Source organism: Triturus cristatus, chromosome 10, assembly GCF_964204655.1.
Source record: "Triturus cristatus chromosome 10, aTriCri1.1, whole genome shotgun sequence".
NCBI lineage: Eukaryota > Metazoa > Chordata > Amphibia > Caudata > Salamandridae > Triturus > Triturus cristatus.
Window position 1 is genome coordinate 1,167,504,227 of NC_140593.1, and position 144,179 is coordinate 1,167,648,405.

The 144,179-nt window shown below is 44.3% G+C and overlaps 1 protein-coding gene across 1 annotated transcript; it reads right to left on the reverse strand.

Moving 5' to 3' along the window:
- Positions 1-10,510: 10,510 nt before the first annotated feature.
- On the reverse strand, positions 10,511-91,170 carry LOC146796865 (extracellular calcium-sensing receptor-like). The gene is made up of 7 exons (XM_085631403.1): positions 91,093-91,170; positions 87,192-87,481; positions 72,043-72,334; positions 26,796-27,632; positions 26,290-26,517; positions 11,858-11,981; positions 10,511-11,433 (listed from the first exon to the last, which is right to left on the reverse strand). The coding sequence occupies exons 1-7, from the start codon at positions 91,168-91,170 to the stop codon at positions 10,511-10,513; spliced, it is 2,772 nt and encodes a 923-aa protein (XP_085487529.1).
- Between the last annotated feature and the right edge of the window lie 53,009 nt (positions 91,171-144,179).

Genomic DNA, 144,179 nt, shown 5'->3' on the forward strand with positions numbered 1-144,179 from the left:
GTTTTTGGAAAGTGGTAAACTCACCCTTTCTCCAGGAAGTTGAAGGACCATCTGGCGACTCCCATATTGAGGAAATGAGCTGAGTAACACATTTTCAAGATATTTTTCAGAGGTCTCTGGAGACTGTCTCCCCAATAGTTACCCAACTGAGAAAGAAAAGGACATCACAAACTAATTCCCTAAAAGCCCCAGGCCCTGACAGAGTTCCTGCCGATACCTTTTTGTAACCTTTAGATCTATGGATCCCTCCTTTGACAAACGTTTTTAATGTAATTGCCAAAGTGAGTCCCCCTAAATCATGGAAACACTCTACCATCATCCCCATCTACAAAAAGGGGGCTAGGGGAGACCCTAAGAACTACTGGCCGATATTACTAATCAATAGCACAGCCAAGTTGATGGGTCGTCTACTCCTAAACAGATTAGAGGAGTGGTTTGAGGAGAAACAAGGTATTTCTATAGTTCAATAAGGATTCAGAAAGGGTAAAGGGACTATAGATCAATGCCTCAAGTATGGTGGTTGATAAATAGACTATTGCGAAAAAGAGCCAGCTGTACATGGCATTCATGGACCTATCAGCCGCATTCTATTGCGTGCCCCATAGTGAGTTGAGGGAAATCATGAAGTCCATGGGAATAGATACTGCAATTATTAATTTTATAAGGCAGCTCTACATAGGGGCCACAGCTAGTGTCAGGTTTGCCAGGGACAGGGAATGCACAAAGCCTTTTGATATCAAGCACGGAGTGAGACAAGGATGTGTGCTTGATCCATTTTTGTTTTCCCTGTGCACAAATAGGGTGGAGAATACCTTAGAAAAATGCACAAGGGATGTCCCATATATTAAAGGTGTCTATCTCTCCAATCTCCACTATGCAGTCAATGCAGTGATCATGGCACACACCCCTAGAACACTCCACAGCCTCATAGAGGAATTTGCCAGTTTTTTTTTACTTCCCTGGATCTGCGAGGTAATGATTCAAATTCATATGTTTTAATTTCAGGCTCACCATCAAAGAAGTGTCCAGCCTTTTTTTTTGCCCACCATCGAGTGGGGGTGGTTGACTCTTTTTAATATCTTGGGTTTTTTTTCGATGAGAATTCTTCATGGAAGAATTTGGTGAGCAACAGTGTCCTGCACTTGGAAAGAGATGTTGCAGCTGTTTTGAAATTCTCAAAGAAGGTGGGGAATAAACCCATCCCCAAAATGTTACATATTTATTCATCAAAAGCAAAGGCGGTTGCCACCTATGAGGCGGGAATGTGGGGACTAGTAAATATAGATCCCTTGCAACATATTGAAGATGCTTTGTCTTAAAGGCTGCTCTCTTTGCCTTAAAGCTGTCCACATTTTTTGTCATATTGAGTTGGGATTCCCGTACATTAGTGATGCAGTTGTATTAGCCCGTCTGGTACTGTGGCATTTCATTTGAGCGAGAGAGAAGTCTCTGGCCCTAAATCAAGCAGTATTAAGGGACTGCCTTAAAGTGAATTATGCCAAAACGATTTCTTGGCTGAGATAAGTAGGTTTCACACTGGCAAGATTGGGTCTGCATGAGTTATTTGACAATCCATCAGTTTGTTCTACCTTCCCAAAGACTAAACAGATATTCCTAAAAAACGCAGCTGCTATTATATGGGAGGTTAATATAAATAAAGCTAGTGTTTATCTCTATGACAGGACAACGACATCAAGATGTGATGTTCAATCCTATCTAACCTTTGTTCACAATCTGCTGCATCGCTTCATTCTGAATAGATTTAATTTCAATTTTATTCCACTCATGCTGGGCTTCCCAGCAAATACCTACACACAAAAGAATTTGTCCCGGTGTCCATGTGACAGTGTTTCTGAACAATCAGTCCATTATATACTCTTTTTCTGCTTATTTTATTCCCAACAAAGAAAAACAACAATGGTACCATATTTGCTTTCAACGAACTTCAGAGAGTACAAGCAAGCATTGACTAATTTTCAATGGCTTAAAATCCCTTAGATAATTTGGTCTTGGCCACGTACTTGTGGGCTATTGTAAAATGTAGAAAAGCACTTTAGTGGTCTGAAATTATAAGGCACCGTTATCAGAGATTGTTGTTATTAGTTAGAGGGAGTGGTGAATGTCATATTATTTCAATAACAGTTTTAATTACTTCTTATGAAATTTGCAGTCATGAGTCAATAACATTTATTTATAACCTAATTTTATATGGTCTTTTAATAAGGCTTTAGATAACAACAATTTTATAATAAATGTATTTATTGATTGTCCTTTCTTTTATGCAAAGAAACATTGTAAATAAAGTTCTTTGACTGACTGACTCAATGACTGAAGTATGATGTATGAAACTATGCCAATAAGGTCCTTGAAGAGCAAAGTAAATTAAGGGTTTTTAACAATGATATTTTACTGTGATGTATAATTGACCAAATTATAACATGTTTTATTTACATGGCTCAATTCATAAGCAGTAGTTTTCTCCCCATTGTCTGCAGAGATTTCAAAATGTCCCATAGAGTTTGAATAGACATGTACATATCTACATAAAATGTAGATTTCTTCTCCTTTCCGGATCCCCCTGATTGTCCAGAGTAAATCCCCCTGTGGAATACTGGATGTTACAAGCTATTTCTTATCCAAGTAATACATTTTTCCCACCCTAAACAGGATTAGATGTGATGTTATTTTATGTTATACAGAATTTAGAGTGCACATACACCAAAAAGGTTTCTTGTTGCTAAAGTAACAAGTCGTGGAAGCTAGCAGAAACATTTGCCATAAGCTTGTCTAACCTGTCAAGTTTTTAAAAGTTTCCTGAACCTCACATAGTTGGCTGTGGATCGGAGGTTGGAGGGAGAATGTTCCTTGTGTGGGAAATCATCACAGAGAATCTGGTCCCAGCCCGCCTCTTCCTTCTATATCTTGGGACAGTTAATAGGTTCAGGTGGGCTCATCTGAGATAACAATTGTGGGTGTAGAGCGGAATTATAAAGGATGTACAGGATGGAATTTTATTGTGGAGGGATTTGAAGATGATGCAGCCTGTTTTGAAGATAGTCCTCTGAGCAACTGGGAGCCAATGTGGTATTTCCATCAGAGGCCTAGTATGGCAATGTCTAGGTTGAAGAAAGACCAACCGAGCTGCCTAGTTTTGTGATATTTGCAGCCTATGTTTGAGGCCAATTGGGAGCCCCGGATAGAAGGCATTTGCATAGTCTAGCCACGACATAACTAAGGCAACGAGGATTTGGATGATGGTTTCAAAAGTAAAGTATCTCCTGATTGTCTTAATTCTCCGAAGTTGGAGAAAGCATATCTGCGGTGGATCCTCATCAAGGAGGATTCAAAGACTTTTCACAACTTTCTTGGGTGTGGGGGGGACCTCATCTCAGGGGGCCAGAAGGCACGATTCCATTGAAGGAGTTTATTTTTTGTAATGATAATTTCCATTTTATCAGCGTTTAACTGAAGCTGTTTATCTAGTCCCGAATATATAACATAGTGTTTTAGAAAATCTCCCTGGATTCCACAGTATTTTCAGTGGTGAAAAGTAGCTGCATTTCATCACCGTAGTTGTACATTTTTACCGTCCGCTGCTGAAGGGAGTGTATCAGCGGGAAACTGTAAAGTTTAAACAGATGCAGGGATAGAGAATATCCCCGTGTACAAGGTACATTTGCTGGTGGGAACAGTCATTTAAGATCTTTTTGAATGTTCACAGGCTGCTGACTCTGTAAGTGTTGTAAGCATTGTGAATGCCCTTTCCTCTAATACTCTTCTTATCTCTGCTTTTCCTGATCTTAGCCATATACTCATAAAAATATGACTGTCAAAATCCTATCACAGTTTGTGATGATTTTTCCTGGGTCTAAGTCCTATTTGTCATCTGATAAGTCAACAGATCTTACATTTGTCTATTAGAATTTGCAATATACAGCTGACAACCCAACATCTTTTTACCTCTTGGTGAGGCTTAGGGACATTAAAGGCAACCTAAGCAAATTAAGAGATAATTATAAAGAATAGCAGATTACTTAACAACTGAAGAAAATTGTTTACAAACATTTTATCGTTCTGCCTCTATATAGATGAAAGGACTAGTCTGGAGAGAGTTCATGATGAAGTTCAAGTATCACATGGTATCTTTCACATATTTATTTAAAGTAAAATTATGTTTGAATTTATATTATATTCATCCATGCCATTTGAGAAGTCACAACAATCTATTACTTTATTTTATTGATCTTTGCTGATTTCCATTTTCTTTGGATAGGTTCTTAATAGTATGATAATATTTTTCGGAATAAACATTCTCCACTTTTTCTTGTATTTTCAAGTATGATAACATTTGAAAATTGTTGGGTTTCAACCACTCTTTGATATATGACTATTTATTAGATATCGCTTCCCTGAAATTTCTTTCCTTAACAAACACATATTTTGCAATGAGCAAACTTATTAGCATAACCCCGATCCTGTCACTTCATGAATATTTCAATGTATGGAGACTTTAATGTCTGAAATATTTAAGTTAAATCTAGGACAAAAGAATGAACTAGAAAGGGCAGTGAAAATGGTGCCATTTATGTTGGTTTTCATAAACATTCATTAAAGGACTGTGGCCCAGATGTTTTATTCCAATTGGCAAGCAATGAATGTGCAAATAACACTCCTTTTAGTTTGTGAATGGAAATAAAAATTGTGATTCATCTTATGTATAGGTAACATTGCAATTACATTTGAAGGGGGTCACAAATTATTATTTTTTTAATTTAAAAAAAAAAAAAAAAAATTTTTATTCCATTTATAGAGCGCTTGGTTATACCCAACGGTGTGTCCCCGCGCTGAGACATAGGAGAGGGAGAGCTGTTACAAGTTGGAGAGGCGCTGGCTAGACATCTATGAGATTTCCGTCCTGCTGTACAGCCAGGTTTTTATTTGTTTACGGAATTTGTTTTCGGATATCTCTGTTCTTAGGGCTATCGGCAGAGTGTTCCAAGTTTTTGCCGCCAGGTACCTGAAGGAGCGGGCTCCTAGTCTGGCTTTGTGTATCCTTGGTACCTTCACCAAGGCTTTCCCTGAGGACCGCAGATTCCGACCAGGCGTGTATTCCACTAGGAGAGAATGAAGATATTTGGGGCCGCACTTCTTGAGGATGCGATGGCCATAGCACAATGCCTTAAAAGTGACCCTCTTTTCCACTGGCAACCAGTGCAATTCTTTCAGTGCCTTCTCCGTGTTTGCTCTTCTGGGTAAGCCCAGTACCAGTCGAGCAGCGGCGTTTTGTACCCGCTGTAGTTTGGCTAGTCCTCTTTTAGTGGCTCCGAGATATAGGACATTGCCATAGTCCAGTTGCGAGGTTATTGTCGCATGGACAATTGTTTTCCTGGCACTAGAAGGCAGAAGATCAAGGATCTTTCGCAGGATTTTTATAGCTCCATAGCATTTGCCCGCAACCTTTTGAATCTGGTTGTCGAAGTTCAGCTCAGAGTCGAAGAATATTCCTAAATTTTTAACTTCAGTTTTTGGGTTGGGCAGTTAGCCTAAGGATTCAGGCCACCATGCAGATGACCATATGGTTGGTGATCTGCCCACAACCATTACGTTTGTTTTATTTCCATTCAATTTGAGGCAGTGGTTTGACATCCAGTTTGCGACCTCTGATAAGCATTTCAAGAAACGGGTGGCTGCTTGCTCCTCATTTTGTGATAGCAGAACAATTAGCTGCGTATCATCAGCGTATGAAACAATCGATACATTATGTTGTTCCACACGCTCTGCTAGGGGACCTACATACAGATTAAAAAGAGTAGGACTCAGTATTGAGCCCTGTGGGACCCCCTGAGTAAGAGGCATACTCTTGGATAAGTAGGGTTTTTGAGCCACTCTAAAACTTCGGCCAGAGAGGAAGGACACCAGCCAACTCTAGGCCTTATTCCTAATGCCACATGTTTCAAGTCTTTGTAGGAGTAGCTCATGTGATACGGTATCGAAAGCCGCACTAAGATCAAGAAGGATCAACGCTGCAGTATCACCTTCATCGGCATGTTTCCTCAGAGCTTCCGTGGCAAGGAGTAGTGCCGATTCCGTTGAGTGAGCACTTCTAAAACCTGACTGTGAAGGGTGTAGTAGATCATTTTTATTTATGTGCTCGACTAATTGTTTGTTGGTTATTTTCTCCGCAATTTTTGCTACAAAAGGCAGTAGAGAGATTGGGCGTAGGTTTTCTAACACCGTATCCTTGATTTGTGGCTTCTTTTTCAGAGGTTTAACAATAGCCTGTTTCCATTTAGCGGGGACCAGACCTTCTTGGAAGGAGCGAGAAATAATATCTAAAATATATGGCATAATAGGGTTAGCTCCCTCCATTATTATATCTGGTCTTGCAGCATCTACAGGGGAGCCAGATTTTATTCCTCTAGCTATATCAGTAAGTACAGCTAGATTGTGGATAGTAAATTCGTCTAGCGTCCCTCCTACGTAGGGTTCTTTGTCAGAGTTATTGGTGCTGGTACCTAGTATAGCCTCTATAGGGAAGGTGTCGTATATATTCTTTACCTTCACGGCGAAGAACTCAGCTATCTTCTCGCAGCTCTCCCTAGAGGTAGGTTGTTCATTAAACTCTTTCTGCGTTCTTAGCGACTTCAATATGGTAAATAATTCCTTAGACGCATGTCTGGCTCCTTCAATTCTTTCTGTATAGAATGTGCCTCTAACTTTCTTAATTTGTGAGTGATATCGTTTGAGCTTGTGCTTATACTCTTCTCGGGCCCTATTGCAATAGTCCTTCCTCCATGTTCGTTCAAGCTTTTTACACTATTTTTTGGCCTTAGCCAGTTCCTTGTTAAACCATAGTGCAGTAGCACTATGTCTTTTCGGAATCCTCGTACTCCATGGTGCTATCTCGTTTACCGTCTCGGAGATCCATGAATCCAGTTGGTCATTCGCTCGGTTAATGTCATTGTCCAATCTGGGTTCCCTCCCTATTAATGCCTGAGAAAAGGAAGTGGAGTTAAAGTTGTTCCATTTCCTTGTAGTAATTTCCTTCCTAGGCTGTTTGAGTTTTTTATGTGTGAGGGTATTGAAAAAGGGACTAGGTAGTGGTCTGACCAAGGGATTGGCCATGGTGCTCCAACAACTAACTCTTCACAGTTAGTGAAAATTGGATCTAGTATATGACCCTTTTGATGAGTTTGTGTTCCTACTTTTTGAGCCAGATTTAATGTCAGCAGGTCATTACATAGTGTACATATTTCATGGTTCTGCTTATTGTCAAAATGAATGTTTAGGTCACCAAGCACCATAAAATTGTTAAGTCTGAGTGCTGGTTGCACTATTTTTTCTTCCAGGCGTGTTATAAATTTCGTTGCTGGGCCAGGTGGTCTATAAATTAGAAACCCAGCTAATGTGGTACCTTCTGTTGTTGATAAAATGCATAAAAAAGCTTCACAATTATCTATGTCAGCTTGTTTAATATCACAATTCATAGTGGCTTTGTGGATTATGGCGATATCGTCTCCAGCTTGACCCATTCGGTCCTGCCTCACCAGCCTGTACTCATCGATAATGGTATCCAGAACATCTGGGGTGGAGCTCTCATTAAGCCATGTTTCTGTCAGAAATAGGGCATCCAATGTGCTCTCATCTAACAGATCCTTGATTTCATACTTGTGTTTAGCTAGTGATCTGCAGTTGAGCAGTGCTAGAAGCAAAGTTGAATCTTTGGTGATCTGTGTCTCTGACCTTAGGTTGGTTTGACAATGCCCGCATTTCAGTGTTTTACTATCTACACTTAACTTATGCTTACATGCTGAGTTCAATGGTTTTGATAATGTAAGTAGCTCCTTTTTAGTGTACGTAATCCTGCTCCGAGGTATTATGGGGTCAGGGGTCCTGGCCCTTGTGCCCGGTCTGGTGCAGACGGGCGCAGACAGGCGCAGACGGGCACAGACGGGCGCAGACAGGCTTGCCTTTGGCGCGCCTTTGGCGCGCCGGCGATGCGCCCGCTGCACGCGTCCGCTGCACGGTCGCTTGCCCATCTGTTTATGTAGAGAAGTCAGGTCAACTCCTCCCCCTCCTCCCTCCAGGAAATGCCTCTACTTGCTCGGCCACGCCCTCCACACAATCGGCACACAGCCGTGATGGACCAGGGCGGCGGAGCAGCAGCGTGGCAAACAGGTATGAGGAAGTGGAAAATATAACGAATTAAAACAATATCCACAAGTTTAAAAATGAATTAAATGAATTAAATAGCTTAAACGCGCTCACTCGTACTCTCGCTCCGAGTGTCTCAATGCGGTCGCTTGCCCATCTGTTTATGTAGAGAAGTCAGGTCAACTCCTCCCCCTCCTCCCTCCCGGAAATGCCTCTACTTGCTCGGCCACGCCCTCCACACAATCGGCACACAACTGTGATGGACCGGGGCGGGCGGAGCAGCAGCGCGGCAAACAGGGATGAGGAAGTGGAAAATATAACAAATTAAAACAATCTCCACAAGTTTAAAAATTAATTAAATAGATTAAAACACGCTCACTCGTACTCTCGCTCCGAGTGTCTCAGCGCGGTCGCTTGCCCATCTGTTTATGTAGAAAAGTCAGGTCAACTCCTCCCCCTTCTCCCTCCCGGAAATGCCTCTACTTGCTCGGCCACGCCCAACACACAATCGACACACAGCGGTGATGGACCGGGGCGGGTGGAGCAGGAGTGCGGCAAACAGGTATGAGGAAGTGGAAAATATAACGAGTTAAAACAATATCCACAAGTTTAAAAATGAATTAAATGAATTAAATAGCTTAAAACGCGCTCACTCGTACTCTCGCTCCGAGTGTCTCCTGCCTAATTAATATTAATAAAGTAGGTTGTAAGTTGCTACCCCCTGTGACTGGCTAGCAATTTAGGATGGAGGCCTCTAAGGAAAGGCTCACCTCTGTCTCTTCAATTGCTTTAAAAACTTGTAAGGTTTTAAAAAGCAACCTGTGTCCTTTAAAGGCATGTGCTGCTTTTAAAAAGATGTTTACCATTTAGGAAGACATTGGAACAGGGGGGTGCAGTTCTGGACCACAGCCAACTCCCCCTGAGGCTGCTGACATGAATCATTGGGAATCAAGTATCACCCCAACTTGGGGGTTAATAACTCATCAATGGATTGAGACCACAGTTGAAGTAAAAAACTATTGATATATTCCTTCCCAAATTGCAAATAGGAGGGGTACGCCACTTTCATGTCCCTCCTATGCGCAAATAAGAAAGGATCGCAAAACCCTTTTATGATTGAGAACATTTTGTAACTAATGTAAGGAATTTTTGGGATTAGGAAAAGCCATTTTGCAGTTCCAAACCCTGTGAAGTTGGGAATTGCATAGTTTGCCACTTCAAAACATCTTTGTATGTATACACTATGCTTCTTGAAGTTGGATAACAGCATTTGGTTTAAGTGACTTAAAATACCCCACGGAACGGACAGAAATGGCGTGCAGCGTATGACGCGAGCGCAACGCGGGTGTGGAATTTGAAAGTGAAGAAAGGCGGTGATTAGTCCAAAAAAAATCCTAAGACGGAATGTTGTTTCCATGACGGAGGACCGTGATACAGGGACGGAACTCTGAGATATTCTAAAGTCCCATAACGAAGCCTGGTTACTTATCTGCTATGTGCAATCCAACGGCTGAGAACTTTCTTACGTTATATCTTACCAATAGATATATCTCCATTGAATATTGGAATCAATTATACAAGATAAGAGCTATTGTGGTTCTGAGGAGAACCCTCCTAAGGAGTGGGTTTGAAACACGTCAAACTTGCGTGTTTTTTACAAAACAAACTTGTTTAAAAAAGTATTGCTTTCATGCACTGTGAATTGGTTGTTGATTTAAAAAGCTGTTTATGCAGTGTATTAGTGCACTTGAATGACTATTGTCTAAATCCTGTCGTTGTTTGGTTGTTACCCCTGGCTTTCTCAATTGATTGTATAGTTATTTTTTGCTAGGCTGAGGTTATTGTGTATGGCTGATATGTTGTGTGGGTGCAAATGCTGTGAATCAGGTATGTTAGTATCAAGGAGTGTGTAAGAGAGTTTGGTTAGCTTGGTAACATGTGTGGTCTGATTGGATTGGTTGAAAAAAAAATGTATTACTATTTTCTCTATATGAAGTGTTGAAGTACATTAGAAATAATTTCTGTGAAATTCAAAAAACAAAAGAAAGTTTAAATAAAGTTGAAATAATTCAATTATTGAAAAGGGTGTCATAGATTTCATTTCTGTGCACCATTGAATTAAATATTTGATTGAATATCAGTATTGGCAATTTGTTGTTCTGTTGTATTTGAGGCTCAGCCTTACTGATTGGAGCCAAGACCCATTCATGTTTTTTTTAAATACCCCAAGCATCCTGAGATAAATAATGGCTAGGTGAATAAGCAACATGACAACTTCAATCAATCTATTGTGTGGGACATGGAATAGATGTTTTTGTTGATCTTTACTAATTACACCTCCACTTCATTCAAGCAATCATTTTAGTGAAGTTGTTGACACTATAGATTTTTTCACTAAAGATTCTCTTGTGTTCATCTCTGGTCTCAGAAATATAATGTAAATCTTGGGTGCAAAGATACAGTACAGAAGACCAGCACCAGAGGACAGTATGGCAAACACTTCCACAGCAACCAGGTATTTTCCTTTTGTGCTGAGATAAGCTGGGATAAAAGAGAGCCAAACACTGACAAACACCAGCATGCTGAAGGTGATGAACTTGGCTTCATTGAAGGTGCCCGGTAAATTTCGGGCCAGGAAAGCAATCACAAAGCTCACACATGCCAAGAGTCCTAAAAAGGCCAGCATGAAGCAGAACATCAGAAATGAACCCTCATTGCATTGAGCTTCAATTTTCCAATCCACAGCACTAATGTTAAGTTCTGGGAACGGGCATGAAGTCCCCAGCCAGATTACTGCAAAGCTTAACTCAATGAAGGAGCAGGACAAAACGATTGAGTAAGACGTTTTGGAGCCAATCCATCTTCTTAGCGTGCTATTGGGCTTAGTGGCACTAAAGGCCATGACCACCATGACTGTTTTAGCCATGACACAGGAAACAGCAAGTGAGAATGATATGCCGAAGATAACCTGCCGAAGCATACAGGACAATCTCCCTGGTCGACCAATGAAAATCAGGGAACAGAGGAAGCAGAGCATCAGGGCAACAAGAAGAACATAACTGAGCTGGACATTGTTTGCCCGCACCACTGGGGTGTGCCGATACCTTATAAAAATCAGCAAGATGCAAGTGGCATTGAAAAAGAAGAAGATGGAAACTGAAGCCAAGACGAAGCCCAGAGGTTCCTCAAAGGATAAAAATTCAATAATCTTTGGTATACATCTGTCTTTTTCACTGCTTGACCAGTGGTCAATTGGGCACTTCAGGCAGTCAAGTGAATCTGAGGAAAAAACAGATGATGAGACATTTTTTGAATTTACTTATGCTTCATGTAATAATTGCAACATTACAAAAAACACCTACTTTTACTTAATTAAGGCAGAGAGGTATACATATATATAGTTTTTTTTCCGGCTAAGTTCAGAAAACAACACCATATTATCCACCAAAATATTCAGAATATTCAGCCTTCCCCTTGCTTATACCCCAACGTATCCTCTGAGGACATCCATTAGCATATGACACTATTGATACTATTGCACAATCTTAGTCTTAGTAATCACTATATGTGTTTGATAAAACAGATTGACTGTTAGATGCAATACAGACTTCATTATTCAGCTTGGAAAACTACAGAGTTGCTCCTCGAAAGGCCAAATCGCGATTTCAAAATCTTCATTGAAGAAAGCGACTCAACAACCCACCTTTTTGTGTGGCAATGCTCCCATCAGGACAGGCCATGCAGGAGAAGCAGCACTTGGGACGTCCTGTGATGGCAGACTTCCTGTATCCTGGACCACAACTTTGACTGCAGACTGACACAGGAAACTGTAATGATGACAAATGATACAATATCTCTGAATCATTACACTAGCTCATACTGGACGGGTACTGTAATCACTTTAGACAAACAATGCACATATTAATGCCTCAAGCCATCAAAATCTGTAGGTTTTCAAAAATATCACTTTACCATGCTCACAATTCTCGTTTATAGACATTTTTATGATGTTTCCAATAGTTTAGTGCCTTTATTCTGAGTTGGGCTATAATTTCATCCCTGCCACAAACAGTGTTTTGTACCCCCTCTAGCACTGCAAGTTGTGTGCCAGTTTGTTACTGACCCAGTGGCTATTGACCTGCACAAATTTTGCAACATCCGACCAGGAAAAATCTGAGTGGGGAAAACCTCTGAAGTGTGAGGTTTTTTTTGAGGTGGGGCTTAGTGCCATTGAGCATGGCATCAATCCCTTTAACTGGTGCTCAAGCGCTCCAGGCTATTGTGATTGAGAGCTCAGGCTGAAAAAACATTTTTGAGGGGACATTAAAGGGAAGACCCCTATGGATTGAAACAGAGAACTTTGTAAAAGTACTTCCAGAGCCTGGAAGGTGCTGGATGGCTACTTGCCCTGATATGACTGACAGAGCCTTTTTAATCATCAGACGCTGTGCAACCTCTAGTGATGCTATAGGGCGCCTTCACATTGCGGACTCCCATCTCCTGTTCACCCATGTCTCCCAGAAATACTGGATTCTGTAGATGAGGTGAAGTTGCAGCATCATACTGTAAACATCCACTATCCTGCCTATTAATTAATTCAATGAATTTTCCAACTTACCCCTGGACCAGAGTTAAATGCCACAGGTGGATGTGACACAGGGGGCCTGACAGCAGTTAGGAATTAGTAGAGCTGCCTTTCCAGTAATAGCATATGCTACAACTGGTGCAGAGGCAAAACTCACAAATGGTGGCAATCTTGTAGTGGATTCCAGAATGACTTTTCAATGACTGCAAACAAGACAGACTGGTTTTCCACCATGCCAAATATAAATATCCAGTAATCACAAAATGTGAAATGGCATACAACACTTATGAATGTGTTAATCTTGAGAAAGTGGATGTCAATATGAATAACAATACATTTGTGGAAATAAATGAAATTTCATCTTAATTTACAAATTTGCCCGTTATGAACTCCACATCAAGCTCAACTCAGAAATACGTAGTTAGGGAGGCTCTGAGACTCAGGCCCAAGGTTACTGATTGACAGGTCTGGTGGGGGGGGACTTAGCCAGAAAACAAATGAGTGAAAAGAAAACTCTAGATCGATCCCACAGATAGGCGCAGCAGCACCACAATGGTCCAGGGAGAATGGCACCAATAAAATACACATGGCTGGATGGGAAAGTATGTTTCCAAAACACCATGAAGTCAGATCCCACATGAAGTTAGGAACACTTAGCCAATCAGTACATAGTGCACACAGTACTTATAGTGATCACCCGTTCCATAAGCCGGACATCTGGATACGTTACCCACTGGCCACATTGTGTCCACACAAGGTCAAGGTCCACCTGGATTCCTCATAGAATACATTAATTTATAGCTCCAAAGACAGAGGTTCACATTCCTTACCTAAAAAGGTTCGGCGGAACTGTTTTATGGCATTCGATGTACTCTATATGAAATTCGTCTGAGACCCAATGTAAATTTAGATAGTCCTCAGACCCCATGCTTGTAACTGTTCTCCCGGCCACACTGTTTAATTTACAAAATGATCTTGTTTTGCCAAACACCTCTTGTCTCTTGTTTTTTCAATGTATTTCATGTTCAAGCAATAAGAGTCTCTAGTAAATGACATGCAAGATACATTTTGGATTTCTTACTGCATTAAAATGCTAGCTCCCAAAATAATAGGCCCACTAGCGCCCACTCATGGATTATTTTGAACAGGTTTAATGTGTATAGGGGAAATAGTGGTTGTCACTGTCTTTCTCAGCCTCTACACAGACCACAGCTGCCATATCACATTTATGTGAGCCCCTGAAGACCTTGTGGATTAGCAGACTGTTCCATGTACAGAGGCTATTCTTTACTACTGACAGTTTTCATTTCATATAGATATAAGCCATGTACTCTCTTGAAAAGCCAAACATGTGCGGCTGCTCTTATTCTTGCAAGCTTTGGACAATTGATAACAGCTGAAGCTTCCAACAATAGACATTTCTGCCACAACAGAACTACCACACCCGTCCCTAGACACATTAATGAAAGAACTAGCAGATATAAAGGTATTAATCGGCTTGGCAAATTCAGCTGTGGTAGTTACGACTATGGAAGTCCGAACCCTCAGAGGAGAGATTATCACTTTCAAGAAATAACTCACAGTGACAGAGAAGAGGCTTTCTGATATGTAGAAGTATTTAAATTATCTGTGTCCAAACATTTTAGAGGCTACACAAAAAGACTGTTGACTTGGAAGATTGTATCTACAAGAAAAAGGTACATATCACTGGAAAACCAGAAAAAGTGGAAAAAGAAGACATGAAATGTTATTATGTTGTGCAGATTTGTATAGAGCACTATTTTCTTAGGACTATTTGCAATATATAGCTGCATACTTAACTTATTTCACCTCTAGGTGAGACCAATGCACTGTAAAGGTAACATAAACAAATAACAAAGAGGCAATCATAAAGAATAGTAGATTAATTAACAAAGAAATTATTTACACACTTGTTATCATTGTGTCTCTATGTAGTTGAAAGGACTAGTCTAGAGAGGATCCGTGATGAAGTTCAAGTACCCCATGGTAACTTTCACATATATATTTAAAGTAAAATTATCTTTGAAAATGTATCCTTTTCATCTGTGCCGTTTCAATGGTGCTGTGCAGGTGTAAATAAAGTCAACCCTAGGGCATAGTAGGACTACTTGAAAAGTCAGATATTCAGTGTTTCGTAGAATTCAAGAAGTGAGGAGGATAATCTTCTGTGTAGTGGCAGGTCATTCCATGCTTTAGGAGGATGAAGAAGTCTTGACTGTCTGATCTCGTTTTTTGTATCCATGGGATATGTGCAAGTAGGAGTCTTGAATGAATGAATGATTGAATGAAAGGATTTGATATAGCGTAAACAGCTACTCCAGATAGAGTGTCCTGGTGCTAAGATGGACATCAGTGCTAAGGTGAACATAGTGGCCGGATACTAAGCTAAGACTAATTCTTGAAAAGCCAGGTTTTAAGATGTTTTCTAAATGTTGCCAGGTCAGCTGAGGCTCTCAATGAGGCGGGTAGGCAGTTTATGTTTGTGCACTCAGAAACCCAAAGGATTTCCCCCCTATGAGCACTAAGCTTATTTTAGGGAGTCGTGCAAGGTCTGAAGTAGAAGATCTTAAGGTCCTAGTTGGAATGTAGCGGATAACACTCTTCTTAAGGTACTTAGGGGCATATTAACAAGCCAGGCGATAAAATTATCGCCGCGTTAGCGGCAGAAAACTGCCGCTAAAACGGCGATAATGGGCTTGATAATATGCTCTATGGAATTTCAATTGAAACCCATGTTAGATGTGAAGGGCATCTAACATGGGCTTCAATTGGAATTCCATATAGCATATTATCAAACCCATTATCGCCGTTTTAGCGGCAGTTTTCTGCCGCTAACGCGGCGATAATTTTATCGGCTGGCTTGTTAATATGCCCCTTCGCGCTTAGGCCGTGGAATGCTTTGAAGAATATGAACATGGCTTTAAACTTAATTCTTTCTTTTATTCGGAGTCAGTGCAGAGATTTGAGAGTAGGAGTCATGTGAGATCTAGGCTTTGGTCTCAAGATCGCACTGGTCGCTGCGTTCTGCTCTACTTATAGACGCTGAATAGGATAGTCAGGTAGGCCTAGGTACAGGCTATTAGCGTAATCCAATTTTGAGGTCACCAAAGGCTGAACCACAATATTCCTAGTGTCCACTGACAACAGAGGAAGAATTTTTGTTAGCATGCGGAGTCTGCAAAAACAGGAGCCAATCAGCGTTTGAATCTGGGGGCACATGGAAAGGACGTTGTCAATGAAAATGCCCAAGTTGGTAACCCTTTCTTGGGCCGACTGAGGAGGCATCGTCAAAAGTTCCATCAAAAGTATCAGTTAAGGTGTTGGTGGGGGGGTAAATGTCTGACCTGGAGATCTCATTAGGGTTCATTGCTTTGAGAAAGGGGGTTTTGTTACCGTAACTCAGTTGCAGGTCGTCCTCATTAAGGTCAGGCAGCAATGGAGATAAGGACATTGAGCGACAAGTGAACTGAAGGTGATGAACGCCGAAGATTAGTGGTGGGGACATGGAGTAACCAGGAACATCACTGGTGCATGAGGAGCAGTTATGGATTCTTGTACCAAGACCACGGCAGCCCTCAGATTACCCGCGCCTTAATGCTGTTACCTTAGCAAGTTTTCTGCTCCCTCATGTCTCTCGGAGGTCCAGTATTCCGAGCGCCGCCAAGATCTCATCCATCAGGGGCTGATACTCGTAGATGATTCCGCGGAAGCCATGCAGAAAACGGCATAACGTAGACTTGGAAGGATTAATGCTTCTAGTCTGCGGGTATTCTAAATAACTTGAAATAGACTGCTACCGGCATAGATTGTGCCTCTTTATGATGAACACTGCATGAGGGAACCAGAGAAATGATCACCATCCTGCTACCTCAATTCTATCGAACCAACACAACTTACTATGCGCTTAAAGTTTTTCTGCCAGACTGCCACTTGATGAAGAACATGAATCCTGGGCATGACAGTGAAGGCATATGGGTGGAGGCCGACCAGTCCCAAACGTTCATCCTCATAGCGCCTCAGGGACTCCAACCAGGCATGCCCTGGCTTTAGGTTAGAAGGAACATTTATGCAGCATTTTCTGATGACTGGAAGGCTTGAGCCAGCTGGAGATGGGTTCACAATGGAAGATGGGTCTACTGTATCAGGAGGTATACTGAGGTTGAGTGGCAGTGCTGTTGCACTATACGTTGTGGTAATGGACTGTACTCGATGGAAGCCTCTCACCCTATAAGCATGTTGTTAAAGAGGCACCCCAAGAAATAAATTGCCTGGCACAGACTAAGCCAAAATATCATTAGCGGATGTCCCATGTATCCGGCCATAAGAAGTGTCAAGTGCTGTTGCACTTTGAACTATGGAAATACACTGCAAGAGAAGGAAGCCTCCCACCCAAAAAGCATTATCCACATATATGCTGTCCGGTAAAAGTACATGGACCCGGTATGCCCCTGAGGGGGCAGAGCTAGCAGCGCTAGGAAATGGCCGTGTTGTAGGCGAGCTCTCCCAATCGAGCCATGATCCTTCACGAATCCTATGTGAATATCCCACATATCGCACATAAGAACTTAGCGACTGCACGGCGGAGAACACCAGCTACAGAACCATGTGTCTCACTGCGGCATGAAATTGCCTGAACTATAGCACAACCACACAGTTAGTTTCACCGGGGCACGGCCAGAAGCTCATGGATGCGCACGCCCCGGTATAATCAGCACGCAAGTCCGAGGCACAACCTGTATGGTGAAGGCCTGAAAGAGGTATCGGCGCCCTGGTATCCAGCGGGTGGTGTGTGCTGCGGATCGTGGGAGGTGTTTGAACCTTCCCCCTGCCGGTAAGAAACACACGGGGAGGCTGGGATTGTTGCTGGATGTGCCAGCAGCGGGCAAAATCAAGCTGAGGGCATTGATCTCTGCAGTTACTGGGGCAGCGCCATGTCCAGACGGTGAGGGGACCTGTAATGGTACTGACAGCATTCAATGCCCACATACCACATTGGCCCCCCTAAAGGTACAGATTTGGTGTGCGGAGGAGCGGCGGGGGATGTGGACTGACCACCATTGCATGGTCTTGCAGGCGCGGGTGACCCATTGGCAATCCTGCGATTTCGCGCCACCGCTGCTGCCTGGATGCGAGGTGTCAGTGATTAGCTGCTACATTGGCATACCACTATCTGTCCCTACCTCTGCAACATACAGCCCCACAAGCAGTCCACTCTGCAGAGATGCCTTTGTGTGGTGGGTAGCCACGAGCCTTTGGTGTCAGCTCTCCTCAGTATATGTAGGCTTACAACTGAACAATATTGCTCTCGGGCCTGGACGCAAGTTTTTTCACTGCAGCAACACTCTGCTGGACCAAGCCACCCAGATTACCAGCCTAACTCGGATGCAGACTGCGGTGCCCTATGCCCACTCAGTGAGGTGCCTGGGAACACATCGCTCTGTCTGTATGGGCGAGCCTATACCCAGGAGAACACGCTTCACATCTGAGCCCCCCTCGGAGCACTAGTGAGACAGCCATAGCCACACACAATGCTCTGGGTCACTCTGAAGAAACTCCGAATTCGCATAACTGAAGCTTTAGCAAGTACTCAACAAAAACATCATCGGGCTGCACCTGCGGGGCACTTCTGGAATTTGCCACGATACCCATTAATCCTCTGCACGATGGGGAAACCGGATAAAAATCAACCTAAAATGCATTTCGAACAGCAGCGAAAGGCGGTGGAGACGGGCGCTAAGGCCCCTGAGCAAAGCCAAGTGAACACAACCGCACCAGGATCTGACATGACAGTGGACTTCCATTCAATGTTTACAACAATACAATCGACATTGTCAAACCTAGATGGCAAAATCGACTCTTTAACATACCACATTGATCGCATGTCAGAGAGACTGGTCAAGCATACAGAGCGTATCGACATGGCAGACGCCGAATATCGGAGGCGGAGGACACTCTACATCAACTTGAATTGAAATAAACTCAGGCTGATAAGGCCCTGCAATCTCTGATGGCTAAAACTTAAGATTTAGAAGCCAGGTCCCATCGCTGTAACCTGCGCCTTATGGGGGTGGCGGAGTCGACGCGGACAGGCAACATGGAACGATACATCGAGACGTTATTAATTACTCTCCTTGGTAGAGAAACATTTTCTGATGTGTTCATTGTTGAAAGGGCACACAGATTTCTCGCACCGCCACCAGCGCCTGGAGCACGGCCACGCACCATAATAGCCAAAATAATCAACTATAGAGATAGAGATGCGGCGCTTCGCAAAGCTCGGGAACTAGGAACATTAAACCATGAAGGAATGTCTATATCCATCTACCCAGATTTCACATCGCAAGTGCAGGAGGCACGTAAGAAGTTCCCTGATGTGAAAAAAGAAATTGAGAGAGAACAATATTCCTCATGCAATGATATACCCCGCTAGCTTGAAAATTACAGATGACGGAATGAGTATAATCTGCTTCGATCCTAAGGAAGTTCTTAAATTCCTACAACTAAAGTACCCGCAACCTCTCCGACGCAAATCCCCGAGGGGGACACATGCTGAGAAAGACCACACTTCAGATGTAGAATAACAGCTGCGCTTCTTTGAACTATGCGCACCGCTGCAAGGGATTACTTGGTACACTCTTGCAGGATTCCTATGCATTCTATGTGCTACCTTGAGACACTAAGAGACACACCAGATATGTAAGTGATGTTGTACAGGTAACTGCTGTAGACGACTGTATCAAAATGATGCCATGTTTGGAATTTCCATTGAGCAGGTAACTGTCTATCGATTCTAGGTGATGACACATGTATTTTGTACAGTTATAGCTCCACATGATTGTGGCTCGATCGCCCAATCACTTTTCCATTGGGGTTGTTGGCTGGCGGCTGCCGCCCCCTGTGTATACCACAGCTTTTGTTTTTTTGTTTATTAACTAAAGGACGGGTCCAGAATGGGATAGTTTTTTGCCAAGGGGAATTGTCTTTGCCATAATTGGGATGGTGAAGTGGGCGGGGGGAGGGATAGGGTGAACCTTTGGTATTTTTGTGGTCACATGCCTGCTGGGATCCTATGTCCATGTATACACATATACATCACTTTCAGCCACAGCACACTCGATTAAAGGTAAACAGATGCAAAAAAAGTAGCACCAGGCCTATTGTTATAATTGAAGTTACAAAAATCACACACTATGGCTAAAGCTACACCTCTGCAATTTCTAACCTGGAATGTCAGAGGCCTAAATAACCCCAGGAAGATTAGACACATTTTTACCCATCTCAATAGACATCACATTGATGTAGCATTGCTCCAGGAAAGGCATCTACTTAAACACAAAGCAGATAAATTGGGCACCAGATGGGCCGATCTAGCAAAATTAGCAACCTACTCCTCATATGCACAGGGAGTGACAACCATTGTACGAAAGGGCACTCACTTTCTGTTAGATGAGACGCTCATTGATCCGCATGGTAGATACGTCAATATCATAGGCTTACTAAGAGGCACCAAAGTTGGTATTATCAACGTGTACGGTCCAAATACGGATGACCCTGACTTTTACATGAATCTCTGGGCAAAAATACGTGACCTGCCTGCTCTGGACCTGATCTTGTGTGGAGATTTGAATATCGCACTGGATAATGCACGAGACAGATCACAAAACACCATAAAACATCATCAACGTGCAGCCTCAATTATTTTGAATGGTATGACAGAGTTCCGCATGCATGACGTGTGGCGCATACGAAATCCAACTACACTAGATAGCGCTCATTCATCGACAGTACATAACAGCTGGTCAAGGCTTGACTATTGGCTCCTTACAGACCAAGCCTGCACATGGGCCACAGACATCAATCATCTCCCCAAAACACTCTCTGACCATAAACCCGTCATATTAACCCTACAGATCCCGACATATATACCCCCACTATTTTTATGGCGTTTCAATGCCACTGCACTCTTAGACCCCATTTACAAAGAAACAATCCACTCGGCAATAGTAGATTATTTTGCAGACAATCCACACTCAGTTGAAAGTGCAGGTACGCTGTTGGAGGCCTTCAATACGACTCTAAGAGGCACCTGTATAAGTACGAATGCTGGCATTTTAAGAGACATTCAAACACAATTAAAGAAGTGTGAAGACCGCATAAAACTTCTAGAAGCGGAATATGACAACACTCATAGTGCACTCACCCATAGCAATCTGCGGGACAAGATGAATCAATTAACCACACTGACAGATGATAAAATTTAATATACCTCCCAACGCCACGCAGCATGCAAGATAGGTGAAGGAGGTAGACCAGGCCAAATATTAGCACAAAAAGTGTGCACAGAGCATAAACAACACACCATTATAGAAGATGATAATGGGATGCTACATTATGACACCCAAGGCATATTGGACACGTTTGTGACAACATACAGTGATTTCTATAGGACACAACATACAGTATTAGTGCCTGAAATTATGCATTATATTAAAGACGTGGCGCTGGTATGGCTATCCGACACACACCGCTAATACCTAGCCCAACCCATAACAGAGGAAGAAGTGCAACTAGCTATAAAATCATTGCCCAATGGTAAGTCACCCGGCCCTGATGGGTATACTGGGGAGTTCTATAAAACATATTCTGAATTATTAATTCCGCATCTGCTTGAGATGTATGACGAAGCCTATAATAATAAAATCCTTCCCCCAACGCTACGTGAAGCGTTTATAGTGACACTGCTAAAGCCAGATAAAAATCCTGAAAAAGCAGAGTCTTACAGACCCCCATCACTAATAAATACAGACGTTAAGATATTGGCCAAGATTATTGCCACTAGGCTACAACCACTCATGTCCACGATAGTCCTACCCGACCAATCTGGATTTCTCCCATCTCGTTCAACTGCGCATAATCTACGCACCATATTTGCTCTTTTACATCAACTGAATCCGGAGTTACAGGCTGTAGCGGTGCTTCTAGATGTGGCTAAGGCTTTTGACTCATTTTTCTGAAGCACAACCCTTGTTTGTTTTTCTTTGTGAGAATTATTTAGTCTGAACCATCTGAAATTCACTGCATTCCCGTAGAGCTTGCCCATAAAACTTAATACTGAAATTGACTTTAAACCTACTACAAAATGGCGGACACGTAAAACGGCTATCGGACGCCCTTTTATCGAAATTGGATACAGGTGATTCTCCTGGATGGCTATTTAAACGCTGCAATGGTGACTTGAAAATATCACGATTGGTGCGACGTGGAAGAAGCGATCCCAGTTTATATCAAGTAAGTTTTGGGAGGTGAGGGTTTTTACATGTCCAGTGACCCTTGAGTAATAGTTTGGGGCATACCGGGTCCATGTACTTTTACCGGACTGCATATATGTGGATCATGCTTTTGGGGTGGGAGGCTTCCTTCCCATACAGTGGATTTCCATAGTTCAAAGTGCAACAGCACTTGACACTACTTATGGCCAGATAGGTGGGACATCCACTAATGATATTTTGGCTTAGTCTGAGCCAGGCAATTTATTTATTGGGGTGCCTCTTTAACAACATGCTTATAGGATAGGAGGCTTCCTTCGAGTACAGTGCATTACCACAACGTATAGTACAAAGGCACTTGCCACTATTTATGACCTGATAGGTGGAGCATTTGCTAACGGTATTTTGGCTCAGTTTGTGTTAGGAAATCTATCTCTTGGGTTGTCTTTTTAACAACTTGCCATAACGCTCTATATATATATGTATTATAGTTATTCCAACAAACGAGATCAGTTGAAGTGGATAGATGGAGTAGGTTGACCTCATAAACGGTTGAGCTCATTCTACTTACATATAATAACAATAGCTCTTTGGCACTTTGGGCATTCAATATCCTGTCTATACATCACAAATCTGAAGAATCGCTGTCTTTTGTGCAATTATCCCATTAACTTGCAGATAATGATGGACTACTAATCCATGGCCTTACAGGAATGATTTATGGGACACAGTCTATTTAAGACTCTACTGAATAAACCACACTAAATTGCGAATTAACTCAAAAGAATATAAGGTATGACTAATAATCTATGCAATTTATGAGAAATTAGCATGGGATGTTAAGGCATTAGAAATACGTTACCATCGCCTTCCCCTCTGCCCTTAGGTCCAACAGGCTCTCTTATCCTAGAACGAGGGACCAAGCAGAACTTTAATATAAAGCAAAGAAATGAACTAAGAAATATTTTTACTATTGTGATTGGTGAACACCAGCTAATCAATTTGACAGTATTATAATTGTCTCTTAATTATTCAGATTGTATGTATAAAAATGTGTTTAAGGTTTTTTACAAGAGATGCCGAATTCCTTGGGATAATGTTACTATAGGTGAAATTAATGTGGTAACCCCATGAGTCATCCTTGGTTGTTTAAGCTGTGCATATAAAGAAACATATGTATAAGACTTTGTCACATGAGTGGCATCTAAACAATTTGATGATATTATAATTCTCTCTTAATTTTTCAGGTAGCATGTATAAAAATGTGTCCAAGGTTCTTTACGAGAGTTGCCACATTCCCTGGGATAATGTTACTACAGATGGAATTAATGCGGTAACCCCATGAGTCATCCTTGGTTGTTTAAACTGTGCATATATAGAAATATATGTATAAGACTTTGTTACATGAGTGGCCCCATTCCTCTAGCAGTTTTACCTAATGATGGAAAAACTTCTTTTAATCAGTTTCCCCTTAGCTGTGAAGGTTTCAGCAGGTTATAAATTATGTGAAATATGGAAAATCTGAAAAAGATATTGCCGCAATGAAATATTTTTGTATATATGTTTTGTTCTTTTTGGATGAACTTTAGTGATAGGGATTGTGTGTATTTTTCTATATCTTCTTAGAAATTTTTGTTAGTGCACTGGTTTTAAATTGTAAATTTTGTGTGCATTTAATACACATTTTTTATGTATATATTATGTACTTATTTGCAGCCCTGAAAAAGACCTTCTGGGTCAAAACGCGTTCGCTACGGTCGTTTTTAAGAAGATTTTTCAAGAAATTGAAAAAGATAATGGAGTGTTGAATCACTGTGTTTGTTGTAAATCTACGTGTGATAGGCCTGAGCGACTCGCACAACGGCCCTCCTGTGCTGTGTGTCCCACCTTCTCCTTACCTGTACATTGACACCGTAGCAAAATCCACTGCACTCTCTCTGAATCTGTGACTCAGCCAGCAGGAGTATCAGCCAGGTGTGATTTCACTAGGCTGGGTACAACAATTGCCGGCTAGTCCTCTGATGTGCCTACAGATGCAGTGGATGCAGCAGAGTCCCCTCAGGAGTGACGTTGCAGCGTTCATGCAACACAAGTTCGGCATAGCACATGGGCCTTACCCTCCACAGCATACGGCCAGCCCAACATCATCCGGCCAGTGATACAGGGAGACGGCAGACACCATTGTTAATCCCCTCCGTGCAACCCGGTGCAGTGTTGGATCGTAATATACGATGTGTACCTCACCATGTTGGTGCGCATGCGCGCCTCTACTATTACCAGCTCCAAGGGTCGCAAGGTGGTCTTCTCACACAGGTCAACAATGTGTCTCCAAGCGTCCTGCCGGACTTCACCACCAGGTATGGGTGATTGTTGCGCATCAATGTTTACTGCCACGGATCATCAACTCCACAGATCCTCCACATCCCACTCCAGGCTCCAGACGCAGGTCCAGCGAGGTATCACAGATCCAGACGAAGGTCCAGCGAGGCATCATGGCTCTCATCCTGGTCATCCTGGATGTTGGCTGACTTGCAAGGCTTGTTGATGTGTGCTGCACTTGGCCCTGTCTGCTACATTCTGCATGTTATTGTATTTTATGTCTATTTCCCACTCACAGGAATGCCCACACGTACTTACTAGTAATCTTCAATACTCTCAGTTCTGCTTATCCTTGTTCCAGTCATTTCTTTATGAGGTGGATTCCACCTCCAGAGACAGGAAAACTTTATGAAATGCTCATAGTCAAAGCCCTGTCCACTATTATATGGATGCTGTAAGAGCATTGGCATTGCTAGTATCCTACTGTCTCTACCAAACATCTGTCAAAGGCCTCAATAGTGAGGGAGGTGGGTGGGGTGTGATGACTGAGACAAGCACAAGAGTACTAAGATTAATGAGGATTACCATTAAGTAATCAGGACATTACTTCTTCATCCCTTGCTCTAGTCAAAGTCATTACTTCATGAGGTATACCAAAATCATGACGTCTTTGAAAGAAATTAAAGTGGAGCCACCAAATTCAACAGCAAATATTTATAGAATATGAGATATACATGGATATCACTGACTTTCTAATAACAAATCAAAAATATACTTCAGATAAAGTGTGCTTACTAGATTGATGCTGCTTCCACTTCTCTCCTGCACACTGATGATGGCCTTGTTTGGTCCAGCTATACCACAAGGCCAAGTGATGCAAGTTACTGCATGCGTAGATATGTATATTGCAAACTGCACTCCTCTTCGCAGCCGTTTGTACCTCCATCCATAATTTATTCACCTGTACATTTTGCATTTTAATGTTTCCTAATGGTATTCTCATGGTTTATTTTGTACTTGAGTGTTTCTGTACTATACATGACTTGTCTGGTTTCATATCTAACCCCACATGGGTCTAGTTCGCTTTGTATCAAACCTTATACAAATGATGGAGGGATATGCAGTTGGTAAATGTGAGCGTGTAGATGAAGGCTGCAGCATTGATGGTGGGAAGAGGGCACAGGCGGCGGAACGGGGTGTGGGGGAGAGCACAGGCGGCACAGATCACAGGGATTAGCCAATAAGGGGAGACTCATGGACCATAGAGCGCAGGGAGGCAGACTGGCAAGAGTAGCCCTGACACAGGAGGCAAAGAGGAATTCACCAGCATTATCTGTTGGAGCACAATTTAGAAGAAAGGGATTGGACGAGCAGAAGGAGAAAAAGGAACACAAGCTCTTCAGTGGCAGGAGGAGGTAGAGAAGCACTGTGACCAAGGGATGAGACCTGGGAGGAGTAAGAGGCAGAGACAATGTGAGCCTCACAGGGTCCCTGTTTGTCTTCTCAGCTGCATGCCTGAGCCCTGTCTTTGGCAGACAGTCTTGCTTGAAGGTATCTTAGACACAGAGGGGAATTTCCACAGTGCAATATTGCATGGAGTGAGGATGGCACTTTTGTGGCGCTAATGTGGCGATTGCCAGGTATCGCCGGATAACGCAGGTTTCACTATCGTCATCGCGATAAGGTTTTTGGGACTTTTCACCACCTAACCCTGGTTCTATTACCATATAGCGTCTGCTCGATATTAGTGCACTAATATTGCAATAGATTTCAAGGTTAGGCGGCGTTAACAAAACTGCCGATAATTTGCCATGGTGATAGTTTTTGGCAGTCCTTCATAATATCCCCCAAAGTGCTTTGTGCAGAATATCCAATTTAAAACATAGCTATAACTCTAGTGGCTTTGTTATTCATCAAGAGATGTATAGATAAAGTCATTCTCACCTGACTGTCATTTCCACCCCATAAGATGGCACTCTTGTTAATGACCAGTTTAGGATGTGGAGAAGTACTGGCATCGTAGGTTCCCACTTTCACAAAACTGCTGCTCTCATTTGATGTCACATGCCAGTATAATAAATCATAGAATTGCTGGGAGTCTCCATACGAATTAAAAAACAACTTACTGCCTTCAGAGCTGCTCATGCAAACATTCTTGACGTAGTGCAACATCTGCATATAAAACATATATTTTGATATTTTTGAAAAAAATGGAAGATAATAAAAAGAACATGCTATGGACTATGGTCTGTGTTGAGGCTGCCATGAAATGCCGGAGGAGGGGGACACTTAATTGTGAAAGACAGAGAGACCACTTTGTGCATCATTCAGTGACTCGATGTAATTGTTAAATTGCTAAACTAAGGGTGCTTATCTTATACATGTACTGCAAATGGGAGATTTTGCTAAGATAGTTTGGAAAGATGAATACAATATGTCTGTGTCCTTACCTGCCATGGTGGTAAAATCTTAGGATCTGCACATGACCCATTGGTGAAGGGGCCTTCCTGGTCTTTGCAGTTGATCAGATCATGCAGTGCCAGAGCCATAGCATAGATGGCCCTGTATGCAGAATAAGGAAACCTGAAGTTATTCACATCGTAAATCGCAGCATCAAGACCCTCCAGCTTTTCTGATCCGCTGCAGGGTTTCCTATCAACTGTCACATTCCCAACAAGGGATTCATTTACTACATTCATCCCTTTGCAATTGAAGGCTTGCTCCCAGAATCCCTTTATGAAAATGTCATTGGGGTCCTTTAAAGGGTGGATGCTGTGGAGGAATTCTTTGAGCCCAGGGATGTCTCCACTGTAGACCGCGAGCCCCAGTGTGCCATTCAATGTTTGCCACAAGTCCCTCCGGGAGAAGACTATTGATGGAATCCAACTGGTAACCCCAATCCAAATTTTCCCCAATACTCCTTCTCCAGACAGAATGTTCAGAAGTGGAGTAATATGAATTGAAAAAGAGTAGCACACAATCACCTTGGCAGTAGATATTTTTACAGTGTCAGTGACATGGGCTAAGGTGCCAATGCTGGGTTGTGTGGGAAGAGTTTCGAAGAATTCAACACAGATCCCATTCAAAGCAGCTGCTTCCTTGAGCATCTGACTGCCTTGGAGACTCAGATCATTGTTGGAGGCCAGAATCCCAATCCATGTCCATCCAAAGTGGACAAGTAGTCTTACTAAAGCATCTGGCTGCAAGGAAGAACTTGTCACTGTCCGCAGGAATGATGGGAATTGGCTTTTGTCACTTAGGATGGGGAGTGTTGCAGCATAGCTAATCTGTTGAGAAGAAAATACTTAATTATATTCAAGTGCTTAGGGCTCCATGACAAAATCTGGCGGATTTTGTTGTTCCCCCCCTCAGATTTCCTATACCAGAGGACATTAATTTTTTCCTGTAGGTTCAGATCTACTCCGGATTGCACCATTTTCTGAAACAGGTGGAATTTGGGATTTTTGTATGTTTTCACCTAGTATTTCACACAAGCATTTGGGCAGCATTCAGCACCTGTTACTATTATGCTACCCATCTCTCCATGTCCTGTTTCATATTTCCATGTCTATCTCACTCTTCTCCTCATGTCACCTTGTCTAATCATCTCTCTTTGCAGCACATGTGTCACCAGAGCAGAAATACATGCCAAGCAGCAACCCTTGTGCCTCCAGTACATCAGTTACTTACCCACTTGGCCTTAGATTGCATGCCTCTTACACATCAGGTGACTAGCATCATGTGTGTAAGTAAGTGCTGCTTGTGCCTGCCAAGCTATAGTTGTATGACTGTAGGATATAAACAATGATATATTTTCTGTTTGAAACTGACAAGTAAAAGTGCATATACCAAGTCGGCGATGCTGAGAGCGCAAGGTGAGTGGTTTTATTTTATTTTTTTTAAGTTAACTTATCCCTTTGTATGTCGAGTTCCCCGACCCCCAACCTGCCCCGCCCCACTGCCTACCGCTCTTACCTATGGTGGCCACCACTGTCTAAAGGTCATACAATGCAGCCCTAACTTGCACCACTGATTTTGAGATCTACCGAAACGGAAGCTAATTTCACAGTGCAAATAATCACTTAAGAGAGTTCTGAAGGTTGATTTAATGGGAGAGGGGATTCTGGAAGAATGTTGAAACTACATTATATTGTCTGAGGTCATATTTTCTGTGGTTCTAAAAAAATATTCGACGTATGAATTTTCCTTTTAGTTCCAACATGTTTTACTTTGTTATAGCTGGCTTCTGTAGGAAACCTCCATCATTCGCACCGGAATTCAACCTGGAAACTCACTGGTATGATGTAGCAACAGTTGATAACAAAACTAGTCATGGGCAGAACTTGCGGAGTTTAACATTAAAGCTTTGCGAGATTCTGTAGAGGTCGGCGAATGGTCCAAAATTGGCACTGTTCACACTGATGTTTAGCGCCAGCACCATGGGGCGCTCCACACCGTGCCACACTTTGAGTTGGTTCTGCTGCTGCTCAAGTGGATTTTCTACTCAAGCGGCAACATTCTCAACACAAACGGTCGTGACCACCCGCATTGGGAAAACTCGCCCGTGCCCTTCTAGTACCTGAAAAACATACTAGGGGATGCCAATTCTCGCTTGTGCATTCCAACTTACCATTGGCGAGCCATGCATAATTTGGATGGAACTCGAAATTACATGTGCAACACGGAGTGGCTAAAACTCAGCCAACTCTGCTGGTGAATGGAATTTATCACCCACAACTAAACAACACACTTTACCCATGATTGCAATATCATAAAGGCATTCCAGGCGAGGCAGACAGGGCTCTCTGAGGGCCTGTCATCAAAGAGAGCAGACACCACACATGCAGGAGGTGGAAGAAAGGCAGGGAAGGCGGTGGGGATTGCTTAAGGGTGGGAGGTAAGATAATCTTTCCCATTTGGGTGAGGCCAGAGAGGCCATGTTATATAAGACTCCAACATTACTCATCTGCGCCACATACAGTTGAAAGCAAGGGCAGATGATTTTTGGGGGTGCATACATAATATTAAATTATAGATGGATAACAAGTGAATTACTGAGATGCTTTTCACTGCCGGGTGCGGAGTGATTTCTTAGACAACTCGAGTTTCACTCTTATTGTCTGTTTGATGCCACTTAGAACCCCCTCAGTGAAAAACATCCCTGTAATTCACTGTTACTCCTCTATAATTTCATATATACCAGCTCTGATTGTACAAATGAATCTCTTTACGAGTTTTTATTTTTCCTTCACTGTATATGAACTAAGAAAATTAAAAACTATGATTTGAAGTCTTGCATACTTGCTGGTTAATTTTTCAGTTTATTTACCTTGCAAAAGCCTCTACTGTGCTAGCAAAGGGCGAAGCACGTGTATGTAATGAAAGTCTGTATAATCAAGTGTATCAGAGAATCTAGTTACTTCAAGGAAAAGGAAAATCTAACAAATACAAAAAGGTGATACCAGCATGACATGGGAACAAACAATTCTAAACAAATACGGGATGGAAACAACAATTTTTTAAAATACATACATTGTTTGACTACATATACTACAGCTGTTCGTTAATGGCTTCTCTTGGTAGTGCACAATAGTGAACTTCATACTACATTTATTTTACAACCGTACAAAAAGAGCAACTGTTCTAAAATTTCTATCATTCAACATGAAAAATGATAAATGTTTTGGTTCTCAAAATGGGAACAGACCAATGTGCAAAGCTCTTTTGTGGTAGCAAAACCTGTGATTCGCAAAGTTGCAGGGTGTGTATCCTCAAAAGGGCTTTCCATAATGTAAAAAGCCCCTTTATAATTCAGAAGATTTATTTTCAACTTCTAAAACGGCTTTTCCAATCGTTAGAGAATTACGAAGAGGATGGCTCTTGAAAGAGGAGTCCCTCTCCTATTTGCAGTTTAGATAGAAACGTAGCAATTGTTTGTGATTGCAACTGCAGTCACAAACAAGTGATGAGTTATCAACCCCCACGGTGGGATGGTAACTGATTTACAAACAGGAAGGATTCCTCTGCAGCACTTTATACCTCCTCTCCACTTTTTTTAACATTTACAGGTATGCCATTCTGTGCACTTCTCCCTAAGACTGTTGATGATGAGATCACAACCAGTGCAACATGAGTAGTCTTAGAGACAGACTTGGAAGCTTCAGCTTTTTTAGAGGCCCTATTCTGGGGCCGATTCCGATCCGGGTCGGAAGGGCACCGAACGTGATCCGGCCGAAAAAACTACGAGCCGTACGCGTGTTTTCCGCCTGACTCGTACAGCTGTACGAGCGAGCAAGTACGATGCGAGCTATGTGAAATTCACCGACCGAGTCGTTTCAATGTCCGAACCGCTCCGCACGTCTCGGCCGTAAGCTAACCGTGGAGTGCAATGGATGCGATTTACGACCGAGCCAGTATGATGCACGTGTCGGACAGCCGGTGTGAGCCGGAACCTCTGGCTCGCAAAACGTCCGGGAAGTTGCCTTTGGGGATCCGCGTCGGACCCCCTGACACCCGCAGCCCTATGAGTCAGACACAGGGGGAGACCCAAGGGTCCCCCCAACACAGGCATGTACGGTGCAAATGGCACCAACGAGCACCCATTGTAGGGGGTGCCCTTGTGCGAGACGTACCCATTCAGTCAATGGGAGCCCATGTACGCGTCGTACGACCGGCTCCCATTGACTTCTATGGTTGTCCGACCGAACCGAGTCCGGCAGCATACGGCCGCAACGTACTCGCTCGGCCGGACTGCAGGACTCCAGCTCGTCGGAAAACCCTCCGGATCCGGCTCGGTCGGAGAGCTTTCCGACCCGGATCAGAATCAGCCCCTTTGTTGTACGAATTTCTCCCTGGTCGGAAAAGTGATTCCTTGTTCTACCTTATTAGGTTCCTCGTACAGCACGACATATGCCAAAGTCTAAGCAAGAGTAAGGAAAATACTTCACTTAACACACATTACATATATGAATAACCCTATAAATTTAGAAAAATATTAAACTTTTAATAAATAATAATTAACAAAAAATACATATATTAAAAAATAACAATTAATCAATGTACATAATTATTAATCATCACTAAAGTGATGATCTATTAATAAATAATTGTTATTGAAATTTTACTCAATCAGTTTCCCACCCTGTACCCCTACAAACCTAGCAGCCCCACCTAAATTATACTTAAAAAATAACAATTCCATAACTTACATATTTAAAATAAATTAAATATTTATTTCACAATTGATAAGTAATTGTTAATTAAGTATTACTTAATGTAATGTAATGTAATGTAAAATCCACTTCTATAGCGCTGCTATCACTCCAGGGAGTATCTTGGCGCTCAAAACTTCCCACCCTACACCACTGCTAACCTAGGGGCCCATTATGATATCGGGTGGATCGCCACGGCTGGGTCGGCGGTGGCGATCCTCCCGCCAAATGTCCCTGATTTACCCCCCCATATTAGCATGGTGAGGGGCACCGCGGCGGGCGGGAAGTCCATCCGCTGCTTTTCCTCCGGCCAGATTACCGGCCGGGCGGAAAAGGGCCACATGATGGTGGCTAGTATGCCTGCGGTGGAATGTCTTTCCATGGTGGAGACTCTGCCATGGAAAGGCATACGGTGAAACCTCTGGGGGCCCGTTGTGTGCCCGCGGGGGTAGGGGAGTGGTGGGCTGCACTTGGGGGATACCTATGTTACCCCCTTCATTGGCATACACAAGGGGATCAATTCCGATCCTGTATTTTTTTTTTCCGTACGACTCGTATCCGTCCCATGATGTTCGATTGGTACGGGAAAAATACATACGGATCGGCCCGATCCGTACGAATGTGATCGTGAAAAGTTGTACGAGACATACACGGACACTTTTCCGTACGAATCGTAAAAATACTGTCCGACCGTACAAGTACGATCCGGACCGGCTTTCCGATTTACGAATCGTACGGAAAACGTCCCGTACACGGGGAATGACATATGTATATGACATATGTATATGTACGCACCTTACAAAAACATTGCGTATGTATGCACCGTACTTATGTAATGTTGGGGGTACGCACCGTACATACGCAATGTTGGGGGTACGCACCGTACATACGAAATGTTGGGGGTATGCACCGTACATACGCAATGTTGGGGGTACGCACCGTACATACACAATGTTGGGGATACGCACCGTACATACACAATGCATGGGGGGTATATGCCTGTACGACTCGTACCCCTGGGAAAAAGTCGGAGTATGACTCGTACCGCGGAGAACGTCACGTATGACTAGTCGGACACACAAAAAAACAGAAGCTAATACAACGAAACGAGTCGTACTGAACCACGGACACTGTAAAACAGCACAAGGAGGGTCTATTCGACTCGCACAACACCACAAAACACGTCTACAGTGCACAAAACATGGAAATGACTGGCCTGGCCACATCCAAACAGGCAAACAGCGGGGCAAACTCACAACCACCCCTTGTAACACACCCACCAAAAATTCAAACTGAGCCCCACCCACAAATGGACCAATAAAAAGGGCCCACACACACAAACCATGAGCCTTTGCAACAGACTCACTGCAGCTAGAGAGCACACACCAACAACTGCACCCATCCACCTTAACATATACACCTTCACACAACCTCCTTCACACATACCCCTCTTCACATTCAGACCCACAACTTCACATTCAGACCCACACACCCACAACCATCCACACCCTCACCCCACACCATGCCCACGGACAAGAATCCAAAGTTCACAAGGGAGAAGCTGGAGATCCTTGTCAATGAAGTCATCAAAGTCGAGCCACAGCTGTTTGGAACATTGGTCAGACAGACCAGCATAGCCGAAAAATCACGCCTGTGGCAGAGGATCGTCGATAGGGTGAATGCTGTTGCACCCATCAGAAGGACCAGGAATGAATGCCAAGCCAGGTGGTACGATCTGCGGAGGTCAGTCAAGCGAAAAATGAATGACGACTACGCCCAGAGCAACATCACTGGAGGTGGTGGGCCCCGCAGACCAGTACATTTCCATCCCTGGGAGGAGAAGGGGATGGCCCTGTTTCCGCGGGTGGGAGTACATGGACTTCAAGGACTTCCAGAGCCTGGTGTGTACACAAACAACTTATGTAACATGGGGGTAATGGCATCCACACGCCAACTACACAAAATGCACGCAACTACCCCCAAGCCCTCACCGGCCAGAACCATAGTCAAAAACAACGCTAATGCCACTAACATGTGTATGCCCCATTGAGAAAGCAAGGCCATGCTATGTCCCATGCTACATGAAGCACTAACCCAAGAATGGATGTCCAGTATGCTGGGAGGGTGGGTGTCACAAAATGCATTGTTGAACTCCAAATCAGACTCAATTGCCCTCATCCCATATGGCCCAGGTACATACCCATGCACCATGCTCAATGCACAGGGACTGTGAAAGTACTGACAAGATAGCTAACACTGGGCCCTGGTGTAGGCAGCACAAGGCCCTCCTGTGACCAGTGCAAACACAAACACCAAGACAACAAGGTCAGATATCTAGGACAGGAACTCACACTCACTGTCATGGCAGCATGCTCCATGGGGGGACAGCTACATCACCTGGGAGCCCCAGTGCCAAATCACACTACACCCACCAGCAGGCCCTGTCACACACACCCCTTACACAAGCAGACACCCCCGGGACAGGCAATGGATTTACCTACTGTCACAATGGACATGTAACACAACAAGACCAATACATAGCCAAAGAAGCATCCAAGCCAAAAATCAACAAGTCAAAGAATCAGGAACACATATCAACCTGTCCCCCGCAACATACCCATCCACAAGTGAACATTGAGGAGAATGCTAGGCACATACAACTACCTGGAGGAACAGTGCCAACTAGAATATGTATGAAACATGGATGTTGCATGAAACATGATTAACATTGTCTGTCTCACACACACAGGGCAACGTGAGGAATCTCCCCCCAACAATGGGGGTGCAGAATCACAGTCCCAGGCTCGGGAGGAACCTGATCCCACCAGCAGCGACGCCTCTCAACACTCCGTGGATGACACCGACTGACCTGGACCCTCTGGTGTCCAAGCCCCTGCAGCACCTGGTTCAGGAACATCTGTGCCAACCACCACCCCCATTCCTGCCACATCCCAGGAGACACCGAGGAGCCCTGCCCGCAGTGAACAACTGAGCCAGTCTGACCAGGAGGGACAAGGTTCGCCGGCCAACCAGGAGGAGGAAGACAACACCACCACTGCCATCCCTCAGGGGTCCCGTAGACCCGATGTGCCCACAACGGCAGGCCATGCTCCTGTGGGCAGGGGTGGTGGGAGTGGAGGCAGGCAGAGGCGAGAACCTGACCAGCCAGCTGAGGGGACCGGTATGTCACACATACACAACATCATGGAGGCATACCGGCGTGACACCAGGGAGATCAGCCAGGTAGTGGGGACCCTCACAGAGATAAAGGGGACCCTCACAGAGATGAAGAACCAGCAGGCCAAGCAACACGCCAGTCAACAAGAACACCAAGGACGGATGGAGGCAAGACTGGCTGAGCTCCTGGCGGTGCAAAGGGACATAAGCCATTCACTCCGTCGGATCGCCGACAACATGGGCAACCCTCCCTGTGCCACCAGGCGAAGACCACCACCAGCCACAGGGAGGGAGGAGGAGGAGGAGGATTTGTCCGACGGAGCGTCCCAAGCATCGTCAAGGCCTGCATCTGAGGGTCCCCCGAGGAAGGTGGGTCATCCACGGAAAAGACCGTGAGAGGCAGCGGGCCATCCACATCTCCCAGGTTACCTGGCCTGGCACCTGGCCTTCATGTGCAACAGCATCACCTCATTGACTGACATTCTCTGCCACATGGACTTGCTGGTCACAGTCTGACCAATGATGCCAAACACTGTGGTCTGGACTCTGCTGCTTTCAAATGCCAAGGATCCCATCTCCCCCTGGGAACTTTGGATTCTATGGTCCCTGTATTGCACCTTTTATTTTTCCACAAATTACGCCCCAGACCTATAATAAGAAAAAACAATTTAAATTTGATGTTGCAGTCATTTAGAATGAGTCCACAACATACGTGTGGGGATATGTCAATGTATGCCTGAGTGTGGAATTAACTCCAGCCATCCATACACTGGGATCTGAGTCTGGTCGAGGACACACATGGGTCACAATGTATCATCAAATACAGACATGGAGCCCAATACTCACCCGTGATGGCCTCAAGCTGCTGAGGGGGGGCTTGCAATACTGCTCGGACAGACCAATTTGGAAGAGTATCATGAAGGCGTAGAGGTCATGGGTCATGTGGAGGTGCCCGAGGAGGGAGTCCCAGGTCTGTTTGGCGAGGTGGGAGAACTATCTCCTGCATGCAGTTGTTCTGTGGATGTGATGAATGGTGGCCAGGGCAAGGTTGGCTGCACGGAGTTGGGTGTTGGATGACAGACGTCCAAGGTCGGTTTTGGGTCTGGGGTTGGGGACTGCCTCCTGAGTGTGGGTGAGGAGTCTGAAGGTGATCCTGCAGCAGACAGTGAGCCATTGTAGCTATCTCAGGTGGACGGTGATGTGGCTGGGGTGGGGGATGTTGAAGTTGAGGTGTGCGGATGCACCCTGGATGTGGACAAGTTCTCCTGGAGTTTGGCTGTTGTTCTTCATTGAGGGCGGTGCTGTAGTTGACCCGGCTGGTGTCGTGGACCTGGGGGACAGTCTGTCTTGCCTTGGAGTGGATCTATCTGTGGATCATTTGCAACATGCGGAGGGTGTTGCAGCATGAGGTACAGATGGTGTTGAGTTGCATGGTAATTGTGAGCAAGGAGTCCATGATGAACACCAGCTTGCTTGCGTGGACACTGGGTGCTGGTGCGGTGCCCAGGCCGGTGGGACACAAGGTGTTGACCCAGCCGTAAGGGGACAATCCTCAGATGATGACCTCAGTCCTGTCCAAGTAGAGCCTCAGGTGGCTGATGTTCAGCCATTCATCAACGGACCTCATGCCTTCTTGAAGGTTGGATCTGGCAATGGCTGGGTCTTTGGTGAGGGTGAGGAGCAGCTGGGTGTCAATTGCATACGAGATGATGATGAGGTCGTGTGCGCATGTGATGGTGGAGAGGGGGGTCATGGAGACATTGATGATCGTCACACTGAGAGATGAGCCCTGGGGCATGGGCCAGATGACCCCAGTGTACTACATGCTGAAGGGTGGAGGCCGACTCCCTGGGCCTTGCTGGTGAGCTACTTGGTGATTTAATCCTGGGCCATCCTCTGGATACCAGTGTTGGAGATGTGTGAGCTGATAGTGTGGTAGCACATGGTGTAGAATGCCATTGAGAGGTCAAGGGGGGTGGTCTCACCATTGTTGAGCAGGGCAAAGTTGTCGTTGGTGGTGGCAATGATGACGGTTGCAGTGGTGTGATTACTGTGGAAGATGGTCTGGTGCCGGTTGCCTGGAGCTGTTTGCATGGAGGAAGTTTGTCAGTTGCTCATTGAGTGTCTTCTTGATGACATTTGCTGGGTAGGGAAGCTGGGTGATGTTCCAGGAGATCCTGCGGTACTGCTGTCCGTTGTTTAAGAAGGGCCTGGGTCTCTGCATGCCTCCAGCTCCCATGGAATGTGGCAAACTCAAAGGAGATATCATGACGTGCTGGACGTGGGCTTCAAGGATGGGGAATGATGTGGTTGAGATGTTGTGTGGGAAGGGGCCTGATGGAGAGCCAGAGTGGATGGTGTACATGAGCCAGGTGGTGTCTTTGCTGCTGACGGAAGTCCAGAACGTGAGGGGGGTTTGTCCCGCGGATATTAGTGCTGTCTGCCTCTGTGTGCCAAGGCTGTCGTGTATGTCCATCAGCTTGCAGTGGTAGAAAGTTGCAAGGGATCTGCCCTGCCTTGCAAGGGTGGGGTGTCTTTTGGATGGAGAGCTGCTGTCAGTTCACTCACAATGCTGAGGATCTCCTTGATGTCGTGTGTGTTGGTGCCTCGGGCCCTATCTGAAGGATCTCCACTTGTCCTTGCAGATGATATGGTGATGGCTGTGTGTGGCGTTTTCCAGGGCTGTAAGGTAACTGATGGTTCTTTCTGTTGCAAGGTTTGCACAAGAGTCCGGCTAGATCTGTATGAGTCCAGTAGCTCTGCCTTGTCCCAGGTGGCTTAACTGTTGTTGTGCTGCACAGGAAAGTCTGTCAATGTGGCAAGATTGTTGGATCCGTTGCTGATCCAGTGTGTGAGGTTGCAGGGTGTGGCGGTGGTGTTGGTTCGAGTGTCCCACACAGCTTGTCTGTGGTGACTTACATCAAGCATCTTTGGTGGATCGGTAGCGGGGTGTGGGGCAGTGTGTTGCTTGTCGGAGACGTGGATGCAAATGTTGATGGACCAATTATGGATGGTGGTGTGGTTCTCCTCCAGCCAGAATTTACTGGCCCCCAGCCACATGTAGCCTGTGGAGGTGAGGGCGTGCGTGCATATGTACGTGTTGATGGCTTAGCGGAATTGTGGATGTAGGCCTAGAGATCTGTAGATGAGTGTTACTCTGAGGGTTGCCAGGGGGTTGGTGTGAAACCGGATTTGTGACTCTGAGGGTGTACTTGTGAATAAATTGCAATTCATCCTCCGGGATTGTTGGTGCCGTCCCTGCGGGTGATCTTGTATCCGTCTGAGATGGCAATGAAGATGTTGTGTGCTGAGGATGCTTTTATCCAGGTTACTGTCATGAAGGTGATGTGTGGGGCTGTTGTGTTGAGAAGGTAACAGAGTCCAATGGCGTGCTGGTGTACGGAGCGGGTGTGGAGTAGGAGGCACATGACCTGGTTGTTCTGACAGGGTCTGGTAGGCGGGGTAGCGCTGTGTAGGCAGTTGGAGTTGCACACTCAGCAAGCGAAGGTGTCGTGTGTGTGCTTAGGGGTTGCCTGATAGCAGGCGGTTGATTGTCTGGTGGACATTGCTTGGAGGGTGGCTGCAGCATGAGCCTGTTGTGTGACGTGGGTCATGCAAGGACCAGAGGGTCGTGCACTGTGCACGTTGCAGGCGCCGACGGTCCTGCCTTTGGCACGGCGTTGGCGCAACAGTGGCAAAGACAAGCTGCTGGCTGCATTAAGAATGGGTGGAGGGGGGAAGGGAGGAGCGTTTTGGAGGCGTTTGGGTTGCAGAATCAGGGAACTCGGTGGGGTGGTGCCGCAGGTGAGGCAGCAGCAGGCGGAAGGGGTGAGAAACTAGGCAAAAAGTAGCACACAAAGACAAGGAGGTCAGAAAGGCACAGTGCAGCATGTGTATGTAAAGGAAGGAGTGTCAGGTTACTCATGGGTCACTCCGAGAAAATGGATGAACAATCACCAAAGATGACGGCCACAGGATCAGGCAACAAAATGCCGAGCTGCGCACAGGAGACATACCGTCAGCAGGCTTTGACATCCTGTTGTGGGGAGCAACCTGCACAAATACATACACAACCAGGTACTTCATGCACAATAGAGATTATTAGCCATGAAGAACTGCATGCATGTTGCCGAAGTACACATACACTCATATGCTCAATCTTTGACAATTGTGCCATAGATGACGCATGCAAACTGGCAAGAGATCTGCAGTGACAGAGATGAGGCACTTTGGATTGTGAACACCTTTATTACACAAACTCACACAAAGGGAAATGCATCCATATGAACAGACTCACAGGTCAGTTGACATAACATGTGGACATACGCTGGACCCCCCCTTCACAACACGGATGTTGTAAATCCCAATGAACTGGCACACAAGTTAAGGGGATGAGCCAAACACATCCTGCTGCACACGCAAAGGCTGCAATTCCCCATAGAGCCTGTTGTTGTGATGTCCCACACTATGTCCACCCATAGCATCCGCAATGTTTCAGAGGCAAGGTTTACACACATTGATGCCTTCATCAGACTCCACACTCCACTACAGATGACTGTCAAGAAGGGTGACTATCATGTCATGGGAGTGATGCTACATGTTATATGCTCCATGGTGAGAAGACATGTATGCATGGTACCACAACATGCACAGAAGCAGTACCCACACATTCCCAACCCGTACCACCACCAAAAAGCCTTGCTGCAATCCTTACCCAAACTGACATTTCCACATGTCCGTGCATGGAACGCTGATTCAGCACACGTTGCAGTCCTCATGAGCAATAGCAGGAGGTCAAAGATGACACGAGCAGACAACAGGCGCAAAAACCTGGGAATGACAGACACACTAGAAGTCACCTAAAACAATTTTCGCCACACACATGGTCAGTTACGAAACATGAACAATGTTGGACACATGCAAATTTCAAAGAAAGTCTCTCCGCAAAACTGTGTGGCATGACATCATCACTCGAGTGACACATCAGAACACACATCAAAGTCACTTTGCATTCAGTCAGCTGGACACACACATTGCAACACATGCCACTCAATGCTACAAGCTTGCACACTCATACCCAGTGACTCACCATTATGAGAAGAAGTTGCGTGTGAGCTGACTCCGGATATCATCCTCCTCCTCCTCATCATCATTTGCCTCGTGACCAAGCCCTTGATCCTCCACGGGTGGATGTTCCTGCTCATCCGGATCCAGGATGAGTGGCACTGCCTTCTCAACTGCCATGTTGTGCAGCATGCAGCACATGATGAAGATTTTGCAGACCTTCTCCGGTGCATATGGGAGGGACCCGCCTGTCTTGTCAAGGCACCGGAACCGGCTCTTCAGGAGGCCAAACATCCTCTCAATCACTCGCCTGGTCTGCCCGTGTGCATTGTTGTACTGGTGATCTGCAGCTGTTCTTGTGTTGTGGAGAGGTGTCAGTAGCCATGGCATGTTGGGATATCCAGAGTCCCCTACATGGAAACATCATGTAAATAAGTGGGTCAGGAGATGCCGTAAGAGCCAAAGATACTGCAACACACAGGACAAACAGAGTATACCCTCCAACAAGACATGCTCGTTCGTTGTGCAGCCGCAGCATCATTTGTGGCACCCTGCTACACCTCATGATGTAGGCATTGTGTGCTGATCCTGGAAAATGTGCACAGACATGGGAAATCAGCATGTTAGCAAGACACACCACAAGGGCATTTATTGAGTGGTAATGTTTTCGGTTGCAATAGGCTTGCTCCTGTGCCTTTGGTGGTACCAAAGCCACATGTGTCCCATCAATGTACCCAATGACATGGGGCATCCCTCCCAGGGCATAGAAATCACCCTTGACATCTGTCAACTCCTCAGGAGTAGGAAATTTGATGAATTTATCAAGGTGCTCCAACATGGATGCCAAAACATCACGCAGGACACGGCTGAACATTGTCTGTGACATCCCACCAACATCAGCTATGGTCAATTGAAACATACCTGTAGCAAAAAAATGTAGGGCTGCCATCACCTTCATCTTGGGGGTCAGCGCAGTAGGATACCTGTGTCGCGGTTGGAGGTGTGGTGTCAGCTTGTTAGTCAAGTTCTCAATCAACTGTCGAGTGAATCTGTAACGTCGGATGCAGGCACGTTCCCTCATGGCAGCCAAGTCTGGAATTGGTCTTGGGACAGGTGGTACCCTGCAGGACATTGTTAGGAATAATGAAGATTGAGAGTCTGCCAACATCAATGTCAATGAACATAGCACATGCTAAACTGCTACTACACATCAGGTAACTATGGAGTCTGGTGTGTGCAATACATCCAGGACACATATGCCAGCTTGCTGGCACTCCTACGAAAAGCCAGATACACCTGTTGATTGTCAAGTCTACATGACATGCACTGAAATGAGCTGGGGGCAAGTCTGAGTGAACAGCCAGAGATATCACCGGAGTGACACACATCCACATAGCTGTATTGGAAGGATGTCATCTCATCCAGACAGCTGACTGCAAGGCACACGCACAGGTCACATGGAATGTCAAATGTACATATCAAACACATTGCGATGAAGGGGTACACGTGACATCAAAAAAACACAGCCATTGAGACGACACAGACATGTATGCCTGGGAAAATATGATGTCCGATGCACACAGACCCTACAGCTGTGGGACTCCACATGTGGCATGGTGTGCGTAGATGTGTGCCATGCCCATCTCCACACAGACCCATGTTGGATGCACCAACAGCAGATGCAGTTGACGGAACACTAACAGCAAGCTCATGGGAACACATGACACACACCTGACATAGTCACATAGGGGCACGCTGATCGTGACATGTCAGTTGATAGAGTGTCCCTTTCCCTGGCATCAGGAGACAGGTGCGGGTGGTGATGACTGTGCCATCCCACTGCTGCTGTGCATGACACAGTTGGACTACAGACACACGTGTGGCAAGTGTCAAAGTGATGTGTGCCACATAGTGCCCCATCACACATGACATGTGTACACAGGTCATCACACATCAATTGTGCAACTAGATGAGATGACCTGTGCAATATCACTGGCTGACACACCTAGGGCCTGCACATGAAAGTATGCAATGACAAGTACTTGATTGACATCCTTGTGCGACTCGTAGCCCTCCATTCCTGGTGTGTGTACGCCTCGTATCACCTTTGTAAGTGTGTGAAACGCACCATACCCCCACATTCATTGCGTGTGTACGCCCTGTATCACTATTGTACTGGTGCCGTACGGGTACGTGTGAAACGCACCGTACCCCCGCATTCATTGCGTGTGTACGCCCCGTATCACTATTGTACTGGTGCCGTACGGGTACGTGTGAAACGCACCGTACCCACGCATTCATTGCGTGTGTATGTCCCGTATCACTATTGTACTGGTGCCGTACGGGTACGTGTGAAACGCACCATACCCCCGCATTCATTGCGTGTGTACGCCCCGTATCACTATTGTACTGATGCCGTACGGGTACGTGTGAAACGCACCGTACCCATGCATTCATTGCGTGTGTACGCCCCGTATCACTATTGTACTGGTGCCGTATGGGTACGTGTGAAACGCACCGTACCCACGCATTCATTGCGTGTGTACGCCCCGTATCACAATTGTACTGGTGCCGTACGGGTACGTTTGAAACGCACCATACCCCCGCATTCATTGCGTGTGTACGGCTCGTATCACTATTGTACTGGTGCCGTCCAGGTACGTGTGCAACGCACCGTACACGTCCACTTCCGTTGTTGCGGTACCCAGGGGTTGCTGGACACGCCCCCCCAAGTGACCAGACCCTGGTGGTAATGTATGGGCTCCATATTATAGGTTTGGCTTTGGGTATGGGGTATGTTTCCTGCCCCTCACCCCACCCTGGCCCTTGGGTGTTGTTCTCACCTTCTACGGCGTGTGCGTCGGTTTCGGTGCACCAGGTCGTGGGCTAAGAGGACCGGGATGACACGTACGATGGGGTTCATGGCGTGTACGTCACGTACTGGGGCTCCGTTTCGTAGCGGTTCGCGTAGGACTCTGCCTTTCCGGCTGTTTTTGGCTCCAGTAAGAAAAGAGCCGTACGGAGTGCCATAGGGACGAATCGTACTTGCTGGGCCGGAAACCGCTGCTTAAATACTTCCGGACGTCGCGTACAGGCTGTTCCGGATCGGAATCATTGTTTTTTTTTACCCGTACGGTCTTTTGTACGATTCGTGCGAAAAGAGGCTTTCTGTACGAATTGTACTCCTAAGTTGTAAGGAAAGTTTACCGGGTATGAGTCTTACGGAGAAAACGCTCCGTACAACAATTCGTACAGCCTTTTTCCAGGATTGGAATCGGCCCCATAGTGTAGCCATTTGTGAGACTTTGGCAACAAGGGCTATGGTCTACTACTTACTGTGTACAGTGTACACACTACACTCTCAGGAAAGATAGGAAAGAATAAGAACAACAACCAAAATACAAATGTAATGGAAGTGAGCTGCTGCTGGCAAAGGGGATGGGTGGAAGCAGTAAGCCAATAGGAAAACCATGCAGGCCTATATGCTAAAAGCAGTACACTAATAACTCCCACCAGAAAAGGCCACCAGCCACATGGACACTCACAAATCACAAGCAACAAGCAGGAGGCCTGGGAAACAATGAACTGACAAAAGGCCTATAAAAGAAGCCAGGCAAAGGATGCATGCTAAACCACACTGCTTTGCCTTTTTAATGCAATAAAATGCAAAAACGAAAATCCACAGGGCAAAACAAGGTCTGCAGGATGCACACGAACACACCAGACACATACAGCAAAGGCATTTCTTTAACACCCACCCAAAAACAGAAATGCCCCCCAAAAAACACATTTTCCAACTCAATCCAATGCCATCCATGCACTAAATGATGTTTGAAATACATTCAACACACACCAAAGGAACAGTTGCTTCATCATGCACCCACCCATGACTAGCTCTGGACCTACTGGCTGCCCACAACAATTTAAAAAAAAAAGAATGATAAGTACCAAAATTGTAGTTGCAGCAACTGCAATACCCCCAATCAAACAGACACAACACCAACTTACTTGTAAAATATCAAATTCAAAAGTCCTCAAATCCAATGATAATGATGCAGCAGACACAAAGAGTGATCCTTCCAGCTCAAAATCCAAAGGCAGAATGAACAGGAGATGGACAAAGCACTGGGAGGAGCCTGCTGGACAGGAACAGGAAGGTAGAGACTCTGTGGCACTTCCTCCCTCTCCCCTCAAAAAGTTTTTTTTTTTTAAAAGCACTCCTTGCACAAAAAAGGACAGCCAAATGTCAATCTGAGTAGTTTTTTTCATTCAAATCATCATTTACAGAAGGTTTTATGCTGCTAGAGATAATATTCTTCTCCAGATTGAAAATTTGGCGTGTTCGCAATCGCGAGCTTCACCACACTTCCGCCGGATGTCGATGGCGCGTCCAAAATGGCGTGTTCGCAATCTCATGCTCTCTGTAACGGTGGAGATTGACGTATTCGCGACCTCACACTCTCTCTCGTGGTGGAAAATGATGTGTTCGCGATCTCAGACTCTCGCGGTGTCTGATGGTGAGGCGAATGACGTGATCGCGATCGCAAACTCTTGCGGGATAGCACGACCGGCTATCAACATCTCGTGGAGCACGCGAACAGATCGGAAAACTCATCGGCGAACGCGGGTATCCTCGTAAGGCAATCGCGCTAGCGAGAACGCATTTTCAAAGCGCGAACATGAAAAAAATCTCCGCTACCCTGCAAATCGCGGAAATGTTGCCATTTTCGCGCTCTCCGTGGAACGCGAAAATGTCAAAATATCGCAAATTCCGCGAGCGGAATGGAATTTGACGCCCACCCCTACTTAATACTAACTGGAGTGGAAATAGTACATTATATATTTTTAATGTTCAGCACCTTTCCTGAGTATATATTAATTGAAGTGGGAATAGTAAATTATATATGTTTAGTGTCCAGCACCTTCCCTGCCTTAATACTAACTGGAGTGGGAATAGTAAAATGTATATGTGTAGTGTACAGCACATTACTTGAGTTTATACTATTTGGTGTAGAAATATTATATTATATATCTTTATAGGTCTGTGACTTTAAAATATTTTTATAATCTGTAGTAGTACAGTGTATGTATAATATTTTATTTTATATTTACAATTACAATAATTATAACAATAGATTTTGATAATACATATTAGTTAAAAAAATACATTGCATTAAAATATACATTTTAGGAAAATATTTAATACAAATAAATTAATAGAAAATAAATACACATTTTTATTTTTGTAACATAAAATATTTTGGATATATGCTTATTTACATATATTATATTTTTGAACATACATATGTTTTACTTTGTTATATTTTAGGATACAGGTATTTATATTTTGTAACAGAATATTTTTTGTGATTTTGGTTTAGAGCATTTTTAGCAATATAATGATACAGTTTGTTTTTGCATGTTTAACAGTTAATAATTCAATACATATTTTGTTACAATTAAACAATATAAGATAATACAGATTTATTTAAAAAAAATCACAGTGGTTAGCAATTTTTGTACATGTAATATATATTTTTAATTAATATTATTAATGTATGAAATATTAATAATATTAATTATTACATGTTATATAAACATGTTTTTTGAAGAGGTTTTTATTCAATATTTGAAAAAAAATAACATTTATTTGAATAGCATTTTAAATAGTAGAAATAAATAATTGTAATAATAATTAATATATTTTATATTAATTAATATTATACTTTTCCAAAGTAGAAAACAATTTACATTTTTTTTAACATAAAAGTAAAATATTTTAATATTTTTAGAAATCATATAAGTAATTTATTTATTACTGTATTACATGTTTTTAAATTAATTTCTGTCTTTTTCATTATTTAACCAGCCATATTTGTTTGACAGGTACTATTTTGTAACCGCTTACTGTTGTTTTGGGTTATTTCTGAGGGGTTTGAAGCTGTGTCGCGTTGAGGAAGCTAAGTGTAATTTTCTTCAATTAAACTATGGGGTCTATTAGGATGGCAGTCAGAAAACCACCCTGACTGCCATGGTAGCGGAAATCAACCGTCCGCTGGTACTGTGGCAAAACCGGCAGTCCGATTAGGATCAACCGCCACATAATTCCGGCCGTGGCTGAACGAGGCCACGAAAGACCGACGGTAGCGGTTGGAGCTGGCAGAAATATGACCGCGGTGGTCGGATTTGCGGCGGAAACCCACAGCGAGCCCAGTGGAGTGACCACACGGAAAATTAGGATTGCATCGAGGTGACAGCGGGACTAGCTGCTATTTCCGACCGCCGTGACGGCAAACAGTGATGAATGGGTGAGCCAGCGGAATGGCTGTTGCATAGCCACCACCGTAGAGAGTGAGTAGTCTGTCATGGTAGATGAGATAATCAGAGTAGAACCACAAGTGTTTGGTACCCTGGTCCAACAGATGCCATTAGCCACCAGAGCACAAATGTGGGAAAGGATAGTCGACAAGGTCAATGCAGTAGGGACGACCCCGTGATCCAAGCAGGAAATCATGAAGCGGTGGCATGACCTGAAAAGGACGGTGAAAGAGAAGAACAACAAGAACCATCAGCTGGCTCAGATGACTGGCGGTGGGCCTCCCATTCCACCAAGAACATTCACTGCATGGGAGGAGAAGGTGCTTGCCATACGGCATCCAGAGAGTCTCACAGGAATAGCCGGGGGAGTGCAGGCTGGTAAGTACAAACAAATGTATACCATTACACTGCCATGTACTGTCTTGCACAACTACAAAGCTACACCCCCTAGGCCCAATCCTATTCATCTGCACCACCATACCAAACACAGGTCTCACAGATATAACATTCACCCCATCTGATTCACCCCAAAGGTAGCCAGCTACATTCCCAGGGTTGTATGTGTACAGGCAGCCAGCACTACAACTACCACCAGGCCCCCTGTCCCACCCCTGAGCAGGATTGAGCACTCCAGACACCCACAACCATGCGGCAGCCATTGAATCTCACCCATCAAACTTACAGGTAGGTAGCCAAATTCACAGAGCGAGTTGTTTGCTCACATCAAACTTACAGGTCGGTAGCCATTTTAACAGGGAGGGGTGTGTGTGAGTGGGAGCCAGCACTACAGCTCCCAACAGTCCCCCTTGTCCAACCCCTTAGCAGGATGGAGCACTCCCCCCGACCTTGAAGCATGTGGCAGCCACTGTATCACGACAACCAAACTAACAGGTAGGTAGCCATCTTCCCAGGAAGGGGTGTTTGTGGGTGGGAAGCCAGCACCACAACTCCAAACAGGCCCCCATGTCCCACAGCTCGGCAGGATGGGGCACTCCCCCAACAGAAGCTTGTGGCAGCCATTTTATTGTTCACCTTCACCTAACAGGTAGGTAGCCATCTTAACAGGGAGGGGTGTGTGTGTGTAGGAGGCCAGCACTACAAATCCCATCAGTCCCCCTTGTCCCACCCCTGAGCAGGATGGAGCACTCCCTCCCACCCAGAAACATGTGGCAGCCATTGTATTGTTCACCTTCACCTAACAGGTAGGTAGCCATCTTAGCAGGGTGGGGTGTGTGTGTGTGGGAGGCCAGCACTCCAACTCCCAGCAGGCCCCCCTGTCCCACAGCCCAGCAAGATGGAGCACTCCACCACACACTCAGAAAGGTGTGTCAGAAATGCCCTCCAAATGTGCCACAGAACAGGTAAGTAGACAGTTCATGCACCCCACCATTTCTCTCAAAAAGTATGGAGCCACATGACCACACCAACACTCACATCCCACCAAAATTGACACAGATCCACTATCCAATTACAGTGTGCAGACAGCCAAGCGTATGTAACTTTCCCAGAAACCAAAGTGTGACTCAAAAAATCACATGTTGAAGAAATTCAGGTCACAATGATGCACAGCACTGAATGCTATCTATAAGATTCATTGGGAACAGCTTGAAGAACCATATGAAAACAAATCAAGCATGGTCTGTAGAACAAATAAAGCAAAGCACAGGACATGACAAAGGTATGCATGAGATAGCAATGGCTAGTTTATGCACAGATGTAACGCCTGCCAGGCTGAGTAATCAGCAAAGATGATTCACATCAAGTCATAGTACCGCTAGTCGTTAGATTACAACATGTACTCGTAATCACAAAATCTGCTTGTGGGGCATGGTATCCATTGACATGTCACACCATGGACAAGTAATGTATGTACCTCCACATCATGTCATGAGGCACATCATTGTGCAGACATACAATGTGAGAACTAGGAAACTGTGTCGTGCATAAACTGTAAATAAGATACATCAAACACCAAACTTCCAGGGGTGCAGGTCGTCAGTGACCATTTACCCTCTGTTCCACTAGTGACCAAGAACTTACTGTAGAGGATGACAACACCAACCTGCAGAACCAGTCTCCACCCCCGGAACATGGACTCTCTGATGATGACTCCCTGGATTTCGAGGATGCGAAGCAAGAAGCTGGCCCATCTGGCATGTCAGGGTGCAACAGGTCCCAGGATCCCACCGTCCCCCCCTACCACCACCTCAGCAACAACAACAACGACGCTGACCCCTGCTGTAATGACCTGTGCGGCTTCCACCACCACCACCACAACCAGTGCTGCCTGCAACACTCTCCCTGCCCCAGAGGATGACCACCCCACCCCACCAACTGAGGAGGGCAGGGAGAGTAGGCGGGTACGTACAGTGGTGAGGCAACAGGTCCGTGACAGCAGAGCAGGTGGGAGGACAAGGGGGAGTCAAAGCCAACCAGACACTGGGAACGAAGCCCTGGACAACATCACCAGAGTCCTTGGGGCCTATGAACGGGCCTAGGGACAAACGGGCCAGGCTCAGGAAGATTCCCATGAGCTCTACCTGCTGCTGCGGTCCATAGACACCCGCATGGGCCAAATCGTGGACCTTCTGGGCCAGCTAGTGGCGGTTCTGATGGACAGGCCTGTGGTCCAACCAACACCGCCACCTCCCTCTGGTGACCCGCTGAATGACAGTTCCACATCCTCTCCTGCGAGGGGGGTCTCCTCATAACCCACTGATACCGTAGCAGAGGCACCCCCTTGTCAAAAGACCAAGTGGCCGTCCTAAGAAATCTAAGGGAGGATCTCGTGGCAAAGCACCTACCAAACGCCAGTCAAGGGGCCAGCCATGAAGGCACACCTCTTCACCATTGCATTGAATTTGTTGACTGTCCTTCCCCACACTGCCATGTTAATGGCATCCGTCTGTTGGACTGGGTCACCACATCAATGTGGTGACTACTCAATTATCTTATCTTCCATCACAACTCATTGATTCACTATTTACTTGTTTGTAAATATTCACTCCCCTGTCACATGTACCCATTGTAAATAAACACTCCTTACACACCTAGGTAGTTGTGTCTGCTCCATGTTTATCACAGGATGTACAATGTTCACCATGGTTACAATGTTCCAGGAGCACAGATTGTTTGTAGGCAAGGAGAGGCTGAAGGGACCTAGGAAAACACAACAGAACAATATGCATTAGGCAGGCGGTGGCATCACAGCCATCACACAGCACTTGTCATCAAGATACCACAATCTGCACACATTGCAATGAGTAACAGTACCGACATAGACATCCTGTAGTTGTGAATAACTACCCTGTCCCAGAAACATTAGCAGCCAGCACAGAGCCAACAACAGGCAGCAGTCACAAAGCTATCCTAGGCCTTTTCACCAACAACAACATCAGCAGACAATGGCCCCATTGTATGTTTTCACTCACCTTCAAGGGAAGTAGCGGTTGATGAGCTCTTGACGCAGGTCGACACCTTCCTCCTCTCCACTATCCTCGTAACTGGACATGGGTTGGTTTGCAGGCAGGGGCCTCGGCTGCTCATCAGCGTCCAGGAGCAGGGGGATCTCCTTGCGCAAGGCCAGGTTGTGGAGCATGCAGCATGCAACTAAGATCTGACACACTTTTGGGCGAGTACATCAGTGCACCTCTGGTCTTGTCCAGGCAGCGAAATCGTGACTTCAGGATACCAAACGTTGGCTCTACCACACGACGTGTCCTCCCATGGGCATCATTGTAGCTGACTTCACTTGGGGTCCTGGGATTCTGCAGTGGGCTCAGCAACCAAGGCCGGCTGGGACATGCAGAGTCACCTAGGTGTGAGATACACAGACCAACTTTGTAATATCACTGTGGCCGAGGACAGCATGTCACACACACAGCAGGCTACTTGACTCTGCGTACTCACCCACAATCCATGCACGCTCCGGAAGCAGATTAGCCATCAGCTGTGGCACAATGCTGTTATGCAGGATGTACGAGTCATGGGCCGAGTCAGGAAATTTGGCACATACGTGTGAGATTATCATATCTGCCTGGCACACCACTTGCACATTGATGAAATGGAAATGTTTCCTGTACCTGTAGATGTGCTCACATGCCTGTGGTGGAACCAGGCCAACATGTGTGCAGTCAATGGCACAAACAACATTAGGGATTTGCCTAAGGGCATAAAATCTGCCTTTACAGCCGCCAATTCATGCCTCCTGGGGAAATGGATGTATCTGTCCTTGTATGTTATCATAGCGGATAGGACATCACGTAGCACCATGCTGAACATAGGTTGCGACACCGTCATTCCAGTAGTAAAGAAATGCAGGGCTGCCATCACCTTACAAGTTGGTGACAAAGAAGTCGGATATGTTCTGCAAGGCTGCAGGTGGGGTTCCAACAGAGCACATAGGTCTTGTACGGTGGGTCAATCCAGACGGAATTTCCGTATGACGTCCTCATCCTCCATGTCTGCCAGCACTGTGAAGGGACGATGCACATTTCGTCGCCTCCTAGGTGAGATGAAAGGTGACAGATATCATTGCAATCCACCATGTGACGTGTCCAACATCTTACGCTTTGACTGACACAATGCCAACAATGACTGGAATCACACCTCAGCTTACAGCACAACTTACATGTAGGTACACCCTCAGCTACGCTAGTCGTACACTTGTTTACTGTTCACACAGTGAGTACCTCAAAAACAATATCTGACTATGTGAATGCCTGAAGGTATATGGCCACATCTTGCATAACCAGCACTGACAGTAGTTCATACAGCATATGTGTGAAACTGCAACACTACTGTCTCCTACCTAGCTGCTGTACCTGCCACACCTTCTTGCGCAAGTCGAACAGGGCACACATCAACAACACAATGAGCACAGTCTGTGCGTTAACAGCAAGTATGTGCATGAGCTAAGCAAAGTAGACAGTGAAATATGCACATTGTGAAGTCAGACATTTATCACTGTGAGTTGCTCTTCCCTAACACACATTGAGATGTGGTCCCATTGAAGAGTCCATCACAACAGTGATCTGTTTACATGCCCAGGAAAATCACAAGTGACATGTGAGGGAGTACATGCCAATGTTTTCAAACATATATACCAACATGGCATGTGTGGTCAGCAGTGGGCAAAATTTTACATTGGCATTGTATGCACTATCTTGTGCCATGAATCAGGTGTCTACTGTGCACCGTTGAGAACTGGCCATTGGCTATTGACACAGCATGATGTGTCCATAGGTCCTGACAACATGCTCCTCCACCCAAATCACGGCCATTTCCTGCAATGTATAGCAGCCATATCGCGGTAGCGAACGCCTGGCCCCTGCGGTATGTCACTGCCAATGCCAAAGCCACATTCGCGGTAGTGATATACACATTGGGATATGGTGTTTGGCATGCTCCGCCACCCAAATCACGGTAATTACCTGCAATGTATTGCAGCCATATCACGGTAGCGACAGTCTGGCACCTGTGGTGTGTCACTGCCAATACCAAAACCCCATTCGCGGTACTGATATACACATTGGGAAATGGTGGTTGGCATGCTCCGCCACCCAAATCACACTCATTGGCTCCAATGGATAGCAGCCATATCACGGTAGCGACTGCCTGGCCCCAGCGGTGTGTCACCGCCAATGCCCATGCCCTCACAGCCAATGGGAATCGCAATCGTGGTAGCCCAATGCATATTTGAAAATCGCGGTAGGCGTACTCTGCCACCACGGGACCTGACATTGGATGCAATTGTAAGATGCAGGACCGCGGTAGCGACCGCCTGGCCCCTGCGGTGTGTCACTGCCATTGCCCAAGCCCTTACAGCCAATGGGAACTGCAATAGCGGTAGCCTAATGCAATTTTGAAAATCGCGGTAGGCGTGCTCCGCCACCTCAGAGCATTGGATGCATTTAAAAAAAGCGGACCTGGGACACCAATTGCAACAGCTTAGAACCAATGAAACTACCCCAGGGGGCTATATATGTGTGGGAGAGAGCCTCACATTTCCACTGCTTCCAGACACTGCTGCCTGACACTCTTCACCACCAACTGCTGCTGCTCCTGTCTCCAGACCTTGCTGCCTGACACCCCTCAACACCAACTGCTGCTGCTCCTGTCTCCAGACACTGCTGCCTGACACCCCTTACCACCAACTGCTGCTGCTCCTGTCTCCTGGACCCAGTGATGGCAAGGACTGAGAAGATCAGGGCCCGTCCCTTCACCACAGAGGAGCTGGAGGTCCTGGTAGACGAGGTGGTCACACAGTATGGGAGGCTATATGGTGCTCCAGATGTCATGGTAAGTGTTTCAGAGTGGAAGTGAGAGTGCAGGGAGTGCACACATGAGGTTGATCTGCTGCAGTATGTGCCTGAGGGTGTGGGATTGTGTCATACACTGCCTAGCACGCTGACACCAGGGGAAAGGGGTGTGTAGCCTCTTTTACACGTTTCCCTGGCTGCACATCGGAATGGGAGGGACATGCATTGTTTTTCTCAGCCATACAGTGACACAGCAAGTTTGTTAAGCGGGAGTCAGGACAGAAATTGCCTGTGTGAATGGATGTGTGGGTCCATGATGTTCTTCACAGGCTCATCTGTGACATTACCAAGGGTTTACGTCCAGAGGGTACTGATGGAAGTGTGTCTGACTCAATATTGCCAACATGTATAGGTCAGCATTATGCACAAGACTTAAATGCCAGAGGGTGTCACTCTTGGTGGCAATCCACCTATGGCACAGCAGATTGGTGTACTTTTGTACAGAGCCCCTTCCATTTTCATCAGCATGTGTACTGACACACATGTGTAGGCATGGTTTGCCCTCTCATATTGTCCCTCCATATGACATTTCTGATACCCCACGTTGGACCTCAGTGTGAGCCCACCTGGCCTGCACAGTCACTGCCCAACCTGACAAAGACACATCGCTGAATGTACAGAGTGAAACATATGGGTTGTCTGCTAGACTATCCATCAAAGAGCTATCTCAGCCCTGTAGATTGCAAACAACAGACCTTGTGAGGAGGGTGTGAGATTGTAAGATCATGTCCCTAAATGTGACCTCCATGACACAGTGAGCCATTAACAGGGCAAGGACATTGAGGGCTGCGCAGTGTTGACACAGTGATTCTGCCCCGATACATAATTTCCCATGTAATGTATGTCTTGCTCATCCTCAAGCTGGATAGCAGATGTGGGCCCCTACACATAGCTTTCTGTGCTGGTATCCTGCATGTGTATGAGATGGGCAGTGTTAGAATTGGGGTTAGAATTGGGGGTCTCTAGTTGGCACAGGTAGGTACTTGTGACAAATAGGGGCCCTTGCCTCTAGTCAGGGTAAGGGCGTACACTCCTAAAATAACCCCTGCTCACCCCCTTGGTAGCTTGGCACGAGCAGACAGGCTTATCTCAGAGGCAGTGTGTAAAGCATTTGTGACCACATACAGTAATCCAGTGACAACACTACAAATGGACACCACACAGGTTTTATATCAAAAATAAGTATACTTTATATAGATTTACCACAAGACCATAAACAACAAAAATACACAATACTATTACTTTAAGATGGTAGTTTTTAGCTTCATTCATTTCAGTTCTTAAGATGCGACACTTTGAGTCAATGTACCTTACGATGCGTTGCGCTTCCAGGACAAGTAATGTCGCAGCGATGGAAATGCGGCAAAGTTCTGGTGCAAAGAAATAAAGACATGAAGATCTTCCAGATGCGGCACACTTCTCCGGAGATGCGAGAAGTTCTCGATTTGATGCGTGGACTGCAACGGTGACACCCTTGTTCAGAAGTGCGACGGCAACAGCTCCAACTGCGACGCTCTTCTCCCACGATGCGTGAAGCTTCCGCATAATGTGACAACTACAGCGGCGACATCCTTGTTCAGAAATGCGACGGCAGCAGCTCCGACGGCGGCGCGCTTCTCGGAGATGCGAGGCGCTTTCTCCGATGCGGTGCAATGCGACAGTTCCAGCGGCGACACCCTTGTTCAGAAGTGCGACGGCAGCAACAGCGACGGTGACACGCTTCTTCCTCGTTGCGAGACTCTTCACTGGATGCGGTGCCGTGCGACAACTCCAGCAGCGACACCCTTGTTCAGAAGTGCGACGGCAGACAGCAGCGACGGCGACACGCTTCCTCTTCGTTGCGAGACGCTTCTCTCGATGCGGTGCAGTGCGACAACTACAGCAGCGACACCCTTGTTCAGAAGTGCGACGGTAGCAGCAGCGACGGCTACACTCTTCGGCTTCGTTGAGTCGCGGTTCCAGCTCCTTGCGACACGCAGTCCCTCAGAAGGCCCAAAACAGCAGCAGGCACTTCCAAAGAACTCTGGGGAGCTGGGGGTTGAAGTCTGTTGTCCCTGAGACTTCAGCAGGAGGCAAGCTCTTTTCCAAGCCCTTGGAGATCCTTACAAGTTGAAATCAGCACACAAAGTCTCTTCTCCTTCCTTTGGCAGTCAGGCAAACCACTGCAGGCCAATCCCCCAAGCAGCACTTCAGCTTAGGGATAGTCTCTCCTCAGTTTCTTCAGGTTCCGCTCCTCAGTAAAGGTTTCTTCTTGTTCCAAAAGTGATCTAATTTCTTGGGATCAGGGTCCCACTACTTATACTCGAAATCCTTTGTTCTCTAAGGGGAGAGGGGCCTGTGCCCAGTCCAAACCAGTTCCTGAGCACTCTGTTTACCAGACTTCTCCTTTCCTTTCACAGTGCAGGGCAGAAACATCAGACGCCCCACAGGAGGTGGAGCCAGCATTGTAGAAGGCAAGTACAGCCCTGGAGCACTTTGTTGAGAGGATTCCTTCTCTTCATTCACTGTGCAGGGCAGAGACATCAGCCGTTCCCCAGGAGGTGGAGCCAGCATTGTGAAAGGCAGGCACAGCCCTATTCAGGTCCCAGATGCAACTCCTCCCACCCATCTGGATGCAGATCTCTCTATTCACCACTGGGACACCTCACCCTGTCTCCTGGAACTCCTCAGCCCTGTCACTCAAACTCCAGACAAAGGAATACACAGCCTAGCAGAGGCAGGTTTGAAAGGTTAGGCAAGAAAATACCTACTTTCTAAAAAGTGGTATTTTCAAACACAGAATGTTAAAATCACCTTCACTAAAAGATGTATTTTATCATTCTGAGTTCAGGCATACTAAACTCGAATTTCTACCATGCTCTCTGAGTCAGTTAGGATTATAAACATGTAATAATCTAACAGCCCATTCTGGCCTATGGAGAGCAGGTAGCCTTGCAATAGTGAAAAACGAAAATGGCTGTAATTCACTATTAGGACATGCCACACACACCAGGGCATGTCCTACCTTATACCTACAATGCATCCTGCCCTTGGGCCTACCATAGGGGTGTCTGATATGAAGAAAAAGGAAGGTTTAGGGACTGGCAAGTGGGTGCACTTGCCCAGTCAGTATGACAGTACTAGACTGCACGCAGGCTCTGCAATGGCAGACCTTAGACACATTTTTCAGGGCTGCTTCTGTGGGTGGCACAACCAGTGCTGCAAGCCCACCAGCAGCATTTGGATTTACAAGCCCTGGGCATACTCAGTGCACTATACTAGGGTCTGACAAGTAAACCAAATCAGTCAATCATGGAATCACTAATAAATACCTTCATTTACAGTAGGGAGCACTTGCACTGTGGCACTGGACAGCAGTGGCACAGTGCCCAAAGCATCTAACACCAGCAAAAACATATGAGGTAACAGCAAAAATGGAAGGGAGACCCACGCCAATGGTGCCAGGTCTAACAGGCAGGTACTGTGTTCACCCTCATACCTGCATGCATTTTTGTATAATTCTCCCATGCTTATGTACTACATAAAATGCTGTATTGTCTCTGCTAGACATATCTGTGAAGTAGGGGTGAGTTAGTATCATGCTCCTGTACTGAGAGATAGGGGTACATAACCCTGTGTCACTGATGTTTCCCCCTCTTGTCTCCCATGCCTGCAGCTCAAAGTCCACCAGCGTAAGGCCGTGTGGAGGGCCATTGCACGCAAGGTGCGGGCTCTGGGTGTCTCCAACCGACAGCGCACACGCTGTCACAAGAGATGGGATGACATCTGCCAGCTGAGCAAATATGTGGCAGAGATGATGCTGGGGCTGCTCCCTCAGACTGGAAAGTTGACACGCAGGAGCATGACACCACTATAGGCCCGCATCTTAGCTGTGACACAGCCTGAGCTGGATTCACGTTTGAAGGACCATCAGCAGCAAGCTGGGGGTGAGTATTCTGGGAAGGGTGACTTTGGTTGTGAGTGACTGCATGTGTTCAAAGCCTGAGCCAATGCTGAGCTCTGTGATGTTGCTAGGGTGATGCATTGGCTTGTAAGTGGCCTCTGTGTTGGGTACAGCTGTCATGTATTTTCCCTACCTGAACTTTCTCATGTCATTGAAGTAATGGCCCTTGACATTGCATTCTTAGCTGTGGCCTTCTGGCATCGGCTGCATTGGGGGAGTCAGGGACATCCCATAAAAGGGAACGGCAGTGTGCCTCATCTGAGTGTGCTTACATCAATATGTGTATTGCCTGATGTCAGAATTGTGATAACTACCCATCTGACATCAATGTGCAACTGTAGTTGTGCCCCAAAGTACGGCATGGTGGATGGCATGAGCTCATGGCCATTGTGGACTGATATTTTGGAGTCTGTATCTGTATTGTCCCCTTCTGCTGCCTCCAGATGTGACTGTGGCAACATGTTGGGAGATACATCTTTTCCCCCCTCAGGGCCCTAGGTATGCTCAGAGGGATCTGTATGTCTGGTTACATGGAGCCACGGGCAGTCTATTTGGCTGTGTGGGCATCACATGGGTCACTTATGCCAAGTTTGCATGATAACACGCAAAATTCGACTTTGGAATTGAGGTTGCACAATGTTACTGCACAGGGCGGTGTGCAACATGGGTATATCATCATCTTGTTTTGTGCTTTGCTTGCATATGATGTTTTTGGTAATGCCACTGAAATGAACCTACATCTCTGTCTCTTGCAGCATCTACCGTGAGCACAGAAGGACAGGGGACGGACACCAGTGGTGAGGCATCAGGCGCGACTGCTACACACGAGCACACTTACACTGATGTGACCAGTACCTCGGAGGGGGACAGGAGTCTGCTTGAGGAGTCACAGCCAGAGGCACGAACCTCAACATATCTATGTTGGCGGGCACAGGGAGCGGGCACTCTGCCTCCTCTTCCACCACACATCATCCAGTGCCCACCCTCCCAACTACTTCCACTAGTGCTGTACGTGCTCGCACCAGTAAGAAGGGAAGAGTGACCTTCCCCAGGCACTGCTGCCCCTGCCCCTGTCTCCCCTGCTGCCCTCAGCGTTGAGGCTGTGGACCTTTTGCGCCAGCTGTGTCTGGGTCAGACAACTCTCCTTAATGCCTTCCTAGACCATGACAAGAAGTTGGCACAGGTAGTTGCCTTCATGTAGGGCATTCATTCAGACATGGGTGGGCTACACAGGACTGTCCAGTCTTTGTCCTCCACAGTGACAGCAGCCATTCAGCTGTCACAGGCTCAGAGTCCAGCTCCAGTCCCTTTGGCCACCTCCCTGCCAGTGGCTACATCTGATGAGAGTGACCACACACCACAGACCTCAGGCTCAAGATACACCACACGCAGCACACAACAGCAGCAGTCCAAGCGGGCCAGAGCGCAGACACCATCCCCCAAACAAACCAAAGCCACACCAGAGCCCAAAGGCAAAAAAACTTCAGGTGACACTCAGGGGCATCCTGCCAAGAAGCAGGCCTCAGGCTCACATGCCTCAGAGGCATCCCCAGGCAAGGACTCTCCTGTCCCAAAAGCATCTCGCAGAGAAAAGCAGTCAGTTCCCATGCCTGCTGTAAAGCTGGTGCCTGCTAAGAGTCCACAGAAAATCCAGCCAAGGCAGATTCGCCCACAACCTCTACTCTCATCCAGACCCCTAAAGGAGGTCACTGTAGGGGGTTCACCTGGTAAACAGGTGATGGAGGGGAAAAGGCAAGGCCAGGCCAAGCGTACCTCCGGATCCAGCAGGTCCCCAGGGGGACCGGATACATCTGAGGCAGCTTTGGTGGAGAGTGTGCCTGTTGTGCCCGCCCCACTTATTACTCCTCCCAAGACAATTCTTGCCTATCGAGTCCCCAAGAAGTGGAAAGGCGCCCCTTTACATTCTCCCTCCCACACCGTTTCTCACGGCAGCATGACTCCACCTCCACGTGTCAACACATCACCGGTCCAAAAAGCCCTCTGGCTCCCAAAGCCACTGATGCCTCTACCTCAGCTGTTCCTCTCTCTCCCAGGTCCAGTCCTCCAACTGGCCCTGACACTCAGCCACCTCCCAGTCCGACTGACAACCAAGTCTGAGTGAAAGTCCCCCTCACACATCTGTCTCTCCCACATCGGTGCCTGGACTGCCCATTGTTATCCCCCTAACTGTGTTGCTGACCATGGCAGTGTACAGTCTCACCCATTCCCTGTGCAGCCTCTCATGCACACATGTGCCTACTCTGCACTTTGTACTGGCCACTGGCCTTGCTGGGTATTACTGTGTTTGCCCATTCCCTGTGCAGGTTCTCATGTACCTACTCTGCACTTTGGACTGGCCACAGGCCTTGCTGTTTATTACTGTGTTTGCCCATTCTCTGTGCAGGATCTCATGTACCTACTCTGCACTTTGGACTGGCCACTGGCCTTGCTGTTCATTACTGTGTTTGCCCATTCCCTGTGCAGGTTCTCATGCACACATGTGCCTACTTTGCACTTTGTACTGGCCACTGGCCTTGCTCTTGGCTACGTTTGATGCCTATCTGTGTAATATGTTATAAAGGCAGTTAATCCTGTTGTCTGCTTTGTCAGTGTCCTTGCTAAATAAAGGGTTTTATATGTGGGTATGGTTTAATGTGACACATGCTCTGTATGTCACTTTAACATTGCCAATGGCTGATTTCACTCTTTCAGGGTTTTGCAGAGGAGACTGGCACTTCAGTTCTTCTTGACTCTGAGGCTTGGGGTTGCAATGATGGCTGTTTGTGATGAACTACTGTTGTCATAATCAATCTATGGTGATGTTAGCTAAATTTTACACATGTCATGTTTGGATGCACTGTCAGCAAAGAGTGGGATTCTATCCACAGGATTCCAGGCAGGCTGGCCAGGGTCCATCATGTCTGTGTGATCTTACTTGATGTGTGAACAGCAGTGTTGGTGTATGCTCATCTTGTGATGGCCAGTCATCCTAGTCACATGAGTAAATTTCAATGTGTGCACTTGTGTGGTCATGAAGTGTGCAGTGTGAAGGGCGTGACTTTGTCAGTAGTGTTGATGTGTGTGTGCCCCTGCGATGGCAACTGCACACATGTGTCAACCTGGATTTGAGTGCCTGTTAGTTGGATTGGTCAGCCCTGTGCTTGTGATTGTGTGCACATGTGGGAGTTGTAGGTTGTGCAGTGTGTAGTGTGTTGATGTGTCCTTGCACTTCTGGGGGATACCTACTTGTTGTTGGTACCAATTGTGAGTATGCAGAGTGTGTGACTGGCAAGTCAGTGTTGTGTTTTGTTGATCAGCCATGTGTCTTGATACAGTTTGTGCTCACTGTGCACACCTGCTCAGCCACACTGACATTGTGGGTGTGTTTTCTCATGCATTGCTGTAACTTGAGCCATTTTTGCTCCATTCTGGCATGTGGGATGTGAAGTTGTACCATCCCCTATCTGTGCCTATGATGCCTACCCATTGTGAGTGGGCAAGCCATCTTTTTGTGTATGGTGCACTCCTGCCATGTCCACTACTGACGTACACACCACTTCAATCTCATGTCAGCTATCCCCTTGGGTTGCCAGTGTGTGTCCCTCCTCCCCCCACTTCATTTGTTACACTATGTTTTGTGGTACTGATCTGTGCACAGGACCAAAGAGCCACTCAGGACAGTTTCGCAATTGGTTAAGTGTGATTTTCTTGTACTGGTTTGCAGTCATGGTTGATCATATGCATTGCAACTGTTTGTGCTGCACAGTCCTCTGGTCATGTTGTTTGCACCTGGGTGTCCCAGACTTGTGCATCTTTGGGAGATCGGTAAGCTGTATGTGTGTTTGCTGAGGTACTGCTACCTTTCCTGAGTGTGATGTTGTCTGTGTTCTGTGTTGATTTGTGTTGTGGGGGTTCATGTTGTGGCACTCAGATATGTGTGCTACTGGTTTGGTTGATGTGCACACACTGCTTGTTGTGCATGCAGTGCTGTGAGTGTATGTTGCCTTGTAATTGCCTGGTGTGCATCCCCTGATGTACAGCTGTGTTTGAAATGTGAAGGAGTGGCATGTGCATCTGTTGTGTGTTTGCTGTAGATGTGTGCAGTGTTTGGCCTGTGTTGTCTCTTTCAGCTGACAGATGCTCTGTGTGTGATGTTCTATTTGCATGGCATTGTGTATGAGTTGTTTGTGCATTGTGATACATTCAGATGTGTGTTGCAAGTGTAGTGTGCATTACTTGTGTGTCTGTCACATGCACTTAGGAGTATTCTTGTTTCTGAACTTGTTTTGAGTGCACCTTGGTGATATCGCCTCTCATTTTTGACCTGTCACTTGTCAGGATTGTGCATGTGCATGCATGTGGTACACTATTACACCATGTTGACTTGATGGGTGGTGTGGTATGTCAGTCTGTGTTTTCTTATTGGACCATTGTTCCCAGTTTGTGTCCATGATTGTTTTGAGATGATGCACATCTTGCCTGTGTTGAGGTATGGTGTCTGTGCATTGGTCCTGAGTGATGGTGTTGTGTACTCCTGTTCTGTCTGGTATCCCATTGCCTTTCCACTGTTTGTCTGCACATGTCTGGGCTTGTTGTACTTCTGTGTCTGTTGTTTGTGAAGTTTGTGTTTGGCTATTGTTTTTGTGCCAGCATTGGTTCAGGCACCCCTGAGTTTGTGTGTGTGAGGTTTGTGGATGCACCCCAGGGAGTGTGATTCTTAGTCAGTGTATTCACAAGACATTATTTGCACCATTCTGTGTGTTTGACACTAGTGTTAAGTGGTGCAGGTGTGAGGTGCGTGGAGGAGGGGTATGTGTGAAGGGTCCAAGTTGTGTTTGACAGTCATGGAGTGTGTCAATGGGCCCTGTGTGTTGTGCTGATGACATACACATGTCAAGTAAGTAGGTACAGATATGTGGCTGATCACTATTTGACTTCAGACACTTCCTATCATCCCTGTGCCTATGCATGGCTTGCATTGCTCTCTCCCTAAGTTGTTGCACATATATCACTGTGGTTTGATTTCACTCACTGTGCCAGTCATCTGTTATTGGTTGGCCGAAGGGTGTTGTGATCTGTTTCTTCACTTGCATGTGATGTACAGATGCTTTGTGGCTAGCTCATTGTGTTCTCATCACTGCCCACCTCACTTTTGTCTTGCCCATTTATTTCCCTCATTTCTGCTGCCATCTGGTATGTGTATGTGGCTGTGTGTCAGTGTGGGATGTGTCTGAGTGGGGGAACAACCTTTACAACGCAACTTTTACAACGCACTACACTTACAACGCATTTTTTACAACGCAACATCCACTACAACGCATTCCATTACATAGCATGACACTACAACGCATTTTTAAAAACTACCTTTACAACGCATTCCATTACATCGCATACTACCTTTACAACGCATACCATTACAACGCATAATATTACACTACACTATCCAACACTTACCCTACTGTTGCACCCCCTGGAGTTAGAATAGTAATTTTTACCCCTATACTATCCAACACTTACCCTACTGTTGCACCCCCTGGAGTTAGAATAGTCATTTTTACCCCTATACTATCCAACACTTACCCTACTGTTGCACCCCCTGGAGTTAGAATAGTAATTGTTACCCCTATACTATCCAACACTTACCCACTGTTGCACCCCCTGGAGTTAGAATAGTAATTTTTACCCCTATACTATCCAACACTTACCCTACTGTTGCACCCCCTGGAGTTAGAATAGTAATTTTTACCCCTATACTATCCAACACTTACCCTACTGTTGCACCCCCTGGAGTTAGAATAGTAATTTTTACCCCTATACTATCCAACACTTACCCTACTGTTGCACCCCCTGGAGTTAGAATAGTAATTTTTACCGCTATACTATCCAACACTTACCCTACTGTTGCAACCCCTGGAGTTAGAATAGTAATTTTTACCCCTATACTATCCAACACTTACCCTACTGTTGCACCCCCTGGAGTTAGAATAGTAATGTTTACCCCTATACTATCCAACACTTACCCTACTGTTGCACCCCCTGGAGTTAGAATAGTAATTTTTACCCCTATACTATCCAACACTTACCCTACTGTTGCACCCCCTGGAGTTAGAATAGTAATTTTTACCCCTATACTATCCAACACTTACGCTACTTTTGCACCCCCTGGAGTTAGAATAGCAATTTTTACCCCTATACTATCCAATACTTACCTTAAATGCAATTTAAAATTATGCGTTGCAATGGTATGCATTGTAAAGGTAGTATGCGATGTAATGGAATGCGTTGTGTGGCTGCTCGTCGTAACTTGGTTCTCAAAGACTGGAAGACTGATTCGGCCCAGAAGTCTGCTGCTCTGCGGTTTCCCTTTCAGGGTACTATGTTGTTTGGTGAGGAATTGGAGGGCAGGTTACATCGGCTGTTTAAGGAGAAGAAGCATTCTTCCTCTTTCAAGCAGGCTTCTGCGGTGCCAGCTTCCTCTAAGCCTAAGCCGTTCTTCCGTCCTTCATCTCGCAGGCAGTTTACCAGGGGCAGGGGTCATTTTCAGTCTGGGAAAAGTCGTGACAAGAAGGCAAAGTCTCCTCCTGCGAAACCCCGTTCCTGACTATCTGGGTGTGGCCAGCACCGGATCCTTGGTCGGAGGTCGGCTCCGGTTCTTTCTTCCAGCCTGGATGTCCTCCTGTTCAGACTTGTGGGTGCTGGACATTGTCCGGTTGGGGTACCCCTTTGAGTTTTCGGCTCCTCCTCCGGACTCAGGGGTCCGCCCGACTCCCTGGCCACCTTGTCCGTCCAAGCGGGTGGAACTGACTCTGGGGATCAGGTCTCTGCTGGACAAGGGGGCGGTACAGGTGGTTCCTCCAGGGGAGAGGGGTCAGGGGTTTTACTTCATCATTTTTCTGGTCCCCAAGGTGACTGGGGGGTTTCGTCTTGTCCTGGATCTGAAAGCCCTGAACAAGTATGTGCTACGGGTTCCGTTCAAGATGGAGACTCTTCAGCGGGTGATTCCTCTGGTTCTACGGGGTCATTACATGTGCACTCTGGACCTTCAGGATGCCTATTATCATGTTCCGGTTCACCCCCTCTCTCGCCCATTCCCGAGGTTTTGTCTTCAGGGTGTCCATTATCAGTTCCAGGTCCTGCCTTTCGGCCTGCGGTCGGCCCCCAGGGTGTTTACCAAGGTGGTGGCTCCCTTGGTGGCTTACTTGCATCTTCAGGGGGTGATGGTTTACCCATATCTGGACGATTGACTCCTTCATGCTCCCTCCGAGGTTCAGTTGTTGAGGGATCAGGGGTTCCTGTTGAATCTCCCCAAATGTCAGCTTCTGCCGTCTCAGGACCTGACTTTCATAGAGGCACGTTTCCGCACAGGTCTGAATCAGGTGTTCCTGCTGGTGGCTCGTGCGGTGACCTTGAGTTCCCTGGCTCATCGGTTTCTGGTGGGTCGGTCCTTCCCGGTCCGTCTTTGGTTGCGCCTTCTGGGTCTGATGGCGGCTACGGTGTTCACTGTGCCTTAGGCGCGTTTCCATCTTCGGCCTCTTTGGTCTTACCTATTGGCTCAGTGGGATCCTTTGTCTCTGGATTTTTCTCTGTTGTTTCCGGTGACTCTGTCGATCCTTCCTTCTCTGCGCTGGTGGACTTTGTCGGACAATCTGGCCAGGGGCTTACCTCTGCAGTCTCCTCCTCCATTGGTCCTTACGACGGACGCCAGTGCGTTGGGTTGGGGGGCGACTTTGGGGTCGGCGTTCCTTCAGGGTCGTTGGTCACTACTGGAGGGTCAGCGGTCTTCGAACTGGCAGGAGTTGTCTGCTGTGTCTCGGACCTTCATGGGGTTTCGGAGCCTTCTGTTGCACCGCCATGTGTTGGTTCGGTCGGACAACACTGTGACCGTGGCCTTCTTGAATCACCAGTGGGGTATCCGGTCTCAGTCCCTGAATGCAGTGGTTTCCCCGTTGTTTTGCTGGGCGGAGGGCCATCTCTTGTCTCTGGCGGCTGTGCATGTCTGGGGGGTGGACAATGGGGTGGCAGATGCCCTCAGTCGGTTTTTTCCCGCCTCCCTGGAGTTGGCCTTGACTTCGGTGGCCTTTTGTCTGGTGTGCGTGAGGGTTGGTCTTCCCTTTCTGGACCTCTTTGCTTCCCAGCTCAATGCTCTGCTTCCCCGCTTCTTCTCCCGGGTTCCTCAGGAGGGGTCTTGGGGGGTGGATGCCCTGACACTCCCTTGGCCTTCTCGCCTGCTGTATGCCTTTCCTCCCCTTGCTCTGATCTCTCGGTTTCTGTCTCGGCTGGTGCTGGAGGATCGGGAGATGGTGGTGGTGGTGCCCTTCTGGCCCCGCCGGTCATGGTTTCCCACTCTGCGGTTGTTGGCGGTTCAGGGTTCTTGGATCTTCCCATTCCCTCTGTCTCCCTTGCGGTCCTCTCCGATGTTGTCCCTCCAGCGGCTTCGGCTGTCGGTTTGGAGGTTGAGAGGCAGGGGTGGAGGAATAGGGGTCTCCCCAAGCATTTAGCTTTGGCTATTCAGCGGTCCCGGAAGCCTTCTACTCTTCAATCCTATGGCAGGCATTGGGGGAACTTCGAGCGTTGGTGTCTCGGTCTGGCATTGTCTCCTTTGGTTTGTCCTTTGCCTGATGTTCTTCAGTTCCTTTGCGTTGGGTTCGAGAAAGGTTTGTCTGTCTTGAATCTGCGGGCCCAGTGGGCTGCTATTTGGGCTTTCCGTGCCCCTTGGGGGAATCTGCCTGATGTTGATGACCTGGTTTCTCGTTTGTTGCGCAGTTTTACGATCTTGCGTCCTGTGGTTCAGCCTTCTTTTCCTCTTTGGGACCTCCCTTTGGTTTTACGGGCCTTGGTGGCTGCGCCTTTTGAGCCTTTGAAGGAGGTTGATTTGAAGTTTGTCACTTTTAAAGTTGTTGTTTTGGTGGCTATTACTTCTGCACGTTGCCTGGGGGAGCTAGGGGCTTTGATGGCTCGGGAGCCTTTTCTTTCTTTTTCTGCGGATGGGGTTGTTCTGCGTTTGGATTCCACTTTTGTTCCTAAAGTTTCCTCCCAATTCCATCGCTCCCAGGAGCTGGTCTTGCCTGCTCTGTGTTCTGCTCAGGTGGATGAGGACGACCTTCCCTGGTCCTTGCTGGATGTTTGCCGTGCCTTGAAGGTCTATGTGGGCCGTACCTGTTCCTTTCGGCGTTCTGACTCCCTGTTTGTTTCCTTTGGGGTGGTCTCCAGGGGTTGCCGGGCTACCACTTCCTCCATTGGTTGTTGGCTGAAGCAGGTTATTATGTTGGCCTATTCCCTTGTGGGCTCTCCTCCTCCGGCTGGGGTTCAGGGGCATTCTATGCGGGGGTGGCTGCTTCCTGGGCGGAGGTTCGTGGTATGTCCCTTTCTGAGATTTGTAGGGCAGCTACTTGGGCCTCTGCTAATACCTTTGTTAGGCATTACCGGATTCAGAATGTTCTGGGGGATGACGCTAACTTTGGTTTGGGGGTGCTTTGGGCTGTGTGCTCCTGATTTCCCTTTTTTCTTTGCCACTGTGCTGTTTTCTAATAAATTACTGGGTTTGCTATGGCTCTGTGTCCTGGTGGTTTGTTGGGTGATGATGGCCGGTTGCTGCTTGGGTATTCTCACTAGTCAGTATGAAGGGGACGAGGACAGGAGGGACCTGGGGGTAATGTCCTATTACTTACCGGTAATCTTCATTACTCCGGGTCCCATTGTCCTCGTCCCCTTCATACCATCCCTCCTTCCCTCCCAGGCTTTCCGGCCCTCATCTGGGGCTTGGTGGTTCAGGAGGAATGCTGGGTAAGGTACGCTTATGTACTCCCAGTGGGGAGGGGGAGGGGTGTACCAGCATTCCTGCTTTTCTTTTTTCTGTCAAGGAGATGGATTATCTCACTAGTCAGTATGAAGGGGACGAGGACAATGGGACCCGGAAAAATGAAGATTACCGGTAAGTAATAGGACAATACATTTTAACCGATTAGCTAGCAAGCCATGTCCAGGCCACGCATTTTCAAAAAATGTGTTCCATCAATCCAACATTTCTTTATAGATTAAACCTTTAAGGAGTAAAAACGTTATTATGCTAAGGGACTTTGCCATCCATGCAGACATGATGTACGAAAAATACCTCCCAAATGACGTCATGCAGTTGCGTGGGCAGAGGGCCCATCCCACATATTCAGATTATCTGAGTCGCAGCAGGAGCTCTGCTATAAAGAACCGAGACTAAGGGCACCGCGGGCACATGATTTTTATCCCTAACATTTGCACGAGCTGCCCTGGCATTACTCACCACTGGCAAAGGAGCATGCATCATGCAGCGGACTGGCTTTATGAGCAGAGGGGGCCCCCAGTAAACAGACTAGACAGATATGGCGTAATATAGCCCTGGCACACAAGAGGCCTTGCTTAGGGGCACCCCTGCCACAGACTATCAGTAGCTCATTAGTAGCCCGGCCATAAGGCGCATGATCAGCTACCTCACCGTGCATCCTGACACATGAGCAGGCTTGCACTGAAGCACCCCTGAGTTATGTGTGAAACCAGACAATCAAAGGTTTGAATCCCAGTCAAGAACACTTAATCTTTCATCCTTCACAGGTCAAAGAAATGGGTAGCATTGAAGAGGACAATGAAAATACTTAAAATCACTTTGATACGAAACTGAAATATGTCAGTAGAGGCGTTGAATATAAAGGTATTACTCAGAAGTTATTTTGTAAAAATAAAAGTGCCAGGGCCCTTGTCAGGAGGCCATGGCAGTTTGCATCACATATTGCCAGTGTACTTGGACAACTACTAACCATTACAATGCTACAGGTGTAACAATTCAGAGTGTTCAAGGCCGGTAGAGCTTAAAGAATCACTTGGGTTGCAGGTATTAGTTGTTTGTAATGTATATTGAATTAACAAACAACTGTTTTTCTGCTCATCTTTAAATTACACAAACAGTGCCACCATGCTGCAGCTATCATAACTACAGGTTCCGGCAATTAAGTGCCGGTACCGAGCACCGGAAACCACTGGCTCAAATTAAGCACTGGTATTACTATTATACAAAATGGATAGTCACGGCAAATGAGCAATCCTTATCAACTGCCCAGATGTATGCGCTGGCAAAGTGGCAGAGTGAGTGAGTTAGTTGCTTACTGCACCTTTGTTTGGCTTTCAGCTCACAAATGCAGAACCTGGCAGGGCTAACTCAGTCTTCCATGCTTCTGATGCCAATAAATGGATTGCCATTATGGATTACCATTATGCTTGGTAACAGTGTCGTTTGTGATTTACAGTGCAACATTAAAATCGTGGCCGCGGCCGGCCAGGTCATGGGGCCAGCCACTATGCGCAAATGTTAACTTATTCTTCTCATGAACTGTGAGATTTGGCACCACAGGCAAATATCATGAAGATTGACTCCATAGTCAAAAACAAATTAATAAGGCATGGCCTCTTAAACTCTGCACCGGCAAAAGCATCCACTGTTCCTGTGCCTGAAGCTACCTTAAACAAGTATGAAATCGCCACGCCTCTGATACAGGCCCCAGCACTGAAGGAGCTAACTATAACATATTTAAATACACGCTCTATGTTTAAACACCAATTAGACATTTTTAATCTTTTAGACACCGAAGCCCCAGATATATTATTACTCACAGAAACTTTGTTGACTACGGAATCCACCCCAGATACACTAGCAGCATTACCTGGCAAATACTATCTCTTACAGACCAATAGGCATTCCGGAAAGAGAGGAGGAGGGGTAGCAGGAGTGATCAAAAAGCCCCTCTCCTTCACCGCTATTCCCACCCTGGAAATGGCATTGGTGGATAGTCTTACCCTTAAACTGGACTTTCCCACTTCCACACTGGTGTGTGTTCTGATTTATAGGCCGCCTATCACGATGGGCAAATTGACTAAAGAACTAGCATATTATCTTGCACCCTTAATCATAGACTCTGCAAACATTTTGGTAGTAGGAGACTTGAATTTCTGGACAAATGAGGAAGAGGGCACTAAGGGTTCCAAGGAACTAACAGACTTACTAAAAAATCTGAATTTAGAAGGACATATATATGGGCCTACACACATTAAAGGTCACGCACTTGACCAGTTATTGACCACTATCCTTTCAGTCCAGATTTTAACAGTTAAGCCATGTGTCTGGTCAGACCACCATTTAATAAATTTTACCTTAAGTGGTCTATCACTCGCCAAACCATCGGTCGGTCCTAAATTACTAACTAGGAACTGGAATCATATTAAGTTGACAGATATCCATGTTACCCTGGCATTTACCTTACAGCCAAAAATAGACAATGTGGATAAGTTTGAGGCAGCTATTAGTAACTGGCAATTGAATGTGAGTGAGATACATGCCCCCTTACAAAGTAAAGCCAGTTGTCTGAGGCAGTATGAGGCATCTAAGTGGTTCTCTGCAGAGCTGAAACTAGCAAAGTTAAAAACCAGTCAGGCTGAACGGAAATGCCGTGGAACCTATACACCATAAACAAGGGAAACATACGTAACAGCTATGCCAGACTATAAAGTAGCCATGTTAGAGGCAAAAAAAGCATTCTTCACAAGCAAAGTATTAAGCTCGGAAAACAAAACTAAATATATCTTTAATATAGTTAAAGAATTATCCAACCCGGAACGTATAACACCTGTCATCACTCCCTCTCAGGCTCTATGCAATGACTTGAATGTTTTTTTTGTGAACAAATTTAGGATAATACAAGACCCCATTATCCCTAGTTAACAGGACTGGACATTAAACCAGCAATATACCAATCCAGCTACATTATCCACCTTCGAGAACATACACTTAGATCGACTTACAGAATTAACGAATAAAGTAAAGTCTGGCTCACCTAAGACCCATGCCGCTCTGTAATACAAAAATATATCTTCACCAGCTTCCCAGATACCACCATTTTACTGCTTATTATGTCACTTGAGCAAGACGTGGTTCCACGTGCATTCGAAGATGCAGTCCTAATCCCGCTTCAAAATAAAGCCGGTGTGGATCCCCGACAATTGAGCAATTACAGACCCTTCTCGCTTCTCCCGTATCCAGCAAAAATTCTGGAGGCACATGTAGCTAAACTTCTCTGTGCCTTCATTGAAGAGACCAAATTCTTGGATTCCAATCAAGCAGGCTTCCGTCAATCTCACTCGACCGAATCAGTCATCCTAAACTTGGTGGATGACCTGAAGGAGGGGTCAGACAGGGGGTGCACGCAGGCACTGGTCCTGCGAGGAATTCGATACCGTGGACTATGCGATATTAACGGATAGAATGGCGGCGGCAGGTCTGAGAGGAACGGCCTTAGAATGGATGAAATAGTTTCTGAGGGACCGTACTCAATCAGTCAGGTTAGCACCCTACTGCTCGGCCAGTGTCACCACTACTTGTGGGGTACCACTGGGCTCTTTCCTGTCCCCCCACTTGTTCAACCTCTATGTCTGCTCCTTGATCTATTCCCTCCAACAAAGGAAGTTTAGGATATACAATTATGCAGATGATATGCAATTGATTTTTCCAATTGACGAGACAGAGGACTCCACGGCATTTTATCAAAACACCATGTTATTCGTCAAATAGTGGATGAATCACAATCATCTCAAATTGAACTCTGATAAAACAGAGATAGTCATCTCCGACAATGGACTACATCATTGGACTCCAGCACACTGGCCAGATACACTGGGAACTCCTCCTATCCCTAAGAATTCACTAATCTCTTTATGCAATCCCAGATTAACTTGGTTATGTCATCTTGCTTTTTTCAGCTGAGGAACTTCAAAAAGATCAGGAGATTCTTTACTAGGAAAGCAAGCATAGTTATTATGATGGCTATGATCCTGTCTAGGTTAGACTATGCTAATGCTATCTATTTAGGCCTCCCCGCTAAGAAAATCTATAAGCTTCAGCTGATACAGAACCAAGCTGCCAGAGGTATTTTCCACCAACTGAGACACTGCCATACTAAGGGGCATATTATCAAGCCAGGCGATAAAATTATGGCCGCTTTAGCGGCAGAAAACTGCCGCTAAAACGGTGATAATGGGCTTGATAATATGCTCTATGGAATTCCAATTGAAGACCATGTTAGATGTGAAGGACGTCTAACATGGGCTTCAATTGGAATTCCATACAGCATATTATCAAGCATATTATCCCCGTTTTAGCGGCAGTTTTCTGCCACTAACGCGGCGATAATTTTATCGCCTGGCTTGATAATATGCCCCTAAGTACTGATGAAGTAGCTCCATTGGCTGCCCGTGGCCCAGTGGTCGATATTTAAGACAGGCTGTATGATCTTCAAAGCAATTCACAACAAGGGCCCCAAATTCATTCAGAAGATTCAACCGTACCTTCCCAAACGGAACCTCAGATCAGCACAATTGAATCTGTTGATGATTCCAAGATTTAAGCGTAAAAGAATGGGTGGTTCACTATTTTCGATGCTGGGCCTCCAATTCTGGAATTCCTTGCCGATTGAGATGAGGCACACGATGGACTATATGAACTTCCGGAAAGAACTGAAAACTTGGGTCTTCACGCAGGCCTGTTGCTAGACTCTACCTCTGGGGTGGCTCTCATTTTAGCGCCAAGAGACCTTTGGTGTACGCAATGCACAACAAATTCCCTATAACATAACATAACAAAAAGAAAATATAAAAAGCAAGCAATTAATATTAGCATTTCTTTCCTATGTGAGCAGCACAACTGGCACACGAGCAGCTCTCACTGAGGGGTGTTTGGACAGAATTCTGATTTCTAATAAATATTGGGATACATAATTATTGGGTCAAAAACTTTACTACCAAAATATCATTGGATAGAATATTGTAGGCAAGAATATGGGTTTTTGCCACAATTACTGTTGTCTTTAATCAGGGGAGCCTACCAATCACAACGCTGGATTGCAGCGTTGTGATTGGTCAGTGGGGCCTGGCTGGGCTTCCAGATTCTTGAGGACTGAATGGGGCAGAGACGTGGGACCCGTCAGAAATGTAAGTTAATTTTTTTTTAAACATTTTTGTTTTGCGCATCCTCATGTGATCCCACACTCGCAACCATCCCCCTCGCCTGCCCCTGCCACCCGCAAGCCATGCTGGCTGCAACTGGTTTTTTTTACATTCAGGAATCGGGAGGTGGGGTACTAGCCTTGAAATCGATAGTCTCCAGCCTGAATCGGAAGGGTTGGCATGTATGCATACATGACATACCTAGAACCTGATCTATTGTTTCCAATGGAAAGAATTGGCCTGTTTTCTAATCATTGAACACATTCTTTACTATTGGTTTCCTAACTGAATCTTTTAGGGTAACTGTGATGCACTTTCTCTTAACATTGTCAAAGACAAAATATCCACATATAGTAGTTGCCCCAAAAAAACACCCACACTTTTATTCCATTGAAATGTGCTGCCTAAACTCAATATTTATTTTAGTGTAAAATGAAGAATGGTTGAAAGGTTCCTGTGAATGAGACCCAGATCAAACTGAATCATTTCTCCCCATGTCCTTTAACAATTTAAAGTCACTGAGGTGAATCAAGGTAATGAGTATAATAATTTCTACTTAATTATTAACTTTGCCAAACCATATATATGCTGTACATTATTTAGCAAGTGCAAAGATTACTTGGTGCATGATACTGTTATCACTTGCCTGAGGGATTCTGCAAATCCCAAGTATTCTGGCCATTGGGAGAGCTCCTGCCGATGGACTATCCCCAATAAAACCAGCCAGCTGGGGGCTTACACAGCATCTGTAGTTTGGTATTGTCTGCGTACCTCCCGAGAGCTGCTGCAAAGTCCCCTTAATAGATCCCATCTCAAAGAAACATGAGTCATAAATACCAAACCCTAAGGTTGTGTTAGGTAGAAGACTGGAACTTCTATTGATTTCATCAATAGCAAAGATCATAGCCAGGACGTTCCGGTAGAACTCTGTGTCAAACCTGGAAATAGAAGTAAAAAGTACTCAAAACACAAGAATGCACTTATAATATATTAGCAAGTGGCCAGGAAGAGAACGTTAAATAGCTTATGCCATGGACAACTGTTCATAATATCTCAGAGTGAAATACATTTAGCAAAACACCCAAGCTATACAAGCTATACAGTTTCTCTGCACAGAGGTGATATATATTAGAACACACACACAATGGTGATGAATTCCTGAAAACATGTAGGTCCAAGACACCTGATTAAACAGCAGTACTAGTACAGATATGTAAGCAGTAATGTGCATATTCTAAATGAAATACAGCAAATGTCACACTAAGGTACCTTTGGAGAGAGTTTTAGGGTTCCCTGGACAATTGGGCAATACATTTATGAAGAGAGTGGGAACATAGGTAGGTATTTACCCATGATCCTTTAAAGAAAAATGAGAATAAAGGGACAGATTTATCAATACTTTGCACTGGTACAAAGTCATAAAAGTGGTACTAAACAGCACAGAGTGTTGATAAAATATTTACTTTCCGTCACAAAATGTCTTTTACCACTGTGCGCTGCTTTGTGCGTCTAGGGCTCATTCCATTGGTGGTACATAGGGATTTCATCGCTACCTCCCATGGTTTCTTATGGAAAACCCTATCTACTGGCAATGGTAGACAAGACACTACATCAAAAAATAAGACCTCTTATGAGGAATGTTAGATGTCTCACCATTAACAAATAGACACGGCTTGCTTTAAAATGTATAAATAAATGTTGCATCAAAATTGTGAGACCCTGAAAAAGTGTGGGGCATAGGGAATACTGACCCACCTGTTCCATTTTCTGGCAGGTCTGGAATGCCCCATATCCCCATAACATTTCCTTTATTCATTGAATTCTTGGCAACTCAATATATCATCTGTAGAGCAGCTGATGTTCTCTCATATTATACCATAATGCTGTCCATTAAATAGATTTTCTGATATTGTGATTTCTGAAAATCAGAAAATAATAGAATCCCATCAGTTAATAATGCAATTGGTGAATATAGTAATTTGAAAGGGTATGACATTAATTTGGGCAAGGACAAGGGTTGCCTAAGACCCTAGATAGAGTGTAAGGACTGTCTGCAAATATGACTTTTCCCTGGGCACAATTCTGAATTATCTAATGTGAACTCCACTTGTTGAGTAGAATATTTAGTTGCCTTCAGAGATGGCAGATCAAAACTTTATTGATAGCCAATAGAAGAGGTCTGTCATTTCATTCCTACAACTTGACTGAATCTCCAAACAGAATTTCTGCTATAATGATTTAACCCCTTTTGGAATGGGAAATAACTGTGAGGACTGGGATTTACTGGGCAGGATTCTGCGTGAAATTCACATTTATTACAGGGAGGTGGTAGGGTAGGACAATGCCTGGGGTGTGTAGAATGCCTTGGCAGACAGTTAAGATGGGTCTAGGGAACAGCTCCAGGCTGCAATGAAGCCCATTATCCAAAGAGATTTAACTGGTCAGGTTGCTTCAGTTGGTAAAATGAGGTCTGCTGTGTCCAGACCTGGGAACTCTGAAGGTGGTAAAACTTCCAAACTGATACTTTTGTGTATTATGGAATTGCAAATAGGAGTTCGACCTCATACAATTTGTAATCAGAGTCTAAACCCTTTTTTTTTTTAAATTAAAGTTTGATGGTATATTGAACTTTTCTTAAAAAAACAGTGCCATCTGAGGAGTTGATTTGGCTAGTTAAAGGCAAATATTATTCATACTAGAATATAAAACTTTTGGAGGATATTTTGTTATCCCAACAGGATAAAAGCAGTGTTCTTCAGGACTTGAATTTTCATTATCTTTAATGACAATCTGACCGAAAAGTCTGTTTTTGGAGTAAATTGAGAATACTTGAGACAGTTCTTTCAAACTATATAAATAGAAAAGTCAGCCGTATTTCGGGGCCAGGATGTATAATTATATATTAGCCAGTCATAAAAAAGACTTCTTCTGGATTCTATGTAAACTGTAGAAATAATTTTAATTTGTACACTAGTAGTAAAGACCTTGTAGGCTCATGCATGTTATGACCTAAGGGACAAATCTGTATTATATCACAATAAGGCGCCTGTATTGGAAGCTACAAAATCTTCATCGCATGCAAAATAATGTATCTATTAGAAGTCACCGATGTTGCAGTGCTGCTGTAACTGACTGTTTATAAAGGCCCTACTTTTTCCCAAAAATTAGGTTCACCATTTGCTCTTCCATGGGTATGGTAAACATTCATGTTTTCATTTTCACAAGCAAATCTACTCTCCATTTCTGCATGAAAATTGTATCAAGGTGAAGACATAAAAGACTCCACCCATCCAGTGAAGTGTGAAGCTACTACTAGTAACTTTTCTCCTGTTGGTGGAAACATCCAACACCGAGATGGCGATCTCCCTATGAGAAAGTATAGAGACATTTAATTTCATTTATACTTTAAAAAATGTTTTAAATAGTAAAATGTTAACTCATTAAGTTAAATATGTACTTAACAAATGATGTAAATATAATAATTCAATTATTATGCATTTTTATACAATGATTATTTAAAAAATCCACTCTTACTTACATTTTTATTTAATTTTTAATATAGATAGTTTAAAGGTACGTATTTTATTAATTTTATCTTTCTTTCTCTCTCTCGCACACGCACACACACCTGCGCACACACAGACATGCACACACTCACTGATATAAACTTAACATTTCAGTCATTTAATTAATTGAACAATACTTTCAGAGGGTTGTTATTTTAATTCCATGCCTCAATTGTATTCTATGGGAGTGTCTTGCAGTACCAGAGGTTAACCATGTGTACAGAAAGTGGCAGCCAGACTCATCCTGGACCTTTCCAAAAGGTCACTCATCACCCCCTACTTCAGAGATCACCACTGGCTCCCCAACCAGAAGAGATGCAGGTTCAAGATCCTCATCCTCACCTACAAGGCCCTACATGATTCCACATCAACCATTGACTGAAATTCCATCCACCCTCCAGAAACCTGCGTTCCTCCTCATTCGCCCTCACCCACATCCTCCACATCTTTCAAAGCTGTAGTGGTGACCGTATTTTCTCCTATATCGCCGCCAAGACCTGGGACAACCAAACCCTCCACCTCCAAATATTACCCTCCCTAAAGGACTTTAGGAAGAGACTCAAGACTTGGCTCTTTGATGGAGTCACTGCATCCTCAGCACCCAGATTCCCCTATGAGTGACAGTGCTCCGCTTTACAAATGCTATTGATATTGGTGCTTGACTTACTCCAAGGTTGGTTTTGTTCTGGTACTTTTAAGGTGTTAGTAGCTTGAGAAGAATATTTTATAAATTGAAATAGTCTTATTCTTTTCTGGGTCTGTCTTTGTGTGCTTTATATTAGAACATTTTTTCAAACTCTTCCTTAATTTTCAATTTCCCTACCACTTCCCTTGCTCCCTCCAACATTTACTAATAAATATATACTTATGTGTATGGAATCCACCACCAGAGTGGCGGAGGATATGTGCATAGAAAAGTTATGAGAGGCAGAGTCTGTAGGGTTGTGAATTGCACTTTGTAAAACGTGAGTAGTACTATAGATACTACAAAATGTTATTTGTGAATCAGGTTTGTATTGGTATCCTCTTCCAAAACTGTCTTATTAGGAAGTGTATGACACAGAAGTCCTCTAAAGAGGGTGTGTGAAAGAAACATTTATATCCATGTGGGTAGCCAGGTTCTGGATAAGGAATTAATATAAGTGTAAGCCTTGCCCCCTAACATCTCCCCTTGTCACCAGGTGTTGTTGACTTGTCAAATATTGTCAAGTCACATTAATCCTTGATCCTTGAAGAGTATCACAAAAACAAATGTGCAGTCTGTATTGAAGAAATGTGAAGAATTAATGTATTAACATCATGTATACATTTTGGTAACACTACATTATTATTATTAATGTTATTATTATTATTATTAATATTGCTGCTGTTGTTCAAGAGCAATTATTGTTAAAGGGAAGGAAAATAATAATATCCATAATAAATATAATAATAATATTAATAATAATAATAATAATAATAATAATAATAATAATATTAATAATAATAATAATAATTGTTGTGTTATTGTTAATTTGTTATTATAATATACTGCTACTATTACTACAATTAGCACCAGTTAGGTTTAATTCACAATGTATAATATAAAACGCAAATGCATGTTAAAAACACACATAAGTACTTGTAAAAATCATTTGAGAATTATAGAGTCAGTACAAAGGGGAATCACCATCCACTGCAGAACAGACCATGAACTGCCAAAATGGCAGTAGAAATGACACTCTTGATGCTCAATTATACCGCTTTTTATTAGGTAACCATATCTTATCCAATATAAGTTTTTCATATGGACATTGCCACATGATCTTCATTCAAATGTGATTTATGGCCTGCATTGGGAGTTTAGATTTGAAAAACAAAAACAAAACAAAAACATCTGCTGACTGACCACATCACCCTCTTGAATGCAATTGACGTGACCACCATGTAAGCGTTGTTCCAAGCCAGGCACTATTGATATGGAGCTGACATCAAGGAGCCATTGTCATGGAATCCCTCTTGTGCAGGCAGAAGTGGGATTCACTTTTCATTTTTTCAGATCAGGCTTCTCCAGCAGCCTCAGAAATATTTTTGGCTTTGTTTATGATCAACCTTTGTTGTCATTACTGTAAAAGTGATCCAATGGGATCATTTTCCTTAATTTTGTATCTGTGCTCTGGGGGTCACTCTGACCCCTGAACATTAAATTCAATGTGGGAGGTATGATGGGAAAGGGGAGAATCACCACTTTCTAAAGGTATCTCTGCCTAGTTATTCCCTGTTTGTGAATCATCCTCAGAGGGTGATCCTCAAGCAGGGATCCACACCACTAGACACAAGTGATTCATTTGTTTTGGGGGGGGCATAGACCATAGACCTTTTCTCAACCCCCCTCCCCATGGGCACAGTCAGTGTTTTTTCCCAGGGGGGCAGAAAGCTTACTAGATGCCAGGGAAGTGAATAGAGTGAAAAAAGGGATGGGGACAGCCCCTGGCAAAGGTACATGCTTGCATCCTAAAGGAGGTCAATTTATTAATTTTACCATGCCGGGGAGGCAGATTTGGAGACTTTCTCTGAATATCTTTCCCGGGTAGTAGACAACTCATTAGACACCAGGGCGTTTCTTTTTCATAAAAGGAAAAAGGGTTGGAGGCGGTCCATCCTGGCATATGGACATACCTCCTATCAATCAGGGGAAATATAGTATTTCTGTCTCTCCTGGAGGCAGATTGGAGGGTCTGACCCCACACAAGATAGTCACAAGCACCCTTTGCACCAGGATTATTATTATTTCTTAAATGTCAGGGTTACCCACCCTGGCATAGGTTCATGTCTCCAACCCAAAGGGACTTTCAGGTCTCCTAAGAGGCATGTGATAGGAACAGATCAAGCTAGGGATCAGCGCAAGTCAATATGGTCTTTGCATGGTCCCTGGTTTAATCTGTTGCTGTTGTGGGTGTTAGGCCCAGCAAAGCAGGTGGGGCAAAATTTATATTGGAACAGGTATGGAAATCCTGAGTGGTACGAAATGTTTGGAACCACTCATATTTCAGAATTTTCTCTCATACAAATGAGATGAAAATGTATGTATTTATGTGTTTTGTGAGGTCTGAGGGTAGGAAAACATCATGGGATCCATGCAGAACATACTACGCTGGACTCCCCTGTTTATTTTGTTTCCAGAAATGTCTGGGCTTGGTAGGTTTTCCTGGGTGATGGCCAAGGCCATGAAGTAAATGCTCAGCTACCCACCTTGGAAAAAAGGGTGGAAAAATGTGTTCTATCCATGTTGTGTTTTGGGGCTTTTCCTGTTCAGGGTGCTAAATTCGCCAACTTCTTGGCATGGTCCTTGGTCATGCCCACTGGACGTATGTACTCAGAAGGCAGCCTATGGCCATCATCTGCATTCCTTCAGAGCCAAGTTATGCTTTTCCGACTCTCTGTACAGAATATATTTATCAATCATGCTCTGTACCCAGCCATCTTGCCCTCATAGACCAAGGCATGGCTGTAGGACCAACCTGGCAATCACTAAGCACAGCATGTGTCGTTTGGACAAAGACTGATTTTAGCTCCCCTGTCTCCGCGGTCAGCAGGGCACATCTTCAGCAATGCTGCTATCTGTACCTATAGCAAAGGGCCTATGACTACAATATGCAGCTAGGACACCTGCCGTAAGCTATCTTGCAGAAGACATGTTTGCCAAAACAAACTAAATTTATGTACGTGTTGGCGATTTTCTCAGTTCCCTCCAAAGGAATTTACAAACCCTTGATATCTTTAGAGTCCCCAGTATGATGGAAAATTGGACACAAATTTGGCATGGATACCTTTAGTGGACAAACAATTATAGATGTTTAAGCATGAACATCATCTTGGACAGCAAGCTTTCAATGAAGAAACAGGTAAGCGCAGTCTCATCTGCCTGCTTCCACACCCATGCATGCTCCCCAAGATCTTAAGGCGGCTCTCAATCAACACCTGAAGGACCATCATGCAGGCCCTTGTCACCAGCAGGCTGGACTACTGGAACACACTTTTTTTTTTAAACATATTTTATTGATTTTATACATCAGGCAATAAACCAGAAGACATTAGCCAATATAGTCACATGTCGACATGGGAAGTCTCAGAATAAATAACCGCATAAGCATATATTATAGCAGTGCCTCAAGGTTACAACTGTTCAACAGCTGACACATATCAAAGATAGATAACCACATCTGTACATTCACCATCAGCCTGAGTTCAACATGACCTCAACTCAATTGGTTACATAACGTTATATATCCGGTCCATGTGACAGTCTCTGATAACTGTGTCACTTCCATTGAAAAAAAAAAAAGAACTAAACATTCTCAACCCCCCTTTCCCACCCTCCCCATAGGCTCAGCTTAAATCTTATACGTGTAGTAGACCCATTCCAATACAACAGAATCCTGGTAACCCAATACATCATATTAGAACAGCATCTATCATTTCACTGGAAAGACATACTTCAGCCCAGACTGTCCCTGGCTACTGGAACACACTCTACATAGGAATCACCGCATGCCTCCTGAAGAGCCTACAGACAAAAAAAGAAATCAGTGGCAATACTCATCCTCAACCTTCCCAGATGGAACCACATCACACCACACCTCAAGAAGCCACCCTGGCTCCCGATCCGGAAGAGATGGCATTTCAAGATGCTGACCAACACATACAAAGCCATGCACAATGAAGTTTCAGCATACATCAACAAATTCATGACCTCCCTCCAACTGACCAGACACTTACGATCTGCCACCGTATTTCTCGCAGATGCCCCTCTGGATCTGCTGAAGCAACAGCGGAGGATGCTCCTTCTCAAACCTAGTGTCCAAGGCTTGGAACAACCTTCCCCTGCACATCAGGACCACCTCATTGCTCTGGGAATTCAGGAAAGGACTCAAGACCCGGCTGTTCAAATGGATGGATCACCACGAAGCAGTTAGCAACTCCATTGCCTTTAGAACCTCATGGGTGATTTGCCATGCTTTATAACTTGTGATAGATTGATTGATTGATGAACTTCCAAAAACCTCCCAAAAAAGGGCTTAGCAATAGGGAAGGAAAACCCTAGTTATCAAGTGATTAATCCTGACAGCAACTCAGCAAAACTACAAAGCTTTCAGAGGAGGTGTTGTGGCACAGGGAGGCAGAGATCTCAAAATATGACAGGCGGTCATTTTGACATCAGCTACCCTGGTGGGACAGGGGGCTGCCCATCAATTCAAAAATAAGTCTCTTTGTCTTGATAACTGTCTTTTAAATTGTATACATTTAGTTTCCAAAAACAATCAGGACAAATCCTTCTAGCAAATGTGGTTTCTGCATTTTTGTAACCTGTAGCGTATTTTGTGTTTAAAATTTGGATGTCCTACACTCAGCCCAAGTCTGCAGTTTACTATGGTGAAAAAGAGCTCCAAATCCCAAAGCGAAGACAATGAAGACAGAGAAGTGCTGTAAAAAGGAGCTGCTCACCCTGTTACTCAAATATGTAATAGCCAGCAGAGATCACAAGGTAAATACAAGGTACTGCTGTGGTTTCAAGATAGGCTTCTACTTCTCTAGAGTAGGCTTGGTGGGAGCAGTGGTCCAATGGGCCCCTGAGTAGATGGACTTCAAGTTGGGGGAGGTTTCTAATGAGGTGATGACAGGCCATGTGGTTAGCATGCTTCTTTGGTTAATATCAGGAGACATTTGGCAATGACTATTGGGTCCAGTTGCTCGTTGAAGTTCCTGTAAATGACAGTGATTTTGTTGCTGTAGGATCGAGAGAGATTATTACAGAGTTCCTGCGAATGGGGGATCAAGTTGAAAATGGCTGCTGGGGAGGTGAAATGTTGTACAATGGTGAAGATTCCCTCACTTCTGTTGGTGCTAAGATTGATGTAGTTCGCCAGAGTAGCACATTTGGTGGTGCAGATCATTTATTAGTAGTGTCCCACCATATATTTGAATGTGTCCCTCTCTGAACTGATCTGTTTCATTCACCATTTATGCTCTAGTTGTTTGCAGTGGTGTTTCATCAGTCTGTGTTCTTCCACGTATCAACTGGTTTGGGGTCTACATCTTGTATTGCTGTGTATGGGGGGCAGGAAGTCAGCATAGCAGGAGAGCCAATTGTTGAAATTCTTGATGGCTTTGGGGAGACTGTTGCTGTGTTCGGTTTGTGGGTTTGCTAGTTGTCTCTGATGTTGTCAATTAGTGTTTTCAGTTGGGGTTGGAGTAGCCTTATTTCAGGTCACCGTGTAGGATGTAATTGCTATCATAAAGTGAGTGGTATGATGAGGTTCATGATGGTGTTGCTGAAGTTGGTGCATGGTTCTGGTGGTCTGTAGATGAGAGTGCCACTTAGGGTGAAGTTGGCTATGATGTGCAGCTTGAACGATAGGTGTTCCATGTTGAAGGAGGACGTGTCCACAGTGGTGGTGCAGCTGATGATGTTCTTGTGGCTGATGGCTATTCTGCCTCTAAACTTATGAAATCTGCCATGTCTAGTGATCTTGTAGCCAAGGAGTATGCCTATAGTGATGTCGGGTCTCCATGCATTATTCAGCCAGGCTTCCATGAGGAAAAGTCAGTCTAGAGTGTGTTTCTGCAGAAGGTCCCGGATCTCTGTGGTGTGTTTGTTGAGTGAGCAGGTGTTGAGGAGCATGCATGTGAGTGCGGAGTGTTGTGGGAGTGGATGCAGAACTGTGTGTGTGTGAGAGGGGTGATGGATGCTGTTGGTGTGGGTACGGTGGGTGCTGGGTGGGAGTAATAGTATGGAAATGCGCAGGAGCACATGACAATGCTCCCGCTGTGCTGTGTGTGTTTTGTTTTAAAGAGTTTTGTATAGTGCAAACTAGATGAGCAGATATCAGGTATCATAGCGCTTTACATGAGCACCAGTTTTGTTACAGATGGACACATTCATGTTTGTTAGGAACGGGGAAATGAAATGATTTGCCCAGAATCACAGGATGTTGAGTGTCGTTGCCGAGACTCAAACCCAGTTACCCAGCTTCGAGGTCAACCTCTCTAGCCATAAGTTGCAGTGAGGCAGCATTGCATTGAGTGCCACCCGTGGTTGAGGGCATGCAGGGTCACAGAGGGGTAGCCGTGAAAGGGAGAGTGCCAGGGTTCCTGGTGATGGGAATGGTCTAGGAGCAGATGGGCACAGATGGGTTTGCCTTTGGCAGAGCATGCCAGAAGGAGGAAATATTTGCAAAGCAAACACAAAGAGATGATGGATGGAGTGCTGAAACTTTTCAAACACTCAACAGTCACAGATCTGGGTTGAATCCATTATCGTTCTTTAGCTCACTTCACCACCTCAGTTCAGACCCAGCTATATGCAAATCAGTCTTGACCCTGTTCCTCATGGGAACAGTCCAGCCTGAACTGCCAAGCCAGGTCTTCCCTGAATGGGAAACAAGCATCCTGGGACCGGTTTCAGGGTAACACCCCTCTTCATCCAGGCTAGCTTGAATCCAGTGGCAAAGTAAGCAAGGGACCCATGTCTGGGCATACCGTGACAACTTAGGGCAAATGAAGCAAACAGAAAGAATGTTTGCATTGTCCAGCATTCCATCCATCAATTGTTTCTTCTGCATATGTCGCACTTAGTGGGAAGGGTATGCCCAGACGTGTTCACTACACCACTGGATTCAAGCTAGCCTGGCTGATGAAGGGTGATGCCCTGAAACCGGTCCCAGGATGTTTGTTTCCGGTCCATGGAGGGCCTGGCTTGGCAGTTCGGGCTGAACTGTTCCCACAAGGAACAGGGTCAAGACTGATTTGCAGATGGCTGGGTCTAGACTGGGGTGGTGTGGTGAGCAAAAGAATGATGGATTAAACCCAGATCCTTGTGACTGGGGTGAATCTTTGCATTGTCCAGTATTCCATCCATCAATTGATTCTTTTGGAAATATTTGCAAGTCATAAACAATTTGATATTCTTCAGACTGCAACTGCTGCTAAGAATGTATCTCTCTGCGAAATGCTTGCAGCAGGCAAAGGCTAAAGAGGAATGCTTCAAAGCTCTATCTGTAGGTAATGCATTTTATCATTTGTGTTGGGTTTTTTGCGTAGTAGAGACATCAGAGTCTTCCCCGTCATCTGAAGCTGTCGGCAGACATGCACTAATAAGTGTTCTGGTCACATGCTTCCATGCCAGGTAATCCAATGTGAATCCACCCATGAAGTATGAGCAGAAAAAAGCACAATACTTGGAGAAGGTGATGTGATTCCTGCTCCTTCAAGGGACGCACTGATGGTGATACAGGCAGAGCCTTTACTCCTTTGTTGGAGGATCTACTTCTCGAGTAGCAAAAAAAGGTCTTCACAGTGAGATATACATGTGAAACAGAGAGAGTTTGGATGCTCGGGAGTACAGGAATGCAAATACAAAGGGGCCCCCCTGCTAACAAATATATTTCCTAAGGCAGGGATAATCTGATCAGGTTTAAAGAAATCTTAGGCAACTCTTCATTTACACCAGATCTAATACATCATAACACATTGAGGGCACATGATACAGTAACCAGAGGGACATATAAATAGATATCAAATGTATTAAATTTAATATTCAGAAATGTAAGAATGTATAAATAGCTCATATGTCATCTAAAATACCTCAAAACATTACATATCTCAATTATTTCAGCCATACAATCTCTCATACCCTCTCATGCATCCACAACATACATTGAGCTGTTTGTACATGCTTAAAGTATATATTAAGCACCATATTTATATAATTGTAATCAATTTGATATCTGTTCATCTGTCCTCTCTGGTTATTGTTTCATGTGCCTTTAGTTGTGTTATGATGTATTAGTTCTGGTGTAAATGAAGAGTTGCCTAAGATTTATTTAAAGTTGCTCAAAATCATAACACACGCAGACTGAGCACTATTATAGAGAAGGATTTACTGGATTGTACGAGACATACCTGGAGGGAGCTCTCATTTACTTAGACCAACATCCCCTAAGTGTGCACCTGAAAGAGGAATTGTTCACATTGGTGCCAATGTCAGATTATGTTCTGGGCTGACTTTACATCTGAGAAAGGAAAGGAACATATTTAATGGCACTGGGGAGATTTAAGGGGCATATCTACAAGGCGGCAATATAAAATTATCGCCGCTTTTGCAGCCGTTCTCGGCCGAAAATCGGCGGTAATTTTACCACTATATTAGCAAGGTCACGCTATCGCGTGAAACCTTGCCTTAGCGCCTGAATTCCTAACGCCCATCTTTGCATCTATAATGAGATGCAAAGTGGGCATTCCTCCCCAGGATAACGGGAGAAATGTCGCTAAGCGACCTTTCTCCTATTATCAAGCCTCACGCAAAGCAGCATAGCGACAAGAAAAGTAGCGATAACCTCTGTTATCGCTACTTTCCTTACGCCTGCTTTGAAACTGACTTAGCCATGTAAGGTGGATATCATGGCTAAGTATGTGAGGCCCTATCAGCAAGCTATCGCCTGACTTCGTGGGATTATCGCTGGGTTTCCAGCGATAATCTCACGTTTGGCAGTTAGCGCTAGGATTTTTATCGCTTTTGAGCTAAGCGTTGCTAAGAGCACGCTATCTCAGCGATAAAAATCCACGCTAGCCGACGATAATTATCCTAGCGCTAAGTGCGCTTAGCGATAATTATCGCCGGTTGTTGCTGATATGCCCCTTAATGTGGAGCGACATACTTGTCATATCTGAGATAAAAAAGAAAACATAGGGGCATATTGACAAGGAACAGGGACAATTAACGCTAAAGGTGCTTAGTGTTAATTTTTTTAACGCCTGCTATCGCTGGATAATATCACCTGGTTATCACGTTATTAACAACGCTAACTGCCTAGGCGATAAAAAATCCAGCGATAGCGGCATTTTGGGAGGTTATCGCTGGTAATGCAGCGATAAAACTACAAGGATAGGGATATCCTTGTTGATAGCCCATGGTGGATTTAGCCATGTAATCCACCTCAAATTGGATTACATGGCTAAGTCTGAAAATTAGCAGACGTAAAAAAGCAGCGTTAACTGTGGTTAGCGCTGCTTTTTTTGTCTCTAACAGGGGTAGCGTGAAGCTTGATAATAGGAGAAATGTCGCTTAGCGACATTTCTCCTATTATTTTGCTCTGGAAAGCCCACTTTGCATCTCATTAGAGATGCAAAGGGAAGCGTAGTGTAAAAGGGTGCTAACATGCGATTTTGCATGTTAGCACCCGGCTGTTGATAGGGCGATATTTTTATCTCCGCTTCTTTGGCTTTTAAAGCCAAAAAAGCGGAGATAAAGCCCTTGTTAATATGCCCCATAGATAGCACAGTTTAACACATTGGATACTTTAGCTCCACAATTCCTTTCCTTGTTACAAAGCTTGGGGGCATATTATCAAGCACGGCGTTAAAATGATCGCCGCTTTAGCGGCAGAAAACTGCCGCTAAAGCGGCGATAATGGGCTTGATAATATGCAGCAGAGAATTCCAATAGAAGTCCATGTTGACACCAGAACATGGCCTTCTATGGCAATTCTCAAGGGCATATCACCAAGCCCATTATCGCCGCTTTAGCGGCGATTTTCTGCCGCTAAAGCGGCGATCATTTTAACGCCGTTTCTTGATAATATGCCCCTTGGTGAGTTAAGCACTCACTTCTGACATCTGCTGTGATTCAGACGTTCAAACGAATCCTTGGCAACATAACTCTGCCTTTCATTCCTCTAATGTCACTGGAAAACATTGGGTCCCTTGGGTACATTGGGTGATGGTAACCCTGCTATTTGCAGTATTTAGAAGCATCAGAAGAGTGGTGTTAAGCTTTAAATGCAAGCAATTTTTTTTTTTAAATTCGTGCAAAGGGGCAGTCCCTCACCAAGGGCTGAACTCAATCACCTCCAACAAGTGGTGGTGATGGTCTTTTGCACTGATGCACTGTCCAAAATATAAACTGTTGAAAGAGGACTCATTTCAACCTTTCAGATGTGCAATTTGTTAAAATGTTGTATTGTGAAATTAACATTATCATTTACATGCCAACATAGTCATTTTAACAATGAACAAATGACAGTACGTCTTTTTTAGTGTTTCAGACATGAAATGAATCTCACTTCAACATTCAAATAGATTAAGATTTGTTAACGAATTTTACGTTACGAAAAAGTGTGAATTAGTTCCATTAACATATGCACGTTTCCTAAGGGTGTGCACAATTTTTATTGCACCTGAAAAATGTGCAACATTTTTGAATTTTGCACACATTTTTTGCAGCGGAGCAAATAGTTTTTCGCAGAAAGGGCCATATGTAGGTAATTTCTATTTACCGATTCCTAAATACCGAATTTTACCGATTCGGTATTTAAGAATCGGTAAATAGAATGTAGGTAAAAAATCGGTAAATTTTACCGATTCAGTAATATTCATTATTACCGATTCGGTATTTAGCGAATCGGTAATAAGGCATACCTTCCCATTCATTCCTATGGGCCTGGAGGCCCGTAGGAATGAATGGGAAGCCATTCACAATTACCGATTCGGTAAATACCGAATCGGTAATAGGGGGAGCATATTCAAGGGTGGCAGGGTGTCACATTGACACCCTGTTGCACCCCTGAATCGTGCATGTGTGCACATGTGGCGCACATACATGCCCTAAGGGCATGTATGTCTGCCACATGGCACTTTTAAAAAAGCACAAAAGTGCTTTTGAAAAGGTATTCGGTATTTACCACCAACTTGTAGTTGGTGGTAAATAACGAATCCTTAAACCAAAAATGCACTCACTTGAGTGCTCCCTACATAGGATTTAAGGATTCGGTAATTTACCGATTCGGTATTTTACCGATTTCTTAAAATACCGAATCGGTAAATTACCGAATCCTTCAATCCAGCCTCCTACATCTCAAAGGGCTAAATACCGGTCCGTAACAGAAAATTTACCGATTTTCAGCCGTTACCGACCGGTATTAGCCCACCTACATATGGCCCAAAGTGTCCTGCAGGAGGAGACTGTCTGGAAGAGACATCATCTCCTGATGCTCGTTCGCATGCGACTTTTAATCGTGAAGTATACCCTCATATTCAGATTTCACTCGGTATCGCAGGAGATTACTTCGATGAAACATTGCATTGATTTCACACAATTTCACCCAAAAAATCCCAATTTTGTTGGAGAGAGAGCTGTCTCTGCAGTGCATGGCATGTCACGCCATTAGGTCTCAGTTGAGAGATATCTACTTACTTTTCGCAGCGCCTGGGAGCAGGGGGTTCTGTAAATAAAAAGTTGGTAGAAGGGAAAACTGTCTCAAGGTGAACAGAAGCCAGAATCCCAAACACCACATCTCCACCCCTGGAGTATGCCTGGATGTTTGATGTGGGGAGCCCGCAGGAGGCTGACTGGTCCTTGGATGGAACAACGTGCACGTTGGCCACAAAGAGTGCCAATAAATGTATTCTTGATAGGAAAGTAGCAAACTTTGAAACTTCTTGGAAATCAAAGTCATTTTTTCTCTGGAAGGAGTTGAAACAGGGCTAGAAAAAGAAATACATGTGTAAATTAGGAATTCTTAGCCTGGCCCAAATGTTGTTTTAAACAATTCTGATTAAAGAAGCATTAACCTACCATACAGGAAAACAAAACAGTAGTAAACAATAGCAAAGAATGGTAAACTATGATGAGAAACAAATCCCAGGAGACTGTTCAAATAAAGCAGGCTGTTTTAGGTCCCGCGTTAGCCAAGAATTGTTCATGCTACTTTAATTTAGTATTTGACCTAGATTTGTTAACATTTTGTGTTATGCGTGCCACTTTTTTTGCAGTCAAGTCCCAAAATGCATTGCGGAATGAAAAAAGCAAGGCAAAGCCTGGTTTGCAAGGCTTTGTGCGACTTTGAAAAAAAAAAGTAACACAAGGCACAATTGCATACTTAGGGGCAGATTTACTACTTCTGGCGCATCTCCGCTAATCAGCAGGGATGCGCCAGAAGAGTTGCGATGCATCTGCCCACCTGTGCGCCACCACTGATGCGCCGCATTTACAATGCGGCGCGCCGTGGCGCATGGATGGGCAGCCGCGTGTCGCATCCCCCCGTGGAAAGGCGGCGCATTGCTGGAGTTGCGTCGCAAGCGCAATGCAGCTCCAGCAAGGCTCGGGATGCCCCTATCCCTAACATGCTGCGTCAATCCTTACGCCTGCTTCAAGCAGGCGTAGGGTTTTGACGCATCTTGGCCGTAAAAGTGACTGAGTGAAATCTTGTAGATTTCACTCAGCCACTCTTCGGAGGCGTTCCTGCACCGGAACGCCCCCCTCTGTGCAGGAACGCCCACATGTGGTGCAGGGCTTTACAACGTGACGCATCTCCCTAGATGCACCATGTTGTAAATAGCCCGCAGCATGGCGCTGGCTTTGCTCCGCCGCTGCGTCACAAAAGTGATGCAATGGCGGCGCAAATCTGGCGTAAGGGGCTTGTAAATTTGCCCCCTAGTGTCCGGGAGGTGTTACATAGATAGAGCATGGCCATTCTGTGCATCCACCCATGTATTTCACTATAGTCTGTAAACCAAACTGGTGCACCTACCTTAGGCTGGCGAAATATCTATTTCTTGTCATTACTACCTCTTTGCATGTGCGCTGCATTGTGCAGCACATCTGCAAAGAGGAATAAGCCGAGAAGAATAACTTTTGCACAGGAAGCTATCCCTTCTCGCACAAATACTGTCATGACCACAACACAGGCACGCTTGTGTCATAGCTCAAGGGTGCCTGCATTAGTGCTAGGACCCCACAAGTGCACCAGTGGAAAGAGAGAACAGATGTTCACCATATCTTATTAAATATGGTGCATTTCTGTTCTCTTCCTTTCATACAACGAAGCACAATTTCCCTTGTTCAAAACCGTAATGAACATGGGCTATAATGTACTTACTGGCCCTTCAGCCAGCCCTCTTCATCCATTGGTCTGTTACTGTGTCATTCCGGTTTTCTTCTGCCCACCGCAGCACACAGACTGGGGCAGGAGGTCAGCCCACTCCAGTCACTGGCTGACTTCACTGTGAGTGATGGCATTTTGCCCTTTCAAAATGTATTTCCCTCTAGTAGCAGGGACTACTATGGTAATATCTGCTTTTTGAGACCAGAAAATAGCTTTGCTTTTAACCAGTGATTTGTTTAATATTAGTGAGGGTCCAGTAGCTCCATGACCAAATTGCATTTAGATTTCACCCACTAAGCAAGAGCTGCAAAAACACTTTTTTGCTGATAGAATTGTATTTTACATGAGAAGATACCTGCCTACTATGACAATCCCCCATCAGTTCTATGTAAGTACTCAGCTCTGCATTATTTTCTCTGCACATCACGCTTTTGAAAGTAGTTATAAAATAGTGATAAACAGAATACATGCAGCAAATCCCACTGGGCAGCCAAAGTTCTAGAGCAGGGTTTTGAGAGTTTGGGAACACGTTAAGTTTTAGGGGCATTTAAACAAGAGAGATATCCCCGCTTTTTCGGCACATAGCACCAAAAAAGCGGCGATTTAAGTATCGCATTATTTACAAGTACATGCAAAAATGCTTTAGCGCGTTTTTCCTTGACTTAGCAGCCGTTTTTCCTCCACTTTGCATGTCAGCGATAAATATCGCTAATGACATGCAAAGTAGGCGTTCCTTTCCATTACTCCATGGAAATCCTCGCTGACACGGCATCACGATATTTACAAGCCTCAAGCAAACCCACGATGCGATAAAATAAACTGCGCTAACCGTGGTTATCGCAGGTATGTAATGCCTGGTTTAAAATTTACTTATGATGGCAGGTGGATAGCCAGGTTAGGTCCACGCTTGCCTATTATTAAGCTTCACATTAGCGCACTCCCAATATCGCTGGATTCCTCACGCTAATCACCGCTATCGCTGGATTTACATCGCCTCGGTAAAAAGCATTGATTATACGCCACTAACTCGGTGCGGTAAACCAGCGATACACGGCGATACAGAAAAATGCGCTAAGCGTGTTTCGCGATACTTATCGCATTCTGTTGATGATATGCCCCTCAAAGTTTTTAGGTATTCTCAGACTCCTCTTTGACCCCTTCTCACCTTGCACACATAGGTTTTCTCCTGTTAAGAGAAGAAGTAAATCGCCTATTGAAAGGTGAATTGGTGGGTGAAATAAAAATGGAGTTTCTCCGTGGGGAAAATATTTCCATGGAGAAAAAAAGAAGAAAAAACTTCCTTGCACAAAGTTGATAGCTTTTTACCAGGCATATTTGGTACAGCCTGTAGCTAAATATTCATGTTGACCTGCCCTGATTAATTTGATCTGTTTGAGAGCTTTAGGGAAAGCCTGGTGGCGTAGAACAGAAAACCCATGAAATAATGCTTTGCAAGTATATTTTTGAAAAAGAATATCTTTTTCTGAGCATGTGCACCTGACATTTCACATGCTCATCGAAATCCAATTGCCTTCAGAGGAGACATCACAATTAAAACTAAGCCTGGACGAAGCACTACGCTACGCTCACGTAGTTTGTGAAATTTGCGCTACTTCGCACTACGCAAATTGCACGTAGCACAGTGCAAACACGCGTAGCGTTGCGTAGTGCAGCGGTCATTTTTGCTTGCTCGCGGTCCTCAACGTCAAGTTGGCGACTGCGAGCAAGCAAAATGACATCCCGGCGAGACTTTTTCTTCGTTTGCGATTAGCAACATCAAGTTGGCGATCGCGAGCATGGAAAATAAACCTCCCGGCGAGATTCTCAACGCGGGGAGGTCAGGTTTCTCATTGCGAGTGGTCGCGTATGCTCGCGACCGCTCGCGATGAGAAACTACCAGTTCGCGTTGAGAAAGCTGCCGCTCTAGTAAAAATCTACTCGAGCGGCAGAAAACTACAGCTCGCACTGTGCAAGATGCCGTTTTCAATGATTGCACAGTGCCGGATGCTTGTCCGCACTGTGCAATCATTGAAAACGGCATCTTGCACAGTGCGAACAGGGTACTATGCAGTTCGCGAAGTGCTACGCGTAGCTTGCGTAGTGCAAAGTGCACTTTGCGTAGCTATGCGTAGCGCTACTTCACGAACTACGCCCAGGGTTAATTAAAACTCTTCAGAAGCCACAGATATCTCCAACCTACCTGGTACAAACCTCAAGGTTGGCTGTCGGCCTTCGACCAGTGGAGTCCATCCCTCTGCTGCCCTGGTGCACCCGCGGACTAGCAACCATACTCTAAATAAGGATGCTAGTCCTAAAAGTCCGCATTAATTCACTCAACTGGTTTGGTTGGGACACTACAGGCCAACTAAATTCAGCCGTATGCTTCCAAACAACACAAGCAAACAGATAAATCCATTTGATTATGCATAAAGAAAAAATAATAACCTTTTGTGGACTTGCGATATATCAATACACATTTTTGTCTATCTGTCCCTCAACTTAAATCCTCCCTCTACTGATTTTTTCCCAAAATTCAGGAGCTGTCTTGAACTATGAGTAAGACCTTTTTTTCAGACTGCTCATAAGTTTAGCTCCACAAACTATCACCTACAACCTCATTCTTCAAAAAGTCACATTGCTACCAGAAGGACATGACAAGGTCTCAGTGATCACGTGGTGTCCTCTCTCCCATTACCAAACGCAGCATCATCTGGTGCTTTGAAGCTTCAAGGAAAACTCCATAAAATGCCAGAGTTCATTCAAGTACTCAAGTCCAAATATCAGCGTGCTGATGGCGTTTCATTGTCCACCTGACATGCCTCAAAGCCAAGTTAGCCGAACAAAACATCTGCATTGATTTTATTAACCCCCCATTATTTAAGCTTGTAGGGAACACGTCCTGAAATGTTCACATCATTTACGTATGTTCATCCCAAGCTTCACCCTCGTGATAGTTTTTACTTCACTTCTGGGCTTTTTCCAGGAGGTGGAATCACATGGACCAACAAGCTCCTCAGTGCTGATGACCCCCGATAATGAGGACTCTAGGCGCTTCATCTGTGATGGAGAACGGTCCTCACGAGCATCCTTCTCTCCAGGTGTGCATGGCTGCATGCTCCAGGCTTAGCTCAAGGGAGGTGCAGCCAGGCGTGTGTAGCGGGGACCTCACAATACAGTTATCACAGCTGCAATGTACGCGGGAGTGTCCAACACTAATATTATCTTACAGTAGATATCTATATGTCTAGCTGTGTGTGCGCGCGTGTGTTTTAAGTACATTTATTTCCACAGTTAATAAAAACCATTGCAATTCCACATTATAAAAAAAAAAAAAGATAAAACAAATACAATCTCTACATTTTCCAACACATATTTAAATTCAATCTAAAATAATAAAAATCTTCCAGATTAAGATTTTCATTATACCATTTTAGTCACTTTGATAAGTTTTACAATAAAAGCAATGTAATTGTGTGCATTTCATACTATCGAGTGACACCAGGATAAGTTTAAAAACAGGTTCCTGCATCCTTATCTCCACCTCTATCATAAATTTCACCAAATTGCAGTTTAGCCGCAGATCGTCGGGGGAGAAACGTGCGCGCGTGTGTGCGTGTGCGTGTGTGCGTGTGTGTGTCGTCACTATGTACTGTTCATAATCAATAAATGATTGTGAATAAAAGCACAAGCCTGGAAATGAGAACATAATGCAACAACAATGAGGTTATGACAACATTGGAATGGTTCAACAATTATGGCAAATGTATATTGATATATCTATTGAGTTAAATCAAACTATAAAATGTATGATGCAAAGATCCTTGCTTGACCAGCTTCAAAAACTCAAATTTCTGTATTTTCGTTAGCACCAGCGTGACAAAAGCCGACTACACAGCACGCCTTTTAGCTTGTAAAGAAAGGAGCCTCGGTGCTGAGAAGTTACCTGTTACCATGGCCGGTGCGCTGGATCCCCCTCAGGGTGTTTGTTTCTGATGTCATCCTCCAGAGAGGGGATATTCTATTGGTGGGCATTGACGTGCAGGCTGTGGTGAGCGAGTGCTTGGAAGTCTGGTCCTCAAGGCACCACAGTGAGGTGTGTGCGATCAGGAGAGGGGGTGCCTTGGTCTTGGAATAAGTCACCAGAGCCTTATGCATGGATTCCTACTGCCGCGCATATGAGTGTCTTCTAATATTAGACCAAGTATGAAGGTGTTTTGCCAGACACCAGCCACCCCACCCCCTGATTCCAACCATACACCCTATAGCTTTGAATATTGTTAAATATACTGGGAGTTATGCAGATCATTGACTTACTATGCAAAATGATGTTATGTAATGTCCAACCTGCTCACACGTGTCCTTCTAACTCTAGGCGATACTAGCTATTTCACAGGGAGGGTGAAAGTGTGTATGAGGAGAAAAGGCGCACACGAAGCACACAAACCCAGCACAAGGTGACCCAAGGTTACGTTAGGTTGGACTCTTTCAAAGCCCCTATAAACCCATCATTTTACTTGGAATCAAGTTAGTCATCAAAACATGAACTCTCTTATATAACCCAGTGATTAGTGAGTGGTGCTCTGCAGATCTCTGGGCACGGTCGTGCTGATGGGCCTAGCAGCGGCACATTAACTCATTTCTGGCTTAGTTTGTGGCACAAGAAACTGATGGGCAGACATTGTGGCACATACCTTCGAGGGGCATCACAGTAACCAGTACAAGATGAACATGGATTGTGCTTCGAGGGGCACATGAGTTTTCAAGGGCGATGAATGTCATTTGGTATCTTTATAAAATGGGTAAGATATTTATCCTGGGACATGACCAGTTGTCTGCAGAGCTTTCTCTCTTCCTACTGAACACAGGCAGCGCTGCTGCTATGGTCCCAGAAAGCTCACACAATTGCAGCAGATGAATTCTGTGTAGGGTGTCTTGAAATAGCTGTAGAGCACAATTTCCCCTTGTGGACTTTCTCTATGGCGTATTGCATTTAATCAGTATGTATAGAAAGCATCTGGTTCCCAATACATCATTTTAGTCTTATTTCTTTACATTGTGCATGTAATGCTAGCAATTAAGATGATATGTGCAAGGGATGCAGAGGTGGGTGCATGTCCCGTACATTCACACTGCATCAAAGCATCTGATATTAGCATTACTGTGTGAGTGTCTCCATGTGGGTGGGTGGGTGGATCAGCGGTAGCGCCTCCATTTGTGAGTGGCAGCCTTCTGGGGTCATGCCCAACTTTGATTTCGGGGTGTTAAACTTCTTTGGTCCTTCAATCTAGTTTTCAGTTTCAGTTTCTCTTCGTGTTCTTGGCACAGTTTAGCCTCCTTGGGGGTCGCAGTCGGTATCTGAAGTTGTTTCAGGGTTTCTATCATGTTGGCCAGGTGCCTGTTGGGCCGGAAGGTTTTGTTCTGAGCGAAATCTCTGCACTGAGGGCAGGGGAAGTCTGTCTGCAGCCCCTCCGAGTACTGACTGATACAGGACAAGCAGAAGGGCTGACTTTGGTTTCTAGTCGATATCACGTGATACCCATTTTTGCCGCGTCCGGAGATCAGAGCGGAGCAGTCGGAGCAGAGCCGCCGAGCTGCCCCGGGAGCCGCTGGGAGAAATTGCGATCAGAGCGGAGCAGTCGGAGCAGAGCCGCCGAGCTGCCCCGGGAGCCGCTGGGAGAAATTGCGATCAGAGCGGAGCAGTCGGAGCAGAGCCGCCGAGCCGCCGATCTGTCCCGGGAGCCGCTGGGAGAAATTGCGGCGATATTGCTGCAGCGAGAGGAAAACGCCCGTGGCAGGGCAGGTGAGGCACACAGGCTGCGGGCGGCTAGTGAGCTGTTCACTGTTTCCCGGAGCCATCAGAGCCATCGGAGAGCTATCAGCTATCGGAGAGCAGGGCTGGGAAGCGGAGCCGCTGCAGATTCATCGCCGGGTTGACCAGAAAGTGAAAAGGCGAAAGGTGAGAGGTGACAGGCGAGACAAGTTGAGCTGGGGTGAGCGGGTTTGAACGGTTGGAGGGGCTGTTAATCAGTCTACCTGTCGATCTGTCGATCTGTTTAGTCACTCCCGTTTTTTCCGCTCCCCGTATGCTCCTTGCTTGTTCCTTACTGCACCGTGGCCCTCACCCCAAATGGCACACTGGTTTAGCTACTGGAGTCGCATGCTGCCCGAGTCGAGGTTTTGACTCTGAAATTACACTCTTGACTCCACTTGACTCCATTTCAGGTGGAGCCGCAGCTTAATTTGACGAAGCCTGGGAATTCGAACCGGCAGAGAGGGGTGTAGCGGCTATAAATTAATTGCTAACAGGTGTATTCAACCGAGATGGATTGAGAACCGAGGTCAGTTCCTTGAGTACCGAAGAATCGAAGAAGGGATTGCGACGTGGTGTGAGGGCAAACCTCTACTCCTCAACTCCTCCCCCCCTCCTCTCTCACCAGACTCTCTACTACAGCTGGCGGAGAGGGGAGAAGTGAAGAGGCGAGGGAAGTGAATAGGGTGAGGGGAGTGTTTAACCCCCCACGCGGCTCCCCACAGTACCTTAGCCTGGTGTGCAGTCGGTGAAGTAAGCACCTGTGATCTGCGACCTGTGACCTGTAACACGCGGCCAGAGACAAGTGGCAGAAAGGAAGCAGAAGCAGAACTGAAGTGTGGGTAGGGGGTCTCGCGCTCACACTTACCCTCCTGCCACGCTCTCCCGCCACACTCGGACCCACAAAAGAAAAAGAAAAGCAGAGGGAAAACAACGATTGTAAACACAGACTCTGAGCCTGTACCTAATCTGCAGTTCTGCGATCCTGAACCCACAACTGTCAGCACGCCCCAATCCACCTGTAAGGATCCCGACAGGACGGCCTGCAAATCTTTTAACAACCAGCCCAAGATAACGTCAAAATTCACCTACTTAAAAGACGCCGGCTCAGCGATCTTCTCAAGCAACATGAACATCGCTGGCCTTCCAACCCCCCTAAGTCCCCTAGTGACAGTCATCAAGGGCAGATCAGCGGCAAATGGGGGGCATTGGACCTCGCAAAGCAGTCACACGTTAGCCAGCGTCACTACCAAACCACCAGAGGAAGCAATCAAGTCCTCCCCATTTGAGCAAGCGCATCAACACAACTTAGCACCACCTTACGTCGCCAAATCCAACGCTGCACACAAGCCATTGGACCTACAAGTAGAACTAGTCGGAGAAAAAACAAGCATTTTGGACGACCTAAACGACTTAAGCGACTTGCAAAACAAAGTCAGCTTCAGCATTCCGTGCAGCCAAAATGGCGAATTTTTAAACTACCTTAAAATGGCTAGCCCTATGGTTTCGAGGACGGAAGGAATACTCACCACCCTTGGGGATGGCGTATTAGACTCAGCTAAACAGGAACAACAGAGAGCGAGGGAACCGGACCCCACCGAAATTACAGAGGACGCAGTCGAGGCAGATGGCAGTACCAAAGAACTCTCCTACTACGAGTCAAAGGAATGGGAAAATATGCTACATTCATACGGGAACACCACCTTTGGACACCCGCTGCCACCAGCGTCACCAAGGCTGAACAAAAGCGCGGGCCCTTCACAAGAGATGTCATGGGCCATCGCCCTTGATATTCTTCAAAAGTCAGCTGACGCTATGACTTACCAGGCGAACAAAATGGATATCCAAATCAGCCTTCTAAACACGCTTGCCGTGTACATAGTCAAAATTGACGACAGGATCTCAAACTTAAACAGCTTGATCAGACGAGCCCAAGAAGCGGGAGACCGCCCGCAACAAGGATGTGACTGCACACCAATAGTGGAGAAACTCAGCTCACTCCCAGGGATAATGGAAAAGCTAGTGGTAGACCTTAAAGAAATAGCAAAAGTTAAACCCATCCCCGGAAAAGCCAGTGACGCCGACTTAGGAGACCCACGCGAAGATTCTCAAGTAACAACAGCTCCTAACGCAAGGTCAAGAGGGGCTGAGGGGACCAACTCCCCTCAACCCCAAGATCTATCTGGGCTCGTGAGCCGCAAGAGGGAACAGCAATCATCTCCAGTTAACAGCAGAGCAAACTCTACCTGCCTTCCTTCAACAGAACAAGAGCAGGGAGACCCCTTGGGGAAGGGGAAAAGACAAAGGAAGCGGAAAGGATGAAATAAAATGAGAAGGGGAAAACAAGCCCTAAGCCTCTACCCAATGTTCAACACCCTCAGATGCCCGGCAGTCACAGGGGTCGACGATCCAAAAAACTCTGCCGTGCCACTAACCGTAAGGGAAGAACAACCAACTACGCAAGTTAGCGAAAAAAGGAAGAGTGGCTTCAGCCCTCCGACAACGGAAAAGGACCCAGCAACGGCACCTTCAGGAAAAAGGGCGCACAGTGGGATAAAAGAGCTAACCACAAGCACCCACCTGGCTCCCCCAAATACACCTACTATGCAGAACATCACGATCCAGAGCCAAACATCCTGCCCCATGACAAATCATCTCGGTGGTACCATGACCTCAAATCAGGCATTTACAATTAGCCACGCCAATAACCAACAGGGCGAAATTCCAGCTAGTAGCAAAGGGACTGTGGGACAAGGGCTAAATGAAAAGCTCGTAGGAGCGCAGAAAGAAGACCAAGCCACGGGCCCTCTGCCAAAAGTAGCTCACACGTTTAGCGTACAAAGAACAGAGGCTACTCCAAGGACGCCAAGTACAGTAATGAGTGGGGACGCCCGCTTTACCTACTTCTATCCAGAATATAAGTCAAAAGGCAGCCATGATGTCCTAAATCGCGGCAACATAATAAAGCTGATTCAAGCATCAGGTCTGTCAATCCTAATATCCACACAAGACATAACATCGATAGAATTTATTGCACCGTGTCAGGGCCAAATAAACGAAACAACAAAGGTCACCTGGAGCTCAGTAGAGGCAATGAATAACATCCTAGGGCAAACTGACACCTTTAAGCAATGGGGTATACAGATAAAACCGGGCAGGGAACCGGGTTATCCACACATTCTGCAGGCAAGCCATGGAGAGGAACACAGAGGACCAGGGAGGGGTCCAGTGTATTCGGTTCTCAGGGGTGCTCGCAACAAAACCCCCACTCCTGTTCACAAACAGAGGGATCTAAGAGAAGATGGTATTTCACCACTTGGGGATCTGGAAGAGGCCGGAACATGGTCATGGTTGGCAGGCACCCTGAACACAACTCGACTCTTACGATGACAGCCCAACAGGGAAAACCGCCACGAAACGCCTCCCTTAAAGATCTGCTCATGGAACATCAATGGCCTAACTAGTAAACTTGAGGACAGTGCCACAATCTCTTACTTCCAGGAATTCGATATACTACTACTACAAGAGACATGGCTCCTTGAACCGCAGCACATAGAAGGTTTTAAAACCCATCACATTCCAGCCCATAAATTGAATCGGCTGGGAAGAGGAAGCGGCGGTCTTGCAATCTATATTTCAACTAAAAACGCAGTTACCTCTTGGGATCTTCTGGGCTCACCACACTGTCTCCAATGTGTGGGAACTTCTTACACCCCCAGAAAAGGTCAACGCTGGATTTTGATCTTAATGAATGCCTACGTCCGTCCAACTACAGCATCAAGGCAATCCTTTATAGAAGAAGCGATTGCGACAGTAGTGAGAGTGAAAACTGGACCCCTGGATCCAGAAATCTTATTAACTGGTGACTTCAATATGTGGCTAATGTCTGACTTAGAGAAAAACGAGGTCACCAAATCACATGACAGTACTTGGGAGATACCACCGCAGGCCCGGCCAGGATGGTATAAGAACGATCCAAAGGGACGTTCCCTTCAAGGCAATCTTGAAAACCTGGGCCTCAGAGCCCTTAACGGACGCTTTCCCTCAGACAAGCCCCCTCGCTTTTCCTACATATCAAAAAAAGGCACTTCACTAATAGATTATGCATTCGCCAGCCTCTCTCTCTTCCATCAAATAACAGATTTCAGTCTAGGGAGCAGAACTGAAAGTGACCATTGTCCCCAAGAAATATTGCTGAGGAACAGTGTCAAGCAACTCGAAGAAGGAAGGGCACTGCCATTCGAGAGTTTTACAATTAACCTAAAACGAATCAAATGCTCCTTCAATAATCTCCAACAAATAGCAATAGAGGCCAAAGGATTTATCGAGCGCCACAGCAGATGCCCGGATGACATAATCTCCAACTGGTCAATATTCGTAACTGATCTCACCGACAAATACGCTCAACCAGTAAAGCACGCGATCCAGACTGGGCTGAAGCAGACGCCCAGCTTGAATCTTGAGATACAAACTGCAACAAGATTCATGAACCGGACTTGGCGGGCGCTAAAAAGTGACCCAACGGACCATACAAAAATAACAAAATTGAGAGCGGCCCGCAGCCATCTTAAGAAAGCCAAAAGAGAGCTACGCAGTAATCAATGGAACTCGTTCTGGGCGAAACTACAGCATGACATTATCACGAACAACTCTCCAAGGTTTTGGAGGACAATCAACAATGCATCTGGGCGCGCATCGAAAGTCGCTTCATCAAGTATTTTGGAGTCAGAGTGGGCGGCGTTCCTCCACCTCCACTTCAACGATCGGGATGCAAATATCCAAAATCAGAGGCTCCAAGTTGAAGACAAATCGGCACATAAAGCAGCCGACTGGGCACTTGTTCCGAATCTCACAAATCCGCCAACGAAAGTATGCTGGAACGATGAATCAAAAATGAAAATAACAAAAGAGAGCCCTCCGCCTCAAAGCAGCATTGAAACTATAACAATCCAGAAGGCAGATATTGAAAAACTGATTAAAAAGGGATGGAAGGACGGGGCCCCAGGTCCAGGAGGAATCCCTCAAGCCTTGTTCAAGGAAGATGCATCTTTCTGGGCCGAGAAGCTAACCCTCTTATTCAACTCAATTTGACAGAATAATATCATACCGCCCTCTTGGCGGGGATTAATTCTCGTTCCAATCTTCAAAGGTGGGGAAAAACAATCCCCCAGGAATTACCGCCTCATTGCCCTCATCGATAACGAAGCTAAGTACTTCGCGGGAGTGTTGCTCAACTCACTCAGGGCATGGGCGGATGACAACTCTGTTATTCCCCCGAATCAGACTGGGTTTACAAGCAATACAGGCACATCAGTCAATCTTATGACCCTCTCCTGTCTGATTGACCAAGCTAAGTTTAGCTCCTGCCCACTCTATATGGGATTCATCGACTTCCAAGCTGCCTTCGATAACGTGAACAGATCAAAGCTCTGGCAGAAGCTGTCTAGCCTCAACATCCCAGCCGACCTCCTAAGAGCTATACAGCTTTTACATCAGGACACATGGGTCAGGATCAAGGTCGGGGACGGCTCAAGATTATCCCGCCCAATTCCAACGGGAAAAGGCTTAAAACAGGGCTGTGTCCTGGCCCCGACACTCTTTAACTTATTTTTATCCGACCTTCCAGAAGCTTTAAATAAGGTCAATTCTCACGCTCCCAAAGTAACCGACCTGTTGTTGTCAAATCTTTTATACGCTGACGACGTGGTCCTTCTGAGCAAAACCAAGATCAGAATGCAAAGGCTCTTGGACGCCACTCTTGAATATTCAAACAAGAACGAGCTTGTGATCAATAACAAGAAGACCAAAATCCTGGCGGTTCGTCCAGGGAAAGCCAAGACTTTGTCCTGGACCATGAATAAGGAAAGCATCGTCAAATCTAACTGCCACAAGTACCTTGGAGTCATATACAACAACAATGACAAATACAAATCCCACTTAGAAGAACAAAAAAGGAAGGGTGCTGCACTTGCTTTCGCAATTGGCACAATCCAAGGTACAACTCTCGCACCCACACTACAGGTCGCGCAGGCGAAAATCATCCCTACCCTAACTTATGGCAGCGAAGTCCTTAAAGAACTAGACAGTTGCCAACTGGACAAAATCATTTCAAAGATCTACAGATCAGTGTTCAAGTTACCAACCCAAACATCACCGGCACAAATCAGGTTGGAACTTGGAATATGCCAGCAACCACTCGCCAGAGCTATGTCTTTTCTCGTGTGCTGCCACAAACTAAGGTCATCTAAGGAGGGATGTCTAGGCAACCATCTGTGGGCCAGTATCGACACAAATACATGGCGTGCAGGTCACAATTATTTGGTAAAAGGCTTAACAACTCTAGGCCTAAACGATCTTTGGAGCATGCACATAAGCCAGAAGGAATTCAAACGGCTAGCGAAAACAAGCACAAAACGACTTCTATAGTGGATGACAAGGCTCGCCTAGCCAAAAGAAGTCACGGATGGCTGATGCTGCAATCCTATGCCTCGTTGATCCCACAGCAGTACCTAACGGTACCCTTTACTGCACGAACAAAACTAAGTTTCTTAAAATTGAGACTGGGTGTCATTAACTTGTTGGTTCACTTGCCAAAATGGAAAAGAGAGCACGGACGAGATCTCTGCCGACTTTGTGGGGATCACAAAGAAGACATTATACACATCATATGTCTATGCCCAAATTTACTGACTAAAAGACGGGCCCTCCTTAAGCACCACTGGAACACAAAAAAGATTAGAACTTGTAGAGCAGCAGTCTTGGCCTGTTTTGATCCTAAGAACACAAAATTGAACTGTGCCCTAGTAAGGTTCATGGCTCACGCAGAAAAAAAACTCTGTGAGGGACCCCCAGTCAGCGATCCTCCGTCGGCATAACGTCTTGGCAGGCTCTACCCGACATCCCTACTTTTACCGGACTAAATTAGTTCTATTTTAAATGAATTTCTGATATTTTAATTTTGTACTTGCAATGGTTTTTTTAATCACGCAATAAAGTATTATATATTTATGGTCCTTCAATCTATGTTTCACTTAATGTATAAAAGCATATTTTAATGAGAAAATACGTTAAGACAATAAAATAGAACTTACCGAGTTGTAGGAGAGGAATGCAGGCATGGCTATGAGTGAAAGAATGATGTGTGCTTGCAACGACCCCACAGCAAATCCTCTTTCTGCTTAATGTGCACCTTTATATCCCATTTCCCTCCCTTGGCTTATCGGAGCAAAGGGAGGAGGATTCATATTAGTTACCTGTGTTAATCCGTTATCCTTCAGCCTCTGTTAATGTCCCCTTCCACCTCCCCTAATGACTGGTTAGCCAGAACAGATAATTGGCACCTTGCAATCAGTCATCTTCACATCACAGGCAGATGTGATTGAAAGAAACCAGCTGTGCAATGAAGAGATTGCAATTCGTTGGAGAATCAAAATTTAAATTTCTCTTAAAACCTTTACCATTCAGGCTAGTGGCAACATTATGTTAACTATGTACATATGGGTACAGTTTCGCCAGCAATTCATTGCAAAGTGCATTTTGGGAGAAATGATTTTCAACCAAACATTTTCTGTGAAAAAATTCCCCCACTGAAAAAGCGTTTTAGCCAGGAAATATTGAGTAAAAACTCTTTTTGCTTTGTATCTTCTCACAATGTAACCCTTTGTGAGGCGTACAAAGTGTGGCAGGTTTTGAAAAGCCTCTGTATGTTGAAGAGGAAATAACTGATCCCATACAGGTATTTACTGGTCTCTCCAAAGGTATCAGTTCTGGAAAAAAGGTATGGGGTCAGTTTGCAGAACATCATGAATGGACACTGAACATGAATGGTTCAATGTAAGAATGGTCCAATTGGCCACTCAACCATTAAAGCTGCAGAGGCGGCACCTTCACCACTCCAGCTGCAGACCTTCTGCAGAATCTTGGAAATGCCACTTGTGTGGCAGCCCAGTTTTACCAACAGTGCTTATGCCAATGCCGAAGGAACTATTTCTGTTAAATTGCAAAAGTTGGCTTGCCAACCATACCATGACATCACTGTGGACCAGGTGACATCACTGTAGACCAGTTGCCAGTGCTCTATGGAGACTTTTTAACTGTCCAGACCAAAGAAGGGAAGGACATGGCACTTGAGGACTCCAGCACAATCAAATCAGACGGAGTCCTTGCAATAGCGGAGCTGAGGGGATCTTGTCAGGGTCCGGGACCAGAGGTGCTGCTTACCAATTAATGTGGTCTGTATGCAGGGATGCAGTATGTTCAGTGAAGAAAAGGCTGCCAGCCAAGGAGTGTTGGTGCCAAAGGATTTGAGCTGTGATTGTTTGTAGGACATACTACAAGGTGTTGTCCTGGCAGTGAACTATGATTTACAGAAGGCCACACTCTCACATTGCTGGAGAGATGGTGGCCATCTTGGATCTTCAGGTATACATTTCTTTGTGGTCCATAGTGTCCTGTGTTTGGCAATAATGCTAGTTCATCAGCCAGAACCTCACTATATAGACAAAAGATTTGAGTTGACTGAGAAGACCTATTGTAACGTAAAGGATTTTTTTATGGTCATTGTGGTATAGTGAGAAGCATCCTGAAGTTGTGTGCTGCTAAACATGAACTTTTGAACGGTCCCTTGCATTTTTGTATGTGTGTGTCCTCATAATAATATTTCAATCTTGTAAATATATATATCATGCATAAGAGTGTTTTTTTTGTTTTGCTATTAACTGTGATTCTATTTGACATATTTTCACAAAAGATGTGCACTAGTTTGCCAGTCACTTCAGCGGCTGTCTAGAACATTTTTTGGTGAGCCATAATGTGAGGGTCAAGAAATAGGGGGGGGTCACAAAACACGTTTGCCCTTTGCAATTCCCTATAGGGATTTAGACACGACGACAGCCCGAAGCTCTGAATGGAATTACACCAAATTTGGGAGAAAGCTAGATCTTGGTTCAGAAAGAGTGCTTTTGGTAATTTGGCATAACTCTGTTCAGTAGTTTTGGAGCTAGTAAAATAAAAAGATTTATGAATATCTAGATGTGAGAATCCACTGCAGCAGTTCCGTTAATTCACATGCCAAAAGCCATGACTTGGGAGGAAAGTTGTGGCTGCCATTTTGTGCATCTGTTTTCAGTTTTCCAATGGGAAAAATTAACTTTAAAAGTGATAGAAGGGGCTATGGTAGAGCTACCCTGAGCCCATGGGACTGATGGAATGGTCTATGAGGGATCTCTTATGGCAGGAACTTGTCCAAAAACATTTTTGTAAGCACAGGACTGTCCATGGATCCACTGCAGTGCTCAGCCTGACCCCCTGTGTGCTCCCTGACAGATCTGCAGATCCAGACCACATTTAAAAAAACACACCACTGACACACCCACTCACTCACACATCCATTACACACGTACTCACACACCCATACAGCCACTCACACACCCTCTCACAGACCCACAAACAACTCATACCCCCTCTCACAGACCACCACAACCATTCAGATGCCCATTACACACCCACTCCCACACTCACACAACAACTTACATACCCACACAACTGCTCACACACCACTCACACACCCACACACACACCCACAAAACAACTCAAACATTCACACATCCACTTATATACATATTCCCACACTCACACACCTACACAGTCACTCACACAGCCATACAGCTACTCAATCACCCACACAGTCACTCACATAGCCCCTCACACACCTACACACAGGCAGAGATACACTTATAGAAATCACAATAGCATATGTTTGTATTAAATGTGTTGTTGTTTTAGTATTGAATGTGTGAGTTTGGTTGGGATCAGACCCACAGATCCATAAAATGAATTTTAAAAAAAAGAAATAATTGGTGCTGGAAATACTACATAAGTTACTTTACCTTAATGTTTTACTGTTCAGTTTTAAAAGTATATGATAAGAATGAATGTGTGAATAAAATGTATTTATACACTTGTTGAAATGTATATTAGTAAATTAAAATTATGGGTCAAATTGTAGTACAACTTCTTTTTTTATTAAACTGTGAAATTCGCAAAACAAAACAAAGGTTACAGGGACCTTTCAGTTGAGAAATACCATTAAAAAACATAGAAACTTAATGAAAAAACAAAAATTACAGGGGCGTTATAGTTGGGAAACAGAATAAAAAAAACTTTGAAATTCACTGGCTAAACTAGAGGCTACATGGACGTTATAGTTAGGTTCAGATTTTTCACATACAAACCCGTAGAAATTCAGCAGTTATAGTTACCTGAGCTAACTATAAATTATGCCCTCCGAAATGCACTGCTTATGACCTCTCATATTACATCACTCATGACATGGTCAGTGATATTACTGCTGACATCTCAAATTACCTCACTTCTCTGTCTCAGATCTTGGAAGTCACAAATAAATTAGAAGAGGAAGTCAATATATCTATATCAAAGAATAAGCCCCTTTATTTACAGCCATCCACATTTGAGAAGGAAATAGGTAGTTTGTTGAAGGCAGAGAAGAAAGATGCTAGTCAAGTACCAATGACCACATATAGGAGCTCAGGTCCATGGTCATGGCAAATTCCAGTCATTAAGGAAAAAATCCTGACCATGTAAAGGTAGGGAATTGTTTTGTTTTATTCTCAGGTTTAATGAGGTTGCATGCGCATATGAATTCCATGGTTTGTTTTGAAAATCATCACGAGGAATTTCATTTTGACCTCATTGTATCTGCTCATTTGAAGTTGATTCTGGGTATGTTCTGATGAACTCTACAAAGCCCTTGTATTGAGTGGGCCACCATGACAGTTCAAATGGGAACAAAACACACTGTAGGTTTGTGTACAGATCACAGAAGTGTGCAGTCTTTGAAATCAGCTCAAGTACATAGCCCTAGGCAACTCAGAGGAACCTCATTTTTTCTTCTATTACTTTGTCATAACAGTTGGAGGGTGAATTGCAGGTAATTGAAGAACCACCATTTTTTCTAACCTCAAAGAGTTTGTTTGATCATTCTGTTGCATTAATCAATGTAGATTAATTGTTTGCCAAAATATGATCAGAAATTCAATATGAAGATAAAGGCGATCTGGTTGAATGAATAGGAAAATAGACAATAAATAAATGTTGTATCATGAAAACGTTGTTCAATTACTGTCAGATCATGTAAAACACCAGAGTATTCAGAATTCTAAAGTAGCTAAGGCACTGTCAGCAGTAAGAGGATTTGTTTATTGGTGCGAAGTGTAAGTAATCTGGGTCGGAGAATACCAATGCAGACCAGGGGTAATGAGGCCCAGTTACAACAAGGGTCTTTTGCTTCTGGTGTCCTTGGCCACTCGTATGGCAAACATCCCAACTGAGAACCAAGTACCCCTTTCTGGCACTCAATTCTCAGGATAATGGGCAGAACAGTCTAAGTTTTAACAGAGGAGGTGCTGTGGGATAGAGACTCAGAACTCAGCAATACAACTCACATAATAAACTACTAACAAGTCATTGGCTATTTTTATAAATGGGAAAAGTATTTTACAACACTTACTCTTAACTACTATATACAAATATATACAGACTGGCAGGTGGATTTATGTACGGTGACACCATCTGAAGGGCTTCATAAACAACAGGGGGAACACATTACTGAAAGGTCCCACAGGACAGGCAATGCCCTAAATGTACACAGGACCAACTGCACAGATTGAATTTCCAATGATCCATACACCAGCATGTCTTGAGCCCTGAAATCGTAATACCCTCCATGAGCCTATCACAAAATCGGAATCCATTTATAAATAATTAAAGATATTTATAAAGCTAAAACATGACTAATCAATACTTGGCTGTTACACAGAAGTGGAACCTGGGAGCGAGAGACGAGTGGCGAGTGCTGCCGAGTGGCGAGTGCTGTGGTGAGTGCTGCAGCCGCATCATAGGGGGACTTGTAGTCTGTAGTTTCCCCCACCTGCCTGCCTACCTACCGACACCAGGAGCGTGGGGTCATAGCCCGATCTGATCCAGTGAGTTTAGGTGCGGTGTGATGCAGGCGGGCAGGCAACGGACGGCAGCCCTGGAGTCCAAAGTTGGGCTCCACCCAGTCTCGCAGAAGCGGGACACATTAGGCGGGTGCGGCTTGTGAGCTGGCGCGACCACTTCTAGTCTGCCTGCCCTGCCTTTGTTTTGTCTTGTTCTGCTTACGGCGTATGTCCGAGGCCTACCGCTCCATCTGCCAGACCCCTCCTTGTTCATGGTGCATCCCGGGGGTGAGCCTGAAGTAGGGGAGTGTCTGGACTGTATGGTGTGAGCAGCGGGCACATCAAGAACGGTTGGAATCTTGGAGTTGCCTACCTGTGCTGAGGGCTCTGATGGAGTCCCACCCGCTGACCAAACTGCGACAAATACTCTCAGCTCAGTCTGACCTTATTGCCAGCCAGTCCAATGGTGATTGAGACCAGACGGATGTGCAGCATACAGAACACAGCGTGAGTGGAGAGGCTTGTTTGCTTGCTGTGTGTAAGAAAGACCGTGACTGAGTGGCATCACCGGACTGCTTCCTGATTCCCCCGCTCCCTTACTGTGTGTTTCCACCTGGCCAGCGCATCTACCGGACCCCGGAACTCCTGCACCAGTATTAATGGCACTAGCGGGTGCAAGTGCAAGGTGCGTGGAGGAGTGCAGCCATCGGTAGCTGGCGGCCGCAAAGGGTGTGACGCAGAAAGTCCGCGGAGGCGGCCAGACTAGGGGGCAGATTTATGAGCCCCTTGCGCCACTTTTGCGTCACTTTTCCCATGTTAAAAGTGACGCAAAAGTGGCGCAAGGGGCTCATAAATCTGCCCCTAGGTTCGGATGCAGCCGGCAGTCTTGACTCAGTCCTCGCTTGTCTTTTCAACAAGCAGCAGCTGGTGAGCAAGAGCGGACCAAAGCGAAAACACAGGAAGAACAGAAGGAAAAGGATGCAAAGAAGAAGCCAAACCACTGGTATCCACCGGTATCCATCATTGGCACTTACTCTGTGCAAATAAGAGGTCTGGAAAAACAAGGGGAACCCCCCTTTATTCACAACATTAAAAAAGAGACAAAGTTCTTCAAACGGTGCTTTACATTCACTGAAATCGGAAACTAAAATTCATGTGGCAACATCCTCCACTTTTTCAAAAACTGACCTGTTGGTGTCTCCTCTCACAGAGCAATTATCTAATGCTTTTGGTTTGTGGCCCAAGCTCCAGAGAAATAAAATGTCAAAGTTCAACTTTATGAAGGATGAGAGTGCCATCCTTTATCCGCCATGTGTTTATTCTCAACAAGGAAACCCATAGGGTGAAGAGGACCTTGGGTAGTTACTACTTATAAGAAACAAATGGTCCTTCAAACAAGAATAATTAAGAAAGCGGTGAATATAGACCAGAATCAGTACTATATTTAGGCAGAAATGTCCATCCGGACATGTAGATTTAATGTTTATAACCGTAATTATTCAAAATAAAAATGAAAGTAATAGAGTGGGACACAGTCCTGTATCCTTCAACATAAAACATATAGGGACAATCACATGTAAAAAGAGATTTTTCAGGCAAAACAACAGCTTAACGCCAATAACAATGGTAGGGGCAAGCTTTTTTCGAAAGTAGACAGTAATGCACAAGCTTTTAACAAGTGAGTTTGACGTGCATGTTTTCTAAAAGAGTTGACGACGTTTCGATCTATACCGAGATACATAGATCATCATCAGGACGAGAGTTAACTAGCCTGAACACACACTGCCTGTGTAAGAAAATGAAAAAACTGGGAGGGAGGCAGGGAGACAACATTAGCATTTACAGAGTTGAAGAATTGACAGTTGACAATTGACACAAACAACTAGCGACCAGGTGAGCAGTAGGATGTAGAACAACCCAGTAATGGTTCATTATTACAAACAACAATTGGTAAGACCACATAGTACCGTCGTTGGAGACACATGCGGGTGAATGAGAATACCGTGAAAACGCCTATTTTTAAGTAAAGCGCGAGTGAAACTTACATTAGTGAGAGGAAGAGTAACCATATTCAGGCGGTGGGCTAACTATAGACCCGTTTGCGATATAAAGGACAATGACAAGGCAACCTGGGGGTATGAGAGGTGTACATGAAGTAGCCTCATAAGGTGAGTGAGTTGTGGCATACCGAGGTAACGCGGTGGGGGTGCTCCAGATCAGGGTATAAATCATTATTCTCATAGTTACCTATTTTAGCTAAATGTCATAAATGGGTCAGGACAGGTCTCTCGATAGAAGTCTCTCAAGTCGCCGTCCTCACAGCATCGATCCTCACCAACGCAAGTTCGGGAAGAAGTGGCCACCAAAATTCAAAACGCAATGACACAGACCCTCTCTAGTGTAGTATATTTATAATAAATTTAACAAAAGAAAGCAACATAAAATATTTTAGATATCCGCTGAACCGCTGAGCAGAGCGAACAGGAAAGGATGTAGCATCGCTACATTTGGAAAAATCTCCGCTCAGAAAAATCACAAAAATAAAAAGACGGAAGAAGGAAACTCAAATTTGCAAATGTTTCTTTTTACGTTCACATTTCCTCGGAACCAGCATTGTGATCACAAAGTTCATTGTGGCTCCCTTGTCCTCCAAGGACACTTGGACTTTCGCCCAGAACTGCTGTCCTCACGGAAACTTTTTAAACCAGGCGAAGACTGTGGTCAGATGACTCTCGACCAGGTTCAGCAAGGCCTTCTCATCAAAACTCGATTAGTCAAACGCAGGCTTTAAACGGCAGCCATTTTTCAATAGGCCAAAACAGATCATCTTAATTAAAAGAGACAAAAACAACGTTACCACAGCATAGTGATTAAACAGTGTTAACCCCACTAATACCCTTATGTGTATGTAATTATCTAGCCTTTGCAACACAGAAAAGCATTAGTACACGTTATTTCAAAAGCGTTTTTATACTTTAAAACAAACAACACTTAGCAATATCCATTTAATAAAACCTGCACATTATTATTAAGCACATGAATGCATTCCCGCGTATAGTTTTCTCTTGTTAGTTCGTATTGGTTAATTAGAATTTCACACAAAACAAATAATTAGAGATTATAATTATTAATTTTAATTCACAACATATAGACAAACTGGAGCTTCAAAGCCCGATAAATTTTCAACAGAAAACTCTGCTCCAGCAATCCCCCCTTTGGTGATATTATCACCAAATAAACCACCCCAAAAAAAAAATTTGTAAAATTTAGTCCCATTTTAGGAGAAATTGGAAATGTCTTTTTTCTTTTCACAACATTAGACACCAGACTCCCTTTCATCATCCCTCTTTGTTTCCAAGTAAACACTCTCCCTCAATTCTTCTAATTCTATTTCTTGTGGATCTCTTTTTGACCTTTTATTTCTCTTTTCAATATTTCTTTTAATTCATTTCTTTTTCCCTCCCCTGTTTTTACAACACACACACACCAATCTCAGTATCAATAAAGCAACAATTATACAAGTCAAAGGAAACAATATCTTACCTATAATAGTACTACCTATTTTTGCAATAAAACTCTTAACAGCAACTATTTTATTAGCTATTTTGGTCCAAATACTTTCAGCTTCTAGTGGTACTAATTCTTCGTGCAAATCAGTAATATTTTTGATATAGACCTTCAGATCTTTGCTTTCATTAGGAATGTAAGTGCAACAATGTTGAACTTTCAGCATTCCACAAACTCCACCCTCCTTAGCTAATAGAATATCAAGGGCAAGTCGATTTTGCATAGACATGGCACGTACGGCAATTAATTCCGTATTCACCAAAACAAACCCTCCAGCGGTATTTGTTGATAAGCGATCCACCACTGTTGACAGTTTTCTAATTCCATATGCATTCAAAGAAATTCCCACTGCTGGAATTAAAGCTCCAAATATATCACCAACTATTTCTGACCAAGTTTCTCTTTTAAAACGTGTTAGTAAATTAATATGTTCTACATCTTCTATTCTATCTATATGAAAGATCTTTGGAAAGACCAGGCCCACATAACACGTGCCATACCAATGGTCAGGCAACTTGTAATAAGCCTTGTTCCCACAAACATAATACACTCCTGGGAAAACTGGATCTTCTCCACCTCTGAAACCCCATCCTGTTGCAATGAAGTATGTATCATGACACTCACTAGTCCCAACAAAGTATGTATCATATTGGGATTTCCTTCTTGTAATGCACAGCTTACCCTTTTGTGGTGCATCTAGAGCTAAAGTTGGACTAGCCCCATTTCTCAATTCTTTCCCCATCTCAAAGTCCCAAATTGTCTCACTCACTTTGTATTTCCCTGCCTTCTCATGCATGCTCATTCTCCTTTCCTCTACCATGTTTAGGAAAGCCTTCTCCTCTTCTTTCAGACTGCAAGTTAAATTGTTCTTAAACATGTAATCTAATGTTAACTCTTCTTTCTCAATAAAAATCTCACCAAAAATGTTAGCTTCTTTAGCTGGATTCAGCTTTTTGTTCATAGGCAAGTGCCCAAAAATACTATCTTTGTTAGACATCTCATAATCTATTTTCCCTAACAAATAAAAAACACTACTCAATATACTACATGAAATTCCATACGTAGCTGGTAAATGGTGATAAGTAACACCCTCTGAAACGGATGCAGGTAACTGCATACATACGTAGCAATCCCTAACTTCCATTGTCTTCACATATTCATATAACAATTTTGAAAAAACATTACTAGAAAAATCATTAATTGACCTATCTTTATGTATGTAAGTATAACTAATTCCAGTTGGAACTACTTTCTGTGAACTCTTCTCTACATTAGTCACATTCTCTGCATGTATCTCAAATGTACCTATTGTAACTCTAAAAGTAACTAATAAAACTAATACACCCCATAGTAGCATTAATAATCCAGTACAGCAACAGCACATTCTACACCATCTTTTCAAAAAGGCACATCTACTTTGGTTATTCTCTATGTTAGCCATTTTACTACTTTGACCTTGTCTTTTGACTTAGCCTCTACTACTCCACTACTGAAATTTCTTGGATTTTTCAAACAATTAATTTTCAGACTTTCTTCTTTTCACTTTTCTCCAAGTGATTTCTTCTGTTCATTCAATTTGGATACTCATCACTCTTCACTTCATGTTCTTCAACATCAAATTGTATTAGATCTCCAACATCATCCTCAGTATCCGACGTTTCTCCAATGTCAGTCAAGATTACTTTCAGGATTTCACCTGTATCTTCCTCAACCACTTCATGTATGGCCTCCTCTGGATTTCCCTGACTTTCTGCCTCTTTACCTTCAGACAGTGCCACGTACGTCCATTCCGGCGACCTATACTTCTGGTTAGGTTTTCTTATTCTCTTGATCTCCTCTGGTTCTTTTGATTCTTTTCGCTTTTCACCTTTTGCTGAATTCTGACTCGATACCTCATTCACTTGTTCAGCTTTCGAGGTATTTGCTCTTATCAGTCTGTATCTCAGCCTCTTTATTCTGTTGTTAGGCCAAAGATCTCCTCTCACAATCTTTTTCGGCCGTGTTTCTTTATTATTTCTTTCTCCAATCCAAGTTCTCTTTCTCAGAACTTGACCCTCTGATTTTTCATTCTCACTTTCATCCGATTCTGTTTCAAATGTCTCTCGTTCTTCAGCAGTTTTCTTTCGCTCCACAGTCTTTTTCACTACTGTTTGAGACTTCCCTATTTCTGTCCCTCCTCTGGTCTCCGACACGCAATCTTCTTCCTGTCTACTTGTCCCTTCACCTAGCTTATCAGGAAAGTTCCCTACACCTCCTCGGGGGTCTTCCGCAATCTGTCCCTCTCTATCTTCTTCTAACCCTACTTCTTCAGGTATAATCTCAAGTGGTTCTTCAATCTCCTCTTCTGATTCAGGAGTAGTTTCTGTGGAATTGCTCTTTTCTCTTCTTTTCCCACCACTGCTTGTCAGAACTTCAGGCTCTTTTACAGAATCTGATCTCCCTTTTGAAACTCTCAATGTTTCTCTTGAAGTTGAAGCTTCTCCTGGAAAGAAAGAATCACCTGACTCTCTTTCTCCTTCAGCTCTTTCAAAACTCGGATTCCTTCTCACTGTGTCTATTTCTTCATCATCACTGGAATCTGATTCTTCAAAATACTCCTTACCAGTCCCATCTTTTGGGTTTGGAACTCTCAGAGTATGACTTGCATGTACCCAGTTTTTCACACCAGCACACTTCACTGCAGTTGTCGTAGTCAGAATAATTTGTCTTGGCCTTCCCCACCTTGGAACCAAGCAATTTGTTCTTCTGTGCACTTTAATCCTCACCCAGTCCCCTGGACTCAGATCATGAGCTTGCTTCTTCTCAAGTGTGGTAGCTTCTTCTCCAACCTGGTGAAACACAGAATGAACTGCGTCAGCCAGGCCTTTACAGCAATCCAAAATCATATCATCAGTTATTGTCATCAACTTATTGACAGGTACAAATGCATGACGCATTGCACGTCCCATCAAAATCTCGTGTGGACTCAAACCAGTAGTTCTATCTGGAGTAGATCTAATAGTCATTAGCACTAGAGGCAAGACATCAGGCTATTTCATTCCAGTGGCTAAACACATCTTACCAATTCTGTTCTTGATTGTGCCATTTATCTGCTCAACCACACCAGAAGCCTCTGGTCTCTAAGCACAATGTAGCTTCTGCTGTATGCTTAATGCTTCACAAATCAAACTCATGAGCTCATTATAGAAGTGTCCACCTCTATCAGACTCAATCGTTACTGGAAATCCGTACCTAGGAATCAGCTCTCTTAACAGTAACTTTGCCACTGTTATTCCATCATTTCTGCTAGTCGGATAGGCCTCCACCCATCTTGAAAACAAGCAGACTACCACTAGAACATACCTCAATCTGTTCACTTGGGGCATTTCAATGAAATCAATCTGCATTCTCGTGAAAGGACCACCTTCTCTGCCTATCGTTCCCAGACTCACCACTGTCTTTTTCCCAGTGTTAAATTGCTGGCAAATCAAACATCTTTGACAGATGCTCTCTGCAATTGTCCTGAACTTTGCATTGTTCCAAGTCTGTTTAAAAGACCTGATCATCGCATCCCTTCCCAAATGTCCCTGGCCATGATACATCCTTGCCATTGTCGACAACATGGAATTAGGCATGACTGGTCTACCATCTCTATAGACCCAAACATGGTCTGTTTCTTTTGGGGCACAACCTGCCTTGATCCAGTCTTTCTTTTCTTCCTTTCCTGCCTCATCCTGCAACTGTTTCACTTCATCCCACGTTTCTAGGACATTAGTAAACATCACAGAACAAAAAGACATTTCCCCTTCTCGTTCCCCGTTAATCGATTGATTATTTTTCGCACAATACTGAGCAATGTCATTCGCAAATCTGTTTCCAAGTGTTACAAAATCATCTCCTTGTCCATGAGCAGCACATTTCACAACTGCTAATTCTTTAGGCAGCTGTATCGCCTCAAGTAATTTTCCAATCACTTCAGCATTCTTTATTGGAGTCCCACTCGACGTCAAGAAACCTCTCTGCAGCCAAAGCTGGCCAAAATCATGCACAACTCCAAATCCATACTGACTATCAGTCATCACAGTCACTCTCAGATCTTTCCCAATTTCACAAGCCTTCGTCAATGCCACCAATTCAGCAACTTGTGCAGATTTCACTCCTTTTAATGGTGAAGCTTCCATCACTTCTGAAACTTTGCACACTGCATATGCCGCACTCAGCACACCCTCATCATTCCTCAGACATGATCCATCCACAAACAGCACATGATCACTCTCAAGTAATGGAAGATCCTTTATGTCTGGTCTCGGTTTTGTACAGTAATCCAGCACATCCAAACAATTGTGATCATCTTCTGTCTTCACACCCATATTTTCAATATCCGGCAACAATGTCGCTGGATTCACATTCACACATCTCTCAAGAGTCACATTTGATGCTCCCAGAATGACTTTCTCATATTTAGTCAGCCGACTATGTGACATGTACTGAGTTCTGCTTCTCGTCAAAAGAATTGCCACATTATGAGGTACGAATACCCTTACAGGATATCCCAAGATTATTCCCTCACTCTGTTCCAGACTTCTGCATGTCGCAGCCACATATTTCAGACAACCTGGTAAACCCACAGCTACAGGGTCAAGTGTCGATGAGAAGTACGCAATAGGCCTCCTCAGTAGTCCATGCTTCTGAATTAACACTGAAAGTGCACATCCATTTCTCTCACTGCAGTACAACTCAAACTCTTTTTCATAGTCTGGCATACCCAAAGCAGGTGCTTCACACATTCTGCTTTTCAATTCCTCAAATGCTGCCATTTGTTCTCCATCTAGTTCCAATGGGTCTGTCATCTCACTTTTTGTCAGCTTAATCAGTGGCTTTGCTATCAGGGAGAAATTAATTATCCACTGACGACAATAACCCACCATCCCCAGAAACATCCTCACTTCTCTCTGGGTCCTTGGGGCTTTCATTTCCCTGATGATTTTGATCCTATCATCAGTCACCTTTCTCAGACCTTTCTCAATATTGTGTCTAAGATAATGCACCTCTTTCTTGCAAAATTGCAATTTGGCTGGAGATACCTTTAACCCTCCATCTGCCAGATGATTCAGTAAAGCTATGGTATCTACTTCACAAGCTTTACGTGTCTTTGATGCCACAAGTAGGTCATCAATATACTGCACTAGTACTGAGTTTTCAGGCATGATCAAACTCTCCAATGATTTTTTCAACAACTGATTGAATATCGAAGGACTCTCTGTATACCCCTGTGGGATACGACACCATGCTAAAATACGCTGGCCAAACCTAAATGCAAAAATCGGCTGGCTATCATGATGCAATGGAATTGAAAAGAAAGCATGACAAATCTATCACTGTGTACCACTCAGCATCATGTGGAATCTGATACAAAATCACTGACGGATTTGGCTCAATAGGACAACATGCCACCACAATTTTATTAACTTTTCTCAAATCCTGCACAATCCTGAACTTCCCATTAAGATTCCCCTTTCCTTTCCCTGCATACCTGGGCCTATTCCCTGCATTATTTCCTGCATTATTCGCCTGTTCCACCAACTGTGCTTCCTGTCTTTCCGCAACTTTCACTTGTGCCCACATTGCTTTTTCTTCCAGCTTTCTCTGTTTTGCTTCAATTTCATCACTGAAGTATTTTGCATGTCTCAGAATCTCATCTATTTTCTTACTCTGCCAGTCCACTGTATGCTCACGAATTCTCTCACTAATCTCAGGTCTCAGGCCATATACAAATCTGTATACAAAATGACTCAAATCTTTGTCACCCAGGTGTTCATCCCCGCTGAATTGTTTAAAAGCCAGTATCAGCCTCTCGTAAAAAGCATGAACTGATTCTTTTGCTTCCTGATGTGTTCGATCTATCTTAACCCAGTCTGTTTCTTTGGGAGGAACTTTACTTTTCAGGTATACAATCACCTGATCATACTTCCTCATTCCCTCTGGATCTGGTGCTCCTGTTCTCTGATCTCTTGGATATTCCTCAGTAGGCCAACTCACAACTATTTTACACTCAGCCCACAAGTCTGCTGGAACAATTATATCAAACAGACTATTCAGGTCAATCCACAGCACTTTTGACAATTTCACAAACCTATCTACCTGCCTATACCACTCGACGGGCTTTTCTCTCAGTCGAGGGAAATCATTTGTAAATGATAAAATATCCTGTTTGGTCCATGGAACATGTACATATCCTCCTCCAGGTATTTCTCTCATAGGATAAGCATCCACTGTTTTCTCTTTTTCTCTCACAGGAAATGCTGATAAGTCCTGTCCACTGATTCTTCTCTTTTCTTATACCACCTATCCTTCCACTTTTCTACATCGCCCTATTTTTGAAATAAAGCGAACATTTCCTTAATCTGTCCTGTTCTACCAGCACCATTCAGATTCTCAATATCCTTGTCCGTAAAATCCATCCTGTAAGACTTCTGCAAGGCTTTCACCTTATCAATGTCTACTCCTTGTTCATTCGCTATTGCTCTTAACCTATCATGTGTATTTTTAGCTCTCCAGGTGATGTTTTTGCACATGAATAACAACTCTCCATCATGATGATTTTTGAGAATTTCTGTAGGAATTGTCCCTGCAACAAGCTCCTCTAATTCTACACGTAACTTGGCCACATCAATTGTCTGTGAATCTTTATCTCTCTTTTGAAGAACTTTCATCCATTCATTCAAATCTTCAGCTGTTATTTCAGTAGATTTTCTCACTGGAACCACTTTCTTCTGTGGTTCTAAAATTGGCATCCCTGAACAACCAGCATCACTAGCATCATCCAATCTCGAATTAGACTGTACCTCTAATCCTTCATTACATGTGTCTTGTCTGGATTGTCCTTCTTCCTGAATCTCCTGAGGGACCAGCCAAACTTGTTATCTTATTCCCAACATATGGAACCACCAAACCATTCTCACTCGTCCTCTGCTTATCAAAAATAGGCATAACTGGACCTATTGTTACAGGCACCGTAACAGCTTCTAGATTCTTTGTCAGCTCTCTAATCTATTCAGTCGGTTCAGATGTAGTTCTGGCTAATTCTCTCGTATTCTCATCACCACATCTTTTTTCTCTCTCTTTTTCCCTGAAAGGATTACCACTTCTTAACTCAGGTGTCACAATTTCTGTCTCAATGATACGCAATGTATCTCTTATCGGAGAAACAACTGGTGTGCTCTCTTCTGGTTCTGGTCTATATGGAGGTGGTCTCTTGTAAATCATGTCATTCAAGACCTCATCCTCATATTCATTAATTCCATATCTTTTCACTTCTGCCTCAGGAACCCTTTCCGCACCCTTCCTTTCTTCCCTTTCGTCAACTGTTCTCATAGGATATAATCCCTCTGACATACTAGCATCTCGCCATCTCTTCATTCGATCATGATGAGTTTCACGATCATGTCTCTTTCCGAACATGTATCTGTAATTTCCTCCAGACCTCTGTTTTTCTCGCTCATGTACTTCCTCTTCCCATTCCACTAGAGCCTCAAACTGTGTCGGCCTTGGTCTTGGGTCAAGACACAACATCTTTTCCCGTAAATTTCTCAACACGGCCAGATTAAATGAACCATGTTCTGGGAATGCTAGGACACCATCTTCTTTAGTATACCTAACCCAATTCTCCAACCATATACAGGTATGATACCCATATCTCGCAGCCATGAAGGATGCAGGCGTTTTCGTTGGAGGTAAAAATTCACCTTCTCTTGTTTTAACATCTTTATCCTTGTCAAACCATCTCTGTATTTTTCCGAACAAAGATTTTTTCTTTTTCTCTTCTTGGTAATACATTTTAGCTTTTACCAATACTTTCTAATCCCTTCCGTAATACAACTGTACAGTACGATATTTTATCCAATAACAGCGCGACTCACACCAACGCACCAATCCTGGAACGTCTACGTCACCTGTATCCCTTCCAATCCTTGCGCGGCTCACACCAACGCACCAATCTCAGCGCGAGCACTGTACTGATCCAATATCCAATCAGAGCGCGGTCTGTATGACGTCAGCAGTCGCTGCAGTCTCTCCTACTCCTATCTCCTGTCACTCGTCTACCCCTCCTTTACAAAATTTCTCAGTAGACTTCGTGTCAAATTCTACAAAATCTATTAGTTACAACATATAAACATCTCCATTGTCTGTTTCGCTAACCATAGAATAGTAAAGAAAATCTATTTCACAAGAATCCCGTCTTCCACTCACTTCTGTTTCAGTACGGAATTAATACTCTCGTTGACACAGTAGCACATCCCTCTACTCTGCCCTTCTAACATGTATTCATTTACTGTTTCCTCTAGGACTGCTCCAAAGAGTCTTACAATCAACTAAATACTCATACATTCATTCACGCACATTCATACAAGAAAATATAGTACATACACACAGAATCCTGCCTTCCCGAGAACAACGAACAATCTGCCCTACTACAGAATTATAACACACGTTAACCAAGCAGTGTCTACCTCCGCCCACTCCTTCAGACAAGCTCAGAGAATTCCTATTACTTCTCCCGCGATAAGCTTTAACGGTGAACCTTACGGATCCCTGGGACTTAAGACCAGAGTTTCACAGATAACCTTCGCTATCATACACACTCCTTTTATACTAGAAATATATTTCTAATAGTAACACACGACGATGTCACTGATTCCGAACCAGACAATGTGACGCGCAACTTCAATTGTCACACGTTTCTCCTGCATAAATACAGGACCAACAATCCCCTCTTTCCCGAGAGCAGTATATACTTCCCTCTGCCCTACTACGGAACTGCTACCAGCTCCCAAGTTCCAGAAGCACTACATAAAACTCAACACGACGACTCCAACATATAGTATTAGTACATATACCAACATCAATCAATAATCAATAAATCAAAAGCCAATGTACAAGCAATCTAATCAGATCAAGACAATCATCAAAATCATCAAATTCTGCTACCAGGAAATTGCTCCAGATCAGGGTATATAAATTCTCCCTACTTCCACGGATAGAGTAAATTCACAGTTACACGCACATACACTCACCATACACTTGGGCCCATTTTACTAGCATACACTCAATTACTCTATTACCACTGAACCTGTGGAGAGAAATCCTTCTAAACACCCTGCATCTGCACTAAGGTCGATAAGACCAAATTGCAAATTGACACTGTCTTGAGTCATGATTTAAACAAAAATCTAAACAACAATAATCAAAATAGAGTACTCAATAATTGACAAGAAATAACCACCAACACTGTATTTAAAATAATGATAATTTATCTAAAAATTAGTTCAAATGGAAAATCAATTCAAAAGCAAAATCATTATTCTCATAGTTACCTATTCTAGCTAAATGTCATAAATGGGTCAGGACAGGTCTCTCGATAGAAGTCTCTCAAGTCGCCGTCCTCACAGCATCGATCCTCACCAACGCAAGTTCGTGAAGAAGTGGCCACCAAAATTCAAAACGCAATGACACAGACCCTCTCTAGTCTAGTATATTTATAATAAATTTAACAAAAGAAAGCAACATAAATTATTTTAGATATCCGCTGAACCGCTGAGCAGAGCGAACAGGAAAGGATGTAGCATCGCTACATTTGGAAAAATCTCCGCTCAGAAAAATCACAAAAATAAAAAGACGGAAGAAGGAAACTCAAATTTGCAAATGTTTCTTTTTACGTTCACATTTCCTCGGAACCAGCATTGTGATCACAAAGTTCATTGTGGCTCCCTTGTCCTCCAAGGACACTTGGACTTTCGCCCAGAACTGCTGTCCTCACGGAAACTTTTTAAACCAGGCGAAGACTGTGGTCAGATGACTCTCGACCAGGTTCAGCAAGGCCTTCTCATCAAAACTCGATTATTCAAACGCAGGCTTTATACGGCAGCCATTTTTCAATAGGCCAAAACAGACCATCTTAATTAAAAGAGACAAAAACAACGTTACCACAGCATAGTGATTAAACAGTGTTAACCCCACTAATACCCTTATGTGTATGTAATTATCTAGCCTTTGCAACACAGAAAAGCATTAGTACACGTTATTTCAAAAGCGTTTTTATACTTTAAAACAAACAACACTTAGCAATATCCATTTAATAAAACCTGCACATTATTATTAAGCACATGAATGCATTCCCACGTATAGTTTTCTCTTGTTAGTTCGTATTGGTTAATTAGAATTTCACACAAAACAAATAATTAGAGATTATAATTAATAATTTTAATTCACAACATATAGACAAACTGGAGCTTCAAAACCCGATAAATTTTCAACAGAAAACTCTGCTGCAGCAGGGGGTGGTGCTACGGAGCGGCTGTTGGGCGCAAATTTAAGGGGGAATGAAGTGCTCACCTGTAGCGAGTGCGAGGTGGGAGGCATCCAGGAGTATGGTTACAGCGGAGTTGCTGCTGTGGGAAAAGGAGGGATATTGTGAAGGCCGTTAGCAACCCGGACAGGTGTGAGAGCAGACCGAAGGGCGGAAACTCACCTATCAAGGGGATGAAGAATTGAAAGCCATGTACGATTAAGGATTGAAATTAATCCATGAGAGAACGGCGGCGCTGATGCTGTGTAGCCAGAATGCGTCCGCGAAGGAAGGGGCTTCTTGCCGATCACAAGGGGAGCCTAAGGGGGAGAGAGAAGGGGTCAACTTGGTCCCAAGTTAGAGGCGGGGGTATTTCGGCATGGCCGGAGCCTGGTCTTACCGTGTGTGAAATGATTCGGACCTCGCAGGATCGCCGGTAGTTCTGTATTGTGTGCCAGAAGTATTTAAGGGGCAGTGTGAAGCATGTGAGCATGCGCATTGAGTACCAAGGGGGGTGTGTACGGGTAGCACAGTCAGCCATGTTGGGTGAGGGAGTGAAGGTCAGAAGCCAATGTAATTAGTTACCACATTAGGACGTGATTAAAAGAAGGTAGTGGCTCAGTGTATACAATTTAAAAAAAACAATTACTTCCTTATGTACAAGGAGAACCTATAAGGTCTTCAGGACCAGGTGAGTGGCAAAGGTGAATGGTGCCAGCCAAGACTACGGGGGACCCATTCAGGTTTGCAGCGGATGACTCTCCATTACCAAATTGGAATCTCGGATGAGCACCCTACCCCCCGAGCCTTGATATCTGCCTAATACCTATAATCATTGAATTTTTTCGCTTTTCAAGTGTCAGTGAGTACGCTGACATTTATACCACACACCTTAGTGAGTGTGTAGGTACCACACAGGTGTCACGTGGCACCATTCACCTTTGCCACTCACCTTCACTCACCTGGTCCTGAAGAAAGCCCTTTTAATCCTTTTTACGGGCTGAAACATGTAGACCGCCACACATAGTAAACTAAACGGTAATAACTCCTTAATAGTTGCCTCACACATATTGATTTTAGACATATCCTGAGCCGTCAACATTAAAATTAGTCGCAAGGATTCTCAGAGATATTTTTAACCGTAAAATTCACCTCACATCACATTTACGTACCAACACCAGCTCCGCTGTAATCAGGTGTCGTAGCACAACCGGGGGGCACTCGGCCGCCCGGTTGGGACCCCAATGATGAAGCATGACACCAACCAGGTTGGTGTGTGAGGGGTCTTTTAAGAACACCTAATGGGTCCAAGATCATAATACATACAGTGATTAAATTACATACACATAGTGGGTCCGTCCATATTGTTTAAGATTTATAATCTTTGCCATAAACACATGAATTATGGACCCACGAGTAATTAAATAAGTCTTCTTATTTATGCTGGTCTTTTATATAGAATTGTTCTTATCAAATATGTATTACTATTCATTCATTTAAAAGTCATTGATAGTTTTTTCAATGGATTTCATAATTGTTTCCAAATGTAAACACGTTTTAAAATGGGTTCTGAATCTATGACAGTAGTTTTAAAATAGTTTTTTTGAATCATGTTTTGTATTTACAACTAATCTGTTTTTTATAAGGTCGTATCAATTTTTTAATGGCGCTCATTATCTGTGCAAAAACAATTAAACTTAAAATTAAACTATTGATCAATATTGAATTTTAAGAGAATATCAACTTTAAATTACAAAGAAGCATATATGTGGTCACTTACTGTCAAGAACATGAATGTCAGTAAAATGTTCAACATTCAACAAGATGCAATACGTGAGTTTCCTTGCTACCTTTATCTTGAGTGGAAAGTAATCACAGTAACAAAAACCCATGAACCTCACGGGCTATAAAACAAAAGTACAAGCTCCAAGTGAGCTTAAAACAGTGTAGAAACATCCTTGTGTTCACTGTTTAATGATTCCAGAATTCTTAGGGTGCTGAAATGTTAAACTAAAAGTGGGCTCCTCCTGCTCTCCAGACAACCTTCCACACAGGATAGTTTTTTTCTTCTGGTTATGGCCTAGTCCTTCAGGGGCACCACCACAATGAATATAGAAATTGTTTACTTAGTTATTTTCCATTGTCACAGCAACGAGGATAATGAGGCATGGTGGACTAACTTATGTGGCAGAGTTATCTAAACTATAAGGGAACACTCCAATTCTGTGGCACATATCTGGTAGTATTATTTTCATCCATTTGCTCTAGAAGTACATTTGTTTATGAAATCTGCAAATTATGTGACAAATGCAGTAAGTCCTTAATTATGTGGTAAATGCTGCTGACTCAAAAATGAGCAAATCCTCTTGGTCTGACCATCAGTATATTAACAATGCGTATATGAATGTTATAACATAAACTAAGCATTCTAATTCCAACCAGTGCACATTGTCAGTTGCACATTTTCAAGCTAATTACTTCAAAATAAACATGTAATATAAAAATATGTCATGGGTGAAACATATAATATCATACATATTGTAATGTCAGGGATTTGGTAACTATTTACAAACCACTCGGCCTTCGACCTCATAGTTTTTTAAGTCACCCGAACCTATTGATGCAATAATAGGCCATATTACACAGGAATATGACTCATTACATCGCATAGCAATATCACGCATGCCATTACGACGCTGGTATTACTAAGTGACGTCAATTACAACGATATACCATTGCAACGCGAAGGCATGCATGGTAAAGGTATACTCATGGTAAACGTTTGCAAGGTAAGTGACTCCACACTACCCTACCCTAAACCCTAATGTAGTACCACTGCACGACCCTCCCTGACCCCTGCCCCAGTCCTTTCCCTACAATAACACTACACTACCCTGAACGACCCCGCGACACTACCCTAAATCCTAAAACACTATCGTACACAAAACAAACACCACAACACTACCCTAAACCCTAAAACACTACCCCCACTACAACCCTCCCCCTACCCCAAGTCCTGTCCCTGCACTCAAACACTACTCTGCATGACCCACAACACTACCCTAAAACCTAAAACACTACCCCCTACACTACACAAACACCACATCACTACACTAAACCCTAAAACACTACCCCAGCACGACCCTCCCCCTACCCCCAGTCTGGTCCCTACACTCAAACACTACCCTGCACGACCCCGACACTACCCTAAAACCTAAAACACTACCCTACACTACACAAACACCACAACACTACCCTAAACCCTAAAACACTAACCCCAGCATGGCCCTCCCCCTACCCCCAGTCCAGTCCCTACACTCAAACACTACCCTGCACTACCCCTGACACTACCCTAAACCCTAAAACACTACTCTACACTACACAAACACCACAACACTACCCTAAACCCTATACTACAACCCCCAGCACAACCCTCCCCTGCCCCCAGTCCGACCCCTACACTGAAACACTACCTTGCATGACCCCCGACACTACCCTAAACCCTAAAACACTACCTACACTACATGAACACCACAACACTACCCTAAACACTAAAACACTACCCCCAGCACGACCCTTTCAATACCCCCCAGTCCAGTCCCTACACTCAAACACTACCCTGCACGACCCCCTACACTACCCTAACCCCTAAAACACTACCCTACACTACACAAACACCACAACACTACACCCAGCATGACCCTCCCCCACCCCCAGTCCGGTCCTTACACTGAAACACTACCCTGCACAACCCCCCAACACTACCCTAAACCCTAAAACACTACTGTATACTACACGAACACCACAACACTATCCTAAACCCTAAAACACTACCCCCAGCATGACCCTACCCCCAGTCCAGTCCCTACACTCAAACACTACCCTGCATGACCCCCCGACACTACCCTAAAACCTAAAACACAACCCTACACTACACGAACACCACAGCACTACCCTTAACACTAAAACACTAACCCCAGCATGACCCCTCCCCCTTCCCCCAGTCCTGTCCCTACACTCAAACACTACCCTACAGGACCCCCGACACTACCCTAAAACCAAAAACACAACCCTACACTACACAAACACCACAGCACTACCCTAAACCCCAAAACACTACCCCGAACACGACCCTCCCTGCCTCCGTCTGGTCCCTGCATTGAAACACTACCCTGCACGACCCCCCGACACTACCCTAAACCCTAAAACACAACCCTACACCTCACGAACACCACAACACTACCCTAAACCCTAAAACACTACCCCCAGCACAACCCTCCCCCTACCCCCAGTCTGGTCCCTACACTCAAACACTACCTGCACAGCCCCCTGACACTACCCTAAATCCTAAAACACAACCCTACATACACTACACAAACACTACAACACTACTTCAACACTACCCTAAACCCTAAAAAAAGTAACCCCCACCCTTGGCCCAATGCCCCTTACCTCTCTCTCCTCGTGGTTCCTCTCTCCTGATTCCTGCTTCACGTTGTCTGCACAGTGCACAAACGGAACAGCCTTAGTTTCCTCACAACGATGTGGATAGCCATGACATTGCATGCGTTGTAAAAGTGCATGTGATGTAATGGTATGCATAGTAATGGCTATGCATTGTTACATCGCATGTGTTGTAACGCATGCGTTGTAATGACTTGCGGGTTAACAGCCACATTGTAATGGCTGTTGTAATTACCTATTATGTATACTTTTTCTATTTATAATTATACTGGATGCTCTCAGTCCACAAAATACAGTGGTGTAAAACCCACATTTAATAGAAAATTAAATTTGGAAAATATTGGATGTTTTCCTGGTAAACATGGGTTACATCATCCTAATGACACTCACATAACCACTCTGCAGACATTTACCAATGGCAGGGTCAATAGAACTATTTAGCAGTTGAGGTCCCAATTATGTGGCATCGTTAATTAAAGTCTGTGGCAAAAAAAAGCAAATTATGCAGAATTTTGCAGCACATATGGCAGTATTAGATTTATTCATTTGAGGAAGAAATAACATTTGTGTGTTGAAGTCTAAAAATGATGTGCCAATTGGTGTAAATCCATACTTATGCACTAAATCTCAAACATAGAACATAATTCCACCGACCCTCACCACTGCCTATTGTTTTCTCAACAATGTATTCATTAAATGTAAACAAACGCTCAGCCCTCCAATTCTAGGCAGGGCCCTTTATTTGCCGTACCTTGATATAAACAGTTTCAGCAATCACACACTACTACAGATTATCTTGTTTTTAACAATGCAAACAGTTTTTCCCTGAATTATACATTCATATCTACATAATTCACTACCAGTAATTTGTACTAGAAATTCAGTAACAACACACATTTTAAAGGGGTTCAGTTGGATTATTACACCCTAAGATAAGTCTAAAACATCATAGAAATCCACTTAAAAATCTGAGTTAATGTGGTGTTATGGCTTTAAATTGGAGCCATAAAAGCACTGAAATTATGGTTAGCATCATAATCTTAACTCTCCTATCAGCAATGCAACACATAACTAGTATACCACAAGCAGTGACTATGGAATACTTATTGTTTTACCTGGACTGCCAGTTAGTGGCCTGCAACAATGTGCGGACCATGCAACCTGCCAAAGGGGGCCCGCAACAATGGGTGGATCACAGAGGAGCAGGTAACTTTCCGAAGAAGGTAGGGGGCACACCTACCCCTATCTTTGTACAAGTCATGTGTGACAAGTTTGTGAACCCCAGTAAGTGGGATATTTTTTCCTTCTTACCTGGGATAGTAAATATTAAGGAACCCAGGCAAGAGAAGAGTTTATAAATCTGGTTTGTTGCTCTTTTTACACAGTGACATGTGTAAATAATGGTTGGCAGAATGTTTGTGAACCCCACAGATATCAGAACATTTCCTCACTGAACCTTTTCTCACAGAAATGTGAAAAAAGGCAAACTTTTATTGAAACTTTAATGTTCGCTGGACATTCTGGGTAAGAAAAAGTAGTGAGATACTCAGAAGTCACAACACCCTCAGCTCGCTTGAGGGTCTAGTTTTCAGAAATGTCTGAGTGTGATAGGATTTTCTCAGTGGTGGTTGAGACTCAAGACAAAAACTACATCTACACACATCAACAGAATGGGTCAACGTTCAAGATGAAAATGTCTCTTTATTGTGTTTTGGGGCATTTCTTGCAGTGGCTTATAGGCCTGCCTCACAAATGAATACTGGTTTTATTGGCAGTGCGGGAGACTTGGTGGTAGAACCTTTGAGAGTCCTCACAGGGTCCAGAAATTTCTCCTAAAGAGATGCTAAAAAAATGCATGTTTTAGCCACGGTTTGAGGTTTGAAAGGCACTTTGGATAAAAACCATAGGTATAGCCATGCAAATCACACCACCCTTGACTTCCAAGGGTTGTCTACTTTTTGGAAATGTCTGGGTTAGATTGGTTTTCATTTGTGGTGGATGGGCCCAAGCCAAAATACTGCAGCTACCCACATCACTGAATAGGTCAAATTTTACATGTCAAAGCAAAACATTGATATCTCCATTTTGAGTTTTGTGGCCTTTTTGTTGGAAACGATAGGCCCAGTCACACATGTGGGGTAGTTTTTTTATCAGGAAAAGTGTGGAAATGCTGGGTGGTAGGAAATTTGTGGATTCCCAGAGATTTGGAAACTTTGCTTTATAGAAATGGTAAAAAAAGCATGTTTTTAAACCCAAAATGTCAGATTTCCAGGGTATCACAGCATTACGGATACGAAAACAGAGTGGTAAGAAAACATAGCGGGATCATCGCAAGTCACACCTTGTGCATTGCAGGTAATCTGGTTTTCAGAAAAGTCTGGGTTTGGTAGGCTTTACTTGCTGGTAGCCGAGCCCTGATCAAGCTAATTACATTGCCAGAATGTGTTACTTTGCAAGCGGAAATTTTGATATCTCCATGCTACGTTGTATGTCCATGTTGAGGGTGATGAGCCCAGTCCTAAATGTGGTGTAGTGTTTTTAGTGGGAGCAGTGTGGAAATGCTGGGGGCTAGGAATTGTTTGGATCCTCATAGATTCTGGACCTTTTGACATTATTTAAATGTGAGAAAAATACATGGCTTTTAAGCAAAGTGTGATGTGTGCAGGGCATTCTCTTTAAAAAAAAAAAAAAAAAGGTAGGTAACCCAGGAAAGTCACTTCACCTGGACTCCTTGGTTGTCTAGTTTGTAGAAATATCCCCAGAATAGGTTAATTTTCACAGCAAAATTGTGATGCCTCAACATTTAGCTCACCTTTCTATTAAAGGCTAGTGGTCCAACCATACAAATGGGGTACTGTTTTCATCAAGCAAAGTGTGGGAACATAAAAAAAGTAAAACATTTGTTCTTATCAATTGAATTTCTCTCCATATTCTGGAAAATGCCCGCTCGATAAGATGAGGCATAGGTGAGCCCAAATTCAGAGTTGTACAAATAACCACAATTTTGAAACTCTCTGGGGCCTATTTGCAAATTGTGTTCCGTAGAATGCATCATAGAACTGCAATATTAATACTCACAATCTACAAAATGCTATTCACTAACCTTCATGCCAAGGTTTTGGCCTTCACCTTTCCTGTTTTCGCACAGATACACCTACAATTTAGTACTAAATGTGAGAAGGCTAGGAGGGTGTGGATGGAAAATGAGGAATGCTTACTAGTAAATGGGAGAAGAATAAGAATAGGTTTAGAGAAGGCTGGAGAGGGGTTTTGGGAGGGACATACACTCACCCACATAAGAGTAAGCTCATTACTATTCACAAACTGCACTTCTGAAGTTATTTCAGCCCAAAAGAACTGAAATGAATCATAAATGTTCTTCAGTTCGAATGTAGAGTAAATCCAGCACAACTCACGGCCAACCGCTGACACTGCAACATTCTCTCATAGAAAATATATACATTTAATTTATTGCTAAATAAGTTATATATAAATAAAATTATACAATATTTTATGAAACGTTTTTAATTTAAAAATAAATGTAGCTTTAATTTTATAAACAACTGTTTTGGGACCATTTTGGCTTTAGTAGTTTTAGAAGTGGGAGGCACTGTGGTTGTGAAATGATTAGTTGATATTGATGCCTGAGAGAGAAAGGAATTTCAAGTTTGTACATGTGCACACAGATTTCAATAAACCTAACAACAGGTTTTCTGTTCTGATGAAAAAATGGCACTGTCCATTTTGAAAATATTGTACATGTTTAATGTTTCATTTATTTTAATTTACATAGCAAAATGAAAGGGCATTTGTGCTAAATATTAATTTTAGAAGAAAGCTGAATTGTGTAGCATTTTCTGACATTCAGATTGTTTATTACCTGTGCTGATGGGCATTTGAATTTCTTGATTGATGGGTTGTGCACAATTACAACTGTAGTGCTTTAGCAACTCTTGCGTAGATTGGGCAATATGCTTCTCTCCAAGGAGGTACCAGAGTTCAAGTGAGACTAGTGATTGCTCACTTATTTTTCACCCTGACACACATCATCAGTTACTGAGGTTAGCTTTAGGCAAATAAAATATTCACAGATCTAATAAAGAGAAATTAAGGTACAATACATTTGTAATTGCATAGGTCACAATTAGATACAAATGGTAAAAACGTAAACCTCCTTCTCAAAACGTGGCATGATAGTTCAACACAACCTATAATAACATCTCCATTTTCATACATCAACACAACATACCTCCACACACCCACAGGGGCACGCCGTGGTACTCATTTCTGCACAAAAAGTATTTTGACCATAACACAAGCACACTTGCAATGGGCAGGGGTTCCTACATTGGCTCTAGGCATCCACAAATGTGCTAGTGCATGGAGAAAGAACATGCATGGAGAAAGCACAACTTTGCTATCCTGCTCAAAACGTGGCATGATAGTTCAACACAACCTATACTAACATCTCCATTTTCATACATCAACAAAACATACAACATACACCCACAGGGGCACGCCGTGGTACTCATTCCTGCACAAAATGTATTTTGACCATACCACAAGCACCACTGCACTAGGCAGGGGTTCCTACATTGGTGCTATCTCCTTGAAGATATAGCACCGTTCTGCTTTCTCCAGGTGACGCAATACAGAAATTTGCTTGGTAGGCTGCGGTGCACCACTTCTTTGTAAATATGCTTCTTAGTTTTAATTGGCAATAAGCAAATAAGTATATTAGCAGGAATCTGGTTGTTGGCAGAATGTATATAATTGGTGCTCAGATTCCAGTATTACTAAAATACTAGCATTGTGTATTTTCATTGCACACCCATGTATATCTACAAAGAGCTGATTTATTTAAATACATTGTTTGGGAAAGCCAGGTCCAAGGACAATCATTTGGTCTTGCAATGTCCAGGCCATCAATCTAATATTAATCATGCAAAATCATATAACTGTCTACAACAGGTATTTATATGAAAAACATAAGTACTATAAACAGTCCCTTGTAGAGCATTAATGTACACAAACCACACAGTCTCACCAAATGTCTGTTTGGATGTTTTTTTAAAGCATAAGTCCATGACATTGTGTACTTTGTAGAAAACTCTTTTTAGCGCACATATTTTCTGTGAGTCCTGATAGTTAGATGGACTTGAAAAGGATGCAAGGAAGAGTAACTGCTGGGCAGTACTTTCCCAGTCATTTTTCTTGTATCAGACACCACACCTCAGTAGACTGACAAAATACCAAGCAGACCAAACATCACCTGCAATCAGAGTTGGACTGGCCTCTCTGCCAATCTGGTTTTGAATATGTGACGGCCAGTTTTGTAGTAATCATCATTATTATTATAATGCGTCACCCGCACTCTGAGTGACAGGTCAGCACAGGCCAGGTAGACAGAGCACTGGAGCTGCGGCACAATTGTAACAGAACTGGAACTAAATCAACTGAGGTCCTGTCACCCATGCATGTGTCTGATGTGAATTCTGATCTCTAGGTTCCCTCTCTGCTGCATATCCCATGACACTCTCTAAGGCTTCAAACAGCACTCAGTGACCGGTCCTGCAAGCAGCACCACCAACCGTTAGTTGGATGGATTAAGGGAAGCAGGTGCTGCTGTTACTCTTATTCAATGCGGAAGTGTACATTGAAGTAGTAGTGTGGCATAGCAAGGATACAGTATTGGCCAGAATGTTCTTCTAGCCAATATTTTATCCTTTGACAGGTGAAAAAGAATGTTCTTCTAGCCAATACTCTATTCATCGTCAGGTAAAAAGTGCTGGCCCTGGAACCCAGCTCTACATGATGGATTGTCAAATGGGTCACCTGTCACAGACTGCCCAAGAGGACCGATACAGAGAACACTGGTCCTTGAGCAATATTTCAAGAGGAACTTATTTTGTTTAACTCAATAATCAGTTTAAACATTTCGGTACTAGCAAATGTCAGCTCACAGATTATATTCAACCATTTGGATTTGCAAAAATATAGATGTACAACAACCAATTTACAGAACAATTAATATTTATTCAATTGATGAAAGACACAACATGATTCAGAAAAATGGAGAGGGTCGTAAAACGAAGAAAGGTTGTTCAAGGGGGAACATGTAAAGGAGTGCTCAAGGGTGTCCAAAAATTCAAAGTATAGGGGGACATAGAGTTTTAAAGACTGCACATAGAACTGATACTGAATAAACAGTTTGTTGTAGCCAGGCCAATCACAAGATAAAGTTTGGCAATTCACATCAAAAACCAGAAGATTTTTTCTTGGTTGGAATAGGGGTGACAGGAAATCGTGCTCCAGGTACACATGGGGGGATTTCGTCGACGTTTCGATCTGACTTAACGGCAAAGAGGGGCAATTTAAACCTCAGCCATGCGGATCTTCCTCAGGTCAGGAAGTGGGAGGGGGCGAACCTCATTAACTGTGTTAGGCGCCCGAAGCATCCAGGGAGTGAGGCATCAACTATATTCCGTATATGACCTCAATCGTAGTTGTGAATCATCACTTATTGAGGTTGTGGTGGGAATGGCATCAGTACCCGCAATAGTGTCGCGCTGAGTGTGCACAGGCAGCGGATCTGGTCGCTAAATTGGTTAGGGCCACAGCCTAATGAATAGAGCTTGTGGTGCTTCAAAAAACCAGCTTCCTCACTCAAAGACAGTAGCAGGAATAACACTATGCCTGGTTTGAACCACCCACCACATGCTCTGTCTTAAAATGGTGGGCATGCTTAACACTGCCTTTTTTAGAGGTTGAAGTGAACACTACTATTTGAAGACATGGGGAATGGGTTTCTATGGGTTGGGGTGTAGTCTGTGAGTGGCCAGATGAGGTTAACTATAGACATGCGTGGGTTCCTTACTCCATTCCTTCTTCTTGTCCTGCCTATTTGCTTGCTCTATATTATATCATAACACAGTATATTAATTTAAGATATTACTATAGGCTTTGCAGAACATGCCACAATCAAACTTGTAGACACTAATGTGGTAATCCGAGAGGGAAACAAGAACAGAATTGCGCTACAGTAGTTTCATAGTATAGAGCTGCCTCTTTCTTGAAGCCACACCATCCTCACTGCTCCATCTTCAAGTGCTTCCCATCTGGAACACTGTGCACTCTTGCGCTGAGCAGATCCTTGAATATAAGCTTCTTTTTGAAGTGATATTTACCTGTAATGGACGGCAATACAATACATTCATCTTCAAAAGCTAAATATTGAAAATAGCTTAAGACATGGTTATAGTATGGAATGCAGTTTGTTGTATTAGCTCTGTGGTGCTCCTACATTGAGGTAGATGTCACTGAAATTTCATAAGCTTAACTTCATAAGATCTGTATATGTTTCTATTTCTATTTTTTCACTTACAGAGCGCACGGTGACCCGAAGGCATCCCAGCACTGAGTAAGAAGCCGCATCTGATCAGAACAGGAACAGCACCTTAAAGGCTATATTATTTAAAGAGTCATGGTTTGATATATTTCTGGAAGCATAGCTCATTTCTGTCACTCGAATAGCTAATGGTACAGAGATCCAAAGCTTTGCTACATTAAAGCTGAAGGAGAGACCAATTCTTCATGCCTTTTTAATAGCCGGGGTGGAAGTCAAGTCTAGATTTGTGTACAGAAGTGATCTATTTGGGATGTAGGGAGTAAGCAGCTGTTGTAGGATAGGCGGGCCATGACCTCGCAGAGCCCAATGTGAATGATTTTAATTCCACTGTTTGGGCAATGGGAAGCCAGTGAAGGTCTCTTAGACCCTGCCTAACTGACTGAGAACTAGGGAGCCAAAAAAGTTTGCGGCCGTATTCTGCACGACCATCAGTTTGGGAATGACTCCTTTTGGGAAAGTCAGACATAAGGAGTTTCCATAGTCCCAAAGGAGACTGGACCAGGGTTTGAACCACCACTTGTCTCTTGGTCTGGGGAAGCAAGGGTAATATCTTGCATAGCATTCGTATCTTTCCAAAGCAAATGGCCACTGTTTATGTGGCTTGGGCTTCTGTGGTCAAAGTTTCTTCAAACCAGATCCCTACACTTTTTATAACAGCCTTAGGAGTAGGAGGAAGGCCAAGGCTGGTTGGCCAGCCCAGACCTTGTTGGCTGCTGAAATTATTTCTGAGAATCATTAATTCTGTTTTTGATTCATTATGTTTCAGGCAGGACTTTCACGTCCAGACAGGGTCCAAGAGTAAATGTTACATTTTCCGAGTCTGGGGCAAAGGAGGACACCAGCTGGGTGTTGTCTGCATACAAGACTATAGAGATCCCAAAAGGAGCCACAATATCTGCTAAAGGCTGAAGGTATATATTGAACAGCATGGGGTTAAGTGAGGAACCCTGCAGGACCCCATATGCCCCAGGCAAGATATCCAAGTAGCAGTCTCTGACAAAAACTTGGAATGTTCGTTCCTTTAAAAAGAAACCTACCCCATCCAGGTCTTTCCCTGTGATACCAGCCCTACCAACTCTATCTAAAAGTAAAGAGTGATCAACAGTATCAAAGGGCGTACCAAGATCAAGGAGCACAATAGCCACAGTAGCCCCCTGATCCATTCCCGTTTTTGCCTCTTCCACCACTGCCAGTAGAGCGGTCGCTGCACTGTGCTTGGGACGAAAACGAGTTTGTGTATGATGTAAAATTTAGTTTTCTTCCAGAAACTTTGACAAAAATCTATTTACAAACTTGTCTGCCACTTTCCTTAGACCTGGAGGCAGGGATATTGGATGCAAACTATGCAAAGAGGACGGGTCATGGTTAAGATTTTTTAAGTTGACTCAAATGTTTCAAAGGTAAAGGCACAATGCCTGTTTCCATATATGTAACCAAATGAGGATGTTAGTTGCATCAGTTCTCTCATCACCATAGCTGTGCGGGGCACAGTAACATAACTCTGAACTTTAACAGCTTTGTGAATGAGTAGTGTTATAAATTGGGTCTCTAGTTGGCAGAGGTTTGCTCCCTGTCCATATAGGGACCACAACCCTAGTCACGGTAAGCTAGATACACACTAAAAGATAACCTGTGCTCACCCTCTGGTAGCTTCACACAGAGCAGTCAGGCTTGTCTAAAGAGGCAATGTTTAAAGTATTTGTGTAACACACAGACACAGTAAAACGATAAATATTTCACAAAAGATTCTACGCAGGCTTACAATAATAGAAAAGTAGTATCTGAGTAAAAGAAGATTAAAACGACAAAAATCGAATCAGTAGAAGTTGAGATATTATTTGTAAAGGATAAATGCAAAAACAGTAATTAGAAGTCACTAACCATCTGAAGGTTAGTTGAGGTCGTGAGGCGGTACAAATCCAGAGTTCAGGCTGACCGCGATGGAGGGCAGGCTGGCTACGAGACTCACACAAGTACCGCTGAAAAATTACCTTGGGTGAAGCAAGTGTTAATGTAGAGAACACGATCCATTGGTTCCGATTCACGGAGTGGGTTCTCATGTCATCATCGAGCTCCATAGAGATGAAGGCAAGGAGCCGCACAGAGCGTGGTCTTCAGGCCTTGCAGGATGAGGAACTGCATTCGTCAAACAGTCTGTGCATTAGCATTGCAGGGCGACGCATCAGGTCCAACCAGCACAGTGTTGACGATGCATCTGTTTTGTAGCAAAACAGCTGCAGAACCCACTTCTGAGAGCCAGAACATGGAGAGGTCACCTCAGGCAAGGGTAGGACTCACAGATGGCAGAGTCCAACATCACCAGCAGGATTACATAACATCTTTTGTGTTCCTGTGACTTCAGAAAACAGAAGGCAAGCCGGCAAGCCCTTGGAGATGACTTGGATGGAAGGCAGAGTCCAGTCTCCTTCAGCTGAGTCAGAGAACATTCAACAGGGCAACAAACTGAAAAGTAGTCCTTCAGAAAACAGTAAAGTAGAGTCCTTTAAGCAGCTCAGTGTCTGATTTTAAGGGGTCATAGATCCAGTACCTATACCCAAAATTGCCTTAGATGTTTGTGGCAACTTCACAGCAGCTCTGTGAATGCACAGGATCCCTTTCTACCCAGTCCTGTCTGTCAAGCTATCTGTCGGGGGTAAATCAGCGCTTTGTGTGTGGACAGGACACTACCGATTGAAGTGTAAGTGGCAGTCCCTCCCATTCTTCCCTGCCCAGGAAGACCCATCAGAATGCAGATGAGTGCTCAGAATGCCAATAAGCCTCAGCATCCTGGGTTTGTTGCTGTCTAGAGGGAATGCACAAAATATAATACAACTTTACCACTACAGAGTATTTATCATTACCATTCCAAAGATATGACAAATTATTTAGCTACTCCTTTCTAATCAGGAATTACTGCTTAAAAGGGATTTAAGGAATTCCCACTTCTAGCCTATGAGAGTAGTAGGCCTCACAGTAGTGAAAAACAAAGTTAGCTGTTTGTCATTACTAGGAGATGCAAACCTTAAAAGTTCATGTCCTATATTTAACTTTCACAGCACCCTGCCCTTAGGGCTGCCTAGAGCCTACCATAGGGGTGACCTGTATTTAATAAAAGGGGGATTTAAGGCTTTACAAGTAGAGCCAATTGTGATTACACTATGAGACAGTCATCCTTTTTTTGCCCGGTTTCCCCCCATTTTTTGCTTAGTACTTGTAGTAACTCACTCCGATGGTGCCTTGGGCTCTACTTACCAGGCCCAGTGATTTGATGATATGGATATGCAAATTAGGTGTAATTAAAATTGGTACTAACAGCGTAGCAGTGAGTCCCTAGTATATAACAGGGGATGTAGGTTTAGAGGCCCAGTAGACTTAATGCACTTAAGTGTGCACCACTGTGTTGCCCGATGTCTTTTTCAAGGCAGTGCTGCCTTTCAGGCTGCCTTTACATTGCATTTATATGAAAATTAGACATTAGATTTAAAGGTTCTTCCAAAGTCTCTAACTACCTATTTTGTGAATATATGTTACCCCTAGGTTCTCCCCTAGATGCCCCAGGGGTAGAGTGCCTTGTAACTCTAAGCAGGGGCATTATAAAATATGTTCTATAAATCCTGGTGAGAGAAAAGTTGCCAATTCTGTTGTTTCACATTGTAGTGAATTGTTCCATAGGCTAACATTGAAATATTTTATTTAAGTACTCCTTTGTCTCCTTGCTTATTAAATAGTTTAACTTCTGTCTTGTCTTTATTTAGTGTGTACCCCGAAACACTTGAATAGTCTTGTATTGATTTCATAAGAGCCGTATTGGCCTTCTCAGCATTCTCTGTGACAACCAGGACATCATTCGCATATGCAGCGACTTTAAATATTGTTTTGCCAAAGTTAAGACCCGTTATGTCTCTATTTTCCCTTAAGTACTGTAATAATAGTTTGATAGCCAGTAAAAAAAGTGATGGTGAGAGAGGACATCCCTGTCTGGTGCCCTGATTAAGCGGAAAGTTAGAGGACATTGCTCCCCCTGTTTTAAGTTTAGCTGATGGATTTTTATATAGTGCAATAATCATGTTAATTAGGGTGCTTTCTAAGGTGAACTTTTCTAGCGTCACACGTAGGAATCGCCAGTCTACCTTGTTGAACGTTTTTTCGGTGTCAAGTGTTTTTGCCACCATTGGGGAGCCAAATATGTTCGTTTTTTCTATTGCATGGTAGAAAATTCTTGTATTATCGCTAGATAGTCTGTATTTGAGGAACACTACCTGGGATGAGTGGATACGTTTAGGTAGCTGTTTTTGCAATCGTTTGGCTAATATCATGGCATACAGCTTGCAATCAACATCAATCAGAGAGATCAGTCTGTAGTTTTTGACGAGAAGAGGATCTTTGCCTTCTTTGGGAATTACTGATATAATGGCCTCAGCTGGAGTACCAGTTACTTGTCCAATGGAGGCAAATTGTTCAACTAGGTTTAGAAGCGGTGTTTTACCTGTTCCGTGAATGTTTTATAAAAGATGGCATTGTAGCCATCCGGTCCTGTTGCATTCCCTGACTTGATGTTCTTGATGGCGCTTTCGATTTCTTGTATTGGTGTTTTTAAATGCATTACTCACCTGTCTCCTAAATTAATCCTGCCTGCTTGTTGCCAGCTACCAAGGGATGAGCAAGGGAATAATTTATTGAGACCCTATCAGCCTTATTACTAGTGGTAGTCACTACTTACCACTACTACTAAACCACTTTCCAACATACACCAAGTACCATATACCTTTAAAGTATAGACCACTGGCCATGGGTCTGGTTAGCAGAGCCCAGGACACTTTCAGAGTCCATAACCGCCAGTATCAGTCAAAAAAACTGGGGGTGATCAGGGTAAAAAGGATAACTTTCCTACATGACTCATTATCAAATGTATCCTAATATATACAAATGATATACTCTAGGAAAATTAGCAAAACAAGAAATTTGACATTTGTAGATGCATTGGGACCCCTCACATTGAACACTGTTTGCTCTTCAACTCAGTTAGCGACAGCAATGAGGCTGTAAAGATAAACCTCCATCGGCAACAGTCTTACTTAATGTAGCAGCAAAAGCCTCCACCATGTTAAAGTTGTTTCCTAACCTAGGTCTGTGTCTTTTACAAAAGGTTTGTTAGGGCAACTGCCCTAGGCATACAGAGCAAGGGAAAGAATGGCAGATACTAAGAAGAAGGTCCTGTTCTGTCCACAGGAGTGCGGTTTTCACTCACATCTAAATGACTTTCCAGCAGTGAAAGAGTGGTGCGGCAAGAGGAGGAAGAAAAGGTGAAGAATGTTTCATTTGTGGTCCTATCTACTTCAAGCACCTCTGCACCATCCCAACTCTACCCATGTTGGGTCTTCAGGGCTCATATGTACAATAGGAAATCTGAGACTAAATGTTCCTGAATACCATGTGTTGTTGACTTATAAAAGAAGTCTGACAATGTATTATTACTTCTTTTTCATGCTTTGAGTCATCCAACTACATTCCTTCTAGTAACCTCTTCCAGGCTGGACTGCCTACATTTTCTGCACTTTAATCTCACCAACTATTATCTCTTCTACAAACTGTACACACCTCTCCATTACTACAGTTGTTAGACCTGTCATCGTTAGAGGGGTATTTTCCCAAATGTTTTGCCTCACCTTCTCCATTTTACTGACCTTATTTTGTTGGCCTTAGGACTCTGTGCACTTTACCACTGCTGACCAGTGGAAATGTGCTTATGCTCACTCCCCTAAAACTTGGTTACATTGGCTTATACCTAATTGGCAAATTGAATTCACTTATAAGTCCTTTGTAGAGTGGTATACCATATACACAGGACCTGTAAATTGAATGCTACCAGTGTGACTCAAGCACTTATTGTGCCACCCACGTAAGTAGCAGTTTAAAACATGTCCCAGGCCTGCCACTGCAGCCTAAATGTAGTTTAAACTGCATGTCGACTTGGCATTAAAATCCCCTTCCACACTTTAAACCTCCCTCTTATTACATATAGGTCTTCCCTCAGGCAGTCCCTAAGTATCCCATAGGGCAGGGTGCTGTGTAATTAAAAGGTTGGGCATGTACTTTTAAGTGTTACATGTCCTGGTAGTGAAAAAACTCCTAACATTGTTTTTTTTCGCAACTGTGAGGCTTACCTCTCCAATAGGATAACCCTGGGGATTCCTTATTACATTTCACAAGCTGTAATTTCCAAATGGGAGCTGGTAGCTACCTCATTTGGGTGACTTTGGATTTTTTCTTTCTTTAGCCCTTTTTTCCTGTAGCTTAGTCTGGGTCACTTGACTGGGTGTAATTGAAAGATAGACTTTGTGATTTCCTCCCAGACAATCACACAACAGAGAGAAAATGTGTGACTGCATGGACCATCTGCTGGCAGGATGGGGACTGAGCTGAGCACAGCCCCACTTGCAACTGAATAGCATGTGCTCTGTCTTCACATAGAGGGCCTAACAACCTCACATTGTCACTGCAGCCAGCATGGATCCAGGGCAGGGAATTCAGGAAATGTCATGCACTGCAATGCCCCTGTCTAGAAGTTTCTCCCACCTTCCTTAGATAGGGGGCCTTAGACACCAACTTTTTAGTACACTTCTGGACCTGTGGATGCTCTGCCAGGAAGAAGAAGTGCTGTGCTGCCTGAAGAACTGCCACTCTTTAGGACTGCTGCCCTGCCGGATTGCTGACTTGTTGTCCTGCTGCCCTGCTACCCTCTGCCTAAGTGCAAGGTCTGGATCTTCAACTGTCCCAGAACCTCCAGAGTGATTCACAAGACCTAGTTTGCTGCCCTTATGTTCAAAGGAACAGGGACACAAAAGGCTTTCTCCATCTTGAAGCTGCACTTGGACCCAGCCTGAGTGAGTTCTAACTTCTAAATGGTGTCCCTCCAGTCTTCAACCCTTGGAAGTGGTGACAAAGGTGCCCTGACACCCAAAATCCAAAACCGAAGATTTAAAGAAATGTTGAATCGAAAGTGCTCTCTGACCCAGAAGGAGACAGGGACCAACCTGTTTGCTTATTCTCTTGAGGTGCATTGCTGATTGGATTGACTTTACAGCTTCTCCCGTTACAGTCTTCTCCACAGTCGCAAATCCATTTCAGCAGTCCTTCATCAAAGGGTATCCAGCCTCATAGAACTGCTTTTGGCTACAGCCCTCTGCATGTCCTGCTAGAGATTTTTGACTTCCATTTCTGAGATGAAGTCCAAACTGAGAAATCTTTATTCCGGCTTCGACCGGAGGCTATCTGACAATCACACTCTCTCCTCAACACCTCCTGTAGCCTGGCCCTTCTGAACTTCACCTTCTCAGAACTTTTTCGAACTCCAAAGCGCCGCCCAGGCTAAATCCACTTCTTGTATCCGAACCACGCTCCATCCATACTTTTTTGCTTTCACCTGGTCTGATCTTTTTGGTGCTAGTTTTTACTAAAAACTTTAAAAACTCATAACTCCATTTCTGCTGTTTGGATTTTTGTTGTTTTGCTGTCAAATAATGTATTACTATTCATTCTATTTGTCTAAATTAGTTTGGATTTATCTTGAGGTTGTGTTTTCACTTTATTACTGTTTGTGTGCAGCATACCTACTTTACACATTGCCTCTAAGTTAACCCTGACTGCTTTCTGGGCCAATCTACTCAGGGCTAAGCACAGGTTAATTTTGTTACTTTTTTGGTTCAAGGACTTGTGGCTGTTGCTTGATCAGGGCTCACACACTAGTCAACTAACACCTCAATTTCTCACAAGAGTACTCTGCTTTTTAGTCAATCTGAAGTCATACAGGGGGGCATATTTACAAGGGCCATATCTCCACTTTTTTGGCTTTTAAAGCCCAAAAAGTTGAGATAAAAATATCGCCCTATTTACAAGAGGGTGATAACATGCATTAGCGCATGTTAGCACCCTTTTACCCGACGCCTCCCTTTGCATCTCTAATGAGATGCAAAGTGGGCATCACTGGGCAGTACACCCTTGTAAATATCGCTGCTGTACACATCGCGATATTTACAAGGCTGCCCACGCATTTTAGCAGACGTTAGTTTTTGGAGAAAACACGTGTTTTCTCCAAAAGCCAACATCTGCTAAAATGCAGACTGAGCTATACTTACCATTAGGGGTGGATTATGCTGATACGACCACAGGGTCGTATCAGCAAGGTTATCGCCGTTTTCCATGGAACATCGCTGGAAAACCAGCGATGTTCCATGGAAGACATCCCTATTGCTGGGAAATTATCGCCATTGCGCTATGCGTTGTTAATACAACGCTAGCATGGCGATAATTTCCTGCGATAGCCGGCGATAATATTTTTCTCGCTAAGAGTGGCCAGCGATAGTTATCGCTGCCGCTTGTTTATATTCCCCAGGGTTTTTACATTGTTGGGTCAAAGATGCATATTGATGCTCCTTATATTGTTTTGCACAGATCTTTCTGAAACTCAAATTTTCAATCATGCCAGAACCGGTAGCACATGAATGTAGGAAGTGCCTATGACTTTAAGAACAGGTTAATCAATGTTTACATCGCCTGCTACACTGACATATGGCTGTGTAACACAACCAATAATGGAGTGGAAATCTAAATGGAAAAGATAGAGAGTCAGACAAGAGAGAGTGGTAAGATATGAGCTGATGAAAGCAGAAGTGACATAGAGTGGGAGAGAGAGTAGAATGAGATGAAAGGAAGAGAATGAGAGGAAGGAATGGGAGACAGAAGGGGAGAGGGGGGTGAGCGAGAGAGAGAGAGAGAGAGAGAGAGAGAGAGAGAGAGAGAGAGAGAGAGAGAGAGAAATTGAAAAGAGCAAAAAAGAGGATTTGGGGATTGTGAGGAAAATTGCAAGAGGATGTTTTCTGAGGCTCATCAAGAAAGGACCAAAATTACATTCAAGGTAATAGTCACATCTCCTCCATCTCCAGAAATGAGAATGATATGATAATGTCCACTCTTGGCAAAAAGAATAAAAAGTGAAGGGTGGATTACTTGGATTCATCTCAGCCAATAGTCATTAGTCTGAGTCACAAATCAGACCAGAACCAGTCATATGCAAATCAGTCTTGGCCCTGCTTCCATAGGTACAGTCCATCACGAACTGCCAGGCCACGTCCATTCTGAACAGAACAAGCGCAATCCTAGAACTTGTTCAGCCTCCTTTGGCCTTGTTAGTGGAGTGCATTGTGAGTTCTATGGCACGGTGAGCATGGAAAATATCTCTGAGCATACTCATCCCACTTAGGCATACTTGTCATACTTAGGGTGTCACAGTGAGGACAACAAAAGGTGATTTGTGGATTGTTTGAATTGATCTCAGTCACTGGTAATTACTCTGGGCCATAATCCAGTTTGTAATTATATTAACAGAACATATTATCTCAGCCAGGAATCAGTCATATTTGATTCAGGCTCAGTCCTGCTCCAACAGAATCAGTCCAGCTAGAACTGCCAAGAAAGTTGCCTTCCGCAGAGGAACACAAGACACCACAGAACCTTTTTTGAGTCTTGTCCATAAGGCACAGTACGCTCGTTCTTCTAAATATGCAGTTAAAGCAGATATCTGAGTCATAATCAGTATTTTTGTCTCAATATGCACTTTTTGTCTTCACTGCACCATCTAAGGAGCTTCCCAATCATAGCATCAGGTGTAGAATCTAATTGCAAAGGACAAAATTAAAAAATTAAAACAGCTAACATGTACAGTGTAATAGATGCTACTGTAAAACATAGACCCTGAGAAATTACATTTTCTGCTCTGTCTTTTTAGACTTTTTAAATGAAAAGGGTTTATAAATTGTACCATTTGGTACTGGAATATTTCGTTAAAGTATTTTTTAAAGCCTATTTTGTTTTTAGCAGATTAATGTGAAAAAAATGTGTTCTAAAATGTACTATTTGACCCCAGTGGCGGCCGCTCCATTTGGGCGTCGGAGCGCCGCCCTACTGCTTTCTCGCAGTGTGAGAAGCAGAAAATAAAATGGTATTGAAAATACCATTTTATTTTCTGCTTCTCGCGTTGCCAGAAAGCAGACGGCATTCGTAGAAGCCCGGTTGGGGGCGGGCGGGAGTTATGCCTGGTTGTGGGCGGGCAGGTGGGCGGGTCAGGGAGGAGTGGCTTCCACCATTCTGTGTGCCCGGACTGCTTGGTCGGCCCTGTTCCTGTTGAGAATGCGGGAGCGACCCTGGCCCAAGAGCAGAGGCGGCGGCACGGTACGACCCGGTCAGGTAAGATGTTTTGTTTTTATGTTTTTATTTTACTTTTAATGTTAAACCCAACCCCCCCCGCAAACACCCCCCCGCCCGCATTAGTGCCAACGCACAGCCCCCCGCGAGTATTGCCGCCAATTGAAAGCGTTTTGTGTCTGTTCAGCTTCTCTTGTTCTCCCGCCCGCTCCCCCCCACCGCAGCAGCCGAACATATCCCCGTTTTAGAAATGATGAACAGGGCTCACCTCACTCCTGTCAATAAGTGCATGTGAGAGAGTCTGGGGCGGCATGTTAAAAGATCTGACTTAATAATGTATGCATCTATAATTACATCTTAACGTTTGTTCCTGAATTATGTTTTTTCATAAAGGGAAGCTTTTTTTTGTAGGCTCAGTCCCCTCTCTGCCCCTTATCACTCCGTTTTCCAATTTATGACCATCCGGTTGGTGGGGGTGAGTGGAAGGTGTTCTGGGGCTGCCCCCGGCTGACACCACCACTGGATAAGTTACTTCTGACGGATGTATGACGTAACAACACGAGTCATTACAACGCGTGCAGTTACATCACGGTCGTTACAACGACTGCGATGTTACTACGCTATGCCATTACAACGCAAGTCTTTACATCGACTTGCACTAGATGGCGTGCTAACATTAGAAAAGCGTAATTTACTATTCCAACTCCAGTCCACTTAACAGTAGGGAAGGTGTTGGGATAGTAAACTACACTATTTGTAATGTTATCACGCCATCTAGCGCAAGTCGATGTAAAGACTTGCGTTGTAATGGCATCGCGTGGTTACATCGCGTTCGTTGTAACGACCGCAATGTAACAGCATCGCGGTGTACTGACTGCGATGTTAACGATGTTTCCCACTACTGACATTAAGGGTAATGGCGGGGGGGAGGGTAAAGCAGCCACATAAACACTGGATGCCAGACTCGGGCGACTTATTTTCACCCCTGCTGTGTAGAGTGCGCGAGCCGTGTGATCTGCTGCAGGTGAGTTTTCGGGGAGGTAGGTCTGGAGCCTGGGAAGTTACTGAGTGAGGGGGTTTTGTTCCCTCCTTCTGTTTGCGATGTAATTTTGTGTAAGGCGCTGAGCTGCCAACTTGAGCGTGTAAACAAGGTTCAGGTTTCAGCGTCTGTTCCACATCCTGTGATTCTGGGCAAATCACTTACCCTCTCCTGCCTCATATACACTTTGAATATATCCCTGTGTAATGTAACTACATACCTGCCAACTTGTATATTCAGTTATTTTAGTGACAATTGCGCACCTCATGAGTGGAAATCACTTTTCACTCAGCTACAGTAACAGCTGGACACTTCTACTCAGCAACCAATCTTACCTCAACATTTGAAACCGCTGCTTTAAACTGCCTGGATCTCACCCATTCAGAGGTCCGATATTCTGGCTACCTAGTCCCACTGAACTATCAAGATAGCACACTGTTTCCGAATGAACTATGCTTCAATCTAGCCAACCAATCTGCAACCACAGCGAATATCTCACTGTTATGCTATACATAAATGGATTTCAAGAA

Bases quoted from the DNA above. Each gene is read 5' to 3' on its own strand.
- LOC146796865 (XM_085631403.1), bottom strand. From the start codon at position 91,170: ATGGTTGCTAGTCCGCGGGTGCACCAGGGCAGCAGAGGGATGGACTCC. The intron at 72,335-87,191 runs GTAAGTAGATAT...TTCTATTTCCAG, and splicing joins GCTCCCAGGCGCTGCGAAAA to GTTTGACACAGAGTTCTACC. The intron at 11,982-26,289 runs GTGAGAATGACT...TCATCATTACAG, and splicing joins GGGGTGGAAATGACAGTCAG to TTTCCTGTGTCAGTCTGCAG.